General features: G+C 38.5%; 1 protein-coding gene across 1 annotated transcript; it reads right to left on the reverse strand.

Moving 5' to 3' along the window:
- Window positions 1–33268: 33268 nt before the first annotated feature.
- On the reverse strand, window positions 33269–110208 carry nrn1la (neuritin 1-like a). The gene is made up of 3 exons (XM_039763083.1): window positions 109998–110208; window positions 39083–39233; window positions 33269–36141 (listed from the first exon to the last, which is right to left on the reverse strand). The coding sequence occupies exons 1-3, from the start codon at window positions 110050–110052 to the stop codon at window positions 35865–35867; spliced, it is 483 nt and encodes a 160-aa protein (XP_039619017.1). The 5' UTR covers window positions 110053–110208; the 3' UTR covers window positions 33269–35864.
- Window positions 110209–121896: the final 11688 nt, after the last annotated feature.

Below are 121896 nucleotides of genomic sequence, written 5' to 3' on the forward strand. Positions count from 1 at the left end.
AGGCAGCGATTAATCTCGAAAATGGGAGGACTTTAAGATTAAAGTTCAAAAGTAAGCTTAAATGTTTCAACATATCTCACAAAAGAGGAGAAAAACCATTAAACTCTGGCTTGTGTCCAATGGGCAATGGTTATTTCTTTATAAATAAACAGATATTTATCTACAGTATAAACAAAGATAAAAAGAGCAAAGTTCTTAAGACAGATTTGATTTATTCAGTTGGCTCAAATTCCACCTTCATTGGCCATTGTTTCACACGCAGTGTAAGAGCGGTTGTGATGCCCAATAGCATCTTACGACTGAGCTGTCATAAGATCGGAAGAACTTCTGGCTGTTTTGTAGTAGGAATAGTCTCAAGATTCAGATTTTCTGTTGCTATTAAATTTCCCCAAATTACTCGTGCAGTTAAAGCAGTGATCGTGCATTGTACACATGTATAGTCGGAGCACCCACATCGTGGCATGTCAATCGGACTGAATGAGCTTAGGCACTTTGAGCGCATGTATGACTATCATGCCGTGTGACGAGTCACATGACCACAAACTCCAGAAATATTCCAAAATCCAATTTAGATGCATACAGGTAAGCAACATAACAAGGAGCATTGAACGCAACTCTTACAGGCCTGCTATGTCAGAAGAGTCACCAATCAGGGAAGGAGATGTTGTAATGAGGAGGAACCAATCAGGAAAGAGCCAAGTAACAAGCATGAACCAACCAGATTTTGATGGAGTCTGTGTTTTCATCCATCCACACTGAAATGTTGCACTGCTATTTTTCAAAGTATCTGGGGAGTGTTTTCAAAGTAATCATTTTTGTGATTTGAAAAGACTGATGTAGCATGCATGAAATATGAAAACAGAAACAAATATCTGCATTTTTAAATGAAACCACAGTAGTTTGGACAGCTCACTCTGCATATCTGTATGCCACACACTGCTCTGGGCAGCTGTCTACTTGCAATTCTTTACATGACTCTGCGTGTTTCTTTACACAGCTCAGCATGCATTTCTATTCCTACTATATAAGCTTTAAATAAATCCTTTCAGACAACTGTAGGCATCCATTTTTATACAATGAATTAAGCTTGTACACCGCTGACCAAACACTCAGCCTCTTCAATGACCAGAGTGAGGTGGTCTGTCCAGAAAGACAAAAGGCAAATATGGCCAGAAGTTCTTTAAATTTGTTTAAGAAATAATAAAAGAAAAGTCAAAGAAAGACCAGGCTAAAAATAAAACTAAGTGTTAGGGTCCAAGAAAGAGAGCTGCAGTCCTAACACCTAGAGGTCCTTTCCTTAACTAAGCAGTTGAAGGCAGAGGCAGACCAAGGCTTTTGAACTGTGGGCCTCCTCAAGCAGCAGCACACAATCGCAAAGCAATGCCAGTGCATAACACGCACATATTGAAGAGATTGAATATCAGATCTATAAGGGCCGTTACAGCACAGATCAATGGTGGTGCTTTCTTGAGAGTTAAGCCTTAATGAGGTGGAGAGAGGGCACTATTGCTAACAGTATTCTCTTCTTTTTCCTCTGCAGCAGTGCAAAGCTGCCTAACGAGAGCACTTGACTCCGTCCCTTTCGGTACGTCACCTTTAAGAGATCAAGATGTCCGAACCTGATGGACAACCCACGAGATGGAGTTCCCAAAGCAGCCCTAGCCTGGGCATAATACATCAAGATGGGTGTCACTTTCTTTTGTTTTGGTTTCTTATTAAATGGGACAACCCAGTTGGCATCCCATTTATTGATCAACTCTTCTGCTGTTCCTGCACTTGGCCACATGTGGTGTAGTTGGCAGGTTTACTGCCAGAGGAACATCAGAAACTGGCAACCTCGCCGAGCTGGTGCAAAGGCTCGTTGGACAAGTAATGCAATTACAGCTACGGGAAGAGCACCGAAGACTGAGCTTGGAGGCGGAGTCAGGAGGGGGAGTCTCGGCTTGCTGGGAGGAGTGGAGGAGGCAGACAGAGACAAAGAGAACAGACGACAGAGTTACAAAGAGCGCTACTTTCTGGCGCTTGGAGTTGTGGCGTGGGAAAAGCTTACTAGTGAAGAGTTTCCCACAATAAAAACCCTTTGTTCAGTGCAACTTGTGTCTGAGCCTGTGTTTGTGTCAGAGGATATTAAGCTATGTTATGAATTACTTTTTTATTCCATTTTTTGGTCTTTTTGTAAGTTTGAGCACTTTTTTTGCTTGTTTGAGTCTTACTTTTGGTTGGATTAACTTATTTTGGTCATTTTCGCCACCATTTTGTTTATTTACATCATGGCTATTTTGTCTTCCCTGTCATTAGGATAAAATCCCACATCACTATGGATATCTCCTCAGAGTTTGTAACCTTTGATTAACAGTTTGATTTGTTTAAACAGCCATCAAAGAGAGCACATCCTATCCAAAATTACATATTTAAAAACCCTTTCTGTTGATCACTGTTTTGCTCCTTAAAATTCTTTTTCCAGAAGCTTTTCCTGGTTTCTAATTTGTGCTTGAATTTTTGACTTTGATTTTTGACACCTAATTTGGCTTTGGTAACTGTGTGGTTGATTTCCCTGTTGTTGTTTTTTTAGAACATTAGAACTCTCTAGACGAGATCAGGCCATTCAGCCCAACAAAGCTCGCCAGTCCTATCCACTTAATTCTTCCAAAATAACATCAAGTCAAGTTTTGAAAGTCCCTAAGGTCTTACTGTCTACCACACTACTTGGCAGCTTATTCCAAGTGTCTATGGTCTACTGTGTAAAGAAAAACTTCCTAATATTCCTATATATTTTACTCTTAACAAGTTTCCTTGGTGTCCCCGTGTTCTTGATGAACTCATTTTAAAATAACAGTCTTGATCCACTGGACTAATTCCCTTCATAATTTTAAACACTTTAATCATGTCACCTCTTAATCTTCTTTTGCTTAAACTGTACAGGCTCAGCTCTTTTAATCTTTCTTCATAATTCATCCCTTGCAGCTGTGGAATCAGCCTAGTTGTTCTTCTCTGGACCTTTTCTTGTGCTGCTATGTCCTTTTTGTATCTTGGAGACCAAAACTGCACACAGTACTCAAGATGAGGCCTCACCAGTGCATTGTAAAGGTTGAGCAGAACCTCCTTGGACTTGTACTCCACAGATCGTGCTATATAACCTCACATTCTGTTAACCTTCTTAATGGCTTCTGAACACTGTCTGGCAGTTAATATCATACAGTCCACTATGACTCCTAAATCCTTCTCATAAGGTGTACTCTCGATTTTTCGACCGCCCATTGTGTATTCAAACCTAATATTTTTACTTCCTATGTGTAATACTTTACATTTACTTACATTAACTTCATCTGCCACAAATCTGCCCAAGCCTGTATGCTGTCCAAGTCCTTCTGTAATGATATAACGGATTCCAAATTATCTGCTAATCCACCTATCTTGGTATCATCTGCAATCTTAACCAACTTGTTACTTATATTCTTATCTAAATCATTTATATATATTAAAAATAGCAACAGCCCTAGCACTGACCCTGTGGATCACCACTCTTAACATCGGCCAGTTCTGAAGCGGTTCCTCGCACCATCACCCTCTGCTTCCTGTGTCTGAGCCAATTCTGCACCCATCTAAAAACATCACCCTGAACTCCCACTTCTTTTAACTTGATGCCCAACCTCTCATGTGGCACCTTATCAAATGCTTTCTGAAAGTCCAGATAAATAATATCATAAGCTCCACTTTGATTGTATCCTTTTGTTACTTCCTCACAGAATTCCAGCATGTTAGTAAAACACAACCTCCCTCTTCTGAACCCATGGTGACTGTTCAGTAAAACTCCAGTACTTACTATGTGTTGTTCAATCTTATCCTTAATAATTCCTTCGGTTAATTTTCCTGTGATGCACATTAAACTTACTGGCCTATAGTTCCTTGGATCTACCCGGTCACCCTAATAATATTTGCCATTTTCTAGTCCTTCAGAATCTCCCCAGTGCCCAGTGACTTTTCTGCTTATATTTCAGTTTTTACATCTTCTTCTCCTGGTTACTCTTGTAATATTTTTTGCTAGTCTCACTAGCTTAATCAGTTATCACTGTTGGCACTGGAAAATTATGAAGGGCCACAGATGCTGTCATTTTCATCACTTGCTGCACATTCATCTCTCATTATTATAGTTTTCATCGGACTCCTTTGCACTGTTGTCTGTATTATTTGTGCTCCTGCTTTCTTCATCGGACAATCTGCTTCTCTCTGCCTCATCACTTTGTTTGTTTTGTGCACTTTGTCCTTGGAGTTTTATAGTTGTTGGTTGGCTTGAAGCAAATAAATGTGTGAGCGGAATTAAAGTTAAAGTAAAGAGGGGTCCTCCTTGCTGTTTGACACGTGCTTACCAATCTCCTTGCAAGATGGCTTGTGGGAGGATAGTCCTGTGGCAACATGTTGTGTTTACGTAATCAACACGTGCCCTTTTTAAACTTCAAAATTGCCTTCTGTAATATATAAATTACGAAGTAGAATGTTGTTAAGTAAACCTTTTTTTGCCATGTTTGTGTGCCTTGCATTAGTATGGGGTGAACACCCCCAGCTGGCTTTACCACTATTTGAAGTAACAATATTTATGTACTAACATCCAAGGTTTGCACTGGTTTGCAACGCACACCATCATATTGTAACATGCCAGGCATACCATAAACAACATGGCCACCTGCCTAGAAACTGAAGCTATGACGACGGCACCCATGAGATCACTACTGCAAAAGAGTGCTGCAATGATATCTCTCTATTATAATAAAAAAACGCTGAGACTTTTTCAGAGAGATACGTTCATGTCCCGCAAGACGAGTCTTTGTGCCAAGAGATTTAACCACATCCGGGGCCAGGAATAAAAGACAAAGAGTAGATGACAAACTAGAACATCGTAAAGAGGCTCCAAAACATTGGTGCGATACGCATGCAGAGCAGGTTAGAGATAATGAAAGTACTAAAATTCTAAAGTCTCAAAAAATGATAGTAAAGATCACATTAGTGCAAACAAACGGAAATTATAACTCGATGAAATAACGCAACAGCGAAAAGAGATTGCATACATTGTTTAAATTTAAACTTTAAGTCAGAGACTTGTAGTTCATCTAATTTGTGTTGCCATCAGGGAAAAGTAGTGTTTCTTCCCAGTGAAGAGGTGTATCCGTGACAATTAAAAGATTTGTTGTTTGGTGAACATGAAATCCACATACGCGAGCGGCAGAGACACAAAGTGGCTGGTGTGTAGCACAGGCCGGGGTTTGCTAAATCGGACTTGCAGTAATTGTGTTTTTTTTTTAATTTGTTTTTTAGATTATTTACATGTTTTAAAGTGTGTGATCAGAGCTCATCAGGAAAAGATGACATTGTCTTTATAATGTGATTGAAATGTTCTATAATCAGAAAAGTGGCAGGTTTAAATGAATTCATTAGAGCACAAGAACCATAAGAACCTTATATTCTACTCAGTTTAAAGAACACAAGACACAATCTAATGCGTTTTTTGATACATTACAGTTACCAAAGCTAGATACTCTCAGTGCAGAGGAATTGGATAAACCTCTGACGCTCTCAGAATTATTAGACGCTATAAACTCCCTTCACAATGGGAAAGCACCAGGTCCTGATGGATACCCTGCTGAATTTTATAAAAAAAATGTATTTAAGTTAGCTCCCTTCTTATTAGCAACATTTATAGAAGCCAGAGACAAAAAAAATTGACCTCAACCTTTCGCCAAACATTAATTGCTGTTTTATCTAAGAAAAATAAGGACTTATTAGAACCAAAGATTAATACATTTTTTGAGAGCGACAGGTGTATTTTAAAAGAGTGTTGGATTCTGGGGGATATGAAAATCTAAAAGAATTTGCAAGAACAGGTATTATTAGTAGAATGTTTAGGTTTAAGCTCAGATAAACTAACCAGTGTGTATATGCTTGTAAGAAGCTGTGAGATAGGACCTGGGGGTGACTTTGTACGTCAATACGTTTCCTATAAGAAGTTTAAAGTAACCTCACTACGTAAATAGCATCCGGACCAGAAAACTTCTGAGCTGTCCAGTTTTAAATGATGTAATATCTTACATAAAATCGGTGTTGGGTGGTAAGGCTACATTGTTTAAAATGGTTGATGATCACAGTGGGTTGCAAAGTGGGTTGTGGTAGGTTAAGAATGGGTCACTCAGTGAGTCGCTGCTCTTGATTCAACACTCGATTCACTGGGGGGGGCGCACAATTTTAAAAGAATTTTCAGATACCTTAACTACCAGAGCGTGAACAAAACCTCGGTCAGATTCGCTATCTGCAGGCCGTTCCTCTGTTCCCAAGCATCATGTCTGGCTTAAGAGGACAAAGAATGCCACATCTAAAGCCATGGACACCACATGATATGAAGATTCCTGTGTGACCCTGACTTAAACCTTGTTTTTTAGATGTAACATGCATGCCTATTTTTCTTCCACAAATTACCATTAGCAATGATTGAAATAAAGTTTGAGTATTACTTTGCTGAAGCTGCCTTGTTGTTTGCTGACATTTAGTGATGACCGCCGAGTGCTAATATAACACTTAGGTTACATTCTTTCAGGTCTAGCGATTCTGAGTGTGGACAGCCATACCTGTAACTCAGTGAGGGAAGGCTGTCAAGCGAGTCCTTGGCTTCTGTTAAAATATTTGTGCAGCCTTTTCAAAGTTGGCTATCTAGAGTCGTGCAGCCCTTGATGTGGCCATTGGCCTGTGTAGATTTTCTGAAATGTGGCCCTTTCAGGAGCAGCAGTCTGGAGACGTGTAGATCGTGTGGCTGATGGGCAGAGTGGCTCATAGCCTCTGTTCAGGTATTGAAGCCGGGGTAGCCAGCCTCGGCCATTGTTAAGATGGTGCAGAGCTCTCGGTGACAATAAAGTGTGTCGCATGGAGTACACCGTGTCTGTGGTGTGTGAATGCTACGTAAATAGGTTAATAAATACTGCAGGATAAACTGTACACGTGAATCAAGGCTAATAATTAGGACATTTACAGGATTAACTTATTCCCCAATATGAAAAGAACCTTAGAGGTTGAAGTGCCTTTCATGTACACCATTCATGATACAACACAATATTAAAAAATAGTAACAACAAGAAAAACAATGTGACTAATGAAAAGGTTAATTTAAAAATGTTCATGACTCCTTTTCAGAAAAGCTTTTTTTATGTGCATGTAAAACACTGCGATAAAAAGCCTTCTGAGAGAAGGCTTCTCCAATTCTTGAGACCAAAACGTTAAGAAAAAAAACAAACTTTAATGCCAAGCCAACTCCGAAGCACCGGCTCAGCTCTGTGCCATTACGACCCAAACCTATAATGACAGCAAAGCAAAGACGCACCTGATGCCCGCTCCTGGGTTGCTGTCCAATCAGCTCTGACTAAGAGGCCAGCTTTGTCCGTGCAGGGCTAGGCTCTGGGGAGCACGTCCAGTGAGTGGAGAGGCCGAACGCAGGGGACTTTAGCCACAGCATCTCACGGCTCTCACTGTGTTTGGAGAAAGGGAGAGACCACAAACTCCACTTGGCCAGTGACTGGGCTGTGATTTGGACCCTGTCCACTGGCTAGAGTAGCAGCAGCACTAAGCACTATGCCACCAGGCTGCTGACATTTGAAATGCACTCAGCAAAATGCAGTTAACAAATCACACACATGTGTTCCCCACCTGCGGTGTGACAAGAGTCCATCCATCCATCCATTGTCCAACCCACTATATCCTAACTACAGGGTCACGGGGGTCTGCTGGAGCCAATCCCAGCCAACACAGGGCACAAGGCAGGAAACAAACCCTGGGCAGGGCGCCAGCCCAGTGATAACAGTCCCAGAAAGGAAAGGATGTCCATCCATCAGCAGTGCTCAACATGAATGCCAGTCAGACCAAAGGACACTGGTGGACAAACAGGACGATAAACTTGCAGTTAAAGCACCTCGTGCTCTGCAGAGAAGCAAAATGTATTCTTCTTGTTCTCCACCAGGCTGAAAGCACAAGCACAGGCATAAGTTTGGCTGGCTGGGATAATGATCTCCATGATGGATTGCCACTTTAATATTTCATGCCTTCATCTCTTACATATACTTTGAAATGTTTTTCACACATTCTGCTAAAGTCTTGAAAGCACCTGATATGTTCTGGTCTTACTTTAAAATCTTCTTGGGCTCTACAACACATATTTGTGCTGTTTGGGTTGTTTGAAGGAAGTTGTTGTTATGTTTGTTAGATGAAACACACTGAACGTCATTGTCAAGCCTAACTCACCGACCAGAAAGTCAGTCCAAACTTTCTTCTAAGCTGAAGTCAGTAAACAAAACGTTAAAAATGATGCCATCAGCGTTATGAATTGAAAACAGAAAGACAAACAAAGATAAAGCACACGCCAAACAACTGGACGTTTGTGTATCAGTGATCTCAGACGAACCAAAAACTGTTAGGACGGACCTTAATACGGCTGGGTCTACGTTGGCATGCACTGTGCTTTTATGGAATGCCCATGTGGGCAACAAAATAAGACGCTTTTGTGGAAGCTTTGAATTCTTAACAAAATAGTTTTCTAACAACAGAAATGGATTCTACAAGACTCAAAACTTTAGGTAATAAGAAGTAAAAATATGAAAAATGAAAAGAGAGCAAGTTTTAAATGGATGCAAATTATAGCAGCTGTCAGTTAAAATATTTCTCGAGTTTCTGTAAAAATCTAAACTTTCACTAGCGACAGATAAAGCACAATCTACCCATCATATAGCGCATTTCCTATCTATCTATCTATCTGTCAATAAATCATTCATATAGCGCCTTTCCTATCTATCTATCTATCTATCTATCTATCTATCAGTCAATAAATCATTCATATAGCGCCTTTCCTATCTATCTATCTATCTATCTGTCAATAAATCATTCATATAGCGCCTTTCCTATTTATCTGTCATATAGTGCTTGTCCTATCTATCTATTGTCACACACGCACGTTTGGAGAGCAGTTAACGGGCTCAACGACGAGGGATAACACAGAGAAAGTGGGTTTTGTACACGGTAATAATGTCTCTCTCTCATTCAACAGAAAAAATGAAGAATAAAACGCACCGTTGGAAGACTGGCAGATGGCTCCACACACGTTAACAAATCCTTTACTTCCCACCTCACCTGACGACTGCACTTCCGGTCTCAATGTTCCCTGTCATTTCCGCTCAACCTTCTTCCCAGCATTCCCTCTGTATTCAATTTCCTGCCGGTCTTACTACAGTATATATAAAATCCTCTCACTCATTGTAGTGTTGTCCTCTGTATGATTCATTCTGAATGCATAAGCCAGGAACAGCTACTTTGGACCTTACAGTACACGGGGCTAACACCCCAAACCTTAATGAGCGTGTTGTCTCAACTTCTTTCATTCACACTATCTAATAGTGTTTTTCATATCTATCTACCTTCTATCGTCTATCTGCTGTGAAGGCTAGGAGGTGCTACAGAGTCTCAAAGCCCAAGTACAAACACACAAACACAGTCCCAGATTCTAATAAAAGGGGTTTTATTACACAAATAGCTTGCATGACAATTAAACACCATGTGTTTCCTTCCTTCTCTCTCCACCGCACTGCTAACTCCTCCAGTCGAGTTTTGCCTGTCTCCGCTCCGAGCTCAACTCGCCTACAACATGGCTGTGCAGTCTCTTTTATTGAGGACCCAGAACTAACCCCGGTGACGTTACTTAGTCAGCTGGAAGCACGTCCAGGTTATAAGAAAACCAGGGAAATCCTTCCCAGGCAGCACCAGGGACTCCTACAGGGCTGCTCCTCCAGACTCCAACTCCATGCAACTCTGCAGGTATCCAAACTGGGACTCTACTGTATATGAGGGGCACTGTCACCTATTGAAGTGAGGGATGAACTGCTCCATGCCGTGCTCTCCTTCCAGTTCTTGTAAGCTTCAGGCATCTCACCCTGGATGAGGATTATAAGGCATCCCAACCAGGTGTTGCTCCCACTCAGTCCAATCATTCATTATGGCATCCTGATCAAGTAAGGACTCCACCTTCATAATGGGCAGGACGCCCAACCGTCCTTTGGGGCATCTACACTTTCTGTCTATCTATCTATCTATCTATCTATCTATCTATCTATCTATCTATCTATCTACAGCCATCTAGTATGAGGGTTTGAGAAGACTGAAAGTTTTAAGAAATGCACAAAAATGACAAATATCTGAATGAAATCCAAACATTTCACTACAAAACTCATTGTAGAGCTCATGGTTAATAGGATGCCCAGTTGCATTCAGTATTTCAGTAAAATATCTGCTACTATAGAGATGTGGCAACAAAGCAATGCAAACTACCTTTGTTTTCTTGCTAAAGGTCTGAGTTATTGATTTCCAAAAAAAGAAATAAATAAAATGCATAACAAGTAGGATGACAGAAAAACAAAGAAAACACCTTGCTTACCCAATGAACTTCAACCTCTTTACCAACTTTTGTCAGAGAAAAAACAGATGGCAAATAACAGATAACAGAAAGACTAACATAACGTCCATTAGCAATTAATGTGAACAAGTATGTTTTGGCACGAAGGAAATGTATTGTAAAAGGGACTGACACACAGCACCAATCACAAAGACCTGCTAAAGGCTGCACTACAGAGACCAAAGTGAGCATTGATCGAGACTCATGAAGACTGGTGTGATCCTGCCACTGACAAAGCTTACAAATGGTGCAGACCTCCAAAAACGAAAGGCCTGTATTTTACTCAGGACTGAACCAAAATGAGTAGGCCTCACAGCTTCAGACAGCCTGGCCCCAAACTCAAAAGGAGGGCTTACAGCCTGCACAGGCCTAAAAATGGGTAAAAAGCTTTAAAGTGGCAAATTATCCAAAGGATTGAAGGAAACTAAAACTAAAATATTCCAATCATATTTAAATATTAATTAAACAATTCAAAAAGATTAACAGGACAAGGAAGGAACAAACAGGTTTTGCCTCAGTTATTAAGTAACTATAGGGTGGTCCAGACTGGAATCGTCCTCGCATAAATCAAAGTCATCCAGACGATCTGGATCTGCATAATTAGATCTGGACCACCCTGTACATTATACGTTCAAGACCATCGCACCTATAAGAGCTTATTGGACATCCCGTTCCAAAGCCATGAGCACTGATGTGGAGGTGGCATCCCCTTTGCAACTTTAGCAGCTTTCAATCTTCTATGAAGGCCTATGAAGGCCATGTAACTTTGAAGAGCGTGTGCCAGTGGTAGGGAATCCATTCCCAGGAATTCGGGAATCCCAGGCTCCCAGGGATGACACAGTGCATGGGCATCTCGCATGTGAACGGTTTTAGAACAACCGACAGTTATTTTTAATAAAACTACTGCAATATGTTGACTCAAATCAAAGACTAACCTTATCTGCAAGCAGTTCATGCTGTCATATAAGTACATGTATCTTTAGTTGCAGTAATAAGAGCATAGAAAGCACAACGTCCTCCCTGGTGGCGCAGTGGTAGTGCTGCTTTGCAATAAGGAGAGTGTGGAAGATTGTGGGTTTGATTCCTGGTTCCTTCCTCTGTGGATAGCGCTTTGAGTACTGAGAAAAGCGCTCTATTAATGTAATGAATTATTATTATTATTATAAAGCACTATATAAATGTAATGAATTATTATTATTATTATAAAGCACTATATAAATGTAATGAATTATTATTATTATTATAAAGCACTATATAAATGTAATGAATTATTATTATTATTATAAAGCACTATATAAATGTAATGAATTATAATTATTATTAACGTGTCCAGCGTGCGGTCATCCAGGCAAGAGCGCACCCTCGTGCAGAAGTACGCCAGCCGCTGAGAAAGCACGCTCTGTCTCCACTTAAGTAGGCGGCACAATCATCAGATACTGATACACTTGTTCTAAATAACGCCCGCGCTTGCCGTTGCTCTGAAACACCTCCATTTCAGCTTTTACTCATGAATCCAGTTTCTTGTCATCATTCTTGGCACAGATAATGCGGATGTAACAGACTGGCACATTGCAATTTCAAGTTGCTGTTCAAACTGCAAGCTGCAGCAATGGTGCCATCTTAATTATTTTCAACTATAACTCTCTTATTTCGATCTTTACACTTTTACATGCTATATATACGAGTTTGGTCGTTCCCGTTTGCCGGGAATTACAGCAGTTTCACTCCCGGGAATGCGGGAATGAAAAATGTCCAGGAATCCGGGAGCCCGGGAATGGATTCCCTAGTCAGTGGGTATTTGTGCCCATTCAACCCAAAAAGCATTTGTGAGGCCAGGTGTGGATGTTGGACTAAAAGACCTGACTCCTGTTCCTGTTCACCCCAATGGTGTTCAGTAGAGTTGAGGTCAGGGCTTTGTGTAGGCCTCTTGAGTTCCTTTGTGTCCTTATGGACCTGGCATAATGCACAGGGGCACAATCATCCTGCAACAAACTGTTTCCACAAAGATGTAAGTGTACAATTTTCTAAAATGTTTTTGTATCTTGTGCATTAACGGTACCCTTCACTGGTACCAAGTCACTTAGCCCAATCCCTGAAAAACAGCCCCAGACCGTTATCTCCCCTTCCCCAAATTTTAGGCACTAAGCAATCCAGAAGGTAACATTCCCCTGGCATCTGCCAAGCCCAGATTGCTTCATCAGACTGCCAGATAGTGAAGTGTCATTCGTGACTTCAGAAACCATGTTTCCACTGCTCCAGAGCCTAAGGGCGCCGTGTTTTACACCACTCCAGCCAACGCTTGGCATTGCACATTGTGATCTGAGGCTTGAGTACAGCTGCTCGGCCATGTAAACGCGTATTTCATGAGGCTCTGTTGTGAGGATGGCGGCCGGTCTTCACACGCTATGTGCTTCGGCTCTGTGAGTCTGCGTGGTCTGCCACTTCGAGTCTGTGCTGTTGTTGCTTTTAGACATATCCACTGTACAATATTGGCACTTACAGGTGACCAGGGCAGATCTAGCAGAGCAGACATTTTACATGCTGACTTGTGGTAAGGGGGGCTATTTGCTTGATTTTTTTACACCTGTTAACAATGAGTGCAGCTGAAACACTCAATAATATGGTGGGCTGCCCACAGATTGTTGGCCATCTAGAGTATCTGTTTTTGTTGGTGACTTCTAGAGCTCTGTTACATTGTATGAGATCTACAAGGTGAGTCCAAATTATGTTAGCACTAATGGTACTGCTATGTGTATACTTATGTATCATTTTTGTGCACAATTTATGTGCCACATATGGTACTTGTGTTGAACATGATGGCAAAAAGGTTGAGACATTCCTGTAAATCATCTTTCACACATGAAGTATGTTTTGTGAATAAATTGTTTCCGCCATTCAAATGTTAACATAATTTTGACTCACCCTGTATAATGCTTAATATTTAACAACTAGCAAAATACCCGCGCTTCGCAGCGGAGAAGTAGTGTGTTAAAGAAGTTATGAAAAAAAAGGCAACAAAATAACGTAACGTGATTGTCAATGTAATTGTTGTAGGCTTATTTTAGTATTGAGAATGATGAGTATGATTGTCAATTTTGTGCATGAGAAATGCACATTTTTAGGATGTAAGGATCTCTTTGTAAACGACGCTTGCAGTTCTGCCCTCAGGCTGTAAAATGTCTGCTGAGCTTATTCTTGAGCATGCAACGTACAGTTGGCCACGTGAGAAGCAATCTTGTGTCAAGTCAATGCTGACTTTTTTTTAGAGTCTGGCCCTGTGACTTATTTATTGTCATAGCGAAGCAGACCCTTACTGTTTGAATTGGAATGGGAGGTCAGAGGGTATGAGAGGGATGCGAGGAATAAATACAGTCTCCCCTGAGCCAGTTCCAGTGAAGACAGTTGTCTCAATTAGGTTCTTGTGCAGAGATTTGATCTGAAGCCTGGTGCCATTACAACGTTTTGGTGGTTGTAAGTTTCGTAGTAAAGCGGTGGAGTAAACGAAAAGGCAGGAGTCACCAGCAGGAAGATGTGAAGCAAAGCGAACAATAACAGGCTTGAAGTGCTGGAATAAAGAAGAAGGGAGCAGTGAGCACGACAAACAACTGAGGAAAGTAAGGAAGCGAGTGAGGAGGCATATGAGTGCGGGATGTCGTTAATGTATATAGGCAGGGAGCCAACCACACGGTAGGTGTGTGGACAGCGGCCGTGTGGAAAAAGGAAGGGGGACCGGAGGTGGCCCCTGTGTGTGAATTAAATCCTCTTTTAATGGAAATAAGGAATGAAACCGCCAAAAGGAGAGCTCAGTTCCTAAACTTCCTTATGGTGTAATGGTGAGAACCGCCAAAAAGTCGACGTTATTTTCAAAAGTTCATTACGGGGCACAACACGAAATGAAATATACTTAACGTTTGTAAGTACAGTGTAAAGAATTAGCATGGGAAAATTGGAAGTAGCAGAAATAGTGAGGAGGGGTTTCCCCTATCTATATATACAGTTTAGGGGGTACATTTCCCCCCCTTGCGTGTTGTAATAGGACATGAAACATACCTAACTTTTATAAGTACACTGCAAGGAATGAGCACGCAAAATTTCAGCTTCCCACATATATGGAAAGTTTGAGAATTAGTGATGAGGAGATCACTTCTTTACATGTAAATTAAGTAAACGTGTCCGCGGTGCACATCAGGATTGGTCGCCGGATTCACTGCAGACTTCCCAGGCCGTGTGATTACAAACTTTTAAAAGAAAGTTCAGATAAAGGACTGGGGAATGTGTGGGGATTGTGTGTGTCTGGGTGTCTAATTTATATGTGTATATAGTTGTAATATAAATTAAATACATGTCAATATATTTGCGCCGTTTATAAATAAGAGATTAGTGCCGCTGACCGATGACCTTAAACGGGCAGGCAGTCAATTACGTGGGAGGCGTGGAGATGGAGGACACAACTCCGCCTCACATGGAGACCGAGCTGCAGGCTATGGCCGTATATATGTACGTAAGTAGGATTCAATTATGACCGTTACGCGTAGAATTTTGAAATGAAACCTGCTTAACTTCTGTAAGTAAGCTGTAAGGAATGAGCCTGCCAAATGTCAGCCTTCTACCTACATGGGAAGTTGGAGAATTAGTGATGAGTCAGTGAGTGAGGGCTTTGCCTTTTATTAGTATAGATTAATAAGACCATAATTAAATGACATGTCGACTATTGTCTGTCGTTGCTCCATCCTGGGTGCCATGATAAGTGCTGTGAGTATTGAAACAGAGCACAGAATCGTGCACACTCGGCTAGGGTGTCCAAAAAGTGCATTTGTGTGTGTGCCTATGGGTGCCTTGGTGGACTGAACGCCTCACAAGGGTGTCACACGTGCACTTAGGAGGCAGCCAACAAGCCCAGAGGTGAGTGAAAGTTCATGACACAAGGGAGTTGTATTGGGTGTTAATGCTGCTCTCCTTTTTTCATCAGAATTCACGAAGAAAAACAATAAACCAACACACTCACCGAGTATTCTGGATTACCAAAATGCATCACTTCCACCTTCAACTCTCGCAGGCAACAGCACTTTCCGGTAACATCCTGATGACATCACTTTCGGTTTCCTTTTGATGACATCACTCCCTCATACGCCACATCCAGTTGCACCCTGATGACATCACTTCCGGTCTCCTCTTATTTTTTTTTTTTTGGATGACGTGTCTTCCGGTCTCACAGTTAAGACGTCATTTCCACCAATAGTTCCTTCCGGTTGCCATTTTTGTATAAATACCAACTTTCACTGTCATGTATTATCAACTGTTATGCTTTTGATCACCATTTTTTCAACTGTTTCATTGAAGATCGCTGGATATTATATGGGAACAACTTCCCAACTCTTATTTTTGTCTCAAGTGAGATTAATTATCTTACAAGGGGTATGACAGCTCTTTGGAGAGACAGCGAGAGCAGGCAAAGGCTGTGACCTGTTTGCACCCGATCAACACCAAAAGAACATTCATCTCCAAGATAATAACAGCCACCCATCCAGAAAGCACTAGGGTGGTGGGGGGCACATGCTTAAATCCAAAAGTTGGCAGCAATCTACCAGTCAACCATAAGAAATGGGTTTCCTTAATATTCCTGCTCTCCATGTGACATGGCAAACATTGCATGGCACAGTGAAGGGGAGCCGTGGGCTCATCACGTACTTATTGACAGCCATGCTGAGAATGTTGAGTCAGAGTGGATCAACAATAGGCAGCACTTTACGAGGACAGGACACTGCATACGTGCAGTAATCAGCTCTGTTTGTATCAGATTGCAATCCTTACTTACGATTAGCAAGATATGACATAATTATGTCCAAAATTTGGACGGGCTACATTAATTACTGAATAAGAACAAAGATGTAGGTAAGCATTGTGTTTTCCTTGAGGGTGCTGCTCTCTCCCTGTGTGGTTTCACTTCATATCATGTTTTCACTTTCACTTCAATTTTCGCGTCAAAAGCAGAGCCCGTGGTTTGCCACCCTCTTCTGGGTATGTTTTTACTCGGCTCCTTTGCTTGTTTTCTTTTTCAGCCTAGATCACTTCATTCCTGCTTCCACTTCAGACCTGCAGGATTTTTTTTATCTGTTTCATATCCATGAATATTCTATCACAGCCTATTCATTTCACTGCATATATGAAAGCGAGGAGGTATTTATTTATTTAGTAGATTTATCCAAGGAGCACAAGCTGAAATCCAAGGGGAAATGAAATGATTTGTGGGCTTCAGCATTCACTTAATTGCAGATGCCAGTTTCTATCGCCTCGGTGCAGAGACACAGACACACACAGAGATGCAGGCAAAGGCTTCTCAGTGAGCCTCATGCCAGAAGAGTTAAACACCGAGACCAGAAGTGCAGAAGTCCTCAACGCAGGTACGACACCAGGGCTTCAGTTCTTACAGCCATGCTGATAATAAATCCTACCTGTGAGGCACACTACACTTCACATACATACACCAACGTGCACCACAAACAGAGATTTACACGTAAAGATACAGAAACACTACGGCAAATACACACAGACAGACATTACACAAGCATAATTAACTCCAAATACACACCCTGCCATTGACGGTGTGCACTCTGTACACTCCATTCACTCAAACTGGTGCATTCACTTCACATTGTCACACACGCACGCTTAGGAGACAGTAAACAAGCCCAAAGGTGAGCGATTTGTTACCAGATGAGACGCTGTATTGCAGTATTGATGCCTCTCTCTCTAATTTTTTAGAAATAAAGAAGACAAATAATCACCTCCAACATTCCGTAATTCAGAAAATGGCTCCTTATCCACTTCCTGTTCTCCAGAGATGATATCACTTCTGGCCTCCAATGATGACGTCACGTCCGGTCCCACCAACGAGAGATGACATCACTTCCAGCTTCCAATGATGACGTCACTTCCGGTCCCCCCAGAGATGACCTCACTTCCGGCTTCCAATGATGACGTCACTTCCCATTTTACATCACTTCCTCTATAACAATTTCGTGTAGCCATTTTCTTGACTGTATTAAAACGATGATCACACAACCTTTGATGTCGAATGTTTGATTTTCTTCAGCTTTTTGACCAACAATATTGCACCACAGCAATATACGGGGCAGTTCCCCAACTCTTTAAAAGTGCTTTGTGCTTTGATTTATCACAACATATTTAATGACTTTCACTGATCAATGATTTAATGAATTTCACTGATACTTTGAAGAACTCCTGAGACGTGGGATAAGCTCAGGACTGCAGAGGTTTAACTGCCTCAGGCTGTCAGAATCGGACACGCCGCCCACTTCTGGTGCTGCTATGTCTTTTATGCAGCATGGTGACCAGACCAGCACTTAGTACTCCTGCATTTTATAGGCTGAGCATAATTGTGGAACAGCAAGGTCACATTTGGTGGCCGAGGAGGTGAGGACTGACGACCAGAGGAAGGAAACGGCAAGCAGGATTGTTAAAAGAACCCATGGGTGTCAAGCCAGAAGAGGACATTTTAGAACTCTGAACTTTTTAAAGAACATTTATTTATTGATTGTTTTGTCATTCTAAGGTTCTTATTCTTTTTAATGTCCTGATTTTATGAAGGGGGCTTGGGTTTGTTTTAAAGTAGGGTTGTTTTTAATGATGTTACTTGGTTTTAATGCAGTGGACTTTCCCATGCAACTGGAGGCTCTTGGTCCATGGCTCAGCAGTTGGTGGACAATTTATAGAAATGCTCACACCTTGGGTGGGCGTGAGTGGCTGGCTGTGCTACATACACATGAGGAGGCAGGTGGATCAGCCAGGCACCTCAGTGATGCTGTGAAGCGAGTGGCTCCTCACATGGGTACCCAATTAGGCAGTAGGTGATAAAGGAACCCGCATGGGACAGAAAGGGAGAATGAAAAGAAAGAAAGACAGATCTGAGAAAAGGAGGTTAAAGGAAGGAGAGAAGAAGGCAGGAGGTGGACGAAGCCAGTGAGGGTGAACAAAAGAGGGAGAAGGCAGGCAGCGGGGTGGACGTCCCTTGGTAGCTGATACTCGGGGGCTGAAGGAGGTCACTTCCATTGAGTGATTTAGGAGCCGGAGTGAGTGATGGCTAAGAGAAAGGCAATGGGAGCTGCTGTGGGTATCGGAAGGCTCAGTCAGGCGTCCTGCCAGTGGGGACAAGGACTGCAGGGTCGCAAGCCTAGCAGCGGGAGTCAGAGGCTTGGCGTGGTGTGCTGCCAGGGCCACAGATGGCTGCAGAGGCCCGAGCCTAGGAGCTGCACGGAAGGTTGGCTGATTTGTTGATTAGGCCTCTCGTTGGCTGCAAGGACCCGTTTGTGGTTAAGCTAAGGAGTGCACTGGGGACTGAGTTTTAAGGACAGGGTTTTAGACTCTTTTTATTGGATTTTTTTGATTTTAACCTCCACACTCACTTGTTTTGTGGATTAATTTTGTATTTTGGAACTTTTTGCACTGCACTGTTGGACACTTGGTTTTGATTGTTTTAATAAAAAAACACTATACACCTTTGTAGCTACCCCTTGCTATGTGTGTGTCCTCATTTGCCTGGCTTATCCCTTGGTTATGTTATCAATGGTAGTGGGTTTGTGAGGCTCCTGAAGGCAACAGGATCATGGAGCCAACCTGCACCATCACAATCATATCCTTCAGTTTATATTCAACCGTGTCCACATTATTACCAAACATTTAGTCTTTTTAGTCACTTCTGTGTTTTACACAGATCGTGGTTTCTTAAAGTATAGGGTGGTGCCATTTGTGTCACGTAATATCGTGACTCCCCATTGTATTCAATGGCAAAAGGTTGGGAACATTTAGTGCAATATGTCACGATAGGTCACTGCAGTCAGTGTAAGCAATTAACATAGCTCTGCTTTCACTGTCGCCAGTGTTAATCCAAGGGGGCACCTCCTCCTGTTCTCCAAGGGGAACTGCCCCCATAATTAAGAAACGCTGGCCTAGATGATGAGCGTATTGCATCAATGCAAGCCCCAGAATCCTTTGCTGATGATTATCAATTAGCAGTATGGACACAGGTGCAAACAACACTGAGCCCGAGAGGGGAGTGAGGACTTCCCTGTCATTTCTGTTCATTAACAAATATGTGTCACCAATGAGCACATCTCTGACCATAGCTCTGTAGTAAGTGCTGCGTTTTAGCATTCAGTGCTGTCAGCATTTGCAGCAAACCATAAAGAAAAGGGTACATTCAAAAGACAATGGCAAAGGAAGCTAAAACATTTCAAAAGTTTTGGCAAAAATTCAAAAGTTTTAAATGAGAATAAAATATTTTAAGAGAATAAAAAAGGACAATTAGGGTAAGCATTTCATTCCACTATTGCAGCTCTTGAACATTTCAAAAGTACTCATTTAAAGGAATACTCCACTCAAAAATATTTCTTTATAAGTTACTAGCTGCATAAGCCAGTGCTGTAAAAAGCCCGCAGTCAGTCCTAAAAACTATGAAATCGTCAGGAAAAAAACTGAAAGGTAGAGATGTCAGGTAATTGTAAGGAACTACTCTGGCTGTCTCTCTCCTAGGAGGATTCGTTTTGCCGACGTGCTCACCTCACTGGTGTATAAGTGGCAGGAGGAAAAGTAAAATGGACACTGTTTTGCCGAGGTTAGCAGCTAAGCGACTTTGTCTTTCTTCTGAGGTTTCATTTTGCTGACGTGCTGGCGCTGCTTCTGCTATTAGTGGCGAAGCGAGTTTTTGGAGGCCTTACCTCGACTCCACCTCTCACTTCTGTGCCGGACAGACAGACACACCTCCGCACATAGATGTTTACATAGAAGATTTAGTTTGTACTGATGGTCGAGGAAAATTATTTATTTCATGATAAAGTGAAAAATGGAGGTTAGAAATGTTTAATTGACGGCAAACATTAGCAAAAGTATCCATGAAAAAAAATCCCCCATTACTTGTGTCTCAAAATCCACATACTTGTATGAAGTCATCTAGTGACATTCATAAAACATGTAAACACAAGCGTTTTCTGCTGAAATACTGTACTGGTAAGTAAAAACCTCAGAAAATAAAAGCAGTCCACAAACAGAAAGCTCCATCACATGGCATCGCACTTTTAGAATGAAGGTACGGGGCGGATTGTCTGAGCTTTTGGTTATGTTTTTTTCTCAATATTAACTTTTATAATCTAAGAGTTTTGAATATTGGGGAATTCAAATGTTCAACAGTTGTTGTCCTTGACATTTATTTAACATGATTAGGTACTTTGCACCATTCTCCGAGTTTTCACAGGTGCAGCACCTTTTGTGATTTGCTGTTTTGTAACAACCCGGTTATTCACGGTGAGTATCGTCTTAGGAGCGACGCAATTAAAGGTGGAATATCTGCCTGAGATTACAGATAAACTCTAAAAATCCCTCAGTTAATACTTGTCGACTATAATTTTTGGGTATCACTTTAAATTAGGTGTCCCTAATTACGCTTTACTTACCATGTAATTACCTGTATAATTACAAAGTAACTAGGTGTAATTATGTTGTATTTACTATGGAACATAGCGTAATGCTGTAGTTAAGCACTCAATTGTAATTTGAATTCCACAGTTCTTATATATACAGTATCTGCTTATTAAAATTATGGAATAACAATTACAATTGAGTACTTAATCATAGCATTACACTGTATTACACAGTAAGTACAAAGTAATAACCCAAGTGCCTAGGTACGCTGTAATTATACAGGTAAGTAATTACACGGCAAGTGCAGCGTAATTAGGGCCATCTGATCTAAAGTGATACTAATTTTGATTATGTTTTCGCTGTTTCAATCCATGCTTTGTTTTGTTGGTTAACATTTTGCCTTTTTTTCTTTTATTGCTAGTAGCCCATTGCTAGCAATTGTTTTATTTTAGCCTTATGGCGTACAAATCCTGCAACGTCATTTTGCTTTCTTGCGTTTCTTGATCCGTTGCTACACCATGGCAGTTGGTTGCTAGGGGCCGTGTTTATACTGGCATCATGCCCTGACGCATCATTCGTGATTATGGATATTTTCTCAAATCTTTTTGTGTTTGTGCTGAGCTTTCTGAATTCTACAGTCTGTTCAGTTTAGCCGTTTGCCGTTGTCGCACGTTAGCAATGACTTCCTGGCATTGACTCTCGTTTTGTTTCTTGAACTGCGTTTCAACCCCTGATTCATTGCGCTCTCTACTCCTTCTGCTGTATTTCTTGAAGGAGTACGTAAGGACAGCATCCTTCAGTTTGATTTTCAGGTCTAGTCCAATTAAACTCAGAACTTCACATCACACACACATCTCTCTCAGATCACAGATCAACAAAGTCCTCGGTGTTGTAAGACACCTACTTTATTAGGTCACGATTTTTGAGAATGTCCCCTCATCAGACCTTATTGGAATACAGTCTTTGGTTATTTATCAGATCGCTGCCATAATATTTCATACTTGAGCAGCTTAACACCCTGATTAGCGCTTAGTAAACAATGGATGACTTTATTTGCTCAACTGGATTAATTCTGATCCTGCTAACACAATGAGAAAGGGTGTCCTACATCACTTAAAATTACAAATAATTCAACTTACTTCATGGCGAACAGTGAAACGTTACTTAGAATTAGTAGGTGACTTTCCCCCTAGGATTAATAAAGTATCTATCTATCTATCTAGAACATAGCAGCCCTTTATTAATGTTGTTTTGGTACCTCCATTGACTGCTTGAATATTTCATTGTTTCTGAGTGATTACTTTTTATTACATTTTTTTGTTTCTCTGCTCCCTAGATGGAAGTCGGGGTTTCTGAGCTGATTTGAATAAGATGTGCTACTGAATGTCTTATAATGAAATCCAAAAATGAAAAAAGAATTGGACATAAAGAAGATCTTCACAGCATTAATTGGTGTTTATTGGTACAAGACTCAATATTGAACAATAAGAAGTCGTGTCTTTAATTATATTTATTTCAGTTTGTGTTTGCTGGTAGTGTTTTTATGATTTCTATAATCACATTGCTATTTTTGTTCCTCATTTTTGTACTCATATCCGCACCGTAAAGACTGCTCTTTTCTAAGTGAGCTCTTTTTCAAGGCTCATCCAGAGAGCACTGATGGCAGAGGGCATTAAAGTCGGTTGGAGTATGCGATTGCCTTTATATTTCGCTCCCTCTGTGCTAAAAATGAAAAGGACTGCTGTGTTTACCAGAGCAGCTGTTGACAATGCAATATTAATGAAGTGAGACACTCCAGCGCACAGGAAGAATAATGTGATCTAAGGCGAGCAGACAAGCCGGTTTAATATCGAATAATCAGGCCAGGTGCGGCTGCTCACGTGGAGGCTTTGCTTTTCCGTTCGTGTGGATGAAGTGGTGAGCGCCGCAGACCAGGCTGTTCATTTTTGTACGTGTAGTTTGCTGTGAGTACTGACATCTTTCTATATCCTGTCACCATAAAATCAGCCTGATCCCTGTAAGAGGACACAAGAACGACCGTCGTTTTCTGTGATGCTTACAGAGCTGTAACTCAACCGAAGGTTCAATCCGCTACAGCGGAGTGGCCGGCCACAGTGCCACAAATACATCCGGCCACACTTTCAACTCCGTGTACTCCAAGTAAGGAACATCCACCACATCTCTAAAAGGATATAATCACCTCTTGAAATGATTAAGTTCAGCCGTACCCATTGTTAACAGGCGTATAAAATGAAGCACATAGCCATGCAATCTCTGTTGACCACCACTGGCATACTAAAGAGCTCAGTGGCTTTAAACATGGCACTTGTCACCATTCCCAGTAGTCGGTACATGAAACTTCTGCCTCAGTCAACTGTAAGGGCTATGATTGTGAAGTGGAAGCCTCCAGCAGCAACATACGCTCAGCCACCAAGTGGTTGGCCGCGCAGACCCACTGAGGACAGTGAATAGCTGAAGCACATTGTGTTTAAAAACCACAACAGAGTTTCAAACTGCCTCTGGAGGCAACATCAGCACAAGAACTGAGCATCGGGAACTTCATGAGATGAGCGTCCATGGCTGATCAACTGCACACATGCCTAAGATCACGATATGGCATGACAAGTTTGGTGTGGCTGGCACAGAGCCCTGAACTCAACCCTACTGAACACCTCTGGGGTGAATTAGAGCCACGATTGCCAGCCCTGACCTCTTGTGGCTGAATGAGCTCAAATTCTCACAGATACTGCTCTAAAATTCTGTGGAAGGCTGTTATAGCCACAGAGCTGGTTTGGGGTGCAGCAACTCCATATTTACGCCCATGTTTTAGGAATAGGATGTCCAACAAAATCACATACAGTAGGTGTGATGGCTGGGGGTCTGCAAACATTTGGCTATTGAATGTATTAATTCTATGACTGGAAATGCTCGCTGATCTCACTGAAAAGGAGCTGCTCAAGAACTTTGGGACATCTGCAAGGAATTCCACCAAAACACCTGGCTGGCAGGCCCACGAAGATTTATGAAATGTTTCAAATTTGCTGTAATATATGCGCATACAAGGGCCCTGTGACGGACTGCAGACCTGTTCTTGGCTACTCCCTGCCCTTTCTCGTGATGTCGCTGGAACTGACTTTGGATGAAGAAGACTTAAGAAATGTTAAATTACTCAGAATGTAAACTCTATGTATGTCTAGCACCTGTACAGGTTGCTCCATATATCATGCAAAATGTGCATTCTGTTATTAGTACTTTACTCAAGAATTATTTAAGCTCTAGCTGAAGTACCTGATGTTGTTGGTATATATAAATGGGGAAAAAAACATTCTTTTGGGGCAGACAAATAGACATACTCTTAGGCAAAGGCTTTAGTCCAGGGAGCTGTGAGGTAGCACTCTGGCTCTCTGGCTGGTAGAAAACCCTGAGCATGACGATGACGATGTCCTCCACCAGCTTTAGTGCGCTCCAGCTGCCTGATGGGAATTGTAGTCACTGTGTTAGTACTGATTTGTAAGTGTGGACCCCCTCCCGTTATAACACCTCTCCCTGATATGACATATAGCCTATATTTTAAGCTGGAACAACAGCAAGAAACCAGGAAAATTTTGTGAAAATTGTTTTTTTTTGTGTGATTGGCAAGCAAACAAACATCCTAACAATACACATTTTTTATTTTATTTTTATATACCTACTTATAGGCAGATGGGTATCAGCAAGAGTCAAAGGGAAGGTCTACAGGATGGTAGTGAGACCAGCTATGGTATATGGGTTGGAGATGGTGGCACTGACCAGAAAGCAGGAGACAGAGCTGGAGGTGGCAGAGTTAAAGATGTTAAGATTTGCATTGGGTGTGATGAGGATGGATAGGATTAGAAATGAGGACATCAGAGGGTCAGCTCAAGTTGGACGGTTGGGAGACCAAGTCAGAGAGGCGAGATTGCGTTGGTTTGGACATGTTCAGAGGAGAGATGCTGAGGATATTGGGAGAAGGATGCTAAGGATAGAGCTGCCAGGCAAGAGATAAGGAGGAAGACCTAAGAGAAGGTTTATGGATGTGATGAGAGAGGACATGCAGGTGATGGGTGTAACAGAACAAGATATTGAGGACAGGAAGATATGGAATAAGATGATCCACTGTGGCAACCCGTAATGAGAGCAGATGAAAGAAGAAGAAGATATCCATACTTATAGGATAAACTGATGTACACTCCTCATTTCCCTCCACGTTCTCACCATTCGCAGCCACTTCTTCAGTTCTTCACTAACTTCTTAGCATTCCTAAACCTTACCTCATGGGAGGCATCTTTGACGGATAAATCTGAGGCAGCAAAAATCTCTCCTTCTGTCCTCCAAATAAAACACTGGCCATGACTTTCTATGCTGAAAAGGTAACCTTAAGGAGAAGTTAGTTTAGGGCAGAGTGGAGGCCCTCTGGCTAAAGGATCTGGGCTGGTAACTCAGTTCGAATTCTGGCAGCAACTAAAGGCAGGCTACTCCGTTGGGTGTTTGAGCAAGACCCTTAACCTGCAACTGCACTGGAGAGTCAATTGGGGTATGGGAAAGATGACACATTCCTAATACAAGAAATTATATATGGCGAATAAAGGATTAAAATTCACTAAAAAAAGTTGGATGATCACATTCTGTTGACCGTTTCAGGTCTCTAGTTTACTCACCATACCCAGAAAGCATTCGCTGTCAGGCCACACATTAATTAGCTGTCAAAATTCACCAAGCTATGATGCTTTGGAAGTCTGAAACTATGCGGAGAAGTCATGTAATTTGTCATCCCCGAGGTGACGAGGTCCAGAAACTGCTGCGGTTAACTCTGAAATGCTGTCTGACTGAAACTTGTGCAACGTGCCACTGCTGTTATGTGTGCCTTCTTTTTCTCACCACTACTTAACAACGTGATAAAGTGAAAATAAAGTGAAAATGATCATTTTTGTCATTTCTTGTTAACCAGATTATCACACTTAAAGATTAAGCTGACATTTTCAAAAATTCTGACTATGATTTTAATTTACAATTCAGTTCTCCACAAGGAGGCCAGAAAAAGGTCAGAAATTAAAAAATATAATATAAAGTAATACTTAAAATGTGCAAAATACTCACTGTATGGTTTTACAAACAGAGCGTATAATTGAAAACAACCACAACCATAAAAACACGTAGCAAGTACAGCAAATCCACTGTGACTACCAACATGACCCACGAGAGGTGCACCCCACATATTACAATTATTTCTCACTCACGTCCAGTTCTTGGAGACGCACACCCAGTCCACACTTACAGTACGTTTAGCACGTCAGTCTGCTGTTGGACTGGTGTCGTTATGTGACACAATTAATGCTCTGTGTCACAAGCGAGGAGTTGCTCAGGGTCCCCTCGGTTTCACATCCTTACATGGCCTTCAAATCACAAAGCACTAGTTTGCCCATGGAGGTGAGCAGGTGGACATGAAATGGAGACAGGCAGGTCCCCGACTGAAGTGTCATTGGTGACGATATTTAAAAGTCCATCCATCCATCCAGTATCCAACCCGCTATATCCTAACTGCAGGGTCACGGGGGTCTGCTGGAGCCAATCCCAGCCAACACAGAGCGCAAGGCAGGGCGCCAGTCCACCGCAGTATTTAAAAGTCGCTGACGAAACAGCAAAGAAACAACTGAAAACTGAGATCATGAAAGTTTTTAGTGAAGTACTCAATGTAAGTATAAAGGATGTGATGTAGAACTACATTCTTTAACTATTGCCTACTGTGCACTATTTCAAGAACATCTTTACCTTTTTATGAAGAAAAAAGTCATTTCTGTCCATGATTTAAAGGAATAAATGTAGGTGTCAATGATTAAAGATTTTGTGTATTTCATAATAATCAGTTCTTCTGTTTCTTTTATAAATATTTATTTTAAAGCCGATTATAGCGGGACACAAGCCTGCACATCACCAGGGAGGAGGGTTTGCATTATTCTTTAGTTATCCCCCTTATCTCTCTTTGGATTTTGACCTATTTGCCCATATTGTGGAGTACATTGTACCTTGACCCAACTTTCATTTTGACCCTCCTCAACCTCATAATCTACATTTTAATATCACAAAAACACTTGGCCAGGTCCCCCATGCTAACGGTGTAGGGCTTACAGTATGTCTTGTGCTGCTAGAACGGCCCGTCCAGCTAACGAGGTGACGGGTCACTGGCTCACCTCGTGACGCTGTTCCAGTATCAGAAGTATCTGCTATGATGTGAACTGGGAAAGGCACTATATACATATATATACATATATATATAAACAGATATAAAGAGAAAATGTTATGCATATTTAATGGAACAATGCTTAGTTGTAAAAATGAGCTACCTGACCTTTTATGCTGCACTAGCTTTGCTTTTCGAAGAGCTCTCCAAATCAATTAGAGAAATTCAAAACACTTAGCTAGCAGAAATAATGCAATGAAAGCAGTAATCGATTGGGAGCGGACGCTGTCTTTGAGCCCTTTAACCATCATGACATTATCACCGAGAGGCTCTGCAGGTCCCCTTTCTGGCACCCCAGTCATGTTTTCTTCCTGGTCATTGGACATGCGGCACAAACCTACCCTGAAGGGACAGCTCGGGTCCTGGCCACCTTGTCCCTTTGCTGCAGTGACGAGACCGTAGGGGCATCATGGGATAGATGGGAGACCCTGGTGCAGGTAATGCACAGAAACATTATGGCTAGTGTGGGGAAAAAAGAAGGATGGGAAGGGCCAAGAAAAATGAAACAGAGTCACCAGAGCTTGGGAAAAATGTAAATAAATCACATTTGGTGTACACGTTTGCTTGTCTTTTTCTTTTTTGGACACATTCCCACTGTGTTTTTTTAATTGCCACAGTGGGTAAGCTGTAAAAAGAAATCCTCGTAAGAGCTTTTCTCTGTTTCTTTCATTTTCCATTTAAAATGAACGGCAAAGAAAGGCTGATTCAGAAGTGCCTACCTGCGTGTCTCGAGTTTCATTCTGCCAGCCACGTTTGCTTCAGTTCATTATTGTAGGAGTTCTAAGCTCAAGTAGCCTTTCTCCATTATTTAATTTGTATTGGAAAGCACTTTTGCCACAGATGAAAGGAGCCCACGCTGATACTTTCACTGTCATTCTTATTTCATTTAATGTGCCCTTTGGGATTATGTGTTTTACTTTTTTTTTTTTTTAAGATGTAATACAAAGACCTTTTTTTTTTTTTAACAAATTCTTAGCCTACAATTCTTGTTAATTTTTATCCCTTCCGATATTATTTTTCCACACAAGCATGCTTTTAACAGATAAGCCCCCAAACCCATTCGGCACCACCACCCATTTTTTAGGTTTTATTTTTTAGTGAACTTGCCCATGAGACTGTCTTAAAGTGAACTGCCCTTTTTCCGAATAGAAGAGGCTTATATTCAGCATCTCTGGTTGCATATATGCAGTTGTTTGTTTCTTGTGATTATTTCTTCCAGCTATCCTGTAGCTTCAGTTTCACACTAAGGCTTGTGTTAGTGGGCACCGTTTCAGAACCTAGACCTTTGGCTGTAACATAACTGGAGGTACTGCAGTGCCCCCTTGGTGAGTATGCCTACAAGGTGCCATCCTGAGCTGCCTTCCCAAAACTGAACTTCTCCTGAGCTTTTCATTCTTAGTATCCACATCAGACCTGCACAGCACTCAGATTATAACATTGTACTTAAATGGCAGATAGCTCCCCTCTAAATATCATCTCCACCCGCTTAGTTCACATCTCTTGAAATCTCTGCTTCTGTGACATTTATACGGCTTTCATGAGTTGTTCTTTTTATCCCTTGTCATAGGAAGGTACAGAGACAGGATGGAGTTTTCTAGAAGGGCTTCCAAATCCAAGCCACTTACAAAGCAGCAGCAGGGGCGCTGAATCCCCACAACAACCAGGACTGCATTAATTAAACCTGCTTTTAATTTACAGCTTATACTAACGTTTCACATCACGATTTATAGTTCAATTTGTAAATATATTGAATGAGTATGATTACGCTTTAGGGCGGCATGGTGGCGCTGCTGCCTCGCAGTAAGGAGACCTGGGTTGGCCTGTTATCCCTGTGTCTACGTGGATTTCCTCCCACAGTCCAAAGACATGCAGGTTAGGTGTTCCTTAGGTGTAAATTGTTCTTAGTGTGTGCTTGGTGTGTGTGGGTGTGTGCCCTGCGGTGGGATGGCACCCTGCCTGGGACTTGTTCCTGCCTTACGCCCTGTGCTGGCTGGGATTGGCTCCTGTGTTAGGATATAACGGGTTGGATAATGGATGGATGGATTAAGCTTTATTCATTTAAGGTAAGATTATTTCTTTTTTTCTGAAATGTCTTAATATTTTCCAAAAAACTCACCAACTTTATATTTTACCATCCAAACCCAGCATATTAATCACAGTACACGTAGACTCCATGCTAACTCCACTTTGGATGTTTGACAGATTATCTTGAACAGATTTTAGGATGAGAGTCTACACCAGTTTATTTTTTAAAACAGTTTCATTCTGTTCAAGGTTTCAAGAGCTGGATAAGAAAGAAGCCCTAAAACAAGGCACCGAGGCAGTTTCACGCATTAGATAGATAGATAGATAGATAGATAGATACTTTATTAATCCCAAGGGGAAATTCACATACTCCAGCAGCAGCATACTGATACAAAGAAACAATATTAAATTAAATATACTGTAGTAATAAATAGTAATAAGAAAAAAAATTAAAATAAAATTACTCTAACCTTCATGTCTTTGGGGTATGGTTGGACAACCCAGACAGACAAAACCAGGCCTGCAGAGCAACGAGTTAGCAGGGTTAACTATTGTGCCATCTAACCAAAAATGAATGCACTAAAAAAAAGAAATCTCAGACACTTTATTAAAGAGCACACGCTGCAATTGCCGTGTGATTAAAGACTTTAGAAAGTTTTCAGAGAAAAAACAACCTGATAATTTGCGGTCATGACATTTCTTTATCAACAGAAAGCAATGAACATGAAACTCAATTTAAAGTAAATGTTGTCTTTATTCATAATTATACTTTATATATGTACATATATTTTTCTTTACAATCAAATTTTTCACAGAAATTAAAACACAAAATGTAACAGAATTGCAGTAAATGTTTGCCTGATCACCCACCGCTCCCCGACAAACTCTGAACAATCGTCTCACTTTTTATCTTCTTGTTACCTGTCAGCTTTAATCTTCAGTCAACTTTACAGACTGAATACATGAAGAGTCTGGTCCGGGTTAGAAACCGGGAGATCACGTTGACTGCTTTATGGATTAAAGCCAGACGTTCGGTAGTCAAAACTTACTTAAATGCAAATTCGGCTGTCCTACGTGGGTTAATAGCTGTCACAATGACAAAATGATTGAGCCATTTCAGTCCCCAACTCCTGCTAGGCATGCATTACATGATAATGGGCGTGATTGTGGACCAGGTTCAACCCGTGCCACAATCACAGAAGGTCCGAAGCAATTCTCGCCCCACATTATATCGTCATGTGAGGTACCCATGATAACTTAACTTCCATGATTTATTCTCCAGCCAATCAGAGTCAATAAACATGTGCAGCATTTAGGACTCCAAATCCTGTAAGTATGTCAGGGAACACCAAGTTTTCAACTTGCAATACATGAAGAAGTCAAGTGGGAAAGATGAGTAGCTAATGGGAGACGAGCAGAACGTATTTAAAAACGGCAGCAAAAAAGTCAGGTTTTGTTCACAGAATTCCTGTAAGATTTCAGGTTCATTGAGCTGCGAATCGTGTAAGTCTGTTGAAGTGTGATGTTGTATGTTGATGTAATCATCTACTGAATATGTGAAGTACATTAACAATGGCAAAAAAATTGAATCTTTTGTTGTGTGCAGTCTGTTCCATTGTTAACATCAGTATGATCGAAACTCCTGCTAATTACGGATTGCAGGACAGTTTAAAAATTGAACATAAAGTTATAACCCACCACCAACTACATCATGTCAGGACTGTTATAATCCATGTCCAGTGATTGACGATCAGACCTACAGTGCCTTGAGAAACTATTCAGCCCCCAAAACTATTTTCAAATTTTAAAAGAGATTACTTGCTGCAATAGCTGTGTGAGGTGCTTAAAAACTGGGAGAAGTATTGTTGAAATTCATTTTCTAATAATTTAATGTGCTTGATTTAAAAATCCAAATCATCATGACCAAAATTCTAGTTTGTGAGAATTATTTATGTAGAAAAATGGTTGAATACATTTGCAAGGCACTGTATATCAACAGGGCGGCACGGTGGCACAGTGGGTGGCGCTGCTGCCTCGCAGTTAGGAGACCTGGGTTTGCTTCCCGGGTCCTCCCTGCATGGAGTGTCTGCATGGGTTTCCTCCCACAGTCCAAAGACATGCAGGTTAGGTGCATTGGCGATCCTAAATTGTGCTTGGTGTGTGGGTGTATGTGCGCGCCCTGCAGTGGGCTGGTGCCCTGCCTGGGGTTTGCGTCCTCCCTTGCACCCTGTGTTGGCTGGGATTGGCTCCGGCAGACCCTGGTGACCCTGTAGTTAGGATATAGTGGGTTGGATAATGGATGGGCATCAAACTTTTTATTTTCTATTGCATCCAATCTAAAGCTTCCATTCTGTGGCCTCACTCCACTTGGTGCTTGCAGGGCATCGGGCATCACGAGGAAAAACTTTGTTGCGTCTTTCACTGGACAGCAACGTACGCCCCTGAATGGTTCTGCACATTATCCAGAGTAAACCTTCCAAGTGATATTCAAAGACAGAGATGATAAAAACTAAATAGAAGAACAGTCCAATAAACGTATAAACTCATCTAAAGTTGTTAGTGCCTGACTAATAATTTATAGCTTAATCAATTTTGGTTGCTGGCTTTTCTCTCGGCTGAGGGGTGAATTTTGCTTTGACTTGTTAAGTTTCACTTGACCGGTTGGATTATTATCTGTTTCTAATTAAAATCAATTAAAAATGTAAAAAAAATTCTTATCCCATAGCATTCAATAGCAATTTGCCTTAAAGACGAACTTGGAAAATTAAGCCAAAAATCTTAGGAGGCCATTGTGCTCTGAGTTTTATCCTGTATCAGTACTTCATCACAGATGTCCAGACCCCTGCTTCACTGCGACTTATGCAATGACATGCATGCACTTATTTCTCTGAAAGGCTACAGATCATGCAAGATTTCTACCACACTTAAAACCCTTAACCCTAGAAAGCTTATAAGACAACTTTTTACATTTAAAATGATGCCAACACAGAGTGAAAAGATTTGTTAAAGATTAAAATAAGGATGCACTGAATTGTTAAAAATACTGTTTGTGATTTCATTTCTGGTGGCTGTCATAGAGTCCTGCCAATGGCCACATCTTCATGTCCTCAATCACAGAAATTTTAAATGCCCACATGGGTAGCTGATGCTGAAGGTGCCAAGATGTGTATTTTAAAATCCCTGCCTAAAAGTCCAATTAGGAGGTTTGACGAGCAGTCAGTTTCACTTTATTGGCTAGTAACAGTCTTTGTTATTTGTCTCTTGCGTCATGCCTGGAAATCCAGGAGTGCATCATGAAGTCGTACCCTTGGGTCTCTGAAAACAGACAATTTCAGAGTTAAACAATAACAACGGCTGGAAGTTCCATCTGGAATGGCTCTGCCATGGTGGTCCTGCTAATTTACATCATCTTGGTTTCATTATTAGAGTCCTACCTTATTAATAGAGTACAAATTCTTTAATCTGCTTTTTCATTTGTTTTATTGATGTGAATTTTAGCAGAGGTCAGGATCACAGAGATCTCCCAGGATGTTCATTGTGGGTGAAGCAGGCATACTAATGGATGAACTAGAAAAGAGAAAACTAGAAAACTAAGCCAAATGATGGCACTACTTGTACATCTAATCACTAGCTGAAGCCATTTGGTCCATTGCTGCATCAAGAAGAGAAAGACAGACAGTCCTGGGGTCAGCTGTTGAAGGGAGCGGGTCCTGTGCAAGAAACCTCACGCACACACCACAATCTCATCATTCAGGTTTTCCAACTGATCTAATTGCTTGCCTTTTTTCTTTCTAAATTATATTAACTTTTTCAAAATCTTGCTTTATGGCACATAAACATTTGCCCGGTTCCAGGGTTTGGGTCAGCTGTTACTTTGGAGCTAAAACAAGCTACACTCACAGAGTGTTCTTCTTAATTTTAATACTAGGGGGCTCTGCCCCCTGCTCGCTCACCCCTGGGTTTGCTTAACTGGATATACAATTTAAAGAAATTATTTTAATGGGAATTGTTACATATGCATTATTTTCACTTTTACTTTAAAACTTACAGTGTTTACAGTAAAAACAATATTCGGAATTAACTTTTCTTCAAGATTGCATTGCATTTTGATTCTGTGTTTAGACTTACATTGTGACAACGCAACGTATAACTGCCAGTGAGTGAACTTAGTTTCTTTATCTCTAATAAGTTATCCGACTTTTTCGAATATTTGTCCCTGCTCTTTCTTCTTCACTTAGTCGTTGACGTGTGTAGAACGTATACAATATTTGTCCTGATGAAATTTATACGAGCCGAGAACGCAGGAAGTGTGTCCGCCAAAAGCATGACTGAGAGGCTAGATGACCGTGGTCTTGTTTGAAAATAGTTGTAAGTATGGCGTGACTTGAAAGAATCTCTTGTTATAAGACTCCATATCATGGGACTTCATTCCAAGATTTTTTTATTATAATAGAGAGACATATCAAAAAATCTGATTTTCCATAGTTTTTAAGTGAGCACTCTAGCACAGTTTTAAGAACTACTGTCTTACATTTTAGAGTCCTTAGTTCATATCCCAGTCTGCTAATTACAAGCTTGGAGTTTACTTATTCCTTCAGTGCCTGTGCAGTTTTTTTCTCCAGTTATTCCAGTTTCCCGGCCAAAGACATGAAAGTTGGGTTGACTGGTGACACTAAATTCGCCCAGTGTGGTCCACAATGAACTGGGTTAATTCACCCTGTGATCCCACATTGGCTCAAGTGGGGCTGATAATGGATAAATGAATGGACAGTCTTCAAGCTATATGAACATCAAAGTACTTTTTAGAACCGAATTTTGTCTTACTTAATATGGAGAAAGACCACAGAACACAGAGGGTCATCCACCCATTTTTTGGCGTATGCCAGTGGAAAATGCTGGGGAAATCAGCCCTTAGCAATACTGAGCAGATGTAAACTATTGCATTTATTCATTTACCAAGTTTATGAACTTGCTCCTTCCATTGCATGGGTAAGTATGAGCTATAGCTTACCCTACCGGCTCCTAGTGCAAGGCAAGACCTAGTCTTGGATGACACACACACACTCTATTACAATAAATCTAATTAACTTAACAAGAAATTCTATTCTCCACCACAATTAATTGGATTAAGGAAGTCTGACAAACAGATGAGATGCAAGTATGTGGCTTGTGAAAAAAGGGAGCTACTGGTGAAAACCCAGTGAGGTAGGGTAGAACATGCACACTCAACACAGAGCCAGTGGTTGGTTGGGTTAAGAAATTAATCCAAATCTCTAAAACCATGTGGCAGCAAAAATAACCTCTGCACTAACATTTACATTTATTTAATTTAATGAGATAAAAGTGCTTAAGAGTTGCTTTGAGTATATTTTTAAACATGTTACAGAATTCCTTTACAGATTAACTTATTTAACTGACTGACTGACTGACATGACTCTTAAAATAAAATAAGATGTTTGACAAATGAGAGGAGACCAGTCAATCCATCAAGATAGTTTGTTTTGCTAATACCTAAGCTGTCCCAATATCTCATTCAGATACTTCTTAAAGGTTGCAAAGCCTTCTGCTTCAACTATATGACTTGGTAGTTTGTTTCAGATTCCCAAAACCTGTTGTGTAAAGACGTGATTCCTTGCTTCAGTACTAAATGCACTTCTACTGCAAGCAACAACCCTAACCCTAACCCTAAACTGTACAAGTTCATGATGTGATCACACTTAGCGGCTCAAAATTCTCAATACTGTCACCAAAGTTAAGTGAAGGCATTCTTTCAAATGGTTGCTTATTGCTTATGAGAAACGGAGTGCTAGGAACAGCAGACACTTGATCAGGTATGTAGCTTAAACTAAGTCTATCAATACAGGCCCTTATATTTCTATACACTTATTTATTTAAATAAGATGGACTGTGAGCAAAGAAATTGGTTAAAGTAATAGCCCTTGCTTTGTTGAACTGTAGGTGCTGGGAGATCTTTGCATTAAAAGAGTGACATGCGCATTAATTAGGGGTCTATGGAATAACATAAAAATAAATCGATTATCCTTAATTCCAGAATTACATGCATGGTGTAAGCGCTTATTCACCCCTGTGATATATATTAGATAAGCAGAGACAACTTTAACCAAATAAATACTATAAAGTTGTTTGCATTACTGACCTCCAGGAAACTAAAACAGCAATGAAAGGCCAGTTGCTTTTCTCCCAAATTGTATTGCTGCTTAGGTTTTCCAGACAATGAAGATAAGCCAGTTTTCCCAAGTAACTATGACTGTTGGAGAATATAATCAGTATTTTATAAAAGACCAATATTAAAGCACAGACATTTAATCAACCCAATTCCAATTAACATCTCATATTTCAAGGCTGCTTTGTCATGTGTGTTAGGTTATCCGTTGTGCTAATCTGTGATCCGTTGCACTACTGCGTAACAGTGGTAAAACAGTAGTAACATACAGGTATGCAAAAATATGTAAATGGAAAATTAATCTACAAGACATGACGCTTTCAAAAAAAATGGAGGGTCTCTAGCTGCAGGTTGAATACAATAATCTATAATAGACAATCGTTCTCCTGAAAAATGGCCACAACAGAAACAAGTGTCCACTGTGGCCAAACATTTGTCCATTTGCCCAGTGGCACAGAGTTCTCCAACGAGGCTCTACATCTATGGCCTCCATACTAGATTCTGATCAAAAGCACAGCCAAGGACAGTGCAAAAATTTTGGTAGGTACCAACATGTCACCAGTACCCCTTAGAGATTCCTGATTGGTTTCATCTTGATTGGTGTTCTGCAAGCCCGTTGACGATTTGGCTTGGTAGCTGCACATGTCATAGAGATTCCCTGAAAATTGCATCTTCTTCGATTCTCGCCTCAGTGACTCCCAGACAGCTGCTGCTTCTTCTGGACAGCCAGCAAGAACTGCATTGACGCAGGCATGAAACTCATCCCAGAACCTGCAGATATTGGTAACAAGGATAAGAGGAAATTTGTGAAAATGTCTTTAATTTGACAGCATACAGGTATACAGCTCAACACAGCAGATCATGTGAGTGCCTGTCAAGAAACCTAAATAGATGACATTATCTTATCTCTCTTTCTTTCTCTGTGTTACGGTTTACCTGACCTCCATTGTTTTTATTTCCCATCACAATGACCAGGGGAAGAACAATCCAGCAATTCATTTTCTGTGTCATACTATACACTTTGGTCACAAAGTCTACACCTTTATGGTGGTCTCTGAGTGGCAAGGACACTGCAATGCTCAGATCAAGATATGATTTGCTTTAACCATGCTAGGCCTCACACATGCAATCGCTCTGGATAGCACTGTCGTTAAAAACTCTATCCAATACATGTGAAGCTTTTCTCATCAGTGATGCTGTCTATGTTGTCAAGCTTTCCATTCACATCGGAGATTTCAAACATGCTGGAGAGCCATTCCCATGTGTCATAAAGATGTTAAAACAAAAGCACAGCTGAGAATGTTCTGGATGAAAGGTGGAACAGATTCAAGCTCATTTTTCAGTTAAATACACTATTGCCCGTGAGCCGATTAACCGTGTTTTCATTTCATTCTGCTCGTTTCATTTAGCGATTGCCAATCACCAATGTAAAATCTAGATTTGCGGAAGCTTACAAAAGGCATTATATAAAATACAAAAATAACACAAGATAGGTCATTAATTTCAAAACAACTCTAGAGATAAAGAAACAGAAACCTACAAATCAGAAAATGCCTTTGTGCTTTAATGCACAAGATCCCAGAATTGAAAGGAGAAAAACCTTTGGGCTCTACTCCCCCCAGTAACAAACATCTGAAAGTCACAAACTCTCTCTTGTCTACACAACTTCACTGATCTAGTGCCTGCTTACACAAGCCTTTTTTATAAATCAAAACCTGAAGTGTGCTATTCAGGGGCTGTGTGGTTTATTAAAAGAGAACAATATATACTATGAAACCACAAGAGCAGTAGAGAGTAATTTTTAATCCAGCACTTCATTCCAGGCATAACTCTGACACACACATGCCTGTAGCACAGGGACAAGCAAGTACATGAATAAAAAGGTAAGGATGTCTTGCAGGAAAAACAGCAACTAAGAGAAATTTGGAAATTAGATTCAATGGACAGCATAAGTACTGAATCAAAAGTGGATTTTAAGATGCACTGTCAAATAATCCTGGTACTAGAAATACAGTAGGAGGAACTATAGAAGATTCTGTTGGAATACTTTGCTTTATCAATCAGTTGTTTTAAAATATATTTAAAGTTTAAAGTCAGTGTGACTCTTCAGAAACACTACAATATAACATATGTTTATTTCTTGTCACATTGCTATGTGAGTCTGTCTGAGCAAAGGAGATTCATTCCTTCTTCCAAAACCCTTCACTCCATACTAGGCCAGCAGAAAGCCAAAGACTATCCTTTTAGCACTGGGTGTACAGCAGAAATGGCACCAGTCTATCACATGACACACTGAGACAATCATATTTGGGCTAATTAGTGAGGTTGGCTGTCTGAGTGTGTGAAGAGCTAGCTCAGAAACAGAATAGAGGTAAACTGATGTATACTGAAACACAAAATGGCATACGGCGAAGGTGTTCGAGGGGGATGATTTCAGTTTCCTAAGGGCATCATAGTCTTTGAGTTATATCACATTTGCCTCTTGAGGTAGCTACAACAACTGTGAAAGATCTGTTATGAATACAGATGTTTTTATGATATTATTATTATGCTTACACTGCTTATTCCCAGCAATTTCTTTCAGCCATTCCTATGAAATTCCTTTGTGCTCTCTGATCACCTGAGAGATATCATCACTTCAGTAGGTCCATGGACAGCCTCCTCTTGGTCTTCTCTGAGTGTGTTGTGCTTTGTACACCTCCCATGGAATGTGCAGAGGGGTTATTCTAACTACACTGACAAACCATCTTAACTGGCTACTCCTGAAACAGTCAACCAGGAGTTCTACTACAAAGTCCTACCATATTCTCGAGTTCCTCCGACTGATATGAAAGATGAGCCCAGCAGCCCTTTACAGCAACCTTATTTCCGTAAATTGTACTGACAGTCTCATCCTTTCAGTAACTATCCATAGTTTGTGACCATCTGTGAGGAGGATGTGAATGTAGACGGACTTATAAATATGAAGACCTAACCACCACTATGGCTCTGTCAATAACACAATCACTTCTTCTCTCCCTTGCAAAAAAAGACACTGATACATTTGAACTCCTCGACTTGTGATATCTGCTCACCCCTCACTTGATGAGAACAAGCTACTCTATTCTGGGAGAAGACCACAAACTCAGATGTATATGTATGATGTGGCTGATGAGGACAAGAGAACATCATCATCATCTGCAAACAGTATAGATGTAGTATTTAGGTCCCCAAAGTGGATGAATTCGAATCCTTACCTATGTCTTGGTATCCTTGCTCATGAAAATCATGAACAGGACGAAAGACATGACACACCCTTCCCTGAGCATTGGTGTCCACCTGTGGATCCTAGTGTTGCCCTAATGACAAGTGCAACTAAAGCTTCTGATTACAAACTCTTAAACATGGCCCATTCAGATTCAATGGATCTGACTTTCCCCAAGATGTAACAGAAGCTCTTCCTGTGGTCAAGGTTGAAATCATCCTGAAAAAAGGAATCTGCTAGTTGTTCCCAGACAACACTCACTATATGTTTGGGTAGTCCAGGTCTATCCAGCTTACAGTCCATCTGTATGAGTCAGGTCAGCAAAGGTTCTTTATATTTAAGTCTTTCTTGCTTTCCTTCTTTAAAAAAAATCACTTATTAATGTGATTGAATTGAATGCTAGATTAAAACGTAATTCTGCATTCATCATAAATATACCACCCTTTGTGAATTTGATCAGTATCTCACCTGCAAACAGTGTCCAGCTCCTGGGTGTCCTCAGCTCCCTGCTGGACATTCTCAGTCATGCTGTCCCCCAATTTCAGCAAGCACTCTGCAAAACCTTTATAGATTGAGCCACACTTCCGACTTGCAGCAGTCGTGGGACTAGAATTGAGAACTGTTAAAATAAAAAGGGTAGGGGTCAAAAACAAAATGGTGAGTAACTTTAGTGAAAGAAAGTGCAGCACTTAATACAAGTTCACTTATGGACTTGAGAGTCAGTGTTTTGTTTCTGAAATTAATGAATTCCCAGTAATCACTGTTCCTCAGTCTTCAGACACATTCGTCTCTCAACTCAAGTAAAAAGAAGGTGTGATGGGATTATAATTATTATAAAATCAAAAAAGAAGTAAATTGTACCATTGATGAGAATTATTCTAAGTTCTTAGCTTGCCAAATTTAATATGCTATATAATAAAACATTAATGCCTGCGTGTCCAGTCCCTCAGATCAATCTGATTGGACAAGGTGCTTTAGTATGATTGGTCAGTTGGGCTTTGGTGTCTCAACTAAAGAGGAAGTGCAAGTGTGAGACGCACAAGGAGAAGTAAAGGCACACTCAGGGAGTCACCTTTAAAAATGACACTTAAAAAACCAGAAAGGAGGCGACAAAGCCACTTCGAAAATAATGACAGAGTCTGAGAAAGAGGATTTACGTGAACGTGCTTGAGAAAGGGAGTGCCGGTCAAAAGACAAATACAGAGGAAATAACATTTTTTTTCTTTTTTATTTCTATCAGTGGTTCTTGTTAACAGTGTCCTGTCTTTTACATTTACACTATCTGCTTAAATAATTACTTTACAAGCTCATATTAGACTGTCATTGTATTAATCAGTGATTCCATCAACACACACCTACATCTCCAAAGACAAATTTTATTTATTTTTTAAATCATATGCATTCTTTTGGGCATGTGAAGCAAAATAAACACAAAACTGTGCTGAACTGGCCAAAGCAACCTGTACTAGATGAGCAGGTTAGATAAAGGAGAAGTAAATGGATATAACTTGTTTTCATATAACTCCCCTTTACATATTACATTTGTTTCGTAAGATCTTAAACCACATAGTAGTGGTTAACTCTGCAGGAGAAATAGCCTTTAGGAATATGCATGGCATGTCCATCTCTCTTATCTAAACACTTCAGGAGCAGCAATAATACAGTATATATAATATAGTGCATAAATACATATATCATTATATATCCACACATTTTAGGAGTGTCTAAAAAATAGCTAAATGTTACCCCAGATTCATAATTCCTGCCTGAGACACACGTCCAAGTTAAGGCTCACTTAGCACACATAACCAAGACTCACACTAGGCCAAATAATAATGAAGTCTGTCAATTCTAAAAGATCTCATCCATCTTGCACAGACTTCTTTTCCTCCTTTCTTATTCTGACATAAAGTACAGGATATTGAGGAACAGCGTTTATCCTGTTAATCAGCTAGAATCTGATTTTTCCAATTTCAAATAGTACAGCACATCAGTTAGCCCCTGACTTAAAAAAGTTGAGTTGGACTTGTTCCAGTTAAGCAGGATAAGTTTGTGTATTAGTAGTGTGGTATAGGGAATTACAATTAAGTTGTCCTCCACTTTAAGCACACCTGGGAGTACACCAAAAACAACTGTAAATGGGTTCGGAGTGATTGTGACACCAACATGATGTTAATTTTGTTCACTCCAAAGACATGTGGCCCGGTGAGGCTGCAACTAGATTACAACGATTGTTGGCCTGGATAAATTTGGAACAATTTTAAATGAGATAAATATGATTGCTGAAATATATTAGGTTAAATAATTTGAATGCTTTGTGCATTTGGAGCTAGAGTGTATTCTATGCATAGCTGCCTTCCACTCCTTTTCTGAGATACTAAGTGAAAGGTCTTTTCCTCACCATACCCCAGGATCTTTAAAAGGGAGAGACTTTAATATGTTTTATATATTGTTGAGATGCTTTCTGAGTCTGATTAGTATTTCCTCCTAAACAGAAATGGGTGAGAAGTATGGAAAATTTGGTAGGTTCTTTTTAGCAAAATTTCTAATTTGAAAGAAGTGGAAAAACTGTGATGCTGAGTAGCTAAATTTGAAACACAATTGTTCAAAAGATGCAAAAACATTATCGATATACAGTTTTCTAAGTGCTTTAATCCTGGATGTTTTCCAAACATTAAATACAGTGTAGGTCTGAAAGGGTTCAAAAAAGTTATTACCATGTAGAAGTGCAACAGATGAAAGCTTCTCTGTCTTAAAGTGCATCCTGCATTGGTTCCATATTCTGACAACTAATTTGTTGGTATATTGACAATAATTCATTTTTTCTGGGGAACAAAGCAGGGCATACAAAGAAGTACAGCAAGATTTCATTTTAATTGCAGACCAGGCTTGTATATATTCATCTATTTGTGTCAATTTCCAGGACTTTATAGCGTTATAGTATATTTGCTGCCCAGAAGTAAAACTGAAAGTTAGTGCCATACCATCTTCTGCTTTAGGTCTTTGAAGTGTTGTGTTTTGAATACATGGACATCTCGAATTCCAGATAAGTGAGGTTATAATTGAGTCTAACTTCTTAAAGGATGATTTGTTAATGTATACAAGGATACTCTGAAATATAAAAGGAAGCTTGGGAGTTGATGTTCTTCTTAACAGTATTGATTCTCCCTGTTAATGAGAATTTCTGTAGATGGCAAGTGCTGGTATTGTGCTGGAAGTCTTGTGTAGAGCATAATCAGGAGGGGATCTATCCTGTGAGTATGTATTCTTGTTTTTTTATGTTTCTGCTTTTGTATGCATTTGAATTTCCCATGGGATTCATAATTTGTATCTATTCAAATCTAAGATAAACACAAAATCCTTCAGGTTTGTAAAAGAAGTATATTAACTCTGGCTTTTGACAAACTGGTGTTCCATTTTGGGTAATATACTGACTCCTGGTCATAACTATCCATCCATCCATTTTCCAACCCGCTGAATATGAACACGGGGTCTACTGAAGCCAATCCCAGCCAACATAGGGCACAAGGCAGGAACCAATCCTGGGCAGGGTGCCAACCCACCACAGTGGTCATAACTAGCTATCCTAATAATCCTAATAGAAAAACATGCTTGCAGAATGTAAGGATTCATGGAAATACCACTTTATAGAGTCATGTTGTCCAATAAATACGTGTAGATAGCACATTGAGGTATCCTTGCAACCAAACTTGATATTCTCTGGTTAGCAGTTGATGTGGCCTGCATACTTTAGTGCGCTACTTTGTTGGTTGATTTATACCACATGTAGATAGGATTTATTCTGCATTATTCACAAGGAATATGTTCACTCTCTGTAGGAAACCAGAAAATAAAACCTATATTTCCAAACAAACTAGACAATTAAAATGATGAAGTACAAGAAAGCATTGCATTTTTCCAGCCATTGAAACTGTATTGGTTCACGTATGAAGTGCCTTTTCAGTGGAATTGATTCATTCTGCTTATATTTGAGAAGGTTTCCTTCAGGGACTAGTGGAGACAGTAGGGTATTGCCTGGGCAGAACAGGCAGTAAAAGGGCATGAGAGAGCAGAAGGCACTAATGAGAGCTGTAGCTTAAAAAAAAACTCCGAAAGCATCAATTTGGACAACATGGATAGACAGAGGCTGCAGATTCCATTGTGATAATTACTCTGAGGGTTTCAGATTGTGATACTTAATTTAGGACTATAGGAAAAACCATTTGAATCTATATTCTCATTTCCACTGCCTAAAAGATGGCAATAAAATGTCACCATTGCTTGTTATGGTGGCCAGGCCGCCTGGAATTTTACCATGGCACCTGTCCTTTTAAATGTAATTGAGGGTACTGGGATGTAGGAATACTTGGAGCGCAGGTACTATTGGCTCCAGATCTTTCTTGGAGTGTTTCTGACCCTGAAAGTAACCATACAATTTGCTCCAGAAGTAACTTTTGGGTGTCTTAAAGGCTATTCATTTTGAGTTTTTCATTTATTCTGAAAACCAAAGATGAGGTGGTACAAGATCTCAAGTAGCACAGATGTACAAAAGTAACAGAAGGTGGAGCATTGTGAACAGGTTCAGCCTGTGTTTTACATGCAAGTAAGAACAGACTCTGCACTGAGATGGTGCAACAGCCCGTATGCTGCTAAGGCTATGTTCACATACATGCAGTAACAAAATTAGAGCCCTTCCTAGTGCTGAATTTAGTGCATTTCAGAAAGACTAAATTCCTATCATTTTCTGATAAATTAGGCCACCCTATCTAGCAGGTTTAGGCCAAAACTATTATGTTGTCAGTCTAATCTCTAATATTGCTCATTCCAACTCAGGGTCACATTGTGCTTGAGGCGATCACAAAAGAATCAATCACGAGGGCACTAGTTCATTATAAGACCAAGCAAAACAAATGAGTACCCAGTATAGTATGTGATGGTCAAGGATATTCAATGGGCCAAGGAAGGTAAGCTGTCACATACAATACACAGTATATTTGTTAACAAGCTGTTCTTCAACAACCTTAAGAAACTACCCCAACACAAGAAACACAACTAGAAGAAAGTGAGTCATGCATACACAATGGATTACATAGACAAGGAGAGTAACAGGCTAAACCATGCAAACCAAACCAAAATCTAAATGGTAACAAATTTCTCCACTTACCTTCTCAATCTCATTCACCCTTGCTTTGCTCTCCTTTCCTTTCCTTCTCTTTTCTCTCTCTCTCTTCTGCCATTAAGTCTTAATACCACCCAGTAGACTCTAGGCAGGTTGTATCTCGATGTCCAGGTTAAAATGCCCTCCATGGCCTTGTCATTCTGGCTCCCTTATTATTCACCACTCTAACTGGCTCTCTCTCTAACCACTTCACCACCTAATAGCTCATGTGTGGAGAGCAAACTGGCACAAAAATGTTTGCCATCACATCATTCAGGTGGATGCTACACATAAGTGGTGGCTGAAAAGGTTTTCCACTCATTATGTAATGAATTAATTAATCAGGTTAAAGTTGACTTTGCGCTAAACAATGTGTCAAATTGTTAACTCAGTCCTTTGTCGAAAGCAGACCCGGTACATAAGAATTTATTACTACCACACTACTACTAAACACTGTGTACAAAATAAAAAACTATATACATTCATTTGCTTGTTCATCCACTCTGTAATCTTAATATGATGATTGCTGAGGGTGGAAATAATGTTGCTGCACTGTGAGAAAGGCAGAGTGTCAGTCCATTATAGAGCACTCTAGATCTTACATCCACTCCCACTTATATATGGGTCAGTTAGAACTGCCAATGTGCCTAACCTGCAAGTGTGGAAGATTTGGGAAGAAACAGGAATATCTAGAGAAAAATATGTCCAGATACAGCGTGAGTATAGGTACTACACACTGAGAGCAATATCACTTGGAATGAGTTCCTGGAGCAGTGACACAACAGGATTAAATCATATTATAGTGCCAATAAACATAAATAAATCATATTGACTAGAAACACATACAGTAGACCATCCTAACCATTTAGAATAAAATCTGATCCCACTCTTCAGTGCCATGTTGGCAGACTGTCTGAAGTCACTAAATCACTCCAGTGTGTGTGTGTTTATGAATGTCTGGCTACAGGTGAATGTGGCCTGTGAAGGACTGGTGTCCCATTGTTAGTGGGCACCTACTGTGTGTTTTTGCTTCCATAATTAAGCACAATATTCTCTAACTGTCTAATATGAACGAAAAGTAGACTATGTTAGTAGTTTGCTCACACCGAAAAAAGGTTAAGGCATTTCCATACTCTGGAAATTAAAGACTAAATGTTTTCAGGACAGGGTTACACAGGGGGGTCTGTGGTGCTATCACATTCCTCCTGGGTTTAACACAAATTCAGTTCTACCCTTGTCTGTGGAGCTCTAGATGTTCTCCCTACTTTCTCATTATAATGCAAAGTAGTCCCACAGAACTAATATTTTTATTTTACCTTAATTGAAAACTAAATCAGGCTAACATGGGTATGCATGAGAATGCATCCTGCAACGAAATGGCATCACATTTAGTACTGATTCCTAAATTATGCCTTACACTGAGGGAATTGACTTTGATTTCTTGTGACTCTTTAATGAAAAATTCTGGTTTATATAATATCAGAAATACCAAGGCATGCACTTTATTGCTTAAATGCTATTTGTTTATTTCATATTTTATGGTAAATGAATGTAACAACAAATAACCTTCATTTGTTTAATAAAGTCAAACTGACTATATAAAAAGAAAGGCAAGAAAAGAAGTCAATAGATTAAATTGAATGTATAAATTATTCACCAAGCTGTAAATTCACTTGTGCTATCGACTTGCTTGTATTTGCCAAATGTCATTCAGAGAGCGCAGATTAACATCGATTATCGGGAGGGCACTTCTCTCCTTCTGCCCTGCTGTTCACTGCTCAGGCTTTGCCATTATGACTTATGACAGCAATATTCTCTTCCAGCTAAGGTTACACTAGGTGGCAAAGGGGCAGCTTCCCACTGAACAGACAATGCAATGTATCCAGTTTATGTTAGTGGCACATTTTGTATTAATGTCTTTCTGTGCTAAGTTTTAAAATCAAGCCACTGCTATTGCTGTAATTTATTTTATTATCACTATGTGTTTCTTTAGTATTCTGGTAAATTGTGCTATAAAAAAACCCAGCAGTGAATGCACACATCCATGCATTCCTGGTCCATGTTATGTATCTTCATCTACATTAGAAAAACTGCATATACACAAAAATTCCAAACATGATGGTGTGAGACATGCAGAGGAGGTATGTTCTGCAAATAGTTTTCTGTGCACTGAAAAAGTAAGGCATTCATTGATCGATGTTGAAACCTAACACAATTTTAAACTTGCGCACACACAACTGAAAAGAGCACCAACACCGCAGTTACAGCTTCCAAGGTCATATGAAATCGATGTAATCGGTAATCAACTTTGTTCATATCTAGACCGCATTAATCATTTTTTAAATACTACTTTGTCATACAGTGTTCTGTATAAGATGTTATGTAATTAACTGGGCATGTTTCTTTGTTTTCTTTTTATAAGTATAATGATTAAACTACATGTGGGAATTTGCAAATGTCCTCATTCCCTCTAATCCTATCTGTAACAAAACTGTGTATGGCAACACATTCCTGAGCGTAGTTAATCCAATTCTTGGATTATGGACAGAAGATGAGGACATGTACATGTACATGTACATTCCATCTATTGCTTTAGTCTTTCATGGCACTAGCAGGGAATTAGACGTGGAGAGGGTGCCAGTCTGTAACTGGTGACATGCACAACCATGCCCACCCAAACAATAATGCTACATAGGCCACAGAAACAATACATTAAATATGCATTAATCACACAACAACATAAGGTGAATGAACATATTTTAAACATCTTAATTAGTGGTATTAACAGTGACCTGTACAAGAATGAAATTTTTGATGAAATGTTCATATTAAAGAACTTAATATTTTGAAAATTGTTTGTTGAGTTTTATACATATAAATCGTTCTTATACACACACTAAAATAGTTTAAAAGTATAAAAACACTTTTATATATCATGTTTATTTTACTGCGCCCTGTGCAGGCTGGGATTGGCTCCAGACCCCCCATGACTCTGTGTTAGGATATAGCGGGTTGGGTAATGACTGACTGACTGTTTAATTTTATATGTTTGAATTATTTAAGTCATTTTTCTATTGTATAGCATAATGAAATTTGTTATATCTCTAACACCTGGATGTTTTAATAAATTTGTTGACAGTTTATATCATAAATTCTTAAATGTGTTTTAAATTTTAAAATGTTTTATGTAAACTATTTAAGTGATTAATCTTTCATTTTTTAATGTATGCACTTTTAATTGAAAACTGACATGAAAATTTGGGTCATGCCAACAGCTTCTTTAGCAACCATATAAACATAGACTGTAGTCTGTGAGTTCATAAAAAAATAAAACCTTCCTGACATACCATAAAATTGCACATTGAAAAGACCAAAGAAATACATTTGTAACCACAGTCATAGTGCTATGCACTATGCAACCTGGACAGTTAGTATAAGTTAACAATTGGTTAACTGAGTGGTCAATGAGCAGATTCAATCTTATTGCTGTTACTTTATAATCATTTTCCAAAATATCCTAAATTAATATGTTTCCTAGAGGTAAACAGTGTGTTAAGATCTGTTCAGAGATTTTTCAGGTAAGGAAGACAGACGTTTTAAGGTAAGGTTGTTCTACACATATGCATATATACCACTCTCGATGCTAAGTGTGATATTTTACACCAAGCATTCATTGGAAATGGGGCCTTGTAAGGCAAGAAAGTATTAAGTTTCAAGTTCAAGTTTGTAAGTTTGATGCTACAATTGTAGTACTGCATTAAGTTATCCAGAGCTATGTATGTTCTTGCTATCAATTATGCTTTAAAATAAAATTGCATTTTCTAATATGTGAGAAAAATTTCCATTATAAAAAAATCCTGTGGGAGGGAATGACTAGGAGACGATATGTGATCTTCACAGTTATGATCATGGAAGACACTTAAAAGATCCACGAGACTAAACAGATGGGCCATGAAGCATCTCGCGAGCACCTTAAACATGAGACTTTGTGCCAAGAGAAGGACCGTCTCGCGATGACGCAGAACATGAGATTCTTGCAAGACACGCCCTACTTACAACCAAATAACAGCACGGGCAATAACACATTCAGTCTTGTTTTGGCTTTGAGCACACACAGATCCAGGGCTCACAGCACATATAAATCGTATAAGGACAATACCTTATAAATGAAACGTAGACGACTAAGCGAAGAAGAAAGCAGCGTGGAGAAAACAGACTCAAAAGCGTTGGATAGACAAAAAAAGAAAAAGATAATCTAGGTGCAAATTCAGAAAATAAGGAAAGTAATTAGCAGCTCGGAACAAGTGGAATTGAAAAAACAAACCACGTCAAAACCAGAAGTTGGCGCCATACACATGCAGACCAGGTTAGAGATTATGAAAGCACTGGAATCTGAAAGGCTAAAAAAAAAAGATTGGTGTGATACACATGCGGAGAAAGTTACAGAATATGAAAGTAGTAAAATTAGAAAGTATATATAAAAAAAAAAAAAAAGTAAAGATCACAGTAGCGCAAACAAACGGAAATTATTACTCGAAAAAGGGAAAGTAATCACCATAGACCAGGTGTCATTGAAACAAAAGCAGGAAAAAGCGAGGACAGAAATAAAAGACAGAGTAGAAAACAAAGTAAAATGTCATAAAGAGGTTAAAAAACAAGGGGCCAAACACATGCAGAGCAGGTTAGAGATAATGAAAACTGGAATTCAAAAGACTCGTAGAAACACATGCAGAGCAAGATACAGAATATGAAAGCAGAAAAAAATGACGGTGCCAAAACAAAGTAAAGATCACATTAGCGCAAAAAAAGAGAAATTATTACTCGGAGAAATAATGAAAAGGAGAATAGAGATCGAATATATGGACATAGGTGATACAGTATATCAGAAGCATGTAAATATTGTAGGCTTTGAAGTTTAAGTCAAGAGAATTTAAAAAATGGAGTTTACCTCACATGCATTTATTGGTTACTTTACAAAAAAAATTATTAACTGCTGATAATGTAGATCGTTTTGTCTGTGCTGAAATTCCAAACAGAGAAACCTACCCTAAATTATGGTACAAAGTCAGTAAACACATGTCTCACTGACCTCATTAAAAAGATTCAGCACATTGGGACTTAAAAGATTCCAAATATTGTTTTTAAAGAAGTTCTGAAATAAAAGTGAAACTAATGAAATAGCAACAATTCAAACAAAAAATGTGTATATCCAGAAAAACAAAAACAGGGTTGGCAAGTGAAGCGAGTAGGGGGCGAAGCCACCTAGTATTTTCTTAAAAAACACTGGGGCCTCATGCATAACGTCATATGAAGAATTCACACTATAACATGGCATACGGACAAAAGCGGAAATTAGCGTACGCACAAAAAATTCCAGATGCATAAATCTGTGCGAATACCAACTTCCACGTTCTTCCTCTACATACTGTAAATCCCGGTCAGCGTGAAAAGTAACGCATGTGCATGCACCTGCTGTCCCACCCCATCTCCTCCCAGAACTACGCCTCTTTGAATATGCACATCAATATAAATAACCCTTAAGTTCAGCATTCTGTGAAAAGGCAATGGCAATAGCACGGGGTAGGGGGAAGGGATAGAAGAATTTCAGCGAATACTAAGTGGAGGCAAGGAAAAACATACTATTTGTTGGTTTAAACAGTGGTATAAACAACAAAAGGAAGTTGATCGAGTGACAGAGTGTGTTGGAAAAACTCAAAAGCTCAAGTTCACAAAGTCGCACAATGCCCGAAATAAAAAAAGAAGTTGTCAGATATCAAAGTCGCTGTGAAAAGGCGAGTCGTAGCCCACCATCTGAATGTCATATGAAAGCTTAGGGTACAAAGAAAAAAAAAAAATAGGCACACAGTGGGGGAAAAAAGCACAAAATGTCAACTTTAATCTCTAAATTTCCACTTTAATCACATAGTTTATTTTGTCATTAAAGTAAAACATCATAAACTTCATATTAAAATCTTTTAATTTACTAGTTTCTCAAATCCCATCGTAACTAAGGTAGCTTGTTAAATGCTTTGTTTTTTATTTGATCTTCTATGTGCTCTATGTGCGTGAATCACTACGTGCTTCTTAAACAGGCTTTCTTTTCCTCCGGCAGGACACAGAATCCATTACATTTGTGATATTACAGCTCCTGAATAATTAAAATACTGAAATGTATACTTTTTTGTTTTGTCTGCATTGAGGCACAGATTGTTGCTCTTGCGTCAGTTCACTAGCTGCAATACTTACAGTCTTTATGTTGTGTCATCAACAAAGTCGATGATGATATTTCTACATTTTGCCACCCAGAACTGGACTGAGCACACATCCCTGAGGTATGCCAGTGACCAGGCCGGTGATGCTGGTGATGTTACCTCCAATGCTGTCTGTGGTGTGTTAGTCAGGAAGTTCAGAATACAATTGCAAAAAACAAGTGTTAAAGACCAGCATTATTTAGCTTCCCTATCAACTTCTGAGGGATAACAGCCTTGAATGCTGAACTGATTTCAGATTCTGATTTGAACAGCAACCTTATATCAATGTCCTTTTTCGCTAGGTGGGATAGCATAGGATATTACATCCTCAGTGGACCACTTGGAGCAATAAGCAAACTGGAAAAAGTCATGTGAGGTTGCAATAACAGTTTTAATGTGCCTTATAATTAGTCACTCGATATACTTCATAGTGACAGGTGCAAGTGCCATGAAACAATAGTAATTGCGGCAGCAAAGGTGTCAAAGATACCCATCCAAGCCACAGAATTTAAACATTTTGATCACCTCCTATTATATGGTCAGAGACAAACTCCAACTTTTATCTACATTCATTTTAAAGATCCCATGTTCCTTGTACGAGTGACAGGAATTATTATCTAGATTCCTTGTTTATTTAGGGGGACAAATAAATGGGTTAAACAGTTTTGAAATGGATGGAAGCCTGTTTGTTGTGGACAGTTAGCCACTGCTTATTACCACCATATTTCAATTGAATTATTTAATAATTGTGGCAAAATTGTGTAATGGTAAGTACTTTCACTTCACAGTCCCAGACTTTTGGACTTTGTAATGCCAGACCAAACATTGACCGCGTGATGTTTGCATCTCCGTATTGGTCCTGTAGAAGTCAGTGCAGTTGTAGACAATACTGTATCCGGTGCATGGTTTATTGTCATGATAGGCTACTGCCCATCCAATTCTAAACTAGTTTAAGCAGCTTTGATAATAAGTTGAAGAATTAATGGATTTTAATAAATCCCTCTAATTCCAAAATAAGTATATGCAAATTTAGGGCTACATTTAAGCAAAGGCCTTTGCAAGAAGAAAAGCTAGATCGGTCATGAAGTAATGACAGTCTATCCCATCTCAGATGAGTTGTAACATTTTTTTAATTTGAAGGCATGCCATATGTGTTCCCCTGTAAAAATAAAATAATAAATTCAAACCAAGAGAAATTCAATTGAAGATAAGAAAAAAAGAGGCACACTTGTGTGTGTGTGTATTTTAACTCAAGAAGAAGAAAAGAAATATCAGATTTTATTTATTTTGTATTTCCTGTTGATTTTGACTGTTCATTAACGTTCTTATAGGAGAAGAACAAAAAAACGGCAGGGTCTTTCCCAGGATGAAATCAGTTCATCAGGGAGCCGTTCCAGCTGGATAATCCAGCTGCTTCATTGGTACCCAGTGCAAATCACTGCAGAGGCAGTCAAGAATCAGAATCACAAGGTTTGCATTTAGGACCGAAGGAACAGCTACTATATTGAGAAAGCTCATTACATACATACATACATACATACATACACACACACACACACACACACACACACACACACACACACACACACACACACACACACATACATACATACATACATGGTATTAATTTCAGGGTATATGTCTACCCCATTACCTAAACCCACAAGACCTACTTCATTAGATAAGTAAATAAAGCATGCCAGTCAGTATTTAACTGGAATAAAACTTGCAGAGTTGGTTTACAGTCAAATACATTATATTGTTAGACATCAGGCAGAAAGTGAGGTATAGTGGATAAGTCACTGGACCTTAAAACAAAATGCTTCTGGTTTAATCCATATTACTTTGTGATCTTAAATATGTCACTTAAAATTTACCTAATCTCCAATTTTGAAAGTAAATGTGTAAAAAGTATACAGTGATCCCTCACTATATCGCGCTTTGACTTTCGTGGCTTCACTCCATCGCGGATTTTAAATGTATTCATATCTAAATATATATCACAGATTTTTCGCTGGTTCACAGATTTCTGTGGACAATGGGTCTTTTAATTTATGGTACATGCTTCCTCAGTTGGTTTGCCCAGTTGATTTCATACAAGGGACGCTATTGGAGGATGGCTAAGAAGTTACCCAATCAGAGCAAATATTACGTATTAAATAAAACTCCTCAATGATATACGATATGCTTCCCGCGTGGTGCTTCGCATACTTAAAAGCCTGAACAGCACGTATTGATTTTTGATTGTTTGCTTTTCTCTGTCTCTCTCTCACTCTCTAACATTCTCTGCTCCTGATGGAGGGGGTGTGAGCAGAGGGGCTGTTCGCACACTGGCCTGGAGGATACGGACACTCCTCGAAAAAATGATGAAAGACTACCTTCACATTGCTCCCGTCCTTGCAGCTGCTTTGTCTGACGATTCTTCGCATACTTAAAAGCCCGAACAGCCCTATTGATTTTTGATTGTTTGCTTTTCTCTCTCTCCGTCTCTAAAATTCTCTGCTCCCGACATTTACTCCTTTGAAGAGGAAGATAGGTTTGCATTCTTTTAATTGTGAGATGGAACTGCCATCTTTGTCTTGTCATGGAGCACAGTTTAAACTTTTTAAAAAGAGACAAATGTTTGTTTGCCGTGTTTTAAAGTACCTTTCTCTACAATCTCCTGTGTTTTCTGTGAAAATCTGTGACCTATGCGTGACAATATAAAAGTATGGCTTTTACTACGTGGATTTTCACCTTTCGCGGGGGGTTCTGGAACGCAACCCCCGCAATCGAGGAGGGATCACTGTAGTTGTAAAGCATATTGCCATTGTGTTAATTATATAAAGGTGCACTAGTATGGTGGCACAGTGGTTAGTGGTGCGGTTTTACAGTTCTGGGTTAAGAGCCCAGCACAGCCACTGTCTTTGTGGAGTCTAAATGTTCTCCCCATGCTTGTGCAGGGTATTTTAGTTTTCCTCCCATGTCCCAAACACATACAAGTCATTTCTCCTGTATAAGGAAACTAGATAAGGAAAAACATTAGATCTTAGTCATTAGTAAAAGTGAAAATAATGAGGGGATACAAAATAAACTTGATCCCTTAGCATAAACAGTCAAGGCAGAAGGAAAGAAATTAGGTGCAATCTTGGATTCTGACATAAACTTTAATTGGCATATTAACCATATTAATAAGACTGTAATTTCCATTTAAGATAAAAATGCAAAAATTTGACCTCTTATAACATTGCAACATGCTGAGAAATTAATTTACGCAATCATTTTAAGTCCCCTAGATTACTACAATGCACTCCCTACAGTTAGCTGGTCTACCTAAGAAAGAAATCAATCGAATGCAGTTAATACAAAATGCAGCAGCAAGAATCTTAGTCAGAAAAAAGAAAATCTGACACATCTCACCAGTTTCAGCATTATTACTTTGGTGACCTGTATCCTCTAGAATTGACTTTAAAATACTACCAATGGTATATAAAGCGTTAAATAATCTTCCTATATTTTGGAGTGCCTATTGCCCAACATTCCAAGTCGTAACCAGAGGTCTACTAATAGAGGTCTGCTTATTATTTCAAGACCAGGCATAAAAGAAGTGGTGAGGCTGCCTTATACTGTTATGTCCCAAAAATATGGAATAGAGTACATTACCAACAGAGATATGTCAGACTAAAACCATTGATCATTTTATAAAAACTCCTAAGATCAATTGTTTTAATTTGGCCTTTTGTACCAACATATTAGTTCTTACCTTAATAAACTAGATATGCATTGAATTAGCATGCTCTTCAATTAATCTGCAGTCCTCATTAATCTTTATTTTTCAGACTTTTTTCCCTGATTCTTCTGTGGTTACATTCTGCACCACCACCACCTGATCAAAGTCCTTTACAGTTGCCTATAATAAGTGAATGAAAGTGGATACCCCAACTTGCCACAAGAACCCAATGCGTCAAATTTTCTAAGACGAAGCTTAAAAAAAACAATAAAGAACTACTTAAGAACATTTATGTTAGGTAGAATGTCCAGTGGGGGTGTTCTTTTGTCCTGGAACCCCTGGAGATTTTGCTTTTTTCTGCAGCTTTATTAGAGCTTTTTAGATTTTTTCTGCCCATACTGGCCGCATGAACTTATCAGACTCACATTCAGAGACTTAAAAATAATTCTATATTTAAGGACTATGCTTTTCTTAATTACACATCTGTCTTAAGTGTGCATTATTTTTGTTGTATACTATTTATTCATTATTTTTATCCAATTTAAATGTTTTTCTTTGCCTGTAACACACTTTGAATTATATCTTTTGTACGAAAATGTGCTACAGAAATAAATGTCGTTTATGTTGATTCTAAACAAGCTCTGCATATGAGTGCATATGCGTATCCTACAATGAACCAGCTTCTTATGCAGGACTGGTTCCAGCTCGGAGCCCAGTGTTGTCAGGATAGCTACCTGTTTATTACACAACTTAAATTGAATTAAGTGGGTTCAATAAATATATGCATGGAGTTAATATTAATTAATTCACTCAGTCACTACAGGACTCTCCTAGTTTATTCAGTTCAGTGTAATAGGAAGCCAAAGCTTAAGTTGTAAGGACAGGTAAATACCATCCATAAACAGTTGCCACTGTACTGCAGGTTCCAACCAAAAAAACACCCAAAATCACTCACACCAGGTTATACATTTTGTATTTTTATATAATTTGTTAATGTGTGAACCAAAATATATGTATTACTTGCATCTTCACAGTACTTTAAACTTCATACTTTTTCTTTTTTCCTTAGGTTAGTGACTATGTTTTCTCCTTTGCCAGATTTGTGGTTGATATCACCTTTGTTAATAAAGCTACTCAAAAAAAAAAAAAAAATCAAAGTATCATTAGCACAGGAGCCTGCCATATGAGTTATATTTAACAGCCTGAATCACATTAAAGAGCACATTTATATTTCATCTTCCTAAACCTTTGTAGAAAAAGGTCACCATCTTTAAAGAAGTGATATTTAGATCTGTCATTCTCCCGGTTGGTTAAATAGAGCCCATTGTGCTTTTATACTATTGGGCAGAGTGTGCTAAAAGGTGACACCAAATGCCAAAATGGTCTCTTTGCTCCTAACTAATTTCAATAAAAAGAAGCGTCAGCAATAAAAAAAAATGAATCTTATCAGCAAATAATGCCATCTTACCTCTTTGTGCTGAAAGTTGGTAGTTTTTTGAAGCACTGTAACAAACTATAAAAACTAAACTGGAGAATCATTAACTGCCTGCCAGGTTTCCCTTTTGCTGAAAACAATGGAGACAACCAGACCAAACTTCATTTTCAGAAAAATGTGGCCATGAATACCAGCTCTCCCAGAAGAACATAATTAAATAAAAAGCAGCATTCATGTTCAAATTGTTGTTTTTCTTGCGCTTCTCACACTTGCCAGAAGTGCTCTGAATGCACACAGAATCCATGGATGCCAACAGTCTCAGCTGCCCTGACCTATTCTACCCAGCAAGACTGTGCCAGTTTCTCAAACACTCAAAAACTGGGTCGACTCCGCAGCATAGCCTATTATTGATTCTTTTCATCCCAATGAAAATTTAAAGTGAACTTGGGATCAAAAAACTGAGGAAGGGCCAAAGGGGCAGATTATAAGCACAAATCAGATCAATGCATACTGTTTATCTACCAACCATTGTGTGCACTGAAACCCAAGGTATGCATTTTAATAACTAGAAAGGTTTTGGAAGAACAGACCATTTCAAACACTTGTCTTAATATGTATTTTGTAATTATTGTTTAATCATCAGGGAAGGCAACTTTGTGAGCAAATATACAGTCCAGATAGGTCAGATCCCTGCAGTTCCATCCATAAGCGAAAGAAAATGTGCTTCTGTAATGGCTGACATTAAAGCTTCAATATGGCTGCAGAATCTACAAAAGCAACACAAATGAAGGAGTGTGGGACAGAAATGCACCTGCCAGTACAAGACGTGAAAGAGGAGGTTTTTTTCTCTCTCTTCACTGGACTGCTTTGTAATGTTGCTGATTCATTGTTTTGCCCGATGTCTGTCTCTACTGCACATTTCAGAAGCCGCTGCTAAGCCAACCAGAGTCACTTTGTTTTAAACATGCATGTTTGTGAAAGAAAGACTAGAGTATATTCAAGTAAAAAAAACATGACATGGTACATAATGCTCAAACGTTCAGCCTTAGCTTTTCTTATAATTAATATTAGTGATGTAGAGAATGAGGCATCAGTAGTTCTCTTCAAAATAGGAACCAAGTCAGCAGTTTAAAAATGCTGTCTTAGATGAACTAGGATATAATGATAGTAAAGTAACAATGAAACAAAGTATGATGAAGTTCAAAATGAAGAGCATGAAGCAATGGTTCATACACTGTGATTTATAGAGAGGATGTTGTAATAACCATGAAATGAGCTGTGCAGCAAAAAGCCAAAAACACTTATCACTGCCCTTACATTTTATAAAATGCAAAGTATGTGGTAGTTGGTCTAGAAAACATACACACTTGGGAAAGACAGAACAACAATGTGGAAATTAAGGAGGCAAGTGAAAATGGTATGCAAAGAGGAAAAGTGACAGTAATCTGCTTTAGGTTTACCTTAAAAGTGAGCACTTAAGTACTCATATAGACTTACTGCAAAAATATATGCATTTCAATGCCTTTCCGGCCACTCATTTTCTGAATCTGTTTTTTTTTTTGAGAGTCTCGGGAAAGCACAGATAATTATGAAAGTATGGAGTACAAGACAGAAATAACCCTGATAAAGAAACACGTCCAATGCAATGTAGATCATATTTACACACTCACACTCACACCCAAGTAAGCTAACCACTGGCTTCACAATGCTGCCCCTGTATCAAATTTATCTATCCATCCACCCACACTAAAACCAGCTACAATTAAGAAGAGGCAGCCAGCCATAGCCGACCACAATAGTATCTGGTGCAAGGGGATTACCATTCATGGGCATGGCACCTGTCCACTGTTGTGCACTCACATACAGACATACACAGCCACAGTCACTGCTACATAAAGAATTAAAGTCACCAATTTACTTAACATGCACAAGTTATAACTGGGCCAAATTCAGCTCATATTGCTTAAAAGAACAAATACATATTTATTGATAATAATCACCAAATAACTTCAGTTATTCAAGATGGAGTAAGAACTTCCTTCTTAGTGTGTAGTTGCAATAAAAATTCTGGAGCCAAGGGGGTCTACCAGAGCCAAAGCCCCCAGTTATAACTTGACAGATACCACGTAATATATGAACCCACTGGGTGAGGTCTGATGATGGATCAAACATGCAGATGAAAACAGTTTTACTTGCCATGTCCCACTTAAAAAAAAACAAGAGCAGTTAAAGCTGAAAATGGACTTAAATAGCCAAGAAAAAAGCAGATTTCTAGTAATTAATCCATTTTCATCATATAAGTTCTTACAGTACATCCAGAACATTAAATTTGAGACAATGTAGTGAAAGACTAGAATTCACATTTTCCAACAAACACATGTAATTCTATGAAATATCATACATTTGTAGTCCATTACATCTTTAAATGTTTAATACTAAAAATGATTGCTACCCAGATACACACAAGACAATAGCAGCAGTGCAAAATGTCACAACTGAACATCAAACTATGGGGACAAAATTGAGATGGAGACAAAAAAAAAAAGATATACAGTATACAGGGAGAGAGAGAGAGAGAGAAAGAGAGAGAGAGTATATATATCTATCTATCTATATATATCCATATATATCTATTGTGGACGCTGGCCCGGACACACACAGACGGACATCTTCAGTTCACCACACACTGTTTATTTACACAGTTCTTTACGTACACCACAAACCCCAGTGCCTCTTGCACCCATTCCCCAAAGTCCAGGCCTCACAGTTCCAATGCCTTTCTCCTGGCCGCCTCCAGCTCTGTCCACTTCCACCCGACATCAGGGAGGCAGCCCCTTAAATAGGAACCCGGATGGTCTCCAGCTGATCCCGGCCGGATGCCCGCCCGCCCCTCTCTCTCTCGGGATTACCCTATATAACACTATGCACAGGATCTGCAGCTTAGCCAAAGTCAGCCTAATGTATGATGCATTATTAACAGAACAGTGTGTATGTGATGGCCTCCTAAACTTAAACCTTATGAGGAATTCTTTTCTGGCGGATTAAACATCTTAAGTATAAAGCACTAGTTTTAAATTAATCTGATTTTTAATATAACTGAAATCTTCTACAAAGATGTACAAGAAAAAACAAGTTGAATGCTTTTCACCAAAGATGATGAATATAAGCAGAGAAACAGCAAATAATGTTCTTGATAACAAATACGGACCGTTACATATATCCTTGATAAACTCAGCCATTTAGCATTTTGCGTCTCGTGATGTAATGCCCTTCAATGAGAAACAGCAAATTTCAATGCAAGATCATAATTTTGTGGGATGTGACAGCCTGTTACTCAAGCATGGTGCCTACAAATAAAAGTTTAGATGAATCGGTCATGTAAGTGTCTGGAGTTTGTGGCAAGGCAGTGAATGCAAGGGCCTTGGTTTGGTTCCAGGTATAGGATGAGCCAGAATGAGTTAATATGTTAATAAAGTTTAAACACCAGACATTATTGTGAGCATGTCAGGCTTACTCCAACCCTGCACACCATTCAACCCATACAATAATCATGCATACACATATTAACTGTAACACAATACACCATCTGTCTCATACAATTTGTCATCATGTGTACCTTTCAGTGCGAGGTGTATGTGGAGAAATTGTGTCCACAGAGAGGAAATCTGTGCTATAATGTTATTGTCACCTGTTTGCTTGATGCAGAGTTTGTCTTTGGTGGATTACCACAAGTGAATCCATTGAGACACAAATAAATATAGAAGTGATGCAATAAAAAGATTTTCTATTTAAAAGGAAACATTGCTGGGTTTTGTGGGGGCAGGGTACATTTTTTTAAGTCTAGATTCACAAGAGCTAAAGTACACATTTGTATCCATGGTATCTCATATTTTACTTTTAATCTCTTGAAAAAAGCTTACAATGAGTGCTTTTTAGCCAGCCCAGATCTAGGTTAATAATGCAAAAGCATTATAGGCCATAAACTATGAACAAATTACAAGAGCCATACATAGACTGAAGATAAAGAAGTCTGTCTGGTCACCTCCCTAATGTTACTAGATCAGAATCAGCTTTGCATTTGTAAAGGTTCAGGTTTTCATTTAAATGCTCTACCTTCAGTGTACTATAGAGACCGTCAACACTGATGCCTTGTCAAATTCATGTAGACAAACAGGATTTTTTTTTCATTTTCTTTCTTTAAATAGCTATCAACAGCTTTTGAAAACACTTGAAAAGCAAAAGTTGTGCCCTGATTAACAGATAACAAGTACTGTAATACAAGAGCAGTGTTGAGCTGAGAGGTGCCTTGCAGAGAAAAGCCGCACCTGTTAATGTGCACTCCATCTCTATTCCCTTGTGGTTAAGTGCCTGTTAGGATGTAGGAAACAGTGCTAGAAGGCTTATTAATGTGATTTAGCCTACACTTGTGTCCTTGAAGGACTCATCTACCTAAATGCCAAAATTCCATGCCTTAGTCTGGCCTATCACAAAACAAAGGTAAGATAAAGTTCAAGACATTAACGTGATCAAGTGGCACACCATCTATGGTCTAGCGACCCACGTCCTGCTTACAGAGCAATCAAAGCATTACGCACATCACAATCTGTTTCTCCGAGAGTCGCAGTCGGGGTGGGTGATGAAATGTTCCTTATGGATGATGCTATAATTGTGACCCGCTGGGCTGGCTACATTGAGCAGCTGTTTAAAGCTGATCCTCCAGCTAAGATATTGGATATCTCTAGGTACATGGTCCTTAGGGTGGTTCACACTTAATTGGAGGATCAGCCTCATCTCATTGCGACTGCACAAGAGATGAACCAGCTGAAAGTAGGGAAGGCTGCAGGAATCTGTGGTGAACTTCTCCAGGCTGGTGGAAAGGCTGTCCTCTTTGCTTCCATTTGGGAGACAGCTGTCATCCTAATTGACTGGAAAACGGGACTTGTCGTCCCTATCTGGAAAGGGAAGGGTGATCACCTGGTTTGCAGCAACTACAGGGGGATAGCCCTGCTCTCAGTGCCCAATAAGGTCCTTGGTAGGGTCATTCTCAATAGGATCTGGGATCACTTGCTCACCTACCAGAGACCGGAGCAGTCTGGTTTTACACCTAAGAAGTCTAGCATTGACAACATCCTTGCACTGAGGGTTCTCATGGAGCACAAACGCAAATATCGGCATAGTTTCTTTGCAGCCTTTGTTAATTTTCATGAAGCGCTCAACTCAATTGATCAAGCTGCTCTATAGGACATCCTGAGACTTTGCGGGATGCCCCAAAGTTGCTGGATATCATGCCCAGCCTGTACATTGGTACTGTGAGTGGAGGCAGAACTTCTGTGTTTTTCGCAGTTGATTGTAGGGTTTATCAGGGGTGTGGTTCTTCCTCCTACTCTGTTCAATGTTTTTATGGACTGGGTGTTGGGCAGGGTCATGGGGTCCAGCAACTGTGTGGCATCTGTTGGTAAAAAAGGTTCACTGATCTTGACTTTGGAGTCAATGGAGCCTCTGATCAGGGCACTCGAGAGACTGAGCGAGGAGTCCGAGTGCCTGGGCTTGCAAGTGTCCCAGATAAAAATCAAGATCCAGGCCTTTAATGACTTCTTGGGCACAGTCACCAGCAGTGTGTCTGTCAGCCGAGAGAATGTCGACCTTTACTGAGAGGTTTACTTACCTCAGCAGTTACATTCATGTCTCTGGTGACTCTTCCTATGAAGTCAGTAGATAGATTGGAAAAGCATGGGGGGTCAGGAGGTTGCTAAAAAGGGGTGTGTGGTGCTCCCAGTATCTTTGCCAAAGGACGAAGGTCCAAGTTTTTAGATTTCTGGTGCTTCCTGTTTTGCTATATGGTTGTGAGACATGAGCGCTATCTAGTGACCTGAGACAAAGACTGGACTCCTTTGGTACCGTGTCCCTTCAGAGAATCCTTGGTTACCCCTCATTTGACTTTTTGTTGAATAAGCACTTCCTCACCCAGTCCCAAATGAGACACATTACCTGCATTGTGAGGGAGCATCAGTTATGGCACTATGGTCATGTGGCATGATTCCCCGAGGTTGATCCTGCTCACAGGATCGTCATTGTTGAGGACTCGAGGAGCTGGGCCAGATCAAGGGGAAACCACGTAACACCTGGCTAGAGCAGACAGATAGTCATTTGCAGAGGTGGGACTAGAACGCGTATCTGCCTAGAGGGTTGCTAACCAGGACCCCGAGCTGTTAGATAGTGTGTTGGGTGCAGCAATACGCTGACCAGTGCACACTCCTCAACCTGACATTAATGTCATACTCCTTTGGCCCACTTTTCAATTAAAAGAATTTTTCATTATTTTCTCTTAAAAGCAGACAGCATGTGAAGCTTCATAACAGAGTTACTGAAACATGGTTCCCTCAACAGAGTAAGCATTATGACTTCAACATTACAAATGTATCTTGTCCAGATGACAGTCCTCCTGTACCGATGCAGCTGTCAGTTCTAGAATGTGTTCCTCTGTCTCAAGAACATGTGATTGGAAATGGCATTCACTGTTAACCTTAGTTTAAGAAATTATTTGGTGTCCTATATTCACCACCAGACTTATTTTCTCGAAACAACCAGCCAATCTTCAGAGCAATCCACTCCTCCTAATAGACTTACATTATTTGCTCATTTTCAGGTGAAGCGGGTCATTTGTGAAATTTCTGTAGCAAAATTGCTTAAAGCCTCCTGAGGCAATAGGAATGTCTGGCCTCCAGACTTACCTATAAATTTTGCATTTTCCAATGCAGATTCAAAAGTTTAATTAAACTATATCAGAAAGGTACTAAAATACACTTTATATACAGTTTAAATAATAATAATAATAATAATACTAGTAATACTACATTTTATTTATATAACACCTTCCTCATACTCAAATATAGTATAGAATGTATTGGACTGGTACCCCATGGAATTATATCTATGCAGATAGATTCAGCCTCAAAGTAACACTAGCAATACTCAAGTAAGGATAAAAAACAGAAGGGTATTATTGTCATTATTCTGCTGACCACACAAACAATGGCCAAAACATTAAAACTTCCGCACAAGAGACAGCAAGTAAAGGTACAATAACCAACTCTAAGAGCAGCCTGTCAGTTTAGATCTCACCCTTCATGTGTTACAGGTCGGAATTATTCAAACATGTACATCAAAAGCAGGACATAAAGATTAAGTCAGTTGTGACCCTTATAAACCAACCATTCTACCCAGCAACCTGTGTCAAGTTTATGCATCCTGAATCATTTTCATCTACCAACCAACAACACTTCATTGACAAGAATCATATCTGCCCACAAGAGATAGCTGCTGCCACTGATTCATGAGTAATGAGTGTTTATTTTTTCTTATTCAGACTTAGATAAAATCTTACTTTCCTTGGCAAAGTCAGTCCTAGAACTCGAGCTGTTGATTTGGGACTCTAAAATACTGCTCGAGTGTTCCAGGGCACTGCATCTGACTTTTATACATCTATGTGTACTGTGCATTTTCTCCTAATGCACCTCCCGCATCAGATTTGGCAACTGTGATGTTGTCCTTTGGGAGTATGACTTGAGATGGACTGACATATAAACTAGGGCTGTTTCCTGATGCTGCCAGGGCAGGTTTCCAGCCTGAAATGGATTAAATGGTTTCAAAAAGGCAATATGGAATTATTTATTTTAAAAAGCTAAAAGCATACTATTGGAGCAGGACATACTGTAAATGTGTTATTAAACTTCTCAAAACATTTGTCACCTTTTAATAAACTCTCACTTTAACAGTTACTGTTTATTCAGGAAGCAGATACTAAAATAATGTACCAATCCAAAGTATCTCAAAGTGCACGCTCAGAGATGCGGCACAAGAGTAAAAGTGTGAAGACAAGGGGATTACAAGCACAGTAGACACCAGATAAACTCTGCAATGTTTGAAACAGGAAGCTATGAGCCATGTCCAGAATAACTTGGACGAATGATAATTTGAAGGCATAGCAATTATAGGACTCCATCGGTTGGACACATTGCAGAAACAGAAATGCTAAATAATTTTAAACCAAGACTCAATAGTTATCATTTCAGTCCTTCTTGTAGGAGGGTCAACTCTAAGACATACACAGTTGCTTTATTTTCATAGCATAGAGTGCCATGCAAACGTTTGGGCACCCTTGTTTAAAATGTCTGTTACTGTGAATAGTTAAGTGTGCAGAAGATAAACTGATCACCAAAATGCATAAAGTTAAAGATGAAATTTCTTTTCACCATTTTATGCAAAATTAGTGTATTGTTTTTGTTTTGTACAATTGTACAGTGAAAGGAGGAAAGGAGCACCATGGAAAAGTTTGCACACCTTAAGATATCGGAGGTCTCAGATAACTTTTGCTAAGGTCTCAGATTATCATTAGCCCGTTAGAACTATGGCTTCTTCACAGTCATCGCTAGGAAACCCCAGGTGAAGCAAATAGCAAAGCTGTATAAAAATTTTCTGACTCTTCAAAAATTGTCCCAACAATCAGCAGCCATGGGCTCCTCTAAGCATCAGCCTAGCACTCTGAAAAATAAAATAATTGATGCTCACAAAGCAGAGAAGGCTACAAGAAGATAGCAAAGCATTTTCAGATAGCTGTTTCCTCAGTTCATAATGTTATAAAAAAAAAGGTTAGCTGACAGGAATGGTGAGTTCAAGTTGAGGTCTAGAAGGGCAAAATTTGGCACAATTAGAAGCATTTTGCAAGGACGAATGGGTTAAAATACACCAAGAAAAAATCGAAAGACTCATAGCTGGCTATGAAAAGTGTTTACAAGCTGTGATACTTGCTAAAGGGGGTGTTACTAAGTACTGACCATGTCGGGTGCCTAAACTTTTTGTTTGGGCCCTTCAATTTTTTTTGGTATTTTGTACCTATGAACAATGGAAATTAATTAAAATACTAAAGAAATGTGAACTCTTTTGGTGATTAGTTAATCTTCTGATCACTTAGTCACAATTAGAGACATTTTATTGGTAAGGGTACCCAAACTTTTGCATGTCAGTGTATTTCTTTTGTTAGTGCATTAAGGACAAAGTCATGGAATATGAGGTCAGGGGTTCTAGCAGTTAATAATGTCTGTGCTCTTAATTATAATACCGCCAATAACCCAAGGACTATTAACCTTTTTCCACAACAGGCCACTTTAGGCTGTCATAATATGGTTTTATGAGCCACACCAGTAGATTTAAACTGAAGAAAATCTACCATACATGTATAACTTTATATTAGAACTTACAATTGTTCCCCTTAGTAATTTTTGAAGGTGCATGGATGTATATCTTGCAATCTGAGCACTGTCACAACAGATTTCCCATTTGTTATGAAACACCCAGTCTTAATTAATAAATGGCTGGCATCATTAAAGAGGACCCATTTAATTAGGCTTTCAAATCTACTTTGAGTTATTCTATTAACTGAAAAAAAAACTGTTTAGAGAAATTTGTGGAAAATCATGGAACAGTGCAAGAGGCAAACACAGAATCATTTACTATAATAAATGATAAAATACTATCAAGATTTTCAGTTATGCAGCTTCATTATTATAATACAAATCTTTTAACTTTCCTTTCATTCCAAAACTACAAAAATCCATTCCATATTATTATGTCTCTCTATAGAGCTGGGCAGAGAACTATTCCATTTCCAAATGGGTCCAAATGCATTTTCAAAAATTAATCCATCTCTTTAGTCCAAGGGTGGGCAGATTCAGTCCTGGAGGGCAGCAGTGGCTGCAGGTTTTCGTTCCAAACCAATTGCTTAATAAGAAGCCCTTATTGCTCAAGTAACACTTCTGCTTCACTTTAGTAGTCTCGCTCATTAAGATTATAAACCCTTATTGCTTATTTTAGTCTTAAACAGCTGTAGTCTTAGTTTTTAATTGCTCCTAATTAGCAATGAGATGCAAATGACAAAAGAAACCAGCATTACTTCATTTAGCTTGTTTGCATTTACACCTGCATTTTATTTATCATGCACTATTGGGTTTAATTAAATACTTGGAAAAGTGAAGAGAAAAAAGTAAAGCAGTGAGAATAACTCGTCTGTTATAGCCTTCAAATCATTTGGATGATATTCTTAGAAAGGAAAAAAAATCTAGGATATGAGAATGACTTGACATGGCAGAGTTAAAGCACTAGCAAGCCATGAAATTAAATAATTGACAAGGATTGGTTTTTAATTAAGCAACTGGGTTGGAACAAAAACCTGCAACTACTGCGGCCCTCCAGGACTGACTTTGGCCACCTGTACTTTAGTTGTTTAAACTGAGGATAAGAGAAGTTTAAGAGTGGAAGACAGAATTACTCTGGAGTACTTTATTCCAGCTGGTTTGTATTTACCAAATACAGATTAAAATAGAGGTCTTTAGCTCACAATCAAGGCAGGGTATAGTACTTCAATTCTTGAAAAATATTTTAAGAAATTATCAAAATATATGCATGCACACACACACACCTGTATGTAAATTGTGGCTTCTAAAGGGCATTTCAGTACCCACAAACCCCAGACACAACTACATACACGCCAGTCCAAGTGCAGTTGAAGAGTTTTAATGGCAACAATACCTTTTTACAACAGTCTATTTTCCCATCCCTCACCCACATCCAACTTTTACTGAGCCTTCCTTCCCCTAAGACGAACAGAGGGCTCACTTTTAAACCTAGACCCCGGGAGTACTTCTGGTGCTCAATGCATTACTCCCAAGAAGTGCTTCTGGGTCAGACAGGACCCAATGGTACATCTGCAGTTATCATTCTCAGCTCCCTCTGAAGGTACCCACAGAACCTGGCAGGGTAGACCCACAGGATAACTCCCATACTGCCGCGTGGGTGTCCACACTGGACAGGATGGTCTGTCAAATAGGAACAAAGCCAAAATTTGGGGTTCTTGGAATCAAGCCAGGGTCAATTTCTGGATTATGCATATTACAGAGACCTAATAGACACATGAAGGAAGAACTACTAATATCTAGATGATTAAGGGAAAACGTTGGGGTAGTTACTTGTGGGTATTAAAAGAAGTTGAATACATAATGGCTGTAAAGTAGAACACAAGAAAGGACTGCCAGTCCACTTACTGAGGCATCTAGAAGAAAAAATAGAGGGGGCATTAAATTATCACACAAAATATTGCATGTTTGCAGAGTTATTGTGATGGGCACGCTTTTTTATTTTTACCTGATAGAATTGGCCACCTTGGTATGTCTTGCAGGCACTGAAAAGAGAATCAGATTTACAAATTCCTGCATATTATAAAAAAGGACTACATTGGTTATACTATTGGGTGAGGGGAAAGGATGGGTCCCAGTACTTTCCTTGGGATCATCAACAGTACAGAAGGAGCAGGCAGCTACTTTTAGTTTGGGGTTGCTGTCCTGGCTACACTAAACAGAAAAAAGGCAGAACCCCTGGTAGTAAGGGATGGCTCTTAAATACCGAAGTGTCCTTCCTTTATAAAGGAACATAGGTGATTTGCAGAGGGGTAGACACTTTATTTGCTATAGTTTTCACAGTCCATTCACATCTCAGAATGAGGCTACAGATCATCAGTTTTATTAGTGAAAACTGTATTACAGGTGTTAGGATTTCCAGGTACAACAAAGAAGCACAGTGTCTGTTATATGGCCATCTGGTGACTGTAGTTTATTGGCTTTAGCACTTTTGGGGAGATCATTACACTTACACACACAATTAAGGAATCCAACCTGCTAATCCTTATCAGGATTCACTGCCCAGAAACATATAGCAATCACTATATGGCAACAGTAAAGATGGCTAGTATAGAATAAGTGCATCTAAATAATAAAGCTGCTGACTTCATTGCTTAAGGTATTTAACAAACAACAGTAAGGCTTCTTGTTAGTCTAGTCAAGTGACTTTATTCTTATATTATCCATACAAAGCAGTGCAGCATACAGTGGGGTGTGTGTTACTCTACAGTGACTGATCGAGGACTCAAACCCACCTTGAAATGTGACGTAGGGCACCCAAGGCTCCATTATGAATAGTTTTGGATTAAGACAAAACCCAAAAGTGCTCAAAGAGACACAAAAAATAATTGAAGCAACACTTGAAAGTAATAACTAGAGAAATTCAAAACAATGAGAAAAAAGTTTTACAGATTATACTTAAATCCTGTTTGGATGGAAGCTTCCCATTTTTTTTGCACTTCATTCAGCTACTTTTAACCTTGTACTGCATGTAAGAAAGAGATGGCAACTAAAAATAGCTGCAGTTCTAGTTGTTGTTATTTCATGTTGGGGCTGATTGGTGATGGTGATGAATGAACACTGTGGTGGAGGGTACTGGGATCACCACCCTGGAATTATGGTCATTATGGCTCTATATACAGCTTTAATGAGAAATGTTAAGATAATCAAGTTTGGGGAGCAACACAAAGACAAAGCATGGTATTTTTATAATGTTTGCAAAACAGTTTTGGGTTTTTACTTCTACAATGTAGATAAAGAAAAAATAATGTGAAGCAAAATTTAAAGACCATTATATAACATTGTTGAAATAAAAAAAATATCAACAAAGTAGCTTTGTTTTTTGACAAAGAATTCTAGACGTATTCATGACAACGAGCGGTGCATTAGATCCAAACAGCCCTGGTAAGAAATGATAGGAATATTCTTAAAAAAAAAAAAAAAAAAGATGAGGTGACTTTACTTTTGACACAGCCCTCTATTATGACACATACCCTCAGTGCAATGAGAATATGACCAAAAAATTTTAAAATGAAGAAGTGACCTTAATTTTGATTTTAGGGCTATTATCACCCATCTAGTAATAGATGTATATATGAAGATCAGCAAAATCTCATTTGAAGGCTGCTTGACTGATAAAAAGGTAACAGCTATGGTTTATTTCTAACTGAATCTGCAGCTAAATGAGGCCTGTGCTGAATAATTTAAAAATGTGCCCAGCCAGGTAGCAATGACAGAAATAAATGAACAGTAGAGTTACACACAGAATACAAGAGTTTTAATGAGATAGTGTTAAAATGGAAAAGGAACACTATGGTGAATCATTTACAGTGGTGTGAAAAACTATTTGCCCCCTTCCTGATTTCTTATTCTTTTGCATGTTTGTCACACAAAATGTTTCTGATCATCAAACACATTTAACCATTAGTCAAATATAACACAAGTAAACACAAAATGCAGTTTTTAAATGATGGTTTTATTATTTAGGGAGAAAAAAAAAATCCAAACCTACATGGCCCTGTGTGAAAAAGTAATTGCCCCCTGAACCTAATAACTGGTTGGGCCACCCTTAGCAGCAATAACTGCAATCAAGCGTTTGCGATAACTTGCAATGAGTCTTTTACAGCGCTCTGGAGGAATTTTGGCCCACTCATCTTTGCAGAATTGTTGTAATTCAGCTTTATTTGAGCGTTTTCTAGCATGAACCGCCTTTTTAAGGTCATGCCATAGCGTCTCAATTGGATTCAGGTCAGGACTTTGACTAGGCCACTCCAAAGTCTTCATTTTGTTTTTCTTCAGCCATTCAGAGGTGGATTTGCTGGTGTGTTTTGGGTCATTGTCCTGTTGCAGCACCCAAGATCGCTTCAGCTTGAGTTGACGAACAGATGGCCAGACATTCTCCTTCAGGATTTTTTGGTAGACAGTAGAATTCATGGTTCCATCTATCACAGCAAGCCTTCCAGGTCCTGAAGCAGCAAAACAACCCCAGACCATCACACTACCACCACCATATTTTACTGTTGGTATGATGTTCTTTTTCTGAAATGCTGTGTTCCTTTTACGCCAGATGTAAACGGGACATTTGCCTTCCAAAAAGTTCAACTTTTGTCTCATCAGTCCACAAGGTATTTTCCCAAAAGTCTTGGCAATCAATGAGATGTTTCTTAGCAAAATTGAGACGAGCCCTAATGTTCTTTTGCTTAACAGTGGTTTGCGTCTTGGAAATCTGCCATGCAGGCCGTTTTGCCCAGTCTCTTTCTTATGGTGGAGTCGTGAACACTGACCTTAATTGAGGCAAGTGAGGCCTGCAGTTCTTTAGACGTTGTCCTGGGGTCTTTTGTGACCTCTCGGATGAGTCATCTCTGCGCTCTTGGGGTAATTTTGGTCGGCTGGCCAGTCCTGGGAAGGTTCACCACTGTTCCATGTTTTTGCCATTTGTGGATAATGGCTCTCACTGGGGTTCGCTGGAGTCCCAAAGCTTTATAAATGGCTTTATAACCTTTACCAGACTGATAGATCTCAATTACTTCTGTTCTCATTTGTTCCTGAATTTCTTTGGATCTTGGCATGATGTCTAGCTTTTGGTCTACTTCTCTGTGTCAGGCAGCTCCTATTTAAGTGATTTCTTGATTGAAACAGGTGTGGCAGTAATCAGGTCTGGGGGTGGCTACGGAAATTGAACTCAGGTGTGATACACCACAGTTAGGTTATTTTTAACAAGGGGGCAATTACTTTTTCACACAGGGCCATGTAGGTTTGGAGTTTTTTCTCCCTAAATAATAAAAACCATCATTTAAAAACTGCATTTTGTGTTTACTTGTGTTATATTTGACTAATGGTTAAATGTGTTTGATGATCAGAAACATTTTGTGTGACAAACATGCAAAAGAATAAGAAATCAGGAAGGGGGCAAATAGTTTTTCACACCACTGTAAATACTTGTCCATCATTTCTTTTTGAATAAAATTAGCACACAAAAAAAGAAAAGCGCAGAAATTAAAGATTTTGAAAATAAACTGTGTTGAATGGTATTTTTAGGAGGAGAGGCAAGATTTGCAAAAGAAGGTATTGTGAAGCAGCAGCTAAGCATTTGGATTGTGTAACACATAGTACTAATGAAGTCAAAAAACATTCAACCACTTTGTAAACATGCTCAATTCAACTTCACAGTTGCAGGGAGTTGCAGTTTCCTAGCAGCACTGCACATAAGGTAGGAACCAGTCCAGGACTGAAGGCCAGTTTGTAACACGTCACACTCTGACATAAACACATACAGATCTGAACATGGATATGTGTGATAAGGAGGCAAGGTGAGACTACGAGTTGACCCTTTGGTAATACCTAGAAAAAATACTGAAATGAAGATCATCCTGAAATAATGTAATAGTATAAGGTAACTATAAAACAAATAAAGACAGGCAGTGAATGCCACTGCAAAATTATAAATTCAAAAATATATTTGTTATTAAATAAAAATATCATACTACAAAACAGTAAACAATACACACTATCAACTTTCTCACTGAATGGCAGCTCCATTTAATATTTTACATCACTATAAAAAGTAAAAAGAGTTGGGGAATATTGTCTTACATAGATAATTAGTTCTCATGTGAATTAATCGTACTGCTAACATCTTTTAGTATAAGTAAAGATTTGATAGATGAACATGCCTGGCCCCCATTCAAAGTTCATTGAAACTTTCATATTATAGCTTTGTTAATCACATTCACTTTCTCTATAACAAAAAAATCACTTTGCCTTATTGATCAGATTAAAGAAGGAAGACCAATTTCTTTAAAGTGTTGATAAATTTCCCCCCAGTATTTGTATTCTCCTCTGTGAGTATGAATCACATTAGTGATTCTCAAACTTAGCCCTGCCAAGATTTTTTTTCTATAACTGCATTTTGGGGTCAATGCAGAAATTGCAAAACTAGGCTTGGCAAAATTTTATTAGAATGTCCCAAGCATTCATGTCTGTTACTTGGTGATAATGTAAGTGTTTGTTTAACTTGAAGTTTTTCATAATCACCATAACCATTTTTCATTCTGCTTTTCCAGGTGTACTGGTTATTAAGTCCATTATTTACTTATGACCAACTCAGTGAGTCTGATGTGCATTCATCACTCATTATCATTTGCCTGGGTATCACCTCTGTTCTTTGTTAAATATCATTATTAGGATACAATTAAGGGGGCAAACTACATGAGAAAATAGCAGCTGGTTTCTGTTGTTCTTTCTTCAGCATTTTCTCACGTTAAAATTGATTAAGTCAGTGTTTGTGTTGCAATTTCTTAGTACATTTTTCTTAGTTTTTTGCTAAAGCTGGCACTTAAGTCTTCAATCTGCCTCAAGAATGATTTAAGATATGAAGAGGTAGGGGAAATTGATGGTGAAGGTGATGAGAATGGCGTCCGTACGTATGCGCCCCACGGCCACCCTGCTGGCCGCTGCCAAGAGCCGATTCTACAATAAAATAAAATAAAAATAGGAATAATCTTGGAGGTCAATCATCACCCTGAAAGTGGACAGTAGACGTCACAGAGTATATGTGTACCAAATTTCAGGTCAATAGTTCAAACGGTTTGTGAGGTACAGGAGATTTAAAATCCTGGACAGCCACGGTAGCGTATTATATACGATGATCAACAAGAGAGTTATATAAAATACAACCTCTTTAATATATATATATATATATATATATAAATAAAAATAAATTAAAATAACATGCAAGGAATGCAAAGTTCTGACTAAAAACAGTTGAGTGTATGGACTGGCACAAACAAATCTAGATTGCTTACTATTCTAAAATGTCAGAAACTTGCAAGCAGCTTTGCTTAAAAGGACTTACACTTATTTATTTTCCAAAACGTTTTTTTAAGTTTATAAATCTACATATACCTCCCTATAAATATGGTAAACTGCTTTTGATTACTTTCAACCACTTTTTTAAACATGGTAAATCACTTTTTATTATATTTTTGTGTTTAATAAATATGAAGAATGCATTTATATGTAGCATTTGATAATTCACACACAATTCCTGATGTAGGACAGTTTATTCAGTAAAGGATGTATACAATAATAAGAATTTTTATAGAAAAAAAAAAAACAGAAAATAACAATAAAATCAAATATGATTATAACCAACAACAAGTGTGTGTGTGTGTATATATATATATATATATATATATATATATATATATATATATATATATATATATATAAATAAACAGAAGCTGGCAAGTAAAGCAAAAGGCCTGGTCAGTTATGTGCTTATGTCAACTCAGTTAATTTTTCATTGAGTTTCAAATGCTTTGCCAGGCATTTTTCCCCATCAGGCTGCTTGCATTGACCACTCTGCTCTACCATTTTTTAAAACTCTTTGGCCAAGTTGGTAGTCTAGCATATTGTGATCTTTACAATACGCAAATGCAGGATTACATCACATGCATTTTAAACCAACAACAAGCTGTGACTCCATCTGCCATTTATTCTGCATCTGACAGTGCATGAAGGCAAGGGAACTATATGCTATACTGCTTTACTAATAAAGGGAATTTCAAAAATATTTAATAAGAACACTACTTTGGATACACTCATTTGAAACTGCCAGTTAATTTCTTTACTTATTTCAAGTGAACACCTACAGTGTTGCTGATGGCCACTAAACTGCTATCCAAATCAAATCAATGGCTCATGATGAAATGTGTTGGAGTAACAGACTTTTAGCATGAGGAAAATATTAAATATGTGCTGAAAAACAGACAAACAGCTTTGAGGAAAACACAAGCCACCCTACAAAACCACAGCTTTATAAAAACAAAAGTATTAAGAAAATTGTATTTATAAATGTGGGAAATAAAGTGAACAAACAAACAGACCAATATAATACAAACAGAGATTAGACTTGCACAGTATAACAGAATGTATTATTTTAACATTTTGCTGAACATCCGATATGTGCACATTAATTTTGGCAGCTTCTACAACTGCTTTAGTTGTTTTAAAACTAGAGTGAATCATTTCAAGAAAATCTCCAGTGACGGCTGAAAACTACGCATATGTGTTTGTTAAAAGCTCATGAACAAAACAGTGGGTTCACTGAAATTCAAAGCTCCATTTCTCAGCATATATTTAGCTGTCTGTAGTGCTGACTGGACACATGAAATAGGAAACACCAATGTACTGATGTGTGCACAGATTCTACGATCTTCACATCATAATCTACTAGCATGCCTTAGAGCAGTGAGCAAGTGGGATAGGCTGGCTGTAAGATGAAAGGAACAATTCTAATTGGTTCAGGAAGCAAACAATGGTTTTGGCTTAGAAAGCAAAATAAAAGCCATATAAACCATGTCATTTTACACCCAGCACCACTCTTCAGGTACTAATGAGGAATTTCTAGGCACTTCCAGTTTAGCATAGTGATAATGCCTCCCAATGTTGCCACTGGATCTTTTCCCAGTGGACCGCACCAGAGAACATCTTGACTGAGTGCCAAGCACATCTCAATCTGGAGAAGCTGCAATGTTATGTAATTTTGTAATGTTTGTCGAACTCCTCAGACTATCCCAAACAGAGTTACCCGAGCAACACTCCTGCATGAACTTCATTTCATCTGCTTTGTTCCCCCCATTTTATTTTCTCTTATTACGTATACCCAATGATGACAGATGAAGATGGGGGTGTAGATTAAACTGTAAATCAATTTTTTTTTTTCACACAATAATTGTAACTTTACCTCTACAACCTGGTCCACTTTTTAGAAACCAACATCACAATCACCTCAATCCTCATTTAGGAACAAAATTTAAGGTACTTTAATTACTCCTCTTGTGCAGCTACTCCCCACCTAACCTACAGAGAGGAAGCTACCATTTACTTGGAGAGGCCCATGGCTTCATATTTGGAAGTTCCAAACCTAATACCAACCATGCCATTTATTTTAGCTGTGATCTGAAAATTTAAGTTCAATCAGGCCAACAGGACAATGTTACAGCAAGCAGCAGAGATACAGATCTCAAATTGCCACACAATGTAATCTTCAGTTATACTGTTATATCCTATACATGAAAATTATAAATAGAATTGAAGAAATAATGTACTATTGGCAGACAGACTCAACTGCAAAAATGCAGACACAAGCTTTGTACCATATATTAAGACACTGAAGGCATGTGGCAGATACCCTGGACCTCCAAAGTGCCTTCTTCATTTTTTTTTATCTTTTATTGAATTTATTCAAAGCATGTAATATTCCAAACAATCAAGTCAAACTTAACAAAGTTAAATTCAATTCAACCCCCATCCATGCAAAGTGTCTTCTACAAGATACCATGTGGTACCTGGTCATGATCTTTCTGCTTCAATGGTTTCAGGTTTATTTATTTGTCATATATAGGTTAACACAGGGTCAACATACAATGAAATGTGTATGATGAGAAAAATAAGTCACTCAGCCTAGTTCCAATAAAGCTAAAAATAATTTAAAAAAAATTACAAGTTAAAAATAGACTAGCAAAATAAAATAAAATGTGTACGTTTTAAAAGAAGTTATAGAGCAATGGCTGTACCATAGCAAGAGTGGAATTCATATTCATCCTTCTGGATCTAATGTTTGATTACTGGGCAAAGTTTCTGTTCCAATGATACAGCATTTAATTTCCTTGTAAAGGCTTATAATTGTGAGCTTTCTTGTTCTTTATTAAAAAATGGGGCCCATCACAACAGCCTACCCAAATAATGACAGTGTCCCCAAGCTTCCTCAAAATACTAAAGACACCTTTTAAGCAAGATATCCCGATATCATTTCTTTTAATTAACAGTTCAGTTTAAAAGGAGGTAGCTCAAACATTTTAAGATAACAGAAGAAAATAAAGAAATGTCATTACTAACGTCATAATGTGATTGTGCTATGGCAGTGGAGCCGAAGGAGGTGCAGGAGACCCTGATTCAAGATATCCCCAAAATCTGCATCTAAAAAAGTCATTCCTGTGAATACCCCAGAATGGTGGAAGTCTCAACACACATTTGGTGTCAAATGCAGTGTTCTTTCTCTATTTGTAGGTCCTCATAATGGATATTATTTTTCTGGAGCTAATGTCTCGGCTACACATCTCTGAAGATGAAATCAATATAAACCTATACGACCAGTTTTTCAAAGTCTTATTCTCAGACCAAAAAAGAAATCAAAGACAATTGTGCTCAGTTCCATAAAACAGCAACATAATTTACAAACCTAGTGAAAGGATGTTAGCCCAGAGTCAGCTCATTTAAAACTCCTGGCTCAGACTAAATAGTGGCCGATCTCTTCAGGAGGTCCCTCTGGGTGAAATGCTCTGCTACCCAGAGGGTTTGAGAAAAGTGGGGGTGGTTAGAGAGAACTGACAGACCATGCCTAATTATGCATCTGGCCTGCTCATTCTAGCAGAAAAGGAATGGAATGCAGTTGTCAGATTACATGTGTTTGTATTGGGCATTTAATTTGTTTGCTGTTTCCTAGTACCCTACTAAAACTTACACATTTAAAAATGTATATACATATATAAACACACACACACACACACAAACAAACTGTCACCCTCACCAGGAAAAGTGGATGGGAAGATGAGGTGATATATACTGTATTACTATCCCAACATGGGTACAGGCATACAATTTGCAGGTACCTTTAAAATTCTCAAATTCATTTATGTATTTCACACCTCTGAGTTCAATTCATGCCCCTCGTCCAAGGTACTGTGTAAAGTATTGAACTGGCAGTCTCAACAATTTAACTGTAAGGTAAAAAGGAAGACTCCATAGTGCCCACAAGACTGAACCTTCTACAATTCCTCTGCTACTGTAGAAAGAAAGAAAGAACCTTCCAACATCATGTTTATTTTGTACAGTGTTTCTGTACTGAAAAATGTATCCAGTACTTTTAAAAAAGCTACTTATACATACATTTTGGGGGGAGTTTGGGTGGAAGTAATTGGGGTATTTCATTGTTTTCTTTATTGTTCATTTGATATCTACTGATATCCACTGTTATTTTCTTGTTTAAATTCAACACAAATTTAGATCATAAAAGACTGACATACTTCAGAGAGTGCAAGTACAGAGTCTTACTACCAGATGCTAAGGAGTCCATCAGTGACACCTCAGGCAGTGACTGTGTGTGTTCAAGTTCTCAATAAATGCTAATCTCCTACTTATAAAGAAGAACAAGCATCTCTATTTCTATAAGAACAAATATCCAAACTTGAGAAAATAAATAAAAATTAACATAGAGTAATTCTAGACAACCATAACAGCCATCAATGTCTTTATTTTCTCAGGATCATACATAGGTTTCAGCTGCAGTATATATAACGCTGTCATTGGGAGACTTGGTTCCACAATTGATAGCTTAATTAATAGTTAGGCATTCAATGGCAACAGTCATACCCTAGCAATTTCAATTTCTCACAATGTCATTATCTTAACATAAGGTTTATTAATGTAAATATTCGTTGTTTTATGCAGTGTATTCTGCCAAGGTTGTCTTTAATTTGTAGCGTACACTGGCAAAATTCAAACTCATGATTATAAAAGGAACTGGACTACCAGAACACAACACTGCATTTATAATACAACAGATGAATGAAAAATACATGAATTAAAGAAACTAAAGACAGAGCTCACTTAATTCCAAGATATAAGTTAGAAAATGATGCTAAAGTGGCAGGGCACACTACTCTGTAATACATTTTGTCCTAAAGGTGCATTTGGTCTCCTTGGCTTTGTCTCATTTTTAGTCTTCTGATAACATTTTTAATTTACCGATTCTTTCTTACTGGTGTTCATTTTAAGCCTTAAGGCATCATAGTTCACTCAAGACAAGTCAGTTAGTGCTAACGACAGTGGAAAGGAGCTTTGATTTAAATTCAATAAAACGTCAAATAAATGTCACGTTCAGTTTGCGGGATGATATTCATTATTCAGCCAATGCCAATAGATTTTCAGCAGCTCCTTTCGGACGCTTGGATTTTAGGGATTTTACATAATACATTTAGAAAGAATTGCCATTAAAAAACATTAACTATCCTTGCATTTTCAAAGCCACTTGGGCCATTTCACAGTCACATGGAGTCAGAACCTGTCCTAGTAGTGAAGGACACTAGGCAGGAGCCTGATCTGGATGTGACACCCAAACATCACAGGTTGAACACAAATTGAAATGAATGCTGACTGCTGACATATTTAAAACTTAACAATGCTGCTGCTGAAGATAATAAAAGGAACACACAAAAATGACTCATTAGGCCTTCCAGCAGAAAACATGAGCCCCTGAGGCTGACATACTGTAACACTATACACCCTGCACACTCTTTATATGGGCTACTGAAAATCAATCACTAAGATCTAGATGGCAAATTGTAAGGCTAATATTTTGATCCCTATCATTAGATACACTGTATGTGAGAAAGTCATTTGTCTTTCCAGTGCTACAACCGGAGAAACATATAAACAGAACTGCCTTGGGATGATGTTTATCACAGATAAGTTTACTCATCCACTGTTGCAGTTTCATGCTACATTTTTTTAAGTCACAGGCTTCTGCTACCTATCCTGGATGCATGTGGCACTAAATAGGAACTATCCCTGGAAAAGGAAGTCTGGCCTTTAGAGAGCACACTTCCACAGCACACCAGCACCAATTAGACCTTAAGATTAGTGTAAACTGCCTATGTCTGAAATATGGGAAGTAAGTGGAGGACTTGGAGACAATACACGAAGACACAGGAAGAACATGAAAACTCCATACAATGAATGGGGCTAGAGATGCACTAACGATCTTTCTGCCATACCACTACAGTACACCAAAGAAAAGTACAACAGAAATTAAACATCCTTCATTTGGTAGCAGTGTGGTGAAATTGTTAGCATTGCTGCCTCAGGTCAGTTGAAGGTCAGTAAAAGGACACAGACATGGAATTCTACGACTGTGATGAGAGGAAATATACACGTGCCAAAAATCTGCATCCCTCCATAAACATGACAATTATGGCAAAGTGGCAACAAATCTTGAATAGCATGTGATAAGTTCAAAAAAGCATTTCTAATTGATAAGAAACTTGTGGAGATTAGTCACAATACTGTCTTTATATGACATTCTCTACATGAAGAGGCTTAATTTAGAGTACTGTGTAAAGTTTTGGTCTCCAGACTATAAAAGTTCTTGAAAAAGTCCAGAGAAGAGCAGCTAGGTTGGGCTACAGGGCGTGAATTATGAGGAAAGTATAAAAGAGCTGAGCATTTTCATTTTAAGCAAAAGAAGATTAAGAGGAGACATTATTGAAGTGTTTAAAATTATGAAGGGAATTAGTAGAACGGATCAAGACTGTTATTTTAAAATGAGTTCATAAAGAACACAGGGACACAGCTGAAAACTTGTTTCAGGTAAATTTCATACACACATTAGGATGTTTTTCTTTACCCAAAGAACCACAGACACATGAAATAAGCTACCAAATAATGTTCCAATGTTATCTGTATGAAGTTTTCATTTTCTGCCCCAGTTCACATATTGTTTCTCCTCCTGATTATGTGGTTGTCTCCCAGTCCTCAAAGGTGTGAGATTTTCAGGCTGATTATCAACTGTATATTAGCCCCATTGCAGTCTTACCCAGTGTTCTTTTTCTGACTAGTGCCCAACCAGACAATGGCATTTATCCCAATGTTGATTCCACCAACACTCTAAAAAAAAAAATGATGGTTCTTTAATGGCACTCTTAATGGCATTGGTTCTTTACTTGGTTGTGTGGTTCCTCATAGAACCATGGCTTGACAAAGCACCATTTCATTCTGGGAAGGGTTCTTTGCATATCAAGTTCTGTTCATATCGTTGCTTTTCTTTCTTTTGGAGAGATTAACTCAGTTAATATAAATTACAAGTTCATATAATAAGGTTTCAACGGTCAAATTAGGTTCAACCTGGTCATGTGACTGTATTACAGATTCTCTCATGCTGCCAATGAGCAGTGACCTTCACTGCCACACATTTGGCACATTAGCTTGGGCACAGCTTTGACATTAATTTACCTTGGTACCATATTTAAGCATTTTTATGACAAAACTCAACTTACTGGTCACAAACTGAACAATTACACTTTGTTGATGGTTCCACTGAGGCTCAGTGTCAGAAGACACACAGAACTGATGGATTCCCAGCTAACATTTTATTTTTGATTTATTCTGACACAATACCAGGGAGCACAGAGGCTGCATCAATTAGTTTGAAGTAAGAACCTGTGAAGACAGCCTCATTCATTAGGACTATAGTGTGCCTCGAGGCTTCAGGGGCCTTGGCAGAGATTGAATGGAGAGCACGAGTTCATGAGAACAAAAATATTAGCAGCAGCTATTTTGATGATGGGCATGCTAATGGAAAGCACATTCAATAATGCGACTAATTATTCTACATTGTAGTGAGGATCATAGCAGCAAGTAAAAGAAAACACCACAGAATACAGTAACTATTCTTTCATTAGCTGGCTTGTTGTTAAGCAGGCGCTGCATGGCAGATCCTTTCTTAGCAGATGATTGCCAGGTTGTTAAGAGAAGGTTAATGAAGCAGTGGCACGTTGCGTGCAAACAGCATGCAGACCTTAATTCCCCCAGTAACTCAGAGCAACTTCCAGAGCAAATCAGGCAATTAGCAAAGCCTCGCTTGCTCAAACGATCCCTGTCTATAGTATCTCGCCATTCTACCTTCCACTCCCCAGGCACCGTGCTCACAAAGAGCCAAGTCAATATCTCACAGATTCTTGGCTTGTCTAAATGACACAAGCTATTTGCAGTGCCTGTGAACACCATGGTCAGGGTTTATTCACCCTGTCAGGATTGTGCTTGCTCTGTACAGATCATAAGAATCAGAAAGGAGTAATAAGAGGACAGAGGGTTAGCCTAGATGGCAGGTTACTGAAATCAGTATGCTTACGATGGAACAATATGATCGAGTGGAGGTATTCAACAACAGCATTTCATTTTGTCACTTAGATGATGAATTTAGAATAAGTAGCATTTATGCCCGACATGTTTCCAAGCGCTAACTTACAGCATTTACAAGGGCGCCCATCTTTAAAGTTTAACCAAAATTATTCATTCATATTATTGCATGGATGCTGGGTGCATTAATCATAGGGAAAGAAAGAGCACTGGAAAATGAAGCACATTTATCGTTAGTCATATTAAAGTATAGTCAAGTTGTCTAGACACAAAAGGAGCCAAGAGGCAGTACACTGGTACATATATTTTAAAGTTTAGTAGGTTCTCCGCTCCCCACAGAAATACAGTAAACTCACCAAATGGGTAATAAAAAATGAATGCCTGTCCCAACAGCACCACTATAAGACAGAAACCAACCCAGGATACCAAAACAGTGGAACAATTCGGAGCTGCCAGTCAATGTAATCTCCACATTTGGAACGAGGAGGGAAATGGGATTATCTATTAAAACAATCATGGCTAATAAGAAAACCTGCAAAACACATAGAAAGAGGGCAGAATTTATACCTAGCACTCTGAAATTGTAAGGGAAGCTAACCATTATGCCACTCTGACCACAACTAGATGTCAGAATTAGGAAATTGATTATTGGTACTGCTGTCCTCAAAAATGGTAACACAAAATGTAAGGATAAAGCAAGACATGCAAACAGAGCAGGGTGTTATGTCAGTCTGAACAGAACAATGCAGACATCCACAAATGAGGGAACGGTCCTGTAAGGAGAAAGCGCTCTTCCATATCACCAAGACACAAATGGAGCCAGAAGGCAATCCAGTCTCTGACCAAGTGATTTGTGTTCATCTATAACCAGTTCTATGGCAAAGTTCTTGGCAGACTTAAAGCACCGTATCAGCTTCTCAAGTACCGTGTGCCTTTTATTTATTTATTTATTAATTTTATTGCAATCATTCCATACAAACCAATCTATCTTTACAAAAAGTAGGATTGAGAACAAGTCGACCCCCACCCCTGAGAGAGAGAGCATGGCCAATGGGGTAAAAAACTTAAGGCTTGTAAACAAACCTAAATTGAAGAGTTTGATAAGCAATAGAGATGAATGGAGAAGAAAAAGAAATGCGGAAATAATTGCTTGTGCCTTTTAAACCACAGGGTACTATTTTTGGGGCATGCATTCACTATTCTAATTCCAGTTCGAAAAAAAAACTACAAAAAAAGTGAAAATTGTCCAAAGCTGGTAAACAGTTAACAGAGCACTTTTAAATGTTTAACTTGAGATTAGCCAAAAACTCTTATGCTAATCTTAGTAATGTGCCATGAGAACCGCTGTGTTCCTATCAGGAATACCCAATTTATACCCAAATTAAAATCCAGAATAAAAAAAAAACACAATTATCACATTAAAAAACAGACTGCTGCATTCTAATAATGTAAAAGAAAACTACAGGATGAACAAGGCCATCCTGACTCCAGTCTTCAGCCAGGGAGAACAAATTGACAATGTCCAGCATTTGCTGGATTTGGATGCAAACACTGCTGCTGTATACAAAGGAACTACAGTTCACTGGATTACCTGAAATGAATTAGGCTATATTATGTGGGTGAAATACTCCTTTGGTCTTTGTACAAATGTGTTCCCTTTTGGAGCAATAAACATTAATAGACTAAAATAAGATATTCAGGAAAGTTCAGCCTGTTGTGAGCACTAGCCTGGACTCTCTGCAGTCAGTAGCAGTCATTAGGATGCTGGATAAGCTGCTGACTACTCTGAACAACGTCTTCCACCCACTGCGTGCCACCATGGTAAACCTGCAGAGCAACTCTGACACAGGGCTAACACTGCCACAGATCTGCAGTGAGCACTCCTGGCAGGTCTTTAAAAGCTGTCAACATAACATCTGCCTAGGCTATGTGTTTTCTTTTATTTTAATGTTAATTTAAATTAGATTATAGATATTCTTATTTATCTCACTTTTCTCTCATTTAGTACATTCTGTTCAGCTGTTTGTTGGCTTCTGTTTTCCTGCATTGGACCACTGGGATCAGTAAAGTATCTAACTAAAAACATTCAGGTATGAAATATAAAGGCCAACCAGGGAAGCACAGAAAAGAAATGATGAAATAGAAGATACATATTCATGGTGTGTTTGTGCGGAAAGGCCAGTAAACCATCATCAACTACACTGGAAATTCTTGTGACATCACCACCAACACATTACCAGATTAGCTGAATTAAACGAACACCTATACTGAAGCTCAAGGCAAACACTGAGCCTTTCATCAAGGCTCTAAAATACGCTGGAGTTTTGAGTATGCTCTGTGCGCACTTTAAGTAAAAATCTAGAAAGTAGATTTTTTACTGTGCATCCTCAAAAAGGTGACATAGACACTGTCAGCCTCTAACAATCATGTTTTGACATACTTGTATTCATTGGGTAAACCAGCATAATGTTGCATTCAATGGAAACATTAGTGGTGACCTGAATTTTTAAAAATAAATTATCTTGTGAAATTCCATCAGTCTAATTACTGAACACAATTAAAGGGTTTCAAGGCATAAGGGGCAAGGCAGGCAGCAACCTTGGGCTGGCCCACTGCAGGACACACTTTAAGAACAGTAAATGCAGTTCTGTAATCTCAAAAACAAAATGAGCTGATATTATGGACCAGGCAAAAATTCATCCCGTCAGGTTCTTGATAATACGGGTGCAACTAACTGAAGACCAGAATTAGGAAGAAGGTTCCAGCATTGGTTCTAAACAGCTACTGGTTGACAGCTTGACTGCAATGAAAACTTGTAACCACTGGATTTCTCCAGTCCTGTTGCTGTAGACTCGATTAAAAAGGCATCTGAATGATAGAGGTGACAAACTAAACCATGATAAAGGAGGATAGATTTTTTTAATATAGACATCTGACTAATTATTACAATTTTAATAAAGTGGCATTGTATGTTCAGAAATGGAAACTGCAAGTTGTTTCTCCTTAATAACAGGTATTGTAGTATTGACAAAATAAATACAGATAATGTAGTCAAGTACTGTGAAACTCAAACTGCTTTTCAAAACCACCAAGAGTTTTTCATTCCAAAGGTCATTTTTCCACTTGTACATCCATCTATCCATCCATTTTCCAACCAGCTGAATCCACTGTATATTATCTTCATCTACAAATACACAATGGGAAGTGAACATTTTTCAAAACTTTTTGTATACCTACAAATATAAATTAACAGGAACTTTCCTGGATGGTAGTGTGGACACAGTGTTCTAAGAACCATGATGATAAGCTGTTTTGTGGTCATTGCATATTAGGGAATCCATTCCCGGGAATTCGGGAATCCTGGGCTCCCGGGGATGACACAGTGCAAGGGCATCTCACATGTGAACGGTTTTAGAACAACTGACACTTATTTTTAATAAGATTACTGCAATATGTTGACACCAATAAAAGACTAACCTTATCTACAAGCAGTTCATGCTGTCATAAGTACATGTATCTAGTTCAGGGGTGCCCACACGTTTTCGGCTTGCGAGCTACTTTTAAAATGACTAGGTCGAAATGATCTGCCTACATTAAAAATGCTGTCAAATAATGCAAAGAATATGCGACATGTGTTTCACCCTTTACATTGCGCCACAGCGTGTGGTTGATTTATTTGACAGCATGTAGATAATTACATTCATGGCATTCGTCGTCTGAATCACAATCTCATTTTATGGGTGGTTACCTACCAGGTAACACTTGTGTCGGCAAACATCTTTCACGGTGCCCACTTCAGTTGCAAGAAGCAGATCATAGAATGTTGCAAAGTTTTATTGTCAAATAATGTAAAGAGTACACGACACGTGTTTCGCCTTAATTCTGGGCTCATCAGGCATACACACTCACTGCACCCCCTCTCGGGAATCGAACCTCGGACGTCAACGTCAGAAGCGAAGCCATGGCGTGTGATTCGTTTATTTGACAGCATGTAGATCGGTGTAATTACATTCATGGCATTCGTAGTCTGAATCACAACCCGATTGTATGGGTGCATGCGGGATGACCAGTGTGTTAGAAGGAAAGAGATCTCAGACTGGCCGCCCTGTACGAGTATGTCAATCAAGTGGCAAATGCCATAGGGAGGATATATGATAGACTAACGTTTAAAAAAAAGTTTTTTTGAATGCAACGCGATCTACCTGATCAGATACTAATACACTTGTTCTAAACAATGCACGCGCTTGCCGTTGCTCTGAAACATCGCCATTGCAGCTTTTACTGATGCATCCAGTTTCTTGTCATCATTCTTTGATGGCAAGCTTCTTTGCACAGATAATGTGGATGCAACAGACTGACGCATTGCAATTTCAATTTAAAGCTGTTGTCTGACAGACGTCAATGAAGTCTGCCCCGTCCCGGCTTTCGTGAGCTGCCGAGTGCAGACTCCTCCCAGTCCACTATACTCAGTCTTAGTCGGAGCCGGGAGACTGACGACTACTGCTGGTTGACAAAATTAATCTGCAAAACACTACACCATGGGCCAAAAAACTGTGCCACTTAATTATTTTCAACTATAACTTTGTTATTTCGATTTTTACACTTTTACACGATATATGCGAGCTTGGCCGTTCCCGATTTCCGGTTTCTTTCCCAAGAATCTCTGGCTCCCGATTATGGATTCCCTAATGCATATACAATACATGCACATAGGCACACAGGTGACTGACACACATTGGAGCTGTTGACTAACATTTTCTTCATCTAATAACATATTCTGAGTTAGATGCATTTTCTTATGATGTGGGGAAGAGTTTTAGTATCTAACAGGGGTGGACGATCCTAAAAGTTCCAACCCATATGCCATCCAGTATTATACAACACAGTAGTGCTTTTCTATTATTTGGAATATTACATTTTTCAATGCAATCTAATTTAAACAGCATTCATTTATCACATACACTTTTTCCAAGCAGAGCCATGAAAATATTGTAGCTTTTCAACTCCAGAGACCAGCTTTGATCACCTATCTATTGTGATGAGCTTGTATGATCTTTTCACTGGATGTGTTGGTCTTCCCTCACACATACCAAAATATATTTGTGTTTGATCAGTCCAGGAGGAAAAGAGCACAAGACAGGCATCAGTCCATCACAGAAGACACTCTCTCAAACCGAGTCAGTTTGGAGTCGCCAGTTAATTTAACCTACACATTGTCAAAAAGTTAAAGGAAGTCCCACACAGACAAAGATGCAAATTGTTGACTCCACACAAGCAAACAGGGAAGCATATTCAGGGCCTTGGACCTGTGAAGCAACAGCACTAACCTCTGTTCTGATGGGATTTGCAGCTCAAGCTAATCTTTATTGCAAACCAATGAAACCTTTTTTAATTTCTGCTGAAACATAGTTACGTCACAGAGATTACATAAGAAGATTAGCAGGTTAAGAAAATCTTAGGAGGGCAATGCAGGAAAATATACTAAATACTGCAGCTAGCTGAATTGGTAGTTTCTGGAGTACGTTTCATTGTATATACAAGTCTGCCTACTATTGTACAATTAATTTCAGAACATTTTCTTTTGTGTACTGTTCTGTAAATTATGTAAGTAAATTTAAATAGGAAAGTAGTCTCTGAAGATTACAATTATCCCTCCAACGTCTTGGACCCATTTTATCAGCTCAGGGTCAAAAGGGGCTAGAGCCTAACCCTGGAACAATGGGGACAAGAGAGGAGCCATTCTAGGACACTGTCAGGTGCACACTCACATTTACTCACACTGGGCCATTTTAGGGGTAGACTGGGATTGAAGTCCAGTTACCTGGAGCTATGAAACTGCAGTGATAACCACAGTAAGGCTGCCTCTGTATACAACGAACATGTAACTGTAAAAAGATTAATTTTATTATAGCTTACCAAAAAATCGTTTATCTCTGGGATTTCTTTTCACATAATTAAAACATGTTATTTTTACATCTTTGTGTGGCAATGCATTTTCTGGGTTACGGTGTCAATGTGCTCAGTTGGTCTTGGTTATTACTTTCAACTGTTTACCTGATCCAGGCAATTAAATGGTGTGGCATTTAGCACCCTGGAGAGCTTCTCACACAGAGAAGGAGGCTTTAAGGAGAAAATGTCACTGCACCTTGACAACAGGCTCTAGAGGCTATTGTTATTCTAACACCAAGAATCTTAACCATTTACAGTCCACAGGTGTTTGACTCTTGGTGTGCATGCATATTTATCAACTTTAATAAGTAAGAACAAGAAAAAAAAAATACCAAAAATTTCCCAAGAGAGTTGTGTGAAAATGCATCCAAAAAGCACAATCCTGAAACAAACACTACTTGTGTATAGCAAAAAATTAAAATCAATTTAATTATATCAACTAGAAAATCAAGACTTTGTTAAATATCACATTGTTAACCCAACTCAGGTTTGGCGGGGTTCCAAAGAAATGTGGGGGTGAAGCCATTGAAATACTAGGCCACAAGGGTCACCAACATACAGTACATATCCCACTTTTCAATGCAACCTGCAGGTCTTTGATGCACAGGACGGAAGATGAAGCACTTTGCATTATAGCTCCATACAGTGAACCTATCCAGATTTGAACCCAACTCCCTGGACCTGTGAGGCAGAAGAAGCAATCAAAGCACCAATATTCCACCCAGAATTGTACTCAATGTGACATATTAAGACTTCACAGATTAACGTTTTACAGTATTAAGTAGACTGCAGATTCAAAACCTCACAAAGGAGCTGTATAAAATGTCTTGTGTTACCGAAAAGACTGCAATAAAAGGAATGTCAGTTGTCTACCAGTCCATCCTAAAGAAAAGGTCAGCATAAGCTCTGTCTCTTCCTTGTAAGTATATAAAAGACCACTGGGATTTTTTTTTTTTTAAGTGTTTTAAATGCAGGCTCTTCACTAGACTTCAAACATATTATAAATAAAATATGAAAGGAATGCTCATGCTCTGAATACAAAAAAAAAAAAAGAACTAGAATATGCTTAGAGTACAGGGAAAAACAGAAAGGTATCTTTTGCAAAAAATAACGAGTCAGAAAAAGAAAAGTATGAATAAGCAGTTAAACAAAAACATGTCATTTTTTGGTAAATATGGTAAAAAAATCTGTTAAGAAAAAAAAAAAAAACAATGACGTTATCAAGTGATTCATAATGAAAGGCCATAGCACAGAAATCACGGGAAATGGGGAACATTGAAGAGGGATCAAGAATGGACCTAGAAACATTTCATATGTGCTAATTGTCATCATGTTCCCCAGATCTTGCTGATATGTCAATCAGTTGCCAAGCCTTCATTAACATTTCCAAATAGCAATAACAAAATGTGTTACTTTGCCATTTAGAAACGCAAGATAGATTAAAAATGAGAGGAGATGGTTCAGATGACCTTGGCACTTTGAACAACAACTAGCACAATGAAGGTGATATTAGGTATCCATTTGAGAAAATGGACTACAAAATTTTTAAATATTTCCAAAAACACTAACTTAATCAATGAGATTGTCAAAAAGATGTATTTGGTTAACAACCAGTGGGCTGTCCTCAACTGCCTAACATTATAGCAATTGTCTAATATGGCTCTTAAATTATAGAAAGACTAGCTTTTACCCGCGACTTTGTCCGCGCAGGACACTGTTTTAATATACTTTTATTCGGAAATATATATATGAAGTTATAGTTATTGCGCGTGACTTTCTTTGCGTGGATCTTCTGACGCCATGGGAGTGTAAATATTTAATTGCTTTTTACAGGATTTCCTTATACACAATATTTTTTGTTTCTTTATTGGGCGGCACTAATATTACCAGGCTTGCGGGCGAAGCTACGTAAAACTGACCGTGGGAGAAACAATCTTCCCTTTAATCTACGCCAGCGTATTTCAAAGTTTGGCCCTGAGACTTATTTATCGTCATGGCGAAGCATACTTTGAGGTGAAATTGTAGCCTCTTAAAAGTCAAAGGGGCGGTCATTGGATATTAGAGGAATGCGCGGCACGAACACTTTTTCTCCTTGAGCACACCCGGTCAAAATAATGGCTTTGATTAAATTTTTATGCAGGGCTTTGACTTGCAGTCTAGTACCATTACACAGTTTTGGTGGTTTTAAATTCCGAAGGAGCATTACGGGAGTGCCCTTCCGCAGAGTAAGCCTATGGTATGGAAGGAAAGGTGGTTTCAGGGAATTTAAAAACTCTACCGGATAGTTAACGGCTTCATCTGCATTACAGACAGTGTCTATCGACTTGTAGACCATTTCTTCTCTGTCAAAGGACTTCAGCAACATGTCATTAATGAACGCAGCTTGATCGTTTTTTGGAGACAAAATGGCCCGTTCACAAAACCATTCTACTGTATAGGCTTATTCTGTACTTGAGCAGCCCCTTCCTCATTCCACGCATGCGCGCCGTGTCATTCGCCCCTCTTCTCAGTGGCAAGAAACGTGTTGGAGTGTCCCAATTCACCCCCTTAGGGATGGAATTTCAAAAAATCCTTTCTTCTGCAGTTATCCATGTCATTATAGGAATGCACTGTCAACATTTCAGCCCTTTAGGTCCAGCGGTTGGTCTGTGCGTTGTCTGTCAGTCAGTTATGGAACTGTTTTATATACTGTATATAGATTATTCAGTGCCTGATGATTTACAACTGTAACAAATTTATTTGTGAATGGAATGAAGAATAATGGGGTCCACCTCACACAACCATATCAATAAAGAAGAGATTCATGCGTGCCATCTTGAATGTGCTTCCCCAGAGTTTTCATCTCAGCATTAATTTTACAGCTGTGCAAACTCACAAGCCATATGATTCGACCCATGTGAACATTTACCTTCTAAATATTTCTACAATACATTGCACATCTGCGCTCTCATCGACTTATCACTTCTCCATCTGTTACTGCTATGTGGGTCAGGCTTCTGTTGGTTTTGGTTGAGTTTTTATATGTACAAGTATTTACTATTCTTGTGTAATATTTCCTAATCGCATGCTACTGTATGACAAGCATATTTTACAAATATCTTTGCATAAAGGATACAACCATACTACAGTCTTAACTTCTGTTCTCCAATTTTGTAAATATATATATATATAATTACACAAACACATAACACTTAAATAATCTCACTCTATCCTATATTTCAGAATGCCTTTCAGTTTACACTCCAAAATCGTAACCTTAGATCTTCAAACGAGTGTCTACTTAGAATTCCAAGAGCTAAACTTAAAAGAAGTGGTGAGGCGGCCTTCTGCTGTTATGCACCTAAAATGTGAATTAGCCTGCCAATAGAAATTCGCCAGGCAAATACAGTGGAGCACTTTAAAACACTGCTGAAAACTCGTTACTTTGGCTTTCTCATAGCTTCATTTTAGTTAAATCCTGATGCTCTGTATATTCAATTAATTATCATTATTATTCATGGTGGCTCTAAAATCCGTACAAACCCCTACTTTCTATTCTGTTCTTTTTCCAGTTTTCTGTAGTGGCGATCTGTGCCACCACCTAATGAAAGCACCGTGATGTCCCTACATTGATGGATTAAAAGGCCAGAAGTCCTCATGACCGTCATCATCAAATTCTTCCAAGAGAACTCTTATTACAATCAGGACTGACGGAGGTCATTTATGTTCGGTAGAACGCCTAGAGGGGGCTGGGTGGTCTCGTGGCCTGGAACCCCTGCAAATTTTATTGTTTTCTCCAGCCGTCTGGAGTTTTTTTTGTTTTTTCTGTTCTCCCTGGCCATCGGACCCTACTTTTATTCTATGTTAATTAGTGTTCCCTAATTTTAATTATTTATTCTGTTTTTTTCTCTTTCTTCATCATGTGAAGCACTTTGAGCTACATTGTTTGTATGAAAATGTGCTATATAAATAAATTTTGTTGTTGTTATAGACCTATACAGAGCACAGAGTGGTTACATAAGTTTGTGAACCTGTACAAGTTAAGTCCAAAGTAAGAACAGGCATGGCATCATTGTAACTTATGGTTCCACCAAAAACAATCCAGTTACTGTCTATCCAATAGATAAAATTAACATTTTTCAAAATAAAAGATGAAAGAATGCCACCTCATTGAAAAAAAATTGAAATTTTCAATACAACAATTTGTAACTTACAATTTAATTAAATTGAATAAACTATAGTCACATTAATATTTCACAGGCACTCTGTAATTTATTATTCCACAGCATAAAAGCATTGATTTTACTTTATTTTTTCAGAATTTGATCACCAGGCTAAGTGGGTTTTAAAATTATTTTAACTGCTGGATTAGTCTGTGCGTGCGTTTGTGTGTGTGTGTGTGTCTCTCTCTCTCTCTCATATATATAGGTGCCTATAAAAAGTCATCCACTTGGACGTTTTCACATTTTGCTCTCATACAATGGTGGATGTTTTTTTGACACCAATCAACAGAAAAGGACTCTTTACTGTCAAAGTCACTGCAAAGTGGTAAAAATGAAGTACAAATATAAAATACAAAATAATGGATTGCCTAAGCACTCACCCCTTTCAATATAACACACCTAAATGTTTCAGAAGTCCCATAATTAGATAAATGGAGATCACCTGTCTGTAGTCAAGGGGTTTCAGTTGATTGTCATATAAATGCTCCTGTGGGTTTCTGGAAGGTCTAGCTAAAGGTGAGACGCTGCAGTCAACTAAATGAAAACACAAGTCAGGGGATGGACAGAAGAAAAGCCACTGAATATTTTGAGTCTAATTAAATATTGGACACAGATTTATGTAGCTGTAAATATGCCTAAACCAGGCCATCCACAAATGGAGTGCTCATGCAAGATGACTAGTGAGGGAGGCCACAGAGAGACCTATGATAATTCCAATGGAGTTACAAGCTACAGTGGCTCAGATTGGATATACTGTGCATGCAACTCTTGTCTGAGTGCTTCACCAGTTGCAGCTTTGAGAAAGTAACAAAGAAAATGAAAGTGTTAAAAAAAGGCACATATGGCATCCCAGCTAGAGCTTGTCAGAAAGCACATACTCTAAAGTCAGCTTAGAGAAGGTTAAATAGTCGGAGATCAAATTTCAACTTTTTGGCCATTAGACTAAACACCAAGCTTGGTATAAACAAATTACTGCACATTATCCAAGACACACCATCCCCAATGTTAGGCACATTGGTGGCAGCATCATGCTTTGGGGATGCCTCTCTGTAGCAGGCCCCAGAAAGTTTGAGAGTGAAGGCTGAAGTGAATGCAGCAAAACAGAGGAAATCCTGGAGGAAAATCTGACACAGTCTGCAAAAAAACATGTGCCTTAGGAGAAGACTTGTTTTCCATCAAAACCATGACCTCAGGCATAAAGGCAAAGCTGCACAGGAATGGCATTAAAACAGCAATATTAATGTTCTGGACTGACTGAGTCAAAGTCCAGATCTCAAACCAAAGGAGAATTTGTGGTTGGACTTAAAAATGAAGGCGGTTTTATATTAGCATTTAATTTAGGCTACTTTTCAGAAATCTCTTTTTAATTAGACATTAAAGAGTATTTTTCTTTTGATTAATGTCCAAAAAGGTAAAAGAAATCCACTGTGACAATGTGTAATTATGTGAAAACTTCCCAAGGGATGAATACTTTTTTATAGACACAACATGAGATATAAATACAAACACAAGCACACGCACACATAACAGTTCAAAAGTATGGGTAACGCAGACATTTTTATGTTTCTGATAGAAATTGATTATTATTATCAAGAGACCATAATTAGTCATGTTTCTTGGCAATACGCCAACTGGAATAGTCTTCATTCTGCAAATAAGCAATACACTTACATGTTTCTTAAGAAAGTGATTTTATTTTAGCCATTTTTCAACCCAGAACTGAACTTTAGGAATGCTAGTACCTTGCAGCCCAAATGAGAAGAATAATAGGTTTCAGTGGTGCTAATGCAATTGCAGAGATTTCTCTAATAACCAATTAGAATGACAACATGACTAATGAATAATAAGCTAAGGAAGTTTACCATTAGGACATGAAATTGGGCTTTGCAGCAATATGTGAATGATAAATTAAAATTAGTCATTTTAAGCAGTAAAAGCTATTTTAAACACTAGTAATGCCCTGGCTATATTTTAATGCCAACATAATGGTCTCTTGATAATGTATAGGTATCAATTTCTATCAAAACCATGACAATTTCTTAAAACATCCAAGTTTTGTCAAAGGATGCACTTCCCCTGCTACTACTCATCCATCTAACCTTGTCACACCTCTGAATGCCTGTCTGCCAGCTGCTGCAATATGTTTTTACAAATTGTCAGAGCCCAACTATAACCAGCTCCAGAGGAGACACAGCTGATTCGGAAGCTCACTGTGCAGGTGACAGGAGTGCAAAAAAAAAAAAAAAAAATCTAGGAGGGAATGCTTTTTGGAAATATGATTTAAATTTTGGGTAGCCCCTTGCATTTTTCAATTTGTCTTGAAAAATGGACAACAACCTCCAATAATACAAGGGATGAGAAGCCCAGCAACCAAATTTAACAGATATTTAAATGAACAAATAATTTTTACTTGCAAGCACTTTGCAAATACCTAATTAACTTTTAATAGCCTTGCCATTATGTATATGTACTGTGTAATGTGCTGCCCCTAATGTATTGTGTTTTAATTTTTGGCAGTAATTCAAAACAGGTTTGCTGAGCATAATACAGTATTATCTTGGAACAATAACGTTTAAAGCTAACAAAACTACTGCTGCTTTTTCTACTCAATTAGGACTTATGATTCCCAAATCGGTAACGTCTACTCTGTGAAAAGTAGCATTTGTCCATAAAAGCCATCACAATGAACAGACAGCATGAGTACAAATGTACTGATCCAGAACTGGGCCAAATGTAGGGATGACTCAAACTAAGTCAAACGTTCATGATTAGCAATACATCAGTCTATGGGTCATGACGTTAAGACATAAAGATGGCAAATATGTGCCACAGGCGACCAGGCATTACAAATCAGTTCCTCCAGAGGGACATGGGTCCATGAAGATTGTAGAGATGGCAGTTGTTTCAAACACAGGCTCTGCTAGATACAGACAAGAGTATTGATGTCACAGGGTGATGGCAGCCATATTTGATGAATCACTGAGCAGATAGAAAATGAAAGCTGGCATGCTATATGTGAAAAATTATGCAATGAACGACAAGGTCTCAAAGGCACCCAGCTATCTTAGACAACAATTCAAGAATGTTGTCCTGATGATACCACTGTCCAGCCTGTTTCAGGATGCAACTCATCAGTCTATAAAGAGAATTTTCAATAATTTCAGATGACGACCCAGTGTCCATTGCAGATTTGGATGCCTAGTGGTCGATGGCCTGTGTTGTAATAAATAATTATGAATGAAGTCCAAATTCCACACAGTTTAACTCACAGTCTGAGGTGTTACACAAATATCTCTTACGCATCTCAGCACTGTCTAAGCACCTCTCTGTTGTGTCATGTCATAATATACTACTAAAAATTAGAAGTAAAAAAAGATGGATAAGTTTACAGAGACCTCTGTATTAGAAAATATAAATCAGGTACAGTAATTCCAATCAGAAATCAACCTAGATGACTTCCATCTGTGTTCAGCTGAAGTGATTCTGATCATTTCATAATAAAAAACCCAAATGTTCCTTTCAGTCTACCACAATGGTTAGTACTCCACAGTGTTATAAGCTGAACTGTAGGCAACAAAAACCTTCGAAAATCACTGACCAGTAGATGAATTTAAAAAAATGAAATAAGCCTTGGGGCAACAATGAGGACATTCAATAGACATATATAAACCATAGAACCAACTCAAAAATGGATGGCTAAACAATGAAAGGGAAAGGCTGCTTAATGAGCCATTTGCACCAATAAAGATCCATAGGCCTTTACGTCAAGGCTGATCAGTGTGCACAGCTCACAACAGTACCTCAGTATCTCACCATACAAAGACATGGTGGAGTGGGGAATTCTGCAATGGCAAGATCTCTCTCCAATGCTGACGGGATATGTTTTCAGGACTGAAAGACGACGAATGTGAAAATAAGGTTTTTTTTTTTTTTTAAATCGATTTGTCAATGCTCTTGCACATGAAGGAAATGTTATGTGGCAAGAACTTTTCAAAACATGCAAAATGAACTTGATTTTTTTAGTATGACAGAAGGTTATTAAGCAGGAACAATAGGGATGCTGGAGTAAAGTGACACACTCAAAGAGAGTGCATAATAACTTGAAAACTCAAAACACATAATAACTGGCTACACAAGTCAAGCACAGGTCTCTTAAGATGGTAGAGAGTAGCACTCATCAATAGACCAAAACAACTTCACATGAATTCTCAATTTGCCTTTTTATTTGTTTACCCAGGTCAGGACATCTAGGAAGTAAGAGCAAACATACAAGCAAATCAAAAATGGAAGAAAACAAATAGCATTACTGTGATTCATAACATTTTAGAGTTTGGCTTTTAATGAATGAACAAATGAAGATTTACATCATAAAATGGAAATCCCTGCTTTTCACAAAGCAGCTTTGCTAGTCACTGGGCTGTCATAAAGCGGATTCACTGGGAACAACTCGCTTTGAGAGTGATTGCACAAATGTTACTAAAAGCCTCCCACATGCTTTAAGCATTCAGAATAATTAGCTGCCCTCCCCATCCATTTCATATCAACTAACAGCCATTTCCTTGCTAGGGCCCATTCACTGTGGTGTCCAACATATTACACTTTGACTGAAAGTTGAAACTTTACCATCAAAGCAGGACAGAAACGTTTGACTCCATTAACTTAACTTATTTTCATTTAATGGCAAGTACAAGAAAAATTACAAATATATAAAGTTAAGGAGGTATCCTACTTCCTTACAGTTTACCTATAATAAAAAATGTAATGAAACTCTAAAGTGGCTGTGAAAAGCTGTGCCTTTGTGGACTCCTTCCATCTTCAATTTGTCTGCCTAAAATAAAGGGTAGCAACTGTTATTTTTCCTCCCACATCCCAAGCATTTTTGCAAGTTTACCTGGAGACTCTAATCTGATGCAGTGTGAACAACAGCATGCATTGGACTACCAACCCATCCACACTTGGTTTCTGTTTTCTGCAGAGTTCTGTTGGGATGACTTCCTATTTCCACAAAGCTCCGAGTAACACAGTTGGGAAACTGAATGTGGCTGGCTCAGTGATAGTCTCTGCTGCATCAGATGACTGGTTCAAATTCTGGCCTGGTCATTGAATGTAGAGAGTTTAAAGTTATCTCATCATTTATGGGTATTTCTAATGGCACTCTAATTTTTGTCCCATGTACCAAATATGTGCAAATGTAAGCATGAACAAGAGCATTTTTTAAGATGGGCTAGCTTGCAAGGCTACAGGGATGGGCTCTGGTTCCCTATAATCCTAAAACTGGATTTTTCATTGGATGGATATAGTTTCTAGTACTGTGACAAAAACAATTAAGTTAAACACTTCCAAGACTGTTATGTAGTAAAACCTGGGCACAATTAGCACTGGGAAAACCAAGCCATTTCCCTGATCTGCTAAGCGTCTTCCCCATCATCATCTTCCATCCATGGCCAAAAGGTAGTATCTAAGAGACTGTCAGCTTGAATATTGGCGAGATGGTTATAAAAGTGTACTTGTCATGGGTTTTGGTGGGTCATGGTAATTTTCAAACATTCCATCTCTTGAATGCTAAAATTGCTGGATGTTGAGATGAACTCTGGTTTAGTAACCATGGGCCACTTAATTGGCCAGGGTCCCTAAACATGCTCATTAATTGTCCCATCCCCATACAAAGAAAAAGGTCACATTGTTGGTTATCGTTAAAGACTACGGTTGAACTCCTACCCCACTCCAACTTTTGCAGCTGGCAAATGCCTGATTAAACCAGTTTTCTTAGGATTATCTGGAATCTTAGCAGCTCCAGAGTTTCTTTCTACAAACAAGTAGAAAACACACACACACCAAGTGCTGTATAAAAGCAAATAGTTATTTTCACAATTCTGAGCTGCAGCTGCCATTCAGTTCAGCCTAATTTCAGATTCACTGACTTTGCCAGCACTGTAGCCCCAGGAGAGAATAACTAGGCCTACATGCAGACTTGATCGATACATTTAAAATCAATTCTTGTGAATGCAAAAATAAAACCCACTTGGCTGCAGGCCAAATCTAATTGGGCTTTGTGTAATCAATGCATTTGAACCTCTGTGCTGTATTTTCATTAAACAGGCCATCTGTCGCTTGGATGGATTTTTACTTGCTGTCTCAGGAAGCCTGTTTTGGGTTGGTTAATGTAGATTCTCTTTACCAAACTGGGAAAAGAATTTAAAACAACTGTGGGAACTAAAGGAGCTGTTATTTATTTATTTTTTAATAATCTGTTCAATGCATCTGAAATAATATGCCTGCTAGTGAAAGGGGGGTACCCTTTGCCTTTCACAGATGAATCAGACTGAAAACACATCATCTTACGACATCTTAGCCCAGTGAATGTTTATTAGAGCTGCGGTTTGTGACCATTATTTTGACTGGCTTTTACCAACACTGTCCTGTTCTCCGTGTCTGTCTTGTATATTATTGTAGTGTTGGACATTTGCACCTGTTTCCTTGACCAACATACAACTCCTGACCATTATACTGTAGTCATCCTACAGTTAGACATCAGTACACTCTTACTCTTTCATCACGTTTATCAAGCTATAATGGAATCAGAACGTCAAGATAAATGGTTACAGTTATTAATTGTCAGCAGATTCATCACACAAGGAACTCATTTTCTTTAACACTGATCATTCCTCTTACAACATTACATGGGCAATACTGGATCTCTCATAATTCTAAATGTTTTTAATAGTTTCTGAAATGACATGTACTGTACATGATAAAAATACTATTTCTGTGTATTCACCATAATCCATTTAAGCTGAACATGGGATGTGTGATAATAGTAAAGGTTTGTTTTTAAATATACATGGTACAATACATGGTTATACATGGTACAATACAGAACATACTATGCATATTTAATAGATATCTATGTATTAAATGCATTTTCCCCCATTATTTTCATTTTATTGCGCTTTAGATTTTATTTCTTGCACAAGCTTTCAATATGTACAGGAGTGACATGTCACAATGTGGGTGCTCAGATTATACGTGTACAATACATGCTCAACGCTTTCAGTACTCAAATTTTGGGAAATTTGATAGCAGAATCAAAAAATCAGCTCTTTGAGACTACTCAGACTACAAGACATCCAACAGAAATTCTGCCTAATCGTAAAATGCAGTCGGGCTTCGCAAACTCTCTTATACTGCATGTGAAACAGCCAATGAAGTTAAAATTCATGCAGACTTAGAAAACCAGTCGGTGCCTTTAAATCAGGTTTAAATTCATACTAAAATTGCACAGTATACGTCCAGTTATAGACATCTGTGCTGCATGCATGCCCAGTATAGGTGGACAATTATGTCATATGCTTTTTCTGTCATTTTTTTATGAATGATAATATTTTTGTAAACAATGTGAAAATGCTAGTGTGGAAAAAAAAGTTTTTGTTTAAAAGTGACATACTTAAAAGAAAACATAGTAGTTTGGATGTAGCCTTAGAATACAGTATGTCATTCAGAGATTATCAGAGCAAATACAGCTGTAATTTCAATTTTAACCAGTCTAAAATAAACAAACATTGAATGCTATTGTACATCTCTATAGATATTATGGAGGAATCAGCTAATATCTAAAGACTGTATTATCGATTCACTACCATCTCTGCGTTTCTTTCCTTTATATTACCAAGTATGCCAACAGAAAAAGGATGCTTTGGTGTGTTATTGGGGGATTAAACCATTACGTTTTTTACTGTTTACAAGTAACTGCAAGATGAACCAGTTAACTTCCCATTCTACGTTTTTACATATTATTTACACTTTCAATTTGGGGTAGTACAGCACCACATTTGTCACTTCTGTGACTGTACAAAGCTCCAGAAGACCAACTTTTAATCATGGCCAAGTCATTACCTGGGTAGAATAAGTACATTTCCTCATATATGCATGGGTTATCTCTAAACTCTCCAGTTTTCCTCCCACATCCCAAAGACATGCTTTTTAGATTGATTGGGGACTCTAAATCGGTTCAGTGTGGGCATGCACATTTTAGACTGGCCCCTGCCAAGTACTGGTTCCTACCTTATTATTCTCTATTTCGCTGATGTCTTTATCAAAGGCCACATATAAGTTTAAGATATAGTGCAACTGTTTATGTATGTATTCTTTACAGCACCAGCAAAGGCGGATTAAATGACTTGCTTAGAATTAAACACAGACTTCACAGGTGGGAACTGACCCAGTAAACATAGGGTTAATTAGAACTCAATATAATGTACAATCTCCTCATAAGGTGTGCAGGAAATAGTACAGGGTCACAAAGGGCTGATACAAGGTGACCAAGGATTTCCTTTCTAAGTTTAAGATCACAGACCTACAAAAATAAATGAGCCATTGTACAATAAATTGAAGTTTGTGAGACACTGAACTAGTGCTTAGGTCAATAGGACATAAAACACTTCACCTAAACCATTCACCTAAAATGTTAATTAGATTTCAGCACCTGGAAGCAGAAGGCTAGTAGTTACTGCATATGCAGCCTTTATCAGTTGCTTCTCAAACAGCTCCAACATCCCAGCAAATAACAAGAACCTAACGCTGCAGCCATCCATTTAATTAACCACTTAACTTAATTGTGTGGCCACAACAATACAAAGCCTATTCCTGTTTAACCAGAAGCAAATCAGGAAACCTCATTGGACAGGATGCCAATCCATCACAGAACACGTTGAAATATACAGTATATACCCACACATTCACTGGCTAATGTAGGGTCAATTTAAAGTAATAAATTAACCTTTACCATCAGTCTGTGGGAAGTAGGAGGACAATCAAAATTATCTGGAGAATAACATATGCAGAATGAGGAGAAAGTACAAGATTCTGAAAGACAGTGACTGGGCTGAGATTTAAACCCATTACTCTGGAGCGCGGAGATAGCAGCATCAGCCATTCACCAGTTAAACCAAATCACTGAACCTCCGTTTATAAATTTCTTTATTATTATTAAAAAGTGATACATTCGAACTGGAGGTAAATATCATGTAAAGAAAGATATGAAGAAACCAAAACCATAAACATGAATACTTTCAGCCAAACAAAAATACAGTAGCAAAATGAAGCCCACTTGTAAACTATATGAAAAAATAACAGCTAACTGAAAAGAGCGTTTTTATACATATTTATCCCATTTTGTTCATGATTGAGAACACAGTAATGCGTGTTCCCAGAATATCTAGTGAATAAAACTTAAAGTGTGGCTATGCGTTTGCCTGGTATACAAATCCACACAGCTGAACCTGTTAACACAGAATTGTGCACAGAATCACCATTTGCACAGGGAAACACCATTTGTTCTAATAATGTCTAAGAGCAGCATCATACCCTGCTGGGGGAGCATTAAACAGGACTACTTATCACCAAATCTATTGCTATTCATTTTTGGAACAAAGTACCATTTCTAAACTTGCTTAGGCTTTTAAGTCTCAACAAAATTTCCTCTACAATTATAATAATGCTTCACTTAGTCATGGATCCAGTCATTACATCGAAGCCATGTGTTTTCGTAGCTTAGGAAGGGCAATTTCTCTATCCTAAACATAATTTAGGTAAATAAACCTGACAGTATGTTTCTAAATGAGTTATAAGCAGTGGGATACAAGTTCATACAACACTGGACATTGTGTGACAGCATTTGGACATTGTTTTGTGGCTATTAGTCATTTAGTGAGTTTTCATGCTCTTTAATAACCCAGTAATGCATGCAACCTGATTTCTAAAATGCCCTGTAAGCCCTTATTCCAGTTAGAGAAACCTGGTGAACAGAGGTAGAATTCTCCACAAGCAACCTACTTATGTCACCATGTAAAGCTTTAACTGGGTTGAATTTGGGATTCTGTAGTCTGCATATGTCACCATCTTGGCTTCCAGCACATATTCAGCATCTAGAAGTGTCCACAAAGATCAATTTCCTGATGCAAATCCTCCAGAGGTCTCATCATTCCCTCGGCTGATTGAAATAATCTGTCTCAATATTATTTTGAAATCGATACATTTATACTGATGACATGAACATACAATGCTAAACCCAGTGGTACACTCTCGAGAGCAGTAGGATAACATATTAAAAGTAACATGTGTTAAGTAGTTAAGTAGGTTACTTTTTAAAATAATGAGTTACCTACTGCAATACTTATTTTATGGCAGTAAAAATGCCAGCATTACTACTGTCCAAGCAGTACTGGGTGTAAGGCAAGAGCACAAGCACTGCCACTCCTTTACAGAGATCAATGACACAGCCAAGACAAGAGTGTGCTGTGTGTAATCCAGTAACAGAAAATATTAGTAAAGTGTCAGTTTAATTTTAATCCAGCTAAATGCTATACATACTTTAATTTGAAACAGTGTGATCACGTGACACAATGGCAAGAGTTCATACCACAAATCAAAATGTTATTTACTTCCTTCACATGAAGGACTAAACATGACACAAAACAATTATCATAGACCAATGATGTTGTGTAACTATGTTTGTGCAGTTTAATGATGATGGAGCATTTTGCCAAAGGAGAACTCCAGAAGATTAACTGCACATGTAAAAACAGATTTTCAAAAAAACAGGTTTCTGATTTAAACAGATTATTTACCTTATCCCAGTTTTGTGTGAAACAGATGAATATTATTTCTTCAGCAAATTAGATGGCCCATCTGACTTGACTGATCTACTCCATTTTAATGCTTCAGCTGCATATAAACAAATAGGCCCATAATTATAGAGGGTGAAGCTAATAAACTGCACTTTATTCATGGAAAACAGGAGATTCAAGCCATACATCACAAAGCAGGTGACAATACATTGGCTTCACACACAGCTTCAACCTAATGTCAGAGCATCTGCTGACCTTGTACGTGATACTCAAGCATGGAATCCTACAAGTCATCTTTAAGAAGCACTTCAGGAGCTCTTGAATGTTATGTCATACTGTAAGTCCTCATAGTCTACCCAGTGTAACGCAGTTGGACACAATCTAATGAGTTTTTGACACATTGCAAATACCACGGCTAGACACTCACAGTGCAGAGCAACTAGAAAAACCTCTGACACTCCCAGAACTACTGGATGCTATAAGTTCACTCCAGCGTTTGAAAGCAGCAGGCCCTCATGGATAACCAATGGAATTTTATAAATAGATAAAAAAAATATATAAATAAATAAATAATTTAGCTTCACTACTATTGGCAACATTTATAAAAGCTTGAGACAACAAAATTCTACCTCAAAGGTTTCACCAAACATGAATTACAATATTTCCAAAGAAAAAAAAGGACTTACAACAATGTACATCATATAGACCGGGTGGAGGTTGAATTATGGTTTGATAAGTTTGAAATGATTGTATGGAATGTTGTTTTCTTCAAATAATACCAATAAAATAAAAAATGAAGGTTATGTCATCAGCATTCTGCCATCTAAGCGATGAACATAAATACTGTACAAACACTGTACTTCAGAGGCATCTGGCAGTTTAGAGGCTCATTGTCATGTTTAGCAGGTTTGTGATAGATGGAAGTATCAAAGTTATGACTCCAAGTCACATAAAACAACTTGTCTTGTATAACACACAAATATGTTAAGTTCCTTGTTTGATTTTGGAAACAAAATACAAATACCATTCACAGAGGCATTACTGATATAACAGAAGTCCTTTCTTCAAACCAAGACATATATTTATGCAATGCGAATCCTATGGCTTGACACACAGTGGGTGAATGCTGATATTACAACTACTGAAGTTATGGCTTAACATTATTTATCCATATAGTATCATTTACTCAGAATGCTTCCCAAGGGGACATCATAGGCAATATAAAATGTCTCTTTTGTTTAATACAGTCTATTTTTAGTACAATGCTTTAGTCTCTAGGCTGGACTATGATTCTCGGCAATACATTAAAACTGTCCTTCAAACCAACTGTATTAGATAGGCTCTATTCAAATTTGCATATACATTTTTCTAAACAAATATTTGGCACCAGTGACACATTTATTACATGGAAATTGGTAATAGAAACTTTGCGAATGGTGTCTGCAAAACAATATACACTTTCAAGATTTTAATTTCATGACTCCCATTGATTAATTTAGTCTCCAAACTCATTCATTCCAGTTCACGGTACAGTATATGGGTCTACAGCTTAACTGGCAGCATAGGCATTACAGGATGGCATACCAGTCCATTGCAGGGTACAAACACTTCCACCAGGCCATTTACAGCCGCCAATTAATATAACATATATGTCTTTGAGATGCAAGAAGTGACCTTGAGTACCTGGGAAAAACAAAAAAAAACTTAGAAAGAACATGCAGGACCCTGAATGGATGAGGATTTCAATTCAGTCTCCTGGAATATAGAGGAAGCATTACTGACTAGTAGGCTAATGTGATGCTCCTCAGCATAAAAAAATAAATAAACTCACTTCCACATGACACAAGATATTTGTACATTTGGTGAAATTATAAATATCACTCACCCCAAAAAAACTAAATTATGGGTATAGTTAACACACTGGTATATTCTGAAACCGTGTGACTGTCAGCTAGAACTAAAATCTGCATTTATGTCAGAAATATGTCTTTTGTTGCATTGTGCCTCCATCAATGCATTGATAGAACTGCTGACAATCAAACTGTTCAAGGTTCTCAGAGCGTGTTTATTTACACAATAGCATAAAAATCACATCTTCTCCCATATGGGCCTCCTTAAAATGATAAGTTCAGAGCTTTGTGATGTAATCAGTTCACAGCAGAAAAATGATGGCCTTGGGAATCTTTTAAACATACTCTATTGAATTAATGATGACATCAGCATATAAAAGTAACACATTTCAACTCTTTTGCTTTTAGGAAGCATCATAGGGCTCACTTTTTAAAATTACTACCAGCTTCAACTGCCAGGATTCTGACGCTGCATGAAAACAGTGCCAGCAGTAGGCCCAAACCTTTCATTCATGCAATCCTAATTTAAAACAACAGAAAGATGTTTAGAATTATACACAGTTTTGACAGGAAGAGAAAACTGGAGGCATAGGTTGAAAATTAAAATAAAAAAATGCAGATTAAGATTTTTATGACTCAGGTATAAGCAGTGTAGATCAGTATAGAAACAAAAAAAAAATGTGCTAAAATAAAAACTGAAGAAAATCAAGTAACACTCTTTACTCCAATAGATTGAATTAAGTTTTCACAAACTTTCTTAAAACATCTCTTTTTTCTTTCATATACAATGTTAGTCAACCAGTATGGTAAAGTGCAGGATCCAATGCAAATTATATTTAAAAGAAAAAATAAAATAAAGCGCAGAAGCTTTGTTTAAGTGATTTATGCGGGTAAAGTGGCACTAAGAACCATCATAACTGAGTCACAACTAAGCTTCACCACTTTTGAGTCTGAAGTTTGGATGGCATGTGTCTGGACTTAGTGTTGGAGCAAAAGATTATAGCCACCAAAACGTTTCAGACTCAATGAAGAATTGACTGGTGTTTAAATTCAGTATTTTCATTTAGTGAGATGCATCCAAACAAGATTCTGACAAGAAAATGCACAGAGCACGCCACACACAAATGTAAATGTGTTTTTACTGTACCTCTAGTCTAACATACTACTTTCATTTGGTCTCCAGGCTCTTGTAACAGTTACCCAAAGAAAACCCAAAGCAAACTAACTCCTGATGTTATTTTACACAAGCACTTGGAAGTGTATCTTGGTATTACACCATTAACTGATGAAGCATAAGACTGATTTTGTCAACCACACTATACAGGGTGGTCCAGATCTAATTACTGTATGCAATAATGAAAAGGGGAACACATCGCAGCCGCTGTTCGACTGACAACCGTCTCCCCGCCATTTTGGAATGCAGGGCAGGTGCTGCCATCTATTGGCAACAAAAATTTTTTGTCAATTCTCTATATAATAAACTTAATTTATAGCGTAATGAAAATTGCATAATTAGATCTGGACCACCCTATAGAATCAGTTGTTACTTTTCAGTTAAACTGGAAATTCAGATATGGGTCAAACTGGGCAATAAAATAACAAGAAAAACATGGCAAAAATATTGCACATTCTGTATGTAGCCGGATGAGTAATAATGAAGAATATTTTGGTCGAATGTGTGATGCTCTTTCCATTTCTCTCCTCTACTGGTTATGGACACCAATTTCAAACAGCGTGCCCTGTTCTATGGGGAATCAGTGATACAACACACCACATTGCTTTGAGGGGGCGTAGATTTCATCTTTAGGATATTATACTAATTTATTTACAATGAGGAATGTGTAGTAGTGACATGCTGCAATAAAATATATTTTACCACAGCAAATGGATAAAGGAAGGGAGAAGAAGAAGGGACAGATTGAATTGGGAAGCAATGCAATGTAATGTTGAACAAGCTGAGCTTAATAAACAGTATGGATCTGTATGATTTACCAGCCAAGGACACCCTGACACAAGAAAACTGAGCTCATAGTTTGTTACTGTTCATTTATTCATTCATTTATTTATTTGCATTTGAGTGTTTCTTTAATGTGCTATTTTTTGAAAAGACTGACTTTAAAGGTAGAAGGATTTTTCATCAACTTGCAGTTTTATAATTCCATTTCATTGAAAAGCATAAATCAAAAGTGAAATTGATTTAATTTAGGCCTTGTCCCTAAAATGGTTGTACAAATAAATAAGTAAAACTTTAAAAAGGCATTCAGCATTATTCCCAGCGTTTTCTAAAATTCAGCTTTGGCCAAGATGATTTATTTTACTGTGTCTCTAACATACTGTATATACTGTACATATAAACTTATTCTTTTTTCTAGGGTTGTAAAATTAGCACCGTTTTCTGCCACTTAGCACCCTTGTTATCTCTTATTAGCCTCTTGACAACTGTTGAAGGTTTAATTCTCAGTCTGGGGTCCCCTGGTGAATTTGTTTCAGGGCACCTACTAAACATATTGACCTTTCCCAACAAATACAGTCGAAATGCAAATTACATGCAAGTGCAATTTTTTCTCTCCTTTGCAGGCTTTTTTGGGTCCGGCCTGCCTTTTACAACAATGATAAAGCTTTAACCCTGACAAGTTAATATCTTGCAAGCATGACTTTTTAGTAATGGTTTCATACTTGGCACTCCACATTATTATTCAACTCTAACCATGTTACTACGTTACCTTAACCCCGAATGACACTGAAACACATTCTAAGGCATTTGACTCATAAAGTCACACAGAATCATTTTTAGGGTTAACACCAGTCTTACAATTTTACTTTTGCAGGTGTTCTCCATTTTATCCTACTCTTGGTTTGTTTAAAAAAACATATATACTGAAATCATAATTCAAATCAGAAAATTAGAAGAGTAGCAAGTGCTTATTTTCCAAATACAGATAAACTAGGACCGATAGATTTTGGAGTGAGAATACCCTGTATAGGTTTGCCTGATGTCTCTCTTTTCTAATACAAAAAATGCCTCTATTTATTTTGTCACAATACATTATCTAATTATTGTTTAATAAGCTGGGCTCATAAGCGGAATTGTACTTAATAAGATTAAATTGGATTGAACTGAATTCCCAATGCAGTCTTTTTTAAGCTCAATTTCCAGCCCACCAGCTACATCTGGATGTTATCTAGTTTTTGATGCTGGACTGGATGACAATTCATCACAAAGCATACTCACTCACACTCTCATATTCATTACTAAATGGTCAAGGGTTTCCAGTTAACATGGGTCTATGCATATGGGTGCAAAAATCCACAAAGACATGTGGAGAAGGAGAATATTCAACACCATATTTGATACAGTCTTCTTAAATAAATCACAAAACACTACGAACAGCATGCTTAAAGCATACAGATTACAGCGAGCTTAGCGGCCTTGACAGAACAGTGTGCCACACTGTTCAAAGGACTAATTGGTATAAGCAGGACTCAGTCAAGAGTAGCCAGCAAGATCTTCTCCTGGTGTGATTCTCTGGAGGTGAATGAATATAATAGTAATTAGGGCAAGACCTGTTTGACCACTACTTTCCTTCACAATGGACAAGAAAGTTTGTTGTAAATGGATGAAATTTCTCCCAGTCTAAATATACAGCTTCCTCATACCTGTGAAGAAGCCTCATAACTCTTTATCCTCTTTCCATGCCTTCAAATTAAAAAGAAATAAAGGTGTATTTTGTCTTTCTCCAAAGCATCAACAGAAAACTGAATTGTCTTGAAATCACAGGAATGCATTTATTGTCCTCAATTGTAACCTGGGGCAGCCTCCTTACAGTTCTAAGAGACTTGGTTCAGCTCCCAACCAGGTCATAATCTATGTCTGCAGACATTTTCCACCCACAAACTAAAGATGTGCAGGTTCCGTCATTTATTAATTTGCTTTGTAATTAAAAGTGTGCTCTGTGATGGATTGGAGCCCAGTCCTGGTTTAGTTTCTCTCTTACAACATCCTCTATATTACTCTGAAATGGATTAAGCATGGGTTCAGAAAATGGAAAGATGAATACAGTTAATGTATTCAATTGCCATTTTATCGAATCCGTTATGAATGTTAATTATAAACTTGAGACTTGAATCAGATGTGATGTTTTAGACGACTTTCTCTATATACATACAGTAAGGTGTTAACTGTTAGCCTCAATGGTAATCAATAAGCTCCACTGTTTATTGTGGCTTCAATTAAGCAGTTACACGGCATCAGTTTGCATCCTGGTGAATACTATACATCAGGCTACTAAGCAGTCAGCATATTACCACACATGAAGTACAAAAGAGGACGCGCAGACAGCACTGACAATAACTAGAATTGCAATTAGTAGAAAGAACATAAAACCAAAGCGGGAACATTAAAAATCACAGTGCAAGCCGTTTGCTAAATTACTTAACATAAAAAAAAAAACCATAAAAACAAATGCTACCATAGATTCTTGGTATTAAGAATCCAAATCTGATCATGCATTTCAGACATACCTGGAGAGTTAGCATTCTTTATAACAACATTGACAACAGATTTGGGGCACAAAATAAGATACACAAGCAGAATAAACTGTACAAAAAGGCAAGCAGCCTGAGCTATATACCAAGTTACTTTTCAAACAGCAGACTGCGCCTGCCACCACAGTCAAACACAATTAAACTCCATAACAATTGTGTCTGCAATTCCCTTTCACTTTCAAAATTAAAAAGCAGCCTGTTATGGCCACTGCTCCTGTATTTGTTTTTTTTTTTTTAATTATTCTGACAGTACTGGCTACAAGGAAAAGACCTCCATACAGATCTCAGTTCACATACATAGCCACTCTTGCTCAGTCAGTTTTAGTTTCCAGTGATGTCAAAACTCCTCACAGACAACAAACTGAACCCTGATCTCTGGAGATGTGAGTGAGAAGCATCAATTAGTGCAGTACAGATGGCAGTTAGTAGCATGCAAGGAGCTGAATACCAACCAATAATCAGTGGCTCTGTGTCAGCTAGTAACTTATTTTCAAATCTAAGAGTTTATTTACTCCAGCATTTGCAAAACATTGGAATTGTTTTATCTTCCTGGCCGCCACGTGTCCTTCTAATATTTCATATCTCTGTGCTTTCTGTATTCATGGATATCCTTAGCTTATTTTGTATTTTATGCATCTTTGCCATTATACTGTGAAAAGCTCTCTATTACAATAAAACGACGTTTTCAAAAATGTGCGCTAGCCTCCCGATTTAGTCTAGTAGCTTGGCGGAATTAATTTGATCAGCGTTCATTTACACAAGCTCGTTTGCAATACGAAGGCAAATGAGAAGGAAAATGCCAATCCATTAAGCGCCTTTGGTTCAACTGCCGTTAACACCAAGGCAGCAATAAACCCAATTAACCTAATTCCAAGGTAAACCGATCGTCATCTCATTTTGTAAATAAACGTAATTATCATCCAAAAAAAACATTATGTCATTTAGAAAGTTGTGTGCATTTGAACCTTACGAACTGTCAGAACATACATCGAGATATCTGCTATGCTAATAATTAATTATGTTTCTAGTCTCGGCTTAATGTGCATTACTAACCACTGGAATGAAACACGGCTGCTTCAGAAAGGCGCTTACTTCTTTTCTGTCTTTCGCGTGGTCGGTGGGAGCGAAATAACCTCCGCAGTTAATCCTCGCGCGCAGTAAAATGTGGTTAATGTTATAATGCTTAAAATATACATTAATGTTCCTTTAAATATATTGAGGTGAGACAATTTATATCAAACACAAACTTCAATTGTTGCGACTTAAAACAAATGTGTTATGGGTTCACTGGGGTCACAGCGTACAGCGCTCCATCTATGGAAGTGCTGGTGCCCACTGTTCAACTCTCCCGTGGCTTGTCAGTAGTATTAAACTCCGCTGATGGCGTTTACCGTTACACCGCCGGAATACAAGCAGGTGCCGCATATTCTAAACTGGCAGTGTGCGTGACTGTGCAGGCGATCCATCCAATTCTGATTAAGGTGCAATGCCGCTCCGGATAACCTGATTTATTTAAAGGACGGACGCGCCGATTACTGTAAAGTAACAACGTTTTGAATGTGTTTGTACACATACTCATCTTAATATAAATGTATCAAACAGGTCGTACGATATTCGGTCACCTCGTTTTTAAACATACATTTTATTTTTATACAGTAGCTCTAAGTTTGCTGGACCCTTCTCTTTAATGAGTTAGTTCCCAATTTCTCCCTTGTTATAAGCCAGAGAACATACAGTCGAACTTGTTCACTTTAAATAATGTGGATCAATTTTCAGAATTTTTAATTAACATTTAAGAAGTTGCTGTTTTTTACATCTACTTTAAAGTGGTATTGAAGCAGTTAATAACGAGCATGCAAACTGAAATGGTAGCGAAATCATTTGTGGCTCGTCTATTGTGCAGTGATATAGGCCCTACAAGAGTTAACTGAAAAAAAAAAAACTGAAAAATGTACAGTACTATCAAGTTGCGAACAAGAATATGTTACCTAAAATGCACAAAATGATCAAACTCTCCAGCTTGTGGGCTACAAAGTATAAATACAGATGTTTATAAACTTGAAGCTCGCGTGCTTATGAATACCAAAAGTGCAGACAAATAATCGTCTAACTAAAGGCAGAACTTGGTTACTAATTATTAAATTGGTTTGTACGAAAGTATATAGCCGATGGATTAAAAAGACGTGACATATATAGATAGATAAATACATCGTGAAACATCTCTTTACGTGACTCTGAGTTGTCATATAACCGTGAGTGCATTTCGTAATGTTCTTTGCATGAAAAAAACAAACTCTCAAGTCATCCCTGAAAGCAGCAGTCTGGACCAGTTCATTCGTTTTATGTATAAAATGTTAAAGTCTGGCGATGATCCCATTATGACAGTCATTGCGTTGTCAAATATAACTTTCCAAGTCACCAAAATGCACTCTGACATTATCTGCTAGTACATTTACTGTGTCCACTTAATTTCAGCGCCGCGATATGCAGGTGCAACAACTCTCAAACGCGCCCTGTTTCGAAGCGGATGCGTTCCCCCGCAAAAACATTTTTAGGAAATGTACATGCACAATTTCAAGTAATAGCCCTATGCATTTCCATGCGATCAGTTACTGGAGAATGCTGGACCCGAAAATTAAATTACTTGATCACCATTGAAATTTCTATCAGGTTTTCACGAAATATATGGAGAACTATTGTTTTAATACTTACGAACTTTTTTCCACGTCCCTTAAGAATCGACGTTATAGTTTTGTTTTGGTTTTTTTCTGGAAAGGTAATACTATCTGTACACTGTAGGTATTACAATAATAACAAATGGAGTTATACGCTTTTACAATAATTTCCTGGACAGGATTATTCGAAGACAAACACACGCCCTGCTCAAAAACATAAAATAAATTAATTCGGTCGATTAGAGTGACATTAAGAATAAGAACTAATTATTTTACTTACTAAATTGTAGCGCAACAGGGACCAAGAAAAACGACCATCCCAAGAAGCATACCATGTCGAAAAGGATTAAAGGTGATCCAAAAATAAACTTACAAAATTTAACAGCCAACCGTATTAACACACTGACAAACAAAAATCCTTGGGAAAGTAACGGAATATTTCTGCAGTGCAGATAGGACGAGTGAGGCTCTGCTCGTAGTAAACTGGCATGATAGAGCGATGCCAGCAACACTCTAACATCAGCTGTACTAAGGGGCGGGCGGGTGAGTAAGAGAGATCTGGCGCGCGCGCACACACACACACTGCCACAAACCAAACGAGGGAAACAAAGGTGAATACGGGACAGCTGGAAAAGAAACGGAAAGAGAGACGCTCAATAATTCTCGAGGACCGCTCCAGTTATAATAAACAGAAAGTACTGGATGGGGGGAGGGCGCTCTAGGTGTGCTTTCTCTACATATTAAGGATTAATTTCAGAGTATTACAAATTCTGGCAATAATCTAAATTTAACAGTCTTAAATTCTTTCTGAGAATATATCTTAGCAACTAAAGTTACAGAATGCAAACACGATGGAGGCTTTAAACTCATCAGATATTGTATTTAATCAACTGCATTTCCATCGGAGACTAAATAAGCATCAGTTAACTCCTACAATCTTTTTATTTACAGTTAAAACGGCCCGATTATGTGTCCAGGAAGCTGACTCGCGAGTGCTGCTTTTTGCCTGTGTTAGAATATGAATTAATCCTCTAACCGAACTTCAGAGTCACAGGTAACAAAAGTAGGATGATGTGCCAAACAATCACGGGGCTAGCACACGCACACACTGGTACATAAACATACATTGCCAAATCACCGATTAATCTAATTTACGCATTTTGGACATTCGTGAAGATGCCCATACATGAAGATGGAGAAAACGTGCAAATTACAGTTACCGTGACTGGACTACGATTCAAATCCACTCTCTCAAGGCTATATGATGCTGCGGCGCCAACCACTGTTGCCCCCGCTGATTTATTGCAATGTATTTGCCCCGCAGAGATTTTCGTGATGGTCCATGCTATTAATGCTGATTGAGTGATTGATCCGACAGAGGGCCTGTCTATTTAGAGGCGGAGTTAATGACGATAAACTAAATACTATAAAACTATTTAAATATCGTGCAGGAAGAAAAGGGGATTATCATGTCTTTAAAGTGCTGGGAAAGACATACTTAAAAGGCATATTAAGTACTCTGCTGAACAAAGAAAAGACAAAGGGCGTTTCACTACCAAGGAACGAATGTTTTAATATTGTAAAATATATAGTGATTTTAATTAGATAACCATTCTAAAAACTAACCTTATTCTTAATTAGAAATATATATATATATATATATTCCCACACACACAATACCATCAGTGTCTTAACGTCTCTTTTCTATTACAGGGTTGTATAACGCTCTAGCGGCCGCAACAAGTGCTGCTTTTCACGCGCCAGCCTTTACCCCTAGCGCACTAACATTCAGCCGCAGGACTAGCGGTAGCACAACCAACATTACCTGAAGTACTGCTATTCGAAGGTACGATTTTGCCTCCAAAAGGCGGTCTCTGAATGATGGTGCGCGAATTAAAAAAAAATCTGCGTTTCTTTCATTGAAATCACTATTGGAAAAAGGGCCACCGTCAGAAACGTAACGGACTTTAATTCACTCTAACTCATGTTACAGGTCTATTACAGCCGAGAGTCTTTAATAGAAATAGCTAAAATAATAAATGTAGGACCCCATGCAGTTGCAAAGAATCCATATCAACGTATCTACAATTTTAAGGCAGTGCTCCGTAACTGGGGCTGCACTATTTTGTAAAACGTGGTCTATGCAAGTCAAAAACAAAAGTGGTAGTGAAGGACAGGAGACGCACACTCTTAAAAATAACAGTTATGCAATGGCACTATTCCTAGTTTTCGGGGTTCCTCGTAGTGTTATTACTTGATAAAGAACCATTTCTTTCCACAAAAGGTTATTTGCGTCTAACATTGGTTCTTGGGGCTTTGAAAAGGTTCCTAACGTGTAGACAAAACAAAAATGTACTGCATAATGTATGGCTGGCTGCCAGGCAGGAAAATAGATCATGAAAATCTGAATTTAGTTTGTGTGATTGTCTGCCGCGAATCCTTTTAAATCAGGAACACATTGCTATCTGCAAAAGGTGCTTTTTGGAAACTTCATGCGGATACACCGTGTGACGTAGTGGTTAAGATTTTGGACTTCACACACCGAGGTTGTGAGTTCAAGTCACACTGCTGACATTGTATGACTATAAGCAGTGCTCCATTTGAAAAAAAAAAAACAAATGTAACCAACGGAAACTCAAATGTTGTTACACTGTAATCGCCTTGAATAAAGGCTTCAGCCACGTAAAGGTAATAACCTACTAGAAACCAAGAATGGTACCAAAACATCCTCCGACAGCAACTTCTCCCAACCATCCAAGAACTGTCTGGTGGCGAACAACGCCTTTTCCAGCATGATGAAGCAACTGCGCCATAAGACAAAAGTGATAACTAAGTGGCTCGGGAACAAAACATCGAAATTTTGAGTCCATGACCTGGAAACTCCTCAGGCCTTAATCCCATTGAGAATTTGTGGTCAATCCTCAAGAGGCAGGTAGACAAACAAAAACCCACAAATTCTGACAAACCCCAAGCATTGATTATGCAAGAATGGGCTGCCATCAGTCAGGATTTGGTAAATTGCAAAGGTCTTGAAAAAGAAGGGCCAACACTGCTAATATTTACTCTTTGCATAAATGTAATGTAATTGTCAATACAAAAAACTCTGAAATGCTTGTAATTATACTTTAGTACCCCACAGAAACATTTGACAAAAGATCTAAAAACACTGAAGCTGCAAACTTGGTGAACAGCTATACTTGTGTAATTCTCGAAACCTTTGGCTACGACTGTAGGCTGCGTAACAAAAGACGACGACAACGACGAAGAAGGCGGCACCACCACGACCCCACGAAGACGTTCACCGGCTTACTGATGGGGCTTTGGCCCGTGCCCTAAATACAATTAACATCAAAAACGTGACTCACGAAGCATTCATATACTGTACAAATACATTCATACACATATTACTTCTAAGCTCACTGGCTAATTTAAGTGGAAGTCCACAATAGTAATGCATTGCAACGGAGACCAGTTAAGCTATACCAACACCAGAAGCCAATTATATGTGTAAACTAAATCATAACCAGCAATCAGCCGTAAAAAGTAAATGTTGGCTCACCGCTTTGTCAATATATTTAGACATCTTTTCGTAGAAGTAAACCTCTGCAAATTCTCCTTCCACTTCCGAGTAAATCGTAAAAAGCAAGGTATTTTCCATTTATGCTTCATGCTGTATCGCTGATCAGAAGATTTAGCTCTTTGGCGTGGACGCTGGATTTTAAAAACGGAGTCGTTTTCCCCAAAATTTCCTGAACAGGAAGCAGAAAGTCCCTCGCGTTTTTGACCGTTCATGCTTTAAAACCTCATTTGTAAGTATATTTTTCTATAAAGTATATTTAAATAGTATTATTTTTGACTGGCCAACAAAAAAAAAAAAACAGACTTTCATAAATTTGTATGTAGAGAATATTCTAAGACACACGTGGGCTGCTTCGTCGCTGCTGAGATCAAGGTGGAAATCTGACGAAGTCGAGGAAGATGCTGCTCGGTGTTACTCGCTAATATCGCAAATCGTTGTTGGATGGTGTTCCGTTTAAGGAATTATATCATTTTTTCTTTTGAAGACATCGAATATTCATCCTTATGGTGCTTTAGTTTTATTTGGTACGGCTGGCGCAATCGCCGGAAGTTTCTCTCACTCTTTGGAGCATGTGACCTCACTTTTCCACGTCGAATAAAAGTACTTTTTAACCAACAACAGCACAAGTCCGCAGAAATTCCTATTGCCTGATTATGGCAGCTTTTTTGGCTTCTCAGTTGCCATTTTTGCCTGGAAATCGCTCCGCTTCTGCCTTGTTGCATGAGCCGATAGCCTGGTTGCTAGCAGCGGGACTTTTTTTCATCCCGCTAAACTGGCAGCAGAGCATTATGGGTACCAAACTACCAATACACTCAAAGGGAGCCGAACACCAAAGCCGTGCAACACACAGAATCCCCCTGGGTAAGGTCAGCGACACGCTATGATTAAGTACGTTGTGGAAAGACCTTTGTCAGCATTAACCCGAGTTAATCGCTTTTCTGACTCCGTTCATACCGTTTGGAACTTTTCCATATTGAAATAACGTTTAAAGGTTATTTCCAAGCTGAAAAGGAAAGACGGCCAAATAGGCTACATAATGGCTTTCGGCTGTGCAGTCTTCACCAGGCGTGCTTCACATATTGTTGTTTCTTTTCTTCTTCTGAATATTTAATACAAAGCAGGTGGCAGGGCCACAGGGTTGCCAGATGTGCAGGCTTTCCACCAAATTGGGCTAGTTAATATCAGGCAGAGCGCAGTTGGGAGTTTCTTATATAATATCCTAGCCGTGAAAACACGTTTGTTAAATTTTTAACGTCAGATAAAAGTAAGAATTTAATGTCAAAATGAACTGGTTTAACAACCGAGTTGAGGTCATTTGGCCGAGTACGTTTTTTAGTAATCTTTCAGGATCCCTTTCCACTCATCAGTGCACGTAATCAACGAGGGGTTTACCAGGTCATCTCGATTTAAAAGAGCAAGTCTCACCAAATTCCTGCGATGGTTAACCAACTAATTTTTCAGGTTCGGTGTGGGAAATTAAGAACGTTACTTTGTCCATAAAGGTCTAGCGTCCTTAGTGTCACTCTTTCTGAAATACTATTTTTTTTTTTTACTGAAAATAATTTTAAGAATGGAAGAGAAAGCCAGAAATAACATTAGTAAAGGAATTAATACAGCAGATCCATATTGTTTCTTTAAAATATGTTCAACAAAAACGTTGGAAGGTTTTTCTTCATGGTCACATTGTATAAGCTACCAAGTAGTACGGTGGACAGTAGGACTCTAGAGACACTTAAATCTCGGTGTTAGTTTGGATAAAATACGTGGATAAGACTGGTGAGCTGTCCTGCTTTCTTCAAATGTTCTAATGTTCAGCAGAATTTAATTTTTAAAAATAAATCTTAAGCATCAAAGAAATATACAGTTGAAGGCTGACATTAATTAAAAGTACTACGTGTATCATAATAATTTTTCTAATGTGTCTCAAACTTGTACCAATTTATTCTTCCACTGCTGGTCCCGTTTTGCAGACTGAGGAGTTTCACTTTAGTTTCAAGTGCCATTATGCAAGGAAAATGTTTGGCCGATTTCTCCTTAAATTTAGCATGGTTTTCATAATGCAAACTTATCTGAAAATACCTTTTCAAGCTGTTGGGTATTTTTCCTACAAAAAGTAGTTTTTCATAATTGATATTTTCCCTAAAATTTGCTGTTTTTCATCATCAAAAACCCTCCCCTTTTAGATAGAATAAATTATTAAATTAACATATCTTGACGAATCTAGTGAATTTACCACAACAGTTTACCGACTTTGGAATCTTTAAGTCTAAAGTGCTTTCATTTAAACCTGGTTATGTGTGCTCAAAATTATAATATTGTTGTCATTCAGCGGTGATACTTCACCTATGGTTTTCCTACATAGATCTTTTTTTAATCTTACCTTTATTTTGCAGAAATTGATTTTTTTTTTTTCATTTATACTTGTATTAGTGAAAATATTTTTTTTTGTCTTCGCTCTGACCTCCAGTATAAGTTGTCTGATATCTACAGCCTGGCCCAGCTGGTAGGAACAAGACCCTGGAGAGGCTCTCAGGGCACCACAATTGAATTCTTAGGGGGCCAATAAAATTGATATGGGTGTCATTTGTTGGGTAGTCATTTATTATGCATTCAGGCTCTTTGCAGCAGTGTGTCCCAATATTCATAAAGCAAAACAAATCAATGCAAATTTGAAACTGAGGCAAACATACATAAAAGAGCTAAACATAAATAAAATAATACATAGAAAATACAATTACAGGGCCACAACAAAAAGAGCTTAATTTTTTTAATTGCAATTTATGAATAGTAATAAAACATTAAAGATGTGAGAAGCCTTCAGAAGATTTTAGCTGCCAAACACTAAAATAGAAAATAGTTAAACAAACGTTTATTTTATCTGACTGAATCTATTTATACTCCCACACTACTAAGGCCCCATAAATCGTTTTACTTTTTTATATTAACTATTTATATGATATTTGCAACAATTACAATTGTATACATTTCATTTCTAAAATAAGACCAGTTTTAAAATTAGCATTAATATGTATTCAGTACTATGGGCTGGTTTGGAGATCTCCTGGTCTTAAGTCTTTCCACAATTTATGCAAAGCCAGACAGTTGACAGTACTTCTCATGCAATCCTTATGTTGATGCCATCGAGCACAATGTATTTAGTATTGTGATATTCACTAAAGTATTTTCATCAGGGATGTGTACAAAGTTGGCGTCAGTCATTGTAAGAAAGCCCAAAAAAAAAAAAACTGCAATGGGCAATGTGCCTTGTTAAAATTAGGCAATCCAGTATGAAAAGAAAGCATAATCTACAAAAAAAAAAAAAAATTCCTGTTAAATTTACAAAAATGTATAATATTAAATATCTGTGTGTTGGCATTGTTGGTTTGTATTATTGTAAAAATGTGGAAGATGGCGGGACCATTTGAGCTCACTCAAGTCGGGTCTACTGCTATAACAGAGTATTTCATTCTGTATACACTAGCCCAAAGAATAATGCCCAAGCACCACTGAGTAGATTAAATGAGATTGGTGCTAATTTAGTGTTTCCAGCACTGTTTCAGTTTTCAAAAATCATGGGCACATTGCCAGTATTGATAGAAAGTGCTGAACAAAGTTCTTTCCAGTTATGTTAAATCCAAAATCAGAAATCTCTGTGGACACAAACAGCACTCTGATTTTCTAGTTCTGCAGACCATTGTAATCAATTAATAATATAATGAAAAGGAAGATTTAGCTAAAATACCCAAAGTTGACAATACATAGAAGGCAAAAGGGCATTATTATTTTTATTTTGGTTTTGTTATCAAGACGTCGTAATACAAACAGTGTAAACCATTTTACATTGTACTCAAGAATGCAGATCATAGTTACATTTTCCTCATAAAAAGACTTAAGCACAGAAAGAATGAAGATTTGTGATACCAGATGATCAGTTCTAGCAGCATCCTGAATGCAGAATAGACACTTTGTGTACATAAAGCAAACCAAAGGTTTTCTTCCCCCCATACACACACCATAGATTCAGAAAGCATTCCGAGCCATTCACTTTCTGCATACTTTATTGTATTGTAGATTTAATTTTATATGGATGGAAATTTGCCACTTTTGCCCATCAATCTACACTCAATAGCCCATAATGTCAAAAACATGTTCTGAGGAAGGTTTGCAAATTTATTAAAAATTATTTATTGAAATCTCTTAAGTATTCCAAGCCTTAATTCAGTACTTTGTAGAAGTCTTAGGCAAGTCTCTTTAAGCTCTGTACACCTGGATTTGGGCAGTTTATTCCATTCTTCCTGGTAGGTCCTCTCAAGCTCAATTACAATGGATGATACCTACACAGATGTTCTATGAAGTTAAAGTCTAAGCTTCAGCTGAGCTATCTTGATGACAAGTCTGAAATGTGTTCCAAAGCCACTCCAGAATTGTCTTGGCTTTGGATCATTATTGTGATGAAAGGTTAACCATCGGCCCAGTCGGAGGAGGCGTTTTCTTCAAATAGCTCTTTATATTTGGCCTCAATTCTGCCCTTTTTCCCAGTACCTGTTGCCGAGAAACACCCCCAAAGCATGATGCTGCCACCACCATGCTTCACTGTACAGATGGTATTAGGCAGATGACGGGCAGTTTCTGGTCTTTAAAAGATATACAGGTGCCGGTCATTAAAATTAGAATATCATGACAAAGTTGATTTATTTCAGTAATTCCATTCAAAAAGTGAAACTTGTATATTAGATTCATTCATTACACACAGACTGATGTATTTCAAATGTTTATTTCTTTTCATTTTGATGATAACTGACAACTAATGAAAGTCCCAAATTCAGTATCTCGGAAAATTAGAATATCAATTAAGACCAATGCAAAAAAAGGATTTTTAGAAATTTTGGCCAACTGAAAGGTATGAACATGAAAAGAATGAGCATGTACAGCACTCAGATTTTCTTTGCGGTTAAGGTCATGCGAGTTTGCTGGCCAATCAATAACAGGGATACCATGGTCCTTATACCAGGTACTGGTAGCTTTGGCACTTTGTGCAGGTGCCAGGTCCTGTTGGAAAATGAAATCTGCATCTCCATAAAGTTCGTCAGCAGCAGGAAGCATGAAGTGCTCTAAAACTTCCTGGTAGACGGCTGCGTTGACCTTGGACCTCAGAAAACACAATGGACCAACACCAGCAGATGACATGGCACCCCAAACTACCACTGACTGTGGAAACTTTACACTGGACCTCAAGCAACATGGATTCTGTGCCTCTCCTCTCCTCTCTTCCTCCAGACTCTGGGACCTTGATTTCCAAAGGAAATGTAACATTTACTTCCATCAGAGAACATAACTTTGGACCACTCAGCAGCAGTTTTGTCTTTAGCCCAGGCGAGTCGCTTCTGACGCTGTCTCTTGTTCAAGAGTGGCTTGACACAAGGAATGCGACAGCTGAAACCCATGTCTTGCATACGTCTGTGCGTGGTGGTTCTTGAAGCACTGACTCCAGCTGCAGTCCACTCTTTGTGAATCTCCCCCACAGTTTTGAATGGGTTTTGTTTCAATCCTCTCCAGGGTGCGGTTATCCCTATTGCTTGTACACTTTTTTTCTATCACATCTTGTCCTTCCTTCGCCTCTCTATTAATGTGCTTGGCCACAGAGCGCTGTGAACAGACAGCCTCTTTAGCAATGACCTTTTGTCTTGCCCTCCTTGTGCAAGGTGTCAATGGTCGTCTTTTGGACAACTGTCAAGTCAGCAGTCTTCCCCATGATTGTGTAGCCTACAGAACTAGACAGAGAGACCATTTAAAGGCTTTTGCAGGTGTTTTGGCTTAATTAGCGGATTAGAGTGTGGCACCAGGTGTCTTCAATATTGAACCTTTTCACAATATTCATATTTTCCGAGATACTGAATTTGGGACTTTCATTAGTTGTCAGTTATAATCATCAAAATTAAAAGAAATAAACATTTGAAATACATCAGTCTGTGTGTAATGAATGAATCTAATATACAAGTTTCACTTTTTGAATGGAATTACTGAAATAAATCAACTTTGTCACGATATTCTAATTTTATGACCGGCCCCTGTACTGCTTGAAGTTCTCTCCAAAGAGTCTGTCCACTCTACTGCACACAGCTGATTGATGGGAGTGCTGCAGAGATAGTCATAGTTCCTAAAGGTTTTCCTGTCTCACTAGAGGACTTCTGCAACTGTGATAGAATGACCATTGAGTTATTGTCCAATTACTCCGTTTGGCCATCCTGGTGGAAGTTATATATCCATGTGACCTTATATTTACCTATCTAAACAATGTTCAATCAATTCAATTTGCCACAGGTTGATTCCAATCAAGATAATTAACAAAGATAATTAAAGCAATAGGGATGCACCAGACCACAATTTGGAGTGCCACAGCAAAGGTCAGACTACTTATGGAAATAAGAAATTTCAGTTTTTGATTTGGGGTCTGAAAACATCCTAAACCCACTCTGGATATACACACATTTATATAATGCAAAGCTGACTTTCTTATTCACTGACTCATCAACAGAAACAGTAAATCAGTAGGTATCCACTAAGAAAGGACATTTTGATTTATCAATATTTAGGGGTTTTAAAAAAAAAAAAAAAAATCTCAAAAATGCCTTGATGAATTGAAACTTGAGGGCATTATAGAAAAATGAAAGATATCTGATACTTTTTTAAAAATAAATATTTAATATCATGCTAACTTGTGTGGATTATTGCTTTATGAAAACAACGGACGCAGCAGAAGTGATTGACCGGCCATGCAAAAACCACCACGAACCAATTAGGATGGAAAGACGACTGAAGACAGGGCGGATACCGAACAGGAATGAGAGATGTGATTGCACTATGAAGCAGAAGAAGAAAGTTTGAAGCTCAAAGAGGCTGTAAAGCTCAATGGTCAGAAAGCACGGTTTCTTGCTCTTGACTATCCTGGTTTAGATTTTGGCCCATAAATTTAGTGTGAGGGCCAAAAAAGCTGATGGGTTTTCCTTCACAATCCAAAGCATTCTAATTAATGAACAGACAAAAATCAATATGATTTTCCCTCTGGGTCAATGGTGAACCTACAATCTAACTGGGACTTCTCTTTTGTCAATGGGTATTCAGGTAAGCTCCTTTGCAGGGGGTGAACAGATATACAATATTAGGGCGCATAAAGCTACAACATAGTTTACAATTTATATTTCGGACTGTTTGGCATATACCTCAATTGACATAAAAATTGTTATAATTGTGTTTCACACCTAATGTCTCGGCCCCTTGAAGTGGAATGGAATGATGAAACTGGATAACATCTTAAAAACAGTAGGTTAACAAGAACAAAAGTATTTGGTAAATTCTCATCTAGATTTTTCAATTCCCCTAATGTAGAATCAAACAATGAAGTCTAATTTAAAACCTGATCAAATATTGCAACCTACGCACAACCATATTACAGTGCCTGCAAAAAGTGGTATTTCATAATTAGTTGTTTTACCATATTAAATAAGTGATTTTATTAGTCCTTTGATACTGATCATCAAAAAAGGCTCCTAAAATGTCAAAGCAAGAACTAATCTCTATAAAATAAATGTATGTTTATTACAATAATTAAACACAAAATAAGTGATCTCCTAAGTACTCACCTCTTCAAGTCAGTATTTAGCAAATACCCCTTTGGTAGCTATGACAGCCTCGAGTCTGTGTGCACAGGGCTCTTTCAGCTCTACACATCTGGAAACTGCCATTCACCCCCCTCCCCATTTGTCTCTGCAAAACTGTGAGCTCTGTCAGGTTGCAAGTGAACAGTCCTTTTTAAATCCTACCACAAATTTTCAGTAGTATTGAGATCTGCACTTAACCATTCCTTGCTATTAATATCACTGTTTTAAGTCATTCCTGTATAGCTATAGCTTTATGCTTGGGGTATTTGTATTGCTGAAAAAGAAACCTCCCAAAGCACAGGTTTTGTGTAGACTGCCTCAGGGTTTCATCCAGAATTTCCCTGTATTCTGTTCCTTTCCATTTTACCCTCCCCCCTTACAAATCTTCCACGACCTGCTGCAGAGATACATATTCACAGTCTGATACCACACGGTGTGGATGGTGTAGTTTTGATAATGGGCAGTGTTTGGCACATGTTATTTAGACCAAAACAGACCAATTTATATTGAAGTAGTAATTTTCCCACAGAATGGAGAATTAGATCACATAATTAGAATCATAACATAAAAAACAAGAATACAGACTCACAGGACTGATGATGCAGCCAATCAATTGACAATTTTTTTTTTTTTTTTTAATGATTACATCAAGTGGAAGCATTGAATCGCCTGAAGATAGTGAGCAGAAAAGACCCCCAGAGGTGCTTCTTAGAAATGAGCCTAGGCTAAAAGTGCTCCAAGAGAACACCTGCTGGAAGGGATTTTTCATGATGGCATACAATTTTGCCACCATTCTCTTTTCCACAACAGCTTCCAGTGTTTCCAGGGTTTGCCCTGTAACCAAGCAGAATGAGGAAATGCTAAAGAAATGAAAGGAAACTGAGGTTTTTATTATACTATATGCAGCGTTAGCTTTTCTGGACATGTAACAAAGCACACAT

This window comes from Polypterus senegalus, chromosome 9 (genome assembly GCF_016835505.1).
Source record: "Polypterus senegalus isolate Bchr_013 chromosome 9, ASM1683550v1, whole genome shotgun sequence".
In the NCBI taxonomy this organism is placed as follows: Eukaryota; Metazoa; Chordata; class Cladistia; order Polypteriformes; family Polypteridae; genus Polypterus; species Polypterus senegalus.

Coding starts and splice junctions, on each gene's coding strand:
- nrn1la (XM_039763083.1), bottom strand. CDS start 110,052: ATGGTATGCTTCTTGGGATGGTCGTTTTTCTTGGTCCCTGTTGCGCTA. Junction 39,234..109,997: donor CCCTGTTGCGCTACAATTTA/GTAAGTAAAATA, acceptor TTATTTTAACAG/TTCTCAATTCTAGTCCCACG. Junction 36,142..39,082: donor GAGCTGGACACTGTTTGCAG/GTGAGATACTGA, acceptor CAATATCTGCAG/GTTCTGGGATGAGTTTCATG.